Genomic DNA, 138531 nt, shown 5'->3' on the forward strand with positions numbered 1-138531 from the left:
GAAAATGTAGACTTCTGAGCTCCACATATTCTGATTCAGTCGGTTGGGGTGGGGCCTAGGATATGCATTTTCACCGGCATACCACTTTAAGAAGTACTTATCCAGATGTTTTAATGATTTTTTAAAAACTATTGGCTGAAATCCCATCCATCAGCAATTCTTACCTCACTGTTTATTAATCCTTCCAGAGAATTGACCAAAGATGGGCATAGAGGTGCCATTGAGATTGGCAATTCTGTTCCCTTCCATCAGTTGATTGACATTTTTGTGGCCCTGGATTTAAAGTAATGACCATACTTATGAGTAATGTATATAATATTTTAGGAATTATTTAATGTATTTTTTATTCCTCTTAAGTCAAGAAGCCACATGCTCCCCATGCTTTTAATCAACTAGTTTCAATGCTTCAGTTCCAGGTAGTCACTGGCTAGAACACCTAAGTCATCGCTCAGCTCTGTCAAATGAAGCTTTTTATGTAGGAAGTGCTATTGAAAGCTAGGCTGCATCAGGAGAGAAAAGGAATTTCTGAACTTCTAAAACTCCTTTTATATATAAATTATTCCTAATCTTATTGGATTCTTATTGGAGAATGAGTGTCTGTAAAATTTCTGCTTTTCATATTTTTTGAGGTTTTCTCTGCAATCATGTACATGATTGATTTTCCCTTTTATTTTTTTAAATTATGATTAAAACATTTTTATTGATTGATTGATTTTAGAGACAGAGAAGAAGAAAGAGAGAGACATCAATTTGCTCTTCCACTTATTTGTGCATTCATTAATTAGGTGACCTGACTATGGCTGATTTTTGTAATATGTCTTTTTTTCCAGTCGATGTCAAATTCTTTGGCAATTAAAATAAGTGCCGTAATTAAAACAGTAAAAAATAAATAATTATTTAGTCTGCATATCAGGAATGCAGGGACTGGCTTCCCTAGTCACAGAGGAAGAAACTGAGGCTCAGAGAGTTTGAGTAACTTGGCCCAAGGTCGCAAAGCCCACCAGTGGCAGAGCTGGGATTTGAACCCAATGACATTTCATTCCTAAGCCTCGGCACTTAACCTGCCTATAGTGGAAAGAGGCCTCAGGAACCTTGTAGCCCCATTCCTTCCGGGAAGGGGGCTGGAAGTGATACAGACAGATGAGACTGAAGGTTCAAGGAAAATGCGTGTCCATGCATCAGGTGGTGACTCCACAGACCCTGGGGTGGGGGCGATGAATAGTGAAGGGACAGCAAGCTTGGGATGCAATCCTTCAGCCTCCCCGGGCAGACTCCTGGGGATTGACAACCAATAGACATTGGAGAGAGGAGTTATGGAGGAGACCTTAATGATAATCTTTTGTCCCAATTCTGTAAATTACTAATTCTTTCCTAAAGGACTGGAGGTGGCCTATATTATGCATTAGGGCAGTTTAAATAAAAGCAAAGCACTAGAAACCACTAAAAGAAGCAATAAATGAATCAGGAACCAGCTTTGAACGACCCAGGCCTGTAGGCCTGCATTGCATTTAGCTCTGAGCGTCCTAGCAGCAGAGGAAAAAGGAAACACAGAAGTCTGTCTGCAGAATCTTCCTTTTTTCCTAATAGATGTTTGTTCACTCATTCATTCAGTAAGTCAATCAAAAAATATTTGTCTACTTTGTGCCAGGCCATGTGCTCAAGTGCTGGAAATCCCAGGAGGAGTGTATTAAAGAAATCGGTTTGGGGGAAAAAAACAAAAAACCCTTTGACAACCCTTTGCATCTCTCCTCATAGTCTGCCTGGCATCAATAAACTTCTCCTGCAATTTATATCACCAGAGAGATTTAAGTTCCTCCCCCCACACGCTGTCCTACCTCTCCGACAAATCCATGTCGGAAGGCACTGTCCTGTGGTTTGTTTACAAGGTCAAAGAGCCTGGACAGGGCCAGCCTCCAAGTTCACTTTCTGCTTTAGTCCTGCTGCTTGTGGCTCCCATCTTTTTCTGCAAGTCTGGTTGCCTGGGTCAGGTGAGAAGGTCACGGTGAGGCTCAGGGTGAATGAGGACCAGGACTGATGAGTGGTGTCTGCCATGGACTTGGGAATGAGCGATGGTGGCTCAGGGGCCATCTCAGGGCCTCACTTTCCTGGGCTGAGTTGCATTTCCATAAGGGCTGCTTTGCTTAGCTCGGGCCCCTCATGAAAAGATCTCCACTGAAAATCCACTGTGGGCTATTCTGGGTTTGAAGGGCAGAAGAATCCAAAGATGTGTCCACTCCCTGACCTGGGTTCTACTCTCACAGTGAAAAACCCACAGTCCAGGAAGCCAGACGAGACATGGACCCAAATAATAGAAGGTAAACAGTGATCCGTGCAGGCTCAGTGACTCATCTACTTGGCGTGGTAAGAAGAAACCAGAGGATGCTTCCTGGAGGAGACGGCTTTTCATATAGACCCTGAAAAAATAGGCGAGATTTGGGCAAGGAGCATAGCCTACAGCTCCAAACTCCAGAAACTTCCTTGTACTGCAACCAAGTGCTATCAAGCACAGAGGGGGACGAGGAGAAGAAATGTAGGATACAGTCCCCATAGCTGGACAGAGTACCAAGAGCAGCCGAGGAAGCAGGTCAAGAGGGTCACCTTGCCGTGTTACTGATGAATTGTTCATGCAGGTCAAACAGGTTTTTTAAAATGTGTTGTTGGCTTGGACTCTTCGTGGTGGGAAAGTGTCAGCTGAGGCTGAGTGGAGATCTTTCTCTCTGCTGAGCTCGCAGAAAAAGGCCAGACGTGAGCACAGAATCCTACAAAGAATCCTATGAACTAACTATTGAGGGTTTCCCGCCTTTCCTTAGGCATGTACTGTATGCCAGGCACATCGCCGTGAATTTAGGAAACGTCTGTCACTTCATCTGTACAGCAGTACGACATGGGTAGCATTTCTCCAAGTTCACAGATGAATGAAACAGAGGCTCAGAGAGGTGAAGTAACTTGCCCCACGTCGCACTGCCCATCAGGTCCAGATCTGATTTGAATCCAGGGAGGTCTGGTTGCAAAGCCTGTGCCACTGGGATCCAACGTGCTAAAAAATTCACTCGGTCAACCCACCTCCTTTTAAGATGAGAAAAGAAAGACCCAGGCCTAACCGTTTTTGGCTCAGTGGATAGAGTGTCGGCCTGTGGACTGAAGGGTCCCGGGTTTGATTCCGGTCAAGGGCATGTACCTCGGTTGTGGGCATGTCCCTAGTGTGGGGTCTACAGGAGGCGGCTAATCGATGTTTCTCTCTCATCGATGTTTCTAACTCTCTATCCCTCTCCCTTCCTCTCTGTAAAAAATCAATAAAATATAATAATAATAATAATAATAATTAATAAATAAATTAAATTAAAAATACATTATTTAAAAAAGAAAGACCCAGAAAGGAGAAGGGACCTGCCCAAAGCCACTCGGTAGCAGAATAGGGACTGAAAAACAGGCCTCCACTGGCCCGGTCAGAGATAAAAACCGTGCTCTTGGCCTCCAGCCTTAGCTTCCTACCGCAGGTGTGGTAGCCACAGGGGCGGGTCATGTGCCTTCTCACCTCACATGTTGCCCCCGGGCCTTCAGCTTTCAGCCTAGCGGTAGTGGGGTAGTGGCGTAGTGGGTAGTGGCTAGTGGCGGCCACCTGTGAGTGTGGCATTGTTTTACTTCACACTTTCACTTCGGGTCAGAAAAAGCCCCAGGCACACCTTTTCCTGCCCGGTTCCCACAGCCCTGGAGGTTCCCTTCCCAGGCGCTGAGCCTGAGCCAGGGCCCCAGGCGGCCAGCCCTGCACACCCACCGCAGCGTGGACACCCTCTCGGGGGCTTTGGCATTTTTCTTAGGTGGAGAAAGCACTTGTTGGTTGGTGGTTGGTTGGTTGGTTGGTTGCTTTCTTTGAATCTTACATTTGTCTGGTGTCAGGGTCACAAAATGTTGTTGCATGCCCCAGTGGTTCGTCATATTTGGAGCTGCAGCGACACACTGATAAAAAAAAAATACGAAAACTTGCGCTGGCCTGTGTTGCTCAGTGGTAAGAGCATCGGCCCATGCACAGAAGGGTCGCAGGTTCGATTCCAGCCAAGGGTGCATACCTGGGTTTTGGGTTCACTCCTCATCCTGGTTGGGGCACATGCAGGAGGCAGCCAGGCCATGTGTCTCTTTTACTATATGTCTCTCTCACGTCAATGTTTCTCTCTCTCTCTCTCTCTCTCTCTCTCTCTCTCTCTCTCTCTCTCTCTCCCTCCTCCCTCCCTTCCATTCCTTCTGAAAAGCAATGGAATAAAATATCCTCAGGTGAGCATTAACAAAACAAAGCAAAACAAAAACAAAAAGAACCGTAACAAATGCACAGAAATAAACCGTACACTATGAAAGGATGCTCTCCCATCGCAGCCCACCCATGGACTGAGTTAAAAAGGCCTGGGGGAGCCCTAGCTGGCTTGTCTCAGTGGCTAGAGTGTCAGCCTGCAGACTGAAGGGTACCAGGTTCAATTTTGGTCAAGGGCACATGCCTGGGTTGTGGGTTTGGTCCCCAGTAGGGGGGCGTGCAGGAGGCAGCCAATCAATGATTCTCTCTCATTATTTATGTTTCTATCTCTCTCTCTTTCTCCCTTCCTCTCTGAAATCAATAAAGAATTTTTTTTTTTTTAAAAAGGCCTGGGGGAGATCATCAGTCGATTTGGTTTTCCCAAAGGGAACAGGACAGGTATTGTCATTTCACAAAGGAGAAAAGGGACCCAGCAAGTTGAAGGGACTTGCCCAGAGTCACATGACAAGCCATGGCAAAGGTGGAAGAGAGCAAACACCCAGAAGGCTTTGCCCGCAGGAAGGCCCGTCTGGAAGCCAGAGGCTCTGATGCCCAGGGGATCTGTCAGCCAGAGGGAAGCCAGGCAAGAGCTGGTCTCCTGCCGCTCTGCGCATTCTGTTGTTGTCTTTTCAGGACCTCCATCCAAATGCCTGGGTTTGCGCCCTGACCTAACTTGGACAATAGCCACAGGTTGGTGGCCATGCCAGGCCTGGGTGGGGCACACACGTGGCTGCCCTCTCCCCAGAAACCCCTCTTCTAGGCTGGACTCTGCGTGGGGTAAGCCTTTCTCTGATGGGGGGCGGGGCTGTTTCCTAAGGGAAATACTAGAATGAGAAGAGAGCTGGGGCAGGGGTGCAGCAGGGGTGCAGGAGGAAGCTTCCAGAAGTGTCAGGGTGAAGAGGTGGGAGCTGAGAAAGGCTGCCACTCTGCCACTCCGTCATGACCAGGGCTGAGAACTCAGCTGGCACCATTTCCTGGCTCAGCTCAGGAGGGATCCAGGCAGCATTCAGCAAAGGGCCTGTCTCAGGGAAAGCCCCTTTCAGCGGGTCTAGGGAGGGTGTCTTTGTGCTTACAGCACAAGAGCTGTGTCTTGTGACTTGGGGTGTGGAATCTGGTTCCAGCTCTGCCGCTAATCCATTGGATGGCCTTTGGCAGGTGGCATCCCCATCCTTGGACTGTTTCTCGATGGTAAAATGGTGGAGTTGGATTAAATCAGAGGTTTTCAATCTGTTCTTTGGAGCCGGAGACTCCACAAAAGATCCTGGGTGGATATGCCAAGGTTGTGGGTTCAGTCCCTGAATCAGGGCACGTATAAGAATCAACCAATGAATGCATAAAAAAGTGGAACAACAAATCTCTCTCTCTCTCTCTCTCTCTCTCTCTCTCTCTCTCTCTCTCTTTCTCTCCCCTCTCCCTCTCTTCCTCTTATTCTCTAAAAAGCAATAAAAATATAAAATAGCTAGCTTCGGTCTCTGTCAATATTTTCTGTTCTTCATTGTTTTCCCACGTCATTAATTTCTGCTCATATTATTTGTCTTCTGCTTTTGTGTGTGCGTGTGTGTGTGTGTGTGTGTGTGTGTGTGTGTGTGTTTTCCATTGATCTTTAGAGAGAGTGGAAGGGAGGGAGGAGCAGGGAGAGAAAGAGAAAGAAACATGGACTTCACATGGACCTGTTGTCTCCCAAACTCACCCCAACTGGGGCTGGGAATTGAACCTGCAACCAAGGTACGTGCCCTTCACTGGGAATCGAACCCAAGACTCTCTGGTCCTTGGGCCAATGCTCTAACCACTGAGCAACCGACCAAGGCTGCTTTTTCTTTTTCTTTTTTCTTTTTTGCATTTATGCTGTTGTTCATGTTCTAATTTTATGAGTTGCCTATTTAGTCTTTTTTCTTTCCTAATATGAGCATGTGAGGCTATAAATTTTCTTCTCAGTACCACGCAGATGCATCCCACAAATTTTAATATGCTACAATTCTAAGTATTTTCTAATTTCCTTTATGATCTTTCTGACCCAGAAGTGTGTTTTTAAAGCTTCACACCCAGGAAGTTTGTTAGTTATGTTTTGTCTTTTTATTTAATTTAAATTCTTTATTGTTTAAAATGTTAGTTATATTTTTTAAATTTTTGATTTTTAAGTAAATTGTATTGTGGTCAGGGGACATAGTTCATATGTTACAGATTATTTTAAAATTTATGAAATTTATTCTTCACCTAAGCCTTAGGTAAATAAGGTTATCTTAAACATTTAGTAAATGTTCACATTTGCTTGAAAACAATGTGTATCGTCCAATTATTGGGTGCTGAGTTCCACATATGACTATTAGATCAAGCTTGTTGACTACATGTTCAAATCTTACACATCATATTAATTAGTATATTGTCTGCTTAATCTATCAACTTCTGAAAAAGAAGTGCTAAAATCACTCACAATTCAATTTCACTTTAATTCAATTTCATAAATAGATACTGAGTAGCTGTTGTGTACCAGATACTATCCTAAGCCCTTATATCAGTGAACAGAATAGTCAGATTTTTTTATGTAACTTAAAGTCTAGTGGAACAAACAGACAATGAGCAATAAGACATAATAAGTAAGTTATGTAGGGTAAATTATATGTTAGAAGGTGATAAGTGATATGGAGAGAGAGAGAGAGAGAGAGAGAGGAGAGTGAGGGGGACCAGAAGAGCAGGAGTGTGGTATGGTAGACAGAAAAGGCAAAATTTGAGCCAAAACTTGAAGAAGGTGAAAGACTGCGTCAAGCATATGTCTAGGGAAGGTGTTCAGGCAGAGGGACAGCCAGTGCAAAGGCTCTGTGGTAGGACGGTGGACATCAGGAAGCCACTGTGGCTAAAGCTGGTTGACCAAGGGAAGCGTGGTAGTAGGGAGGTCAGAGAGGAAACGAGTCCAGAACACATAAAACCTTCTAGGCCATTGTAAGCAGTTTGGATTTTACACTGAATGGAATGGGACCTACGCAGGGCTGGGACAGTGGGATGATCTGACATATTTTTAAAGGATCACTTTGGATGTTGTGTTGAAATTAGACTAAAGATGGGTCTTGGTAAAAGCAGGGAACCCAGTTAATATTGCAGTAAACCAGACAAGAAATAATGACTGATTTTGAAAAGCCTAAGTTAGATCAATTCCTTGATTCATTTCCTAAATAAAGTTTCAACTCTATTCATCTCTCTTGTCTTGTGTTACTGTCATTCACAATTTTGCTTCCACTTTGTTTTATACCCTCCAAATCAGTCATTGTTATTATTACTATGGCTTTATACAGACATTTTTATTTTTATTTTTTTTTTAATATATTTTATTGATTTTTCACAGAGAGGAAGGGAGAGAGATAGAGAGTTAGAAACATTGATGAGAGAGAAACATCGACCAGCTGCCTCCTGCACATCTCCTACTGGAGATGTGCCCGCAACCCAGGTACATGCCCTTGACCGGAATCAAACCTGGGACCTTTCAGTCCGCAGGCCGACGCTCTATCCACTGAGCCAAACTGGTTTCAGCTATACAGACATTTTTAAATTTACTTATACGTTTATCAACTTATTCGCAACTTATCGCCTTTCTGTTCTTCCCTCTACGAAGAATTTCTTTCTTCTGATGGCATATCCTTTAGATGTTCCTTCAGCAAAGGTCTGTTAAGGACAATTCTATTTGTATTTCTTTATTTTGAGTGATAGTTTAGCTTCTTTCCCTTTATCTTCTGGTTACTATCGTTGCCCTTGGGGAATCTGCTTTTAAATTGAATTATGATTCCTTTGCAGATATCATATCTTTTCTTTCTGGTTGCTTTTAATTTTTTCTCTTTGTCTTTGATGTTCTGGAGTTTTATTATGATACTAGAGGCCCAGTGCATGGATTCATGCACTGGTGGGGTCCCTCAGCCTGGCCTGCAGCCTCTCACAATCAGGAATTCCTGGGGGGATGTCGGACTGCCAGTTTCAGCATGATCCCCACAGGCCAGGCTGAGGGACCCCACCAGTGCACATGCATATAAGATATTTGGTTAATCTCTTCCTGCCCTCCCCACTTCCCCTTCCCTCTGAGATTCATCAGTCAGTTCCATGTTTCCATGCCTGTGTCTTGAGCATCTGCCCCCTGGTAGTCAGTGTGTGTCATAGCTACTGGTCGAATGATTGAAAGGTCACTTAGGCCTTTATATATATAGACTAGTGGCCTGGTGCATGAAATTCGTGCATGGGGAGGGGTCCTTTAGCCTGGCCTGAACCCTCTCCAATCTGGGACATCCCTCTCACAATCTGGGACCGCTGGCTTCTAACCACTCACCTGCCTGCCAGCCTGCTCACTCCCAACTGCCTCCCCTGCTGTCCTGCTTGCCCCCAACTGCCCCCCCTTGCTGGCCTGCTCACCCCCAACTGCTCTCCCCTCCTGGCCTGATTGCCCTTAACCACCTCTGCCTTGGCCCCGCTACCATGGCTTTGTCCAGAAGGACGTCTGGAAGGTCTCCCTGTCTAATTAGCATATTACCCTTTTATTAGTATAGATATGTGAATGTGAAATTAGTTTGTTTTTTAAATTCTGTTTGGAATTCCCTGTGATTGCTGAATCTGGAAGTCATGTCCAGGAGAATTCTGGACAACTCTCCACTATCATCTTCGCATACTGCCTCCCCAGTGCCCACCATCAATTCTATTCTTCCCTTTTGAAACTTCAACTAGATATATTTAAACCTTTTCACTCAATCCTCCATGTCTCTTAAGCTCTCTTTCATGTTTTCCATCTCTTTATCTCCTTGTGCTGCATTCTGAGAAATTTTTTCAGATCTACCTTCTAGATCAGTGATGGCGAACCTATGACACGCGTGTCAGAGGTGACACGTGAACTCATTTTTTTGGTTCATTTTTCTTTGTTAAATGGCATTTAAATATATAAAATAAATATCAAAAATATAAGTCTTTGTTTTACTATGGTTGCAAATATCAAAACATTTCTATATGTGACACGGCACCAGAGTTAAGTTAGGGTTTTTCAAAATGCTGACATGCTGAGCTCAAAAGGTTCGCCATCACTGTTCTAGATCCATGCTGTTCAACAAGTCATTTGTGCTCTTTAACCTGCCCTTAAAGGTTTCCTTTTTCAATGCTCTATTTTTCACTTCCAAAATTCTGCTTGATCCTTTTTAAAATCTGCCCAGTCACTCATTATGTAGTCATGTTTTTGATTCCATATTGTTTAATAATATTAAACATTTTTATAATGTATACCCAAGAATTATATGAAGTGCCTGGAAGTCTGAATCTACTGTCTGACCTTTCTGCTAACTCGTATTCATGTTTCCTTATGCACTTTGTAATTTTGCATTATGAGCTCAAATTCCATGGGCCTTTATATGTGGGAATCTTGTGTGACCTAAATAGAAAGCATATCCCTCTAGAGAAATTTTGAGTTTGTTTTCTGATAATTTCCAATAATGTCCCATATGATATTTGGGTGATTTTTTTTCTGAATATTTAGGATATGCTTATACTAAAAAAATGATTTACTCCCTGACATTCAAATTTATCTGGACTCCTATATGTCATCTGGCAACCTACTGGTATGAAGCCATAGTCTTGCCTCCCGTTCCTAAATAGTTGTTTAAACTTCAGCATCTTACTTACCAAAACTTGCAAAAAACCCCCAAAAACACTAAGGCAAAAAACCTCTCCACCTGATCGCTCTGGATTCCATTTTTCTTGGTTTTTGATTTCCTCTTGATTTTTTAAAATATATATTTTATTGATTTTTTACAGAGAGTAAGGGAGAGGGATGGAGAGTTAGAAACATCGATGAGAGAGAAACATCGATCAGCTGCCTCCTGCACACCCTCTACTGGGGATGTGCCCGCAACCAAGGTACATGCCCTTCACCGGAATCGAACCTGGGACCCTTCAGTCCGCAGGCCGACGCTCTATCCACTGAGCAAAACCAGCCAGGGCATCCTCTTGATCTTTGAGGATGGGAGATTTACCTTACTTTCCAAGGGAAGTCTTAGGATTAGTCTTTTTGAAAACAAAAGGCCCAAAAGCTTGCAGGCCACTTCTGCTTCTTGAATTTCCACATACCTCTCCCTAAGACCTGTACCCCACTAGAATGGAGAAGAGGCAAAGTAGAGAGGAACAAACTTTAGATTGCTATTTCAACATGTTCATCTGCACAGATAAAAGGTTTGGCTGGCGTCAGAGATTGTGTGAGGTCATTACTGTGTTGATTGAAAAAGACTCATTTCTTCTCAGTGTACTACAGCAAAGACTTCTTGGCAAGCCCAGCAGAATCCAAAGGACTCACTCCATGGAGGGATGCTCGGTGATGAAGGCAGCCAACGGCTCCCAGGATGGCTTGGATTTCAACCCCATGAAGGATTACATGATTCTGAGCAGTCAGCAAAAGATAGCTGTTGCCGTGTTGTGCACCCCCCTGGGCCTGCTGAGCGCCCTGGAGAACCTGGCTGTGCTCTACCTGATCCTGTCCTCCCGCCGGCTCCGCAGGAAGCCCTCATACCTGTTCATCAGCAGCCTGGCTGCCGCTGACTTCCTGGCCAGTGCAGTCTTCGCTGGCAACTTTGTCAATTTCCACGTCTTTCAGGGCGTGGACTCCAAGCCTGTCTTTCTGCTGAAGATTGGCAGCGTGACCTTGACCTTCACAGCCTCTGTAGGCAGCCTGCTGCTGACCGCCATCGACCGCTACCTCTGTCTGCGCTACCCACCTACATACAAAGCCCTCCTCACCCGTGGGAAGGCACTGGTGACACTGGGCATCACGTGGGTCCTCTCAGCATTGGTCTCCTACCTGCCCCTCATGGGATGGACCTGCTGTCCCAGCCCCTGCTCTGAGCTGTTCCCTCTGATCCCCAATAACTATCTGCTGGGCTGGCTCCTGTTCATCACCTTCCTCTTCTCCGGCATCATCTACACCTACGGACACGTCCTCTGGAAGGCCCATCAGCATGCAGCCAGCCTGGCTGAGCACCAGGATGGGCAGGTGCCAGGAATGACCCGGATGAGGCTGGATGTGAGGTTGGCCAAGACCCTGGGGGTGGTGCTGGCTGTTCTCTTCATATGCTGGTTCCCGGCACTAGCCCTCATGGTCTATAGCCTGGCCACCCCTCTGAGTGACCAGGTCAAGAAGGTCTTTGCCTTTTGCTCCTTGCTCTGCCTTGTCAACTCCATGGTCAACCCCATCATCTACGCCCTGCGGAGTGGGGAGATCCGAGCCTCTGCCCACCGCCGCCTGGCCTGCTGGCGGAAGCACCTGAGAGGCCTTGGCCCTGAAGGAAAGGAAGACGCCCCGAGGTCCTCCGTCAGTGAGACAGAGGCTGATGGGAGAGCCACCCAGTGGGCAGATTCCCGAGGTCCATACTGCTCTGACTGCTGAGGCGGCCTCTTTCAGAGTTTTGAACAAAACAAGTCAGAAATCATTTCACTTTCTGGAGGAGAGAGAGCAGTCTTGACCCTCTCATCTTACTTGAACCAGCCCCAGAGGCCTTGACGCCTACCATTTTTGGCTGATGAGAGTTGGCATCCTGGAGAGTGCCTGGTCCTGCCTATCTGCACAGTTGGGCCCTGTTGGGAGTGGTAACGGGGGCAGGAGGCAAGACATCTGGGACAGGCTCAGCGCATGTCAGGTCAGGAAAACCTCCTCAACAAGATGGCTTAGTGCCTGCATTCTCCAGAGACCACGGAGCCAGAGGGAACCTTCAGGCTCAGCAATGAGGGGCTCAGAGGAAATTTGAGAAGAACAGATTCTTCTCCTGGGATCTCAGGGTATGGGTGGATGTTTGGCCAGCCCAAAAGGTTTGGCTGGAGTCAGAGATTGTGTGAGGTCATTACTGTGTTGATTGAAAAAGACTCATTTCTTCTCAGTGTACTACAGCAAAGACTTCTTGGCAAGTCCAGCAGAATCCAAAGGACTCACTCCATGGAGAGATGCTCGGTGATGAAGGCAGCCAACGGCTCCCAGGATGGCTTGGATTTCAACCCCATGAAGGATTACATGATTCTGAGCAGTCAGCAAAAGACAGCTGTTGCTGTGTTGTGCACCCCCCTGGGCCTGCTGAGCGCCCTGGAGAACCTGGCTGTGCTCTACCTGATACTGTCCTCCCGCCGGCTCCGCTTAATTGCTGGGGCCTTCTTGGTTCTAAGTCACCCTTTCCCATTGAGGACCTTTTTAGGTTACCCTATCCCGCTAAAGACCAAGAACTATGACTCAATGAGGACTGTGGGTGTGGATCCCACCTCTTTCAGAGGTAGCTGGCAACCCTCCAGTTAAGGGCATCTTGTTATGAAGGCAATGGTCCTCTTTGACTCCTGATAATCCCCACCCACAGCGGCTGTGGCTTCTTAGGTTGCTGGGGAATACGGAGGCTGGGGCCACTTGAGACACAGGCTCTTCAGAGAATTTTATTGACCCTGTGAAGTCCTACTTGGTGGCACCACTGGAAGCAGGCAGTGTCCCAGTCTAGCCCAACTCCAAGGAAAAGGAAGTTAGTCACAAAGATTTTATAAATCCTCAAATTGTTCTCACTCATGCTTAGTTCAGGCCTCTTTATCTCCTCCATACCCCTATGACAAATAAGAAACAGAGCCAGTGGTAGGAAGGGGAAATTTCTTTACTACGTGTTAGGCACAGGGTGGACATCCCACAGTCCATTATCTGCAGCGAGAATACAGCCCAAGCTTTTGAAGAGCCCAGGACACCAGATTTTACATCTCAGGCCATCTGAGTTCCTAGCAGAGGGGCTTAAAATAGAAGGCAAGAGAAATGCTGGTGGCAGGAGGATTGCAAGGAATTCTAATGCAGGCCTTTAGGCTCAAAGACAGGATAAATGGACGAAGGGGATTAAACATGTCTTCATTGAATAATTTATAAGACAAGGTGTCCACTATCCGTTCACTCATTCACCCATCTCAGAATACAGGCCAGGGTCTGTGCTAAGGCCTGGATGTCCACCATAAATGAGACCCTGCCCCTGTCTAATGGCGCTTACATTCTCCATTCTGGTGCGGAGAGAGTAAATAAATAAATAAATAAATAAGACCAACATGGGCAGTACAAGGAAAGAAATCAAGGATTGTTAGGGTCATTGTGATAGGATTAATTGAGGCAACTCTAGGTAGGGTAGACCTACTAGGCCAGTGATGGCGAACCTTTTGAGCTCGGCGTGTCAGTATTTTGAAAAACCCTAACTTAACTCTGGTGCCGTGTCACATACAGAAATTTTCTGATATTTGCAACCATAGTAAAAGAGACATATTTTTGGTATTTATTTTATATATTTAAATGCCATTTAACAAAGAAAAATCAACCAAAAAAATGAGTTCGCGTGTCACCTCTGACACGCGTGTCATAGGTTCGCCATCACTGTACTAGGTGCTCTGGTCATAAATGCAGGCTGACTTGTAGTGAGTCTTTACTATTGGCCAGGCACTGGGCTAAGTCCTTTTAAAAAAATTTATTTATTTATTAGTTAGTTAGTTAATCCTTACCTGAGGATATTTTTTTCCTTAGATTTTTTAGGGAGAGTGGAAAGGAGGGAGGGAGGGAGAGAAAGAGAAACATCAATGTGAGAGAGACACATCAATAGGTTGCCTCCTGCACGTGCCCAAACTGGGGCCAGGCATCAAACCTGCAACCAAGGTACGTGCCCTTGACTGGGAATCGAACCCTCAACCCTTTGGTGCACAAGCTGGTGCTCTAACCACTGTGAAACACAGGCCAGGGCTGGGCTAAGTACTTTTCTCTTTTATTTGGGGGGTGGGAGGATAAGTACTTTTTTTTTTTTTCCCCAGTACCAGCCACCTTTTATTAGGTGTTACATTACAATATGAAAGGATTCAGAGGTGCTGGGCAAAGGTCATGGTCAGGAATGTGGAGTCCACACTGGGCCCTCTTCAGTGGTACTTGCGTCGTCGCTCATGCTTTAGTTCCTTATAAGAACGGCAGTAGTTGAAAATCACATAAGCTGCCAGCACCATAGAAATCCCAGCAACGCCCCCTTTCTTCACATTGATGTACTTGTTGTAATACCTGTGGTAACCTCTTTGAAATGCTCCAGCAATGCCTTTAGGGGTGAAATCTCGCATCATTATCCAGCTTGGCAACTCCCCTAATTTGACTTCCATCAGTCTCTTCTCCTTCAATGGCACGACTGACGCCATCTTGGAGTCCGGGGTGTCCGCTCGGTCAGGATAAGTACTTTTAAATGAGGTATTTCATTTAGCTTCACAGTTACCTGATGAGGATTTGGTATCCTCATTTTACATATGAGGAAACTTCTAAGAGGCAAAATCACTCGCCTGAGGCCACACTGCTAATACGTACCCAGAGCTGGGGTGTCCAATCCCGTTCTCTTTGACTCCAAAGCCTGCCCTCTTGACCTAGTTCAGTCAAACTAGCTTCATGAGAAGTACAGATTGCCACAACCTTAAATCTCATTATTTCTCAGTGTGCTTCTTTTTATGCCCTGTGTTAGTTTCCGGTAACATTTTTCCATAGATTAAGTGCCATAAAACAACAGAAATGTATTCTTCCACAGTTCTGGAGGCTGGAAGTCCAAAATCAAGGTGTTGGCAGGGCCATGGTCCCTTCAGAGGTTCAAGCAGAAGATCCTTTCTTGCCTCGTCCGACTTCTGGCAGCTTCTGGTGCTCCTTGGTTTGTGGCAACATAACTCCCATCCCTGCCTGTGTATTCATGTAGCCTCCCCAACCCCTCTGTCTCTTGGTGTCTTCTTTTAAGGACACCAATCATTGGATTAAGACACACTCTTAATCCAGTATGATTTCATCTAAATTTAACAAGTTACAACTACAAAGACTCTATTTCCAAGTAAGGCAACACTCACAGGTTCTGGGTAGACAAGAAGTTCTGGGGGACACTATTGAACCCAGTTGAAATGGCATAATTTTTTAAAGGTAAATTTGTGATTCCTTAAAGTTGGGGCATGCCTTTCTTTTCTCATGTTAGCAAAGACAATGCCCAAGTGCCTGGCATAAATTGATACTCAGTAAATATTTCTGTAATAAATATAGAGCTTAAAAGTCGTGGAATTAAATGCACTTCCAGACTTTCTACCTCTCTCCTTTCACAACCTCCTATTTCAGCTTTAAGTAAAGATCTGGAGTTTATGAAGGAGGAGAGCAAGGGGATAAGGCACCTGGATATCACTGAGAGCTGCCCCATTGTTTAGAGAAGGAAATGGGCCCAGACTGTGGACGAGACTTGCCCAAGGAGACCCCATTAGGTGGTGTCTCGTGCAAGAAACCCAGCTTCCCAACTTCTAATATTGTCCAGTCTATCACAGTGTCTCTCACCTGCTCCTGCAAATTCGCATTTTGGTTATGAGGATGTTGACCTTTAACAAACGGACAGTCCGATATTTCTCCAGCAAAATGGGTTTATTCAGGAACAATAAAGAATTGCAACTCAGGACCTGCAGTCTAATGGTAAGCCATGCTCAAATCCAGAGAAACAAAGGAGAGGGCTGTCTTCGATGGACTTCCGAGGGGCTGTTGTAAATGAAGAGCCCATTGGAGGAAACTAAAAGTTTGAAGTACGGAGATTTTTCATTGGCTGAGTTATGGCAAGCTCCCATTGGCTGAGCTGAGGAATCTTTTCTTTCTTGTGCTCAGGTAGTTATCACTTCCTATTGTAGATGCAAGGTATGTCTGTCCTATTCGAGTTAGTATGCATTGAGTGGCATGTGAGCAAGAGTTCTCTCTTCTGGCCTCCTGACTCAATTTTATTTTATTTTTTTCTGACTCAATTTTAAAAGAGGTTTCTGCTTATTAATTTTCACAAGGTTAAGGAGAAATGAAGATCTCAATGTCCCATTTCATCTTCCCCAAGATGAGTTCTATTACATCAAAGACCATTACTCTGATCATTAGAAAGTGTGTGAAGATGGGCTTGGTTTTGTTTTTTTAAGGTGTCTGTGCTTACTGTTTTGGACAATATTTTAGCCTTACCTTGCATATTAGAATAACTGTTTATTCAGCAATTGCCTTTGTATTTCCTTACAACTCCTAGGATGAGGAAGTGCTTGGTTCTGTCAACACAGGCGCTGTCCCCTTCCGGGGTGCAAGAGAGAAGCAGTATGTGGAGAGGCACAAATTCCACATCTGGAGACCTGGGTTCTGGTCCCACCTCTGAGCTCAACTAGCTGCATCATCTTGATCAACTTCTATCCACTCTCTGGGGCTCAGTTTTCTCCTTCCTCAAATGAAGAGAGTAGGAAAGGGGATTGTGTAGAGGACCCCAAATTCCCTGCTGCAGTTCTCTCACTGATACATAGGGACTGGCAGTGCCACTTAGGGTCATTGTACTTTCCACACCTGATGGATGGCCTCACCTCCTGTCTCAGCATGCACAGCATATGCAGGTTGTAGAGGACTTGGTGACCGCCCTGCCAGACAACATTCACACGGGTACTCCTAGGGCCTGGGACTCTTTTTATTTTATTTTATTTTTAAATTACAGTTGGCATTCAATATAATTTTAGGAGTATAGTATAGTGGTTAGACAGTTATATCATGTATGAAGTGATTCCACCCGATAATTCTAGTACCCACTGGGACCATACATAGTTATTACAATATTTATTACTATAGTCCCTATGCTGTAGGACTCGGGGCTCTTAATGTTCTTACCCTACTACTCTAAAAACGTTCCTTTGTGGTGCTTGTATGGCCATGGGTCTCATTTTTCCAATTAGATGTTAAGCTCTTTGAATGGCTTCGGAATTCCCAGAGCAAGTATTAGATAGGCCAAATGCTCACCCCTGCTCTTCCCCTTTCAGCACCCACTGTTCTCCCTCCTCACCATGCTTCTACCAGCATTATTTTCCTTCGTTATTGCTACCAGGACTGTAACACTGCCCTTGCCTCTGGTATTCCCGCCTCCAGGCTTGCTCTTCTGTACTACAGCTCAGAAAGTCCCTTCTGACGCCCCACGGCCAAATGCACTACACCCAGTTCTCTGTACACACCCGGCCTTCTACCACCCCACGGTTGAATCACTCCCACGACTGAACCCCGCCATGAAGCCTTCGGAAGTGTTCACTAGACCTCCCGCCGAGCGCTGTCACCGCCTCCTTGCGTCTTTCTCCCTTTCAGCGCTAGAGGGCGCAACAGGGCTGGCGGACTAGGAGGGGAAGAGACTCGGTAGTCAAGCCGCCAGGGCTGACCCGCCCCTTTTTCCTACCGAGCCAATCATTAGTCAGAGTGGGCGGGGCCTCGCGCCGCAGCTGCGCGGTGAGAGGGGATGGTGGAGGCGGAGGCGGAGAGTCGGAGTGTGGTCGCCCGACATGAAGTCGTGGGCGGTGGGAGCCCGGCTGCCGCTGCTGCCGCGGCTGCTGCTGGTTCTCGGAGCGGCCGAGGGGGCTCTCGGGGCTCAGCGCCGCTACACCCCGGACTGGCCGAGTCTGGACTCCCGGCCCCTGCCGGACTGGTTCGACCAGGCCAAGTTCGGGGTGTTCGTGCACTGGGGCGTGTTCTCGGTGCCGGCCTGGGGCAGCGAGTGGTTCTGGTGGCACTGGAAGGGCGAGGGGTCGCCGCAGTACCAGCGCTTCATGAGCGACAACTACCCGCCCGGCTTCAGCTACGCCGACTTCGGGCCGCTGTTCACAGCGCGCTTCTTCGACCCGGAGGGCTGGGCCGACCTCTTCCAGGCCGCCGGGGCCAAGTGAGTGTGGCGGCGGGTGCGGGCGGCGCACCTCCTCCCGGGTCGGGGCAGTGGGCGGGGGTTAGGCTGGTGGGAACCGAGCGGGGGGGAGGTTAGGCGACTCGCCCAGGGTCACACAGCCATCTGCCTGACTTAAGACACCCCGGGTCATGAGCTTTGTCCCCGGAAGGATGCAGAATTGAACGTGACATGCCTGATCATAAGGGGAAGGTGCGTCCGGTTGGGAATTAGGAGGAAATACAAGTTTCAAGGAGGTGGTGGGTGGGAAAGCCCTCAACGGATGGAGCTGCGTGATATCTCATCGTCCATTCCAGGTTGACAAGAAAATCGGGACCCAAGGATTGTAAGCCCGTGGCATGGAGTCTGGTCCTAGTTCAACTGTGAACTTGACCAAGGCATTTCACCTCCCTGCAGCCTCCAAAGTCCATGCCTATGGAAAGGGATTGTGTTGGTTCCTTTCAGCTTTACTGTCTCCGGGAGGAGGAGGGAGGGGCGTTCTGGTGTGCACTGTGTTTGGGCAACAGTACCGATTCTCATTCATCTGCCCTCCTCAGTGCTTTGCACATTAAAGTGCTCAAGAAGCGCGTGCATTGTCGTGAGAGCTGTTGGAGCTTGCGTGTGGATGGCGCGGAGAACCGAAAGTGTAGCGTGCTGGGATGGGGAAGAGAAAGGCAAGGGCCCCGGGCGCTGTGGAAGGCTGGGGCCAGCCCTAGCAGTAGTCCTCTAGGGCAGTACGTGGCCAGGTGTCCAGTCAGGGAGTGGTTACCCTCAGGATTAGTAGGGTAGTGGCTGCTGGGAGTGACGGGAGTTGGAGGAAACAGAATGGAGACAGGGAGGTTTCCTGGCTCCTGGCTTAGAGCAGTCCTCTACCGTTGTCTCTTCAGTCATCTTCCAGGTTTTAGTTTCTCTGAGACTTTAAGATCCCTTGTCCTGCCCTGGCCAGGTGGCTCCTTTGGTAAGAGTGTCCTCTTGGTATGCCAAGGTGGGGGGTTGGATTCCCCATCAGGGCCCATTCAAGAACCAACCAGTGAATGCATGAATGGGTGGAACAACAAATCCATGTTTCTCTGCCTCTTTCAAATCAATAAAAAAATAGTACCTTATACTAATAAATTACAACTGACATTTAGTGTTTGCCATTAAATGTATGGGAATATGCCCTAACCGGTTTGGCTCAGTGGCTAGAGCGTTGGCCTGCGGACTCAAGGGTCCCAGGTTCGATTACGGTCAGGGACATGTACCTTGGTTGCGGGCACATCCCCAGTTGGGGGTGTGCAGGAGGCAGCTGATCGATGTTTCTCTCTCACTGATGTTTCAGACTCTCTATCCCTCTCCCTTCCTCTCTGTAAAAAATCAATAAAATATATATTTTTTAAAATGTATGAGAATATAAGGCTGGAATAAACAGAGGAGGTCGTTCTTTGTCTTCTAGGAGCCATAGAGATCCATAAGTTAAAAATGAAAAAAAAATTAAAATCTGGGAAACATCCTTTGTCCAGACCCCTTATTTCATGGACCAGGTGACTAGCCCAGATAGAGGAAGGGAACTGATGTCCTAGACTCCAAATCTCACGACTCCGGGGTCTGCTTCCCATGGCCAGAGGGATTGGTCCTCTGCCTGATTTTGTAAGTACCATGAGATGAGAATGATTTTTACATTTTAAAAGGGTTATGGCCCTCCCAGCCTGAAATACTATCTGGCCCTTAAAGTCTTGGAGCTCCCCACACCAGCCAGTGGTTAAATTATCTCATGGTTTTTTCCGCCATGAAAGCAAATGAAATGTGAAGTGATTTGGTGGTTATTTCAACAATTGTCTTTTCTCCCCTGCTCTTTTAGACTTTTGTCACCTCTATAAATGAGAGGCAATTCATGTGGGCCTGTTAAAACAAATAGCTTGCTTTTCTGTCATCTGTTATTTCTAGTAGAGATTTCTTTCTTTAGAGCAAAGGTTAAGAAAAGCTAATTATTAATTCCTGGAAGGGTTGAAGAATGAGAGCTAAGGTGCACATCTTTTCCCACTGGACCCCTGCTTGGCAGGAGACTAAGGACTGTGGTTTCCTCAAGTTTGCTTCCATTCCTGGAGCAATACCCCTGGGGAGCTGTGGCTGCAGCAACTCACAAGTATGTTTCCTGTAGGCGAGTGGCTAATGATGTGAACAAACGGACTCCATCTTTGTAAGCCCTCCACTCTCTCTGTTCAAGCTTTAACTTTGACCAAGCTAACTGTTCCTGGCCAGCATTCTCTGTCTTATAGCTAACTAGAGGCCCAGTGCATGAATTAGTGCATGGATGGGGTCCCTCCCGGCCGATCAGGGCGGTCTTGCCCAGTCCTGATTAGGGCCAATCAGGGCCGATCGGGCCAGCCGGCTGGGTGAGGGACCAAGGGGGTTTGGCCGTGGGGGGGGGGGGGGGGAGGTTGGCTGTGGGAGTGCACTGACCACCAGGGGGCAGCTCCTGTGTTGAGCATCTGCCCCCTGGTGGTCAGTGTGCATCATAGCTACCGGTCAGTTGTCCGGTTATCACTTAGGCTCTTATATATATAGATGACTACTGTTGTATAAGCCTATACAATGTAATCATAAAGATTCTTGTCAGTAAGTGGCCAGAATGGTACAGCAGTAGAGACCTATGTCAAACTAGGTCTTGGTGTCAATTCTAAGCAATTTTCCATCATAAGACCACTGGGAGGGAGGGTTCCTGGTTCATAAGGCATTCTTAGGCCCTGTGCCTTGTCAGTCATTAGTAGATCAGCTGTACTAAAAACATTCACTGTAATAACTGTAAAGCAGTGGAGAATGAACTACCAGGGTTGTCTATCCACTCCGACCCTCCATCCCTGTAACTAACTTACCCTGTCATAATAATCTGTTATATTCTGTGGAGTTGCCTGCTTTGTTTTTTGGTCTTGAGACACATTTACAGTTGGTGGTCACTGTATCTCCGTTCCACATTCAAACAGCCAGTTCTCCCTACCATTTCCTAAGCCGCAGCCCTGCTGGGTAAGTTCATGCTCGTGGCCCACTGCCCACTTTCTTTGCTCATGTGGTTTCGATGTCCACAGGTATGTAGTCCTGACGACAAAGCATCACGAAGGCTTCACAAACTGGCCGAGTTCGGTGTCTTGGAACTGGAATGCTAAGGATGTGGGGCCGCATCGTGATTTGGTTGGTGAGTTGGGAACCGCCGTCCGGAAGAGGTGTGTGTGCACTGCAGTTAGTCCATCATTGCTTCTGACCTAACAGCCGTCCAGTGTGCCAGACCTTCTGTACTCGCGTGTTTTCTAAGTTTGCATTCAGCGAGTACCCGAATTGGCAGTGTTTGATGCTTGGCTGTTTTTATGTGACCAAAGGTGACACCATCAGAGACATTCATGGCTCTCTGGTTGGGTGAAGGATACCTAGCAAAGACCACAGCGGCCCATTTGTCCTCTGAGAAGGATTCTTTCTGGAAAGCCTTCCAACCCACGTCCTTTTCCAGTGTCTGATGGACGGCAGGGACCAGGTCTCGCATCTTTGTGTCCCCCTTCCTTGTCAACACAGATCTTTGCCGGCATTCAGGGAAGGTTTGGGTAAATGACAGCTCAAGAGGGAACTGAAAAGGGCAGTTAAAGCAGCAAAAAGTGAAGGAGCCACTGGGTTGATTCTAACTAATGGGGGGATGGGGGTGGGGAGAGATTGACCAAAAAACGTACATGCGTATATGCATAATCCATGGACACAGGCAATAGTGTGGTGAAGGCCTGGTCGGGTGGAGGTGTAATACTTTGCACAATAAAGATATATTAAAACAAAAAGTAGCTTCCCAAGATCAATGAGCTAGGAAGTGGCAGAGGTGGGATTTGAACTCAGGTGTTCTGGTTTTGTACCCCACAGTTCTGGGCATATTTGCCTGTAGGGAGAAAAGTGGTATTTGTGCCATGCCCACTCTCACCTCTGTTGTGATTTGGCAAACTTGTTACACTATTTAAGGGGTGGGCCAGCTGCCTGTTTGTGTCAATGAAGTTTGATTGGAACATAGCTATGCCCATTCATTTAGGTGTTGTGAGTTAGGAAAGAGACCCCAAGGCCTGCACAGCCTCAACTACTACCGGCCCCTTAAGAAAGAGTGTGCTGACTCTTGTCACCTGTACAAGATTCAGTTTCCCTATGATGTGCTTAGATAACAGTCGTGCTGTAAAACTCTGAGTGTTGATTAGATCCAGATTTTAGGATGCTTGATTTTTATCTTCTTTGAATCTGTTTAGTTCTGGAGTCATATGAAACAACTTCAGTTCTTTGTCTTATCTGTGTCATTACAATGTACCTTACTTCTTACTTGCATCATAGTGTTTCTGTAACACTCACCAGTCTTAACTCAAAACAAGCTTTCTTGTGTTTGAAAATAGGTCACTTTAACTGTATTTCCCTTTGGGTATGTTAAAAACTATCAGTCAAGCCCAGCCCGTGTGGCTCAGTGGTTGAGCATCAATCTATGAGCCAGGCGGTCACAGTTCCATTCCTAGTCAGGGCACATGCCCGGGCTGGGGGCTCAATCCACAATAAGAGGCATGCAGGAAGCAGCCAATCGATAATTCTCTCTCATCATTGATGTTTCTATCTCTCCCTCTCCCTTCCTCTCTCTGAAATCAATAAAAACTACTAGTCAATCTTAGAAAAATAAAACAAGAAACCATTGACCTACCTCCACCCCACCCCCCAGGCCTTCACCACACTATTGTCTGTGTCCATGGATTATGCATATACGCATGTACGTTTTTTGGTCAGTCTCTCCCCACCTCCATCCCCCCCATTAGTTAGAATCAACCCAGTGACTCCTTCACTTTTTGCTGCTTTAACTGCCCTTTTCAGTTCCCTCTTGATCTGTCATTTACCCAAACCTTCCCTGAATGCCGGCAAAGATCTGTGTTGACAACGAAGGGGGCACAAAGATGCGAGACCTGGTCCCTGCCGTCCATCAGACACTGGAAAAGGACCTGGGTTGGAAGGCTTTCCAAGATTTCTTCAATACCTAGTCTTATGCTTGACAGATAAAACATTTTTTTAAAAATATATTTTATTGATTTTTTTACAGAGAGAAAGGGAGAGAGATAGAGAGTCAGAAACATCGATGAGAGAGAAACATCGATCAGCTGCCTCCTGCACATCTCCTACTGGGGATGTGCCCGCAACCCAGGTACATGCCCTCGACCGGAATCGAACCTGGGACCTTTCAGTCCGCAGGCCGATGCTCTATCCACTGAGCCAAACCGGTTCCGGCAGATAAAACATTTTTAAATGGACTATATGTTATTGAGATAATTGACTTAAAAGTTAAAAGATGCTCTAGCTGATTTGGCTCAGTGGATAGAGCGTCGGCCTGTGGACTGAAGGGTCCTGGGTTTGATTCTAGTCAAGGGCACATGCCCAGGTTGCGGGCTTGATCCCCAGTGCGGGGAGTGCGGGAGGCAGCCAATCAATGATTCTCATCATTGATGTTTCTGTCTCTCCCTCTCCCTCTCTAAAATCAATAAAAAAATATATTTTTTAAAAAGTTAAAAGATGGTTTAAATTTGATGTCAAGATATGTATGTGTAAAAAGTAGTTATGTGTACTATCAAAAACATAGTACACCCAATCATTGTAATTGGTTGTGAATGAAGAGATCATTTTTAAGTTAATGGTTTTGGACACTCCCCCCCCCATGCCCTCGGGGTGCATTTCACTGAGATAAAAATGCTGCCACTGATTGTTTTTAAATAAACTATTTTTTCTTTGCTTAATGACAATTGCTGACCTGTTTTTCTGTTTAAGGAACATACGCTATGGACTGTATCACTCACTCTTCGAATGGTTCCATCCACTCTACCTACTTGATAAGAAAAATGGCTTCAAAACACAGTATTTTGTCTTTGGGAAAACAATGCCAGAGCTATACGAACTTGTGAACAGGTGAAAAACAGAAATGTTTTTGGCCTTATTACTTTTCTCAATGAAATCAGAGAAGTTGGGGGGAAAGGAGAAAAGGTGGAATATGAAAAAAATCTAGAGGACATCAGAATAATAAAAGTGGTGGTTGTATTGAGACAAAGAATATTTTTCTTCCTACTCTTCAGAGCTCCCGTAATGTCATATTACTTTCATAAATTGAAGCACACAGGTTCCAGGTGGTAGTAATCAGAACTTCAGTTCCATCCTTGCGGGCTACTTTCTCTGTCTGACCTTGGAGAGGCAACAGCGTCTAATGGGCCCTGGACCTGCCTGGGACTTGGCATCCGGCAGATTTGCCTTTGAATCCTGGCTCTCCTTACTTACAAGCCTTAACCAGATCACCCTTCTGAGCCTCAGAGTCTCACTATAAAGTGGGGATAAGGATGCCTTCTTATGGGGCTCAGAGTAATATGTGAACAGTGTCTGTCACCCTGCTGTACAGCATAAATGTTACTATTGTTACTAGAGGCCCAATGCACGAAATTCGTGCAAGAGTAGGCCTTCCTTCCCCTGGCTGCCGGCACCACCTTCCCTCTGGCACCCGGGACCCAGGCTTCCCTCTGGCTGCCAGCAGGCACCCAGGACCCGGTTTTCCATCTCAGCCCCAGCTTTGTCCAGAAGATCGTCCAGAAGGATGTCCAGTCTAATTAGCATATTACGCTTTTATTATTATAGAGTCTTAAAATGACCACTTCCATTTTGGGATTTGTCTTCATCTTGTTTCATTCCTATTTGCCCTTCTCGCACTGTATTGCTTAAGAGGCAGCTGTCTCTGCCTTGACACTCATTTTAGGGGGACTTACGGGGTGGGGATTTGGACCCTCCTTGCATCCAGATGACTGCTATTTTTTTTCTTTTTAAAAAACTATATTTGGCCCTAACAGGCTTGGCTCAGTGGATAGAGCGTCGGCCTGCGGACTGAAAGGTCCCAGGTTCGATTCCTGCTAAGGGCATGTACCTTGGTTGCGGGCACATCCCCAGTAGGAGGTGTGCAAGAAGCAGCTGATCGATGTTTCTCTCTCATCGATGTTTCTAACTCTCTATCCCTCTCCCTTCCTCTCTGGGTGAGGATTTAAAGAAAAAAAGGTGAAAGAAGATTTATAAGTATGTGTTGCAAAAAAATGATTGGTAAGACTTTTGTGAATGGATTCAGGTAATAAACTTTGTTCTAATTGCATGTCTTTCAGGTATAAACCTGACTTGATTTGGTCTGATGGAGATTGGGAAAGTCCTGACTCTTACTGGAACTCTACAGATTTTCTTTCTTGGCTCTACAGTGACAGTCCAGTTAAGGTATGTGATTATATGACTTATGTCTTATTTATCTGTTGTGATACAAGACAGTATAAGGAGACAAGATCTGCAGTAATAACAACATCACCATGGGGGAGCTAGGGGCCCAGGGACTTAATGGATGTTAAAGGTTTCTCCTTTAAGGCAGCCGATCGATGATTCTCTCTCATTGATGTTTCTTTCTTTCTTTCCCTCTTCCTTCCTCCCTGAAATCAATAAAAATATATTTTAAGAAAAGGATTTCTCCTTTAATTCTTTTTTCCCCTTCCTTGAAGCATAAACTTTATTTTTCTTCTTTAATTCTTTTTTTTTTTTTAATCCTCACCCAAGGATATTTTCCCATTGATTTTTAGAGGGAGTTGGGGAGAGAAGGAAAGACAGAGAGAGATACTGATGTGAGAGAAACACATTAATGGTTTATAAGATGATCTTTAAAACCGGCTCTTCCATGCCCTAACAGGTTTGGCTCAGTGGATAGAGCGTCGGCCTGCAGACTGAAAGGTCCCAGGGTCGATTCTGGTTGCGGGCACATCCCCAGTAGGAGGTGTGCAGGAGGCAGCTGATCGTGTTTCTCTCTCGTCGATGTTTCTAACTCTCTATCTCTCTCCTTTCCTCTCTTAAAATAATTCAATGAAATATATTTAAATCAATCAACCAATCAATTAATCCAGGTCTTCCAGCTCTAACGTTACAGATCACTTGACCAGGGTTTCTCAGCCTTTGCGCTGTTGATTTTTAGGGCTGATATTTCTTTGTTGTGATGAGGCTGTCCTTTATATTGTAAAAAGTTTAACACCATCCCTGGCCGCCAACAACATCCTGGCCTCTAGATGGCAGTACTACCACCCTAGTTGTGACAACCCAGAATGTCTCTAGGCCAGTGGTTCTCAACCTTCCTAATGCTGCGACCCTTTAATACAGTTCCTCATGTTGTGGTGACCCCCAACCATAAAATTATTTTCGTTGCTACTTCATAACTGTTATTTTGCTACTGTTATGAATCGTCATGTAAATATCTGATATGCAGGATATATTTTCATTGTTACAAATTGAACATAATTAAAGCATAGTGATTAATCACAAAAACAATATGTAATTATATATGTGTTTTCCAATGGTCTAAGGCGACCCTGTGAAAGGGTCGTTCGACCCCCAAAGGGTTCACAACCCACGGGTTGAGAGCCGCTGCTCTAGGCTTTGCCAAAATCCTCTTGGATCAATTTGGCCCCAGTTGAGAACTACTGCTCTAGACTAAGTCTGTTCTTTGCTTCCAAATAGGTTCTTAATTTATCGCACTGCGTTATGTAAGGAAGATGAGGGGTTCACCCTTGATGACCCAGTACTCTTTCCTCCTTTAGGATGAAGTAGTGGTAAACGACCGATGGGGTTTTAACTGTTCCTGTCACCATGGAGGATACTACAACTGTGAAGATAAATTCCAGCCGTCAAGTTTGCCAAATCACAAGTGGGAGATGTGCACCTCCATAGACAAGCGGTCCTGGGGCTACCGTCGCACCATGTCGATCTCTGACGTTGCAAGCGAATCGGAAATCATTTCGGTAAGACACCTGTGAGTTAGCTCTTTCTTTCTTCTTTCTTTCCTTTTCTTTCTTTCTTTCCTTTTCTTTCTTTCTTTCCTTTTCTTTCCTTCTTTCTTTCTTTCTTTCTTTCTTTCTTTCTTTCTTTCTTTCTTTCTTTCTTTCTTTCTTTCTTTCTTCCTTCCTTCCTTCCTTCCTTCCTTCCTTCCTTCCTTCCTTCCTTTCTTCCTTCCTTCCTTTCTTCCTTTCTTTCTTTCTCCTTTCTTTTCTTTTCTTTTCTTTTCTTTTCTTTTCTTTTCTTTTCTTTTCTTTTCTTTTCTTTCCTTTCCTTTTCAGAGAATTAGGGAGAGAGGGATAGAAACGTCAATGATAAGAGAGAATCACTTATCGGCTGCCTCCTGCACACCCCCTATTGGGGATCGAGCCCACAACCCAGACATGTGCCCTGACCAGAAATAGAACCATGACCTCCTGGTTCATATGTTGACACTCAACCACTGAGCCACGCCAGCTGGGGATGAGTTAACTATCTCTTAACTGCCATCCAAACCAGCCTTGTAACTGAGCGTGGTGGCAGCACGGAGGGTGAACGTGCAGGTGGATAGGGCCCTTTGGGTTATTGGACGTACTCAGAGCAGTCTGTCCTGAGGGAATCATTGTAATTACAGAAGTTTTATGTACAGACATGTTCTTCCCAGGGTTCTCTTCAGTTGGACATAAGGGTGTTTCAATTTCTTGCAACCATAACAGGATAGGTAAGTAAATTTGGGGGTTGTCCTTAACCATTAAAATGTTTATCAATTTTATATGGGTTAATGCTTTATTCTCAGGGATATGTTCTAAGACCCCCAGTGGATGCCTGAAACCCAGGATAGTACTGAACACTGTTTTTCCTATACTATACATATCTATGGTAAAGTTTAATTTATAAATTAGGCACAGTAAGAGATTAACAACAACTAATGATAAAATAGAACAATATCCTGTAATGAAAGTTATGTCCAAAGAATTTGGCTTCCCCAAATATCTGACTATATTGTACTCACTCTTCTTCTTGTGATGATGTGAAAGGACTCGATGCTTACTTGATGAGATGAAATGAGGTACTCAGAACGAAGTGCAACTTAAACCTATGAGTTATTTCTGGAGTCTTCCATTTAATATTTTCAGACTGCGGTTGACCATGGGTAACTGAAACCATGGAACATGAAACGGTGGATAAGGGGGGACTACTGTATCTCTATAGCATGTTTTCCCAACAGGGCAGCATATACATTTATAGCCCATCACATACAGAGTCCTGAAATTCTTCAGATCTCTTCAGTCTCCCCAAAGTCTCCACAACACCCCCTCAAAACCTCTTGCCCTAGCTGGTTTGGCTCAGTGGATAGAGCATCAGCCTGGGGACTGAAGGGTCCCAGGTTCAATTCCGGTCATGGACACATGCCTGGGTTGTGGGCTCAATCCCCAGTAGGGGGCATGCAGGAGGCAGCCGATCAATGATTCTCTCTCATCATTGATGTGTCTATCTCTCTCCTTCTCCCTTCCTCTCTGAAATCAATAAAGATATATTTAAAAACAAAACATAACAAAAAACCTCTTCCCTCTGACCGCCATATTCTCTCTGTATGGCTCCATGTGATCCCTTCATGGCCAAGTGCTTTGTTCTCAGCTCCTGCTCGTCCTCTGTGCTTCTGACACAGGACCCTTCCCACTGCCTGTGGCACCATGGAAGGGCAGTCTCCCAGGGAAGTGCCCGTGTTCACTCCCTGGAGTTCAAGTTAATATATTTCTCCATCTTGTAGCAGGATTTTTCAGTTTTCTTATATAATCCTGTCTTGCTTTTATAGTGACAAAAATATATAGTATTTTCAAAAGGGTAAAGGACATTCAAAAGCAGGGAGAGAAGGTGCCCTAGATTCTTTTTCTTCTGTTAATATCAGTGTGTTCTAGGCATTATGCCGGGCTTGGAATTCATAAGTATGATTTCATTGTTTCCACTCTTTCCAGGAACTGGTCCAGACAGTAAGTTTGGGAGGAAACTACCTTCTCAACATTGGGCCAACTAAAGATGGACTGATTGTTCCCATCTTCCAAGAAAGGCTGCTCGCTGTTGGGAAGTGGCTGAGCATCAGTGGGGAGGCTATCTATGCCTCTAAACCATGGAGGGTACAATTGGAAAAGAACGAATCTGTATGGTGAGTCCTGTCTTCTGTTGTGTGTGGGAGCGGGGCTGTGCCCATCCTGACCTGGCATCTCCTTGGTCCACAAGGGTAGAAGCCCCACTGGAAGTCATGTTGAAACCCACAAGCTGTTCTTTTGCTGTTCATTTGTAGCCCAGGTTATGGCTTAAGCCACCGGGATATCTTGGACTAGTTAGGGTGGGGATAGGCTTGGTGCAGAAAGCATCAAAAAACATCAGTCAGTTTACTTGTTACTTTACACGGTCTAATCAAAAATAGTACTAGCTAATAGTTGTGTAGCAACTACAATGTGTAAGGCTCCATTCTAAATTCTTTCCACCCATTTTATCCCCTCAACAAGCCCACCAGATGGATACTGTTATTATCTCCATATTACAAGTGAGAAAGAGGGCCCAGAGCAGTACTATAACTTGCCTAAGATCACAGAGCTAGTAAATGCCGTAGTCATGATTCATACTTGGAATTGTGGATCTAGTTATTTGATCAACTGCAAAATGGGGTGATGATTCTTCCTAGAGCTACTGTGTGGATTAAATGAGATAATGTATGTAAAGCTTCCAGCAGAGTGCCAGGCATATACGATGAGTTAATAAATCTGCTAGTGTTATATCAGAGCGTAAGTCCTTGGATCAGAGGAAACATGGCCATTCCTGTTTCAGATGAGCTTTCGGTAGGTGATTTTCATCCTCTTCTCTAAGCATGAAACCTCAGAGTTACAAATTTGTCTTCATTGCACATCTTGCCCTTGTTATATCTTCTGGTGTTTTCACATGGATTTGGAGTTGAAAAACTATTTGAATGATAAGACAGAAGGCCTCAGTGTGAAATAACTGGTATAAGAGTTTAGAAGTTTTCAAGAAAACTTGTAACACAATAGAGCAGTGGTTCTCAACCTTCTTAATGCCGCGACCCTTTCATACAGTTCCTCATGTTGTGGTGACCCCCAACCATAAAATTATTTTTGTTGCTGCTTCATAACTGTAATTTTGCTACTGTTATGAATCGTTATGTAAATATCTGATATGCAGGATGTATTTTCATTGTTAGAAATTGAACATAATTAAAGCATAGTGATTAATCACAAAAACAATATGTAATTAGATATGTGTTTTCCGATGGTCTTAGGCGACCCCTGTGAAAGGGTCGTTCGACCGCCAAAGGGTCGCAACCCACAGGTTGAGAACCGCTGCAATAGAGAATGAAAATAGAAGATATCACCAGAAAGAGGCAGCTTTCTTCCCACAGACCTTAATTGGTATTGAGTTATTAGTGCTTCCTCGTGTCAGTGACAAGCACAGGGCTTAGGGTTCGTAGATCATAGGAAGGGGAGTGTATAAGGTTATGTATAATAACCTTAGGTGTCAGGGTAACAAGCCAGGTGTCTTTGATACTGATGCTTCTTTTTCCCAGGTATACCTCAAAAGAATCAGCTGTTTATGCCATTTTCCTGAACTGGCCAGAAAATGGAGTCTTAAGCCTTAAATCCCCTAAAACTACCTCTGCTACAAAGGTAAGGGGCCTCAGTCCTTTCAAAGATGTAACTTTTTATTATTATTATTAATTAAATCTTTATTGTTCAGATTATTACATTTGTTCCTCTTTTTTCCCCCCAGAACTCCCCTCCACCCAGTTCCCACCCCACCCTCCTCCCTCACTCCCCACCCACTGTCCTCATCCATAGGTGCACGATTTTTGTCCAGTCTCTTCCCGCATCCCCCTCACCCCTTTCCCCCCCAAGAATAGTCAGTCCACTCCCTTTCTATGCCCCTGATTCTATTATAATCACCAGTTCATTCTGTTCATCAGATTATTCATTTGATTTTCAGATTCACTTGTTGATAGATGTATATTTGTTGTTCAAAATTTGTATCTTTACCTTTTTCTTCTTCTTCCTCTTCTTAAAGGATACCTTTCAACATTTCATATAATACTGGTTTGGTGGTGATGAACTCCTTTAGCTTTTTCTTATCTGTGAAGCTCTTTATCTGGCCTTCAATTCTGAATGATAGCTTTGTTGGATAAAGTAATCTTGGTTGTAGATTCTTGGCATTCATCACTTTGAATATTTCTTGCCACTCCCTTCTGGCCTGCAAAGTTTCTGTTGAGAAGTTAGCTGACAGTCGTATGAGTACTCCCTTGTAGGTAACTTTCTTTCTCTTGCTGCTTTTGAGATTCTCTCTTTGTCTTTTGTTCTTGGCATTTTAATTATGATGTGTCTTGGTGTGGTCCTCTTTGGATTCCTTTTGTTTGAGGTTCTCTGCGCTTCCTGGACTTGTAAGTCTATTTCTTTCACCAGATAGGGTAAGTTTTCTGTCATTATTTCTTCAAATAGGTTTTCAATATCTTGCTCTCTCTCATCTTCTGGCACCCCTATAATTCGGATGTTGGTGCGCTTGAAGCTGTCCCAGAGGCTCCTTACACTATTTTCATATTTTTGGATTCCTTTTTCATTTTGCTTTTCTGGTTGGGTGTTTTTTGCTTCTTCGTATTTCAAATCGTTGACTTGATTCTTGCGATCCTCTAGTCTGCTGTTGGGAGTCTGTATAATATTCTTTATTTCAGTCAGTGTATGCTTAATTTCTAGTTGGTCCTTTATCACAACCTTGAGGGTCTCATTAGATTTCTTGTAGGTCTCATTAAGTTTATTGGCAGTTTCCAGAAAATTCTTGAAAAACCTTAAAAGTGTGGTTTTGAACTCTATATCCAGTCGTTTGCTTTCCTCCATTTCTGTCATTTGTGTCCTTTTTCTTTGTCTCCGCATTTTTTATGCTTCCCTGTGTTGATAAAGTGGTTTTCTGTGCTAAGTGTCCTCTAGGGCCCAGTGGTTCAGCCTCCCCAATTACCTGAGGAGGACACTCTTGGTGCACCCCCTTGTGGTCTTTGTGCACAGTCTTGTTGTAGTTAAGCCTTGATTGTTGTAGGTATCACTGGGAGGAATTGACCTCCAGGCCAATTGGCTGTGAGAATTAGCTGTGTCTGCAGTGGGAGAACTTCTGTGCTGGAGACACCCATTTGGGGCAAGACTTGCTTCAATAGGGCTTTGGTGCTCACTGAGTCTGCCCCCTGAGTGTGTCCTTTATGGTTCCCCGGAGTGCAAACTGGATGGTCCCACTCTGACCTCTGGGTACACTGGCTCCTGGATCTCTAGGGAGGTGCTAATCTAGCCTCTGCCTGAGGCTATCCAGCAAAAGCCTCCCTGCAGGGCTTGGGTGGGGCGGGTCTCACGGGATCAACAGGGCGGGGGCTAGCAGTTATGGCTGCTCTATGAGGCCCAGCTTCTCAGTGTCTCGGCAATGGCTGCAAGCCCCTCCGAGAGAAAGCTGCCCTCGAGTTCCGACCGATGCCAGACAGTCCTGCTTCTCCTGTATGAGTCTGGGTCCCCAGAGACTCGCCCGGAACTGGAGCTCAGAGCCTGAGACTCCCTCCTGATTGAAAAAGACAACCGCGCCCTCTGCTGCCAGCCCACTCCACGTGCGCCTCTGTACCTTAGTATTTTACTTCCGCACTGCGCCTCCTCTGAGTCTCGGTATGCTTTTCTCTTTCCTTCTAGTTGTAGAATTTCCACTCAGCCAGCCTTCCTGTGGTTCTGGATGATGTCCGTTTCGTCTTTCAGTTGTATTTTTGAAGTGGTTGTTCGAGGCAGCAATCTCCGGTGTTTACCTATGCCGCTATCTTGGTTTTTAATCCAAAGATGTAACTTTTTAAAAAGGAATTGGAAGGTCTTCTTTACTTCCTCTTCCCCAGGTTTCTCCCATATTTATTCCCCTTTTAGACCCAACTGGTGGACCACTGGTGGTCCGTGGGGTCCGAAAGGTTGGCGACCACTGTTTTGGACGGCCTTCCCTTCCCGGGCCCAACTTGGTTGTTTTCCACCATGTTCAGACCATATTCTGTCCTCATTAATGCATTAATGTTTTTCCTATTGCCTTTTGCTTTCTTCAGGTAATGATGCTGGGAATCCAAAAAGATCTGAAGTGGTCCACAAATCCACCCGGAGGTCTCCTCATTTATCTGCCCCAGTTACCACTCTCTGCTCTTCCAGTTGAGTTTGCCTGGACCGTAAAGATGATGGGCGTGGAGTGATCATTGGAGTTCAAGAGGAAAGCAACACTGCCTGCTGCTCAGTTTTGATTTTCTTCTTGCAGTTCCATCATTGAAATAACCTACTCTTCTCTACCCAGAGATGGCTTTTCCTACATACCTTAATCAAAGGAACTGAGTGCACTGCTCTATCAGTGGATCAAAGATCTGAGCCACCTTGCTGGCATACCTCTCTCATCAGCAGAAGAAGGAACTAAACAGTTAAAGCTCTCTGAGTCCATTCTTCCTGAACTTTGGACATTATCTACAGTGGAATCTCTCCTCCATTCTCTGTTTGATAACCGGCTTGCTTAATGACTTCGGGTAAAGAATAAGCCAGTTCACCTTGTTGCCTATGGGAGAAGGTTTAAAGGGTTTGGCAAGCTCAACCACATGCTATTTATTTAGCATTGACTGTCACCAGCTCCCCCTGAAAGAGCAGGAGAGCCTGGAGGGAAAAGAAGGTCATGCTAGACTAATAGCACTTCAGAAGTTTCCAAAGCCAACTAAGGGCTCTGAAATTCAGTCTGTACAGTGATACTATGAAGAAAATGGATGTGATTCTCCGCTGCTTTTTAAAATATAATCAAATAAATAAATTTTAATGTGAAATGATTTCTACCAAAAAACAGGTTATAGTTTTCTTTCCTCAGTTTCTATGTGGACTGCTTATAGCTTTATGTTTCTGTGTTTTAAAAGGGCCAGTCATGCCTCTTTAATGCAGAACAAAAAATGTAATTTCTTTGGTTTTCTCTTCCTCACTTCCGGTACCATTCTTTTGAAATTTATTTTTAGAAAAAGGAAGGGAGAGAGAAACATGGATGTGAGAGCAGTTTGTAGTTTTCAGTGTACAAATCTTGAAAGTCATTTAATTTAATACCATGCTAGTATTTTTGGGTTTCAAGCTACAGGTTGGGTAGTGCTTTAACTGTTATGATGGAGGAAATTGTCAGTGCTGTGGAATCATACAGAACACTTATCATTTCTGTTCTCTCCCTCGCTAAAATCTGAGCCCCTTGAAGGCAGGGACAGTGCCTTCTCTGCCTCCCCTGAGAATGCCATTTAGTGCACTCACCCATTGCAGATCTACTCACTCAGTAGCCATAGTGACTATTTACAAAATGCAAGTTTGATTATATCTCCTGCTTAAAACCCTTCAAATGCATCTCTATTAGGATAGCTGTTATTATTATTTTAATCCTCACCTGAGGATTTTTTAAAAATTTATTTTAGAGAGAAAGGGGGGGAGAGAAACATCCATCTGAGAGAGAAACATTGACTTGTTGCCTCCTATATGTGGAATCGAACCTGAAACCTAGGCATATGCCCCGATCAGGAATCAAACCTGCAACCTTTTGGTGTACAGGAAGATGCTCCAACCACGGAGTCACCTGGCGAGGGCAGGATAGCTGTTATTGATATAAATCTCCAAAGCCTTATGGTATGGTGCCTGCTAATCCCTATCATTTTAGTAGGAAGTCCCCTTCCTACTCCCTCTCTGCTCTCCAATCATTCTGGCCTTATTTTCATGTTTCCAAAACAATGTTTTCAAACACCTCTAATTACTGTCTGCAGTAAGAAATTTATTTACATTGCAGCCTATTTGACATATGTAATAACAAAAGTTTTGCAAAGCAGTACTTAGTACTTATACAATGCACAACTTTTTTTTTAAGTTGGTATCCACTACGTTGATATTATGACCACAACATGTATTTTGAAAAACACTGCTCTAAGAATTCTTTGCCTCAGAGTCTTTGCATATGCTATGCTCTCTGTCTGGAAAGCTTTTCTTGTATCCTCTTTACCTGGATGTCTAACTTATTCTTCAAGGTATGATAGCAAAGGATGCTTCTCTCTAGAGTCAACTACCAGCATTTGAATTCTGAAGATAGTAATGAATAAGTTAATACATGCAAAGAACTCAAACAGTGTGTGTGGCAAATAGCAATGCTTTATCTTATTGTGAAAGGTAGTAATTATGCAAATATTATATATTTTAAAAAAGGGCCACATACTAAACCTGACACCTCGGGGAGGGAGGAGGCGCATGGCAGGCCTTACAAACTGGTGACCGAAAATAACCATACAGGATGGTCTGAACATAAAAATTCCTAACTAAAGTGGGTCATGGTGGTTAGTCACAGCATAGGCCTGTAGCTTACTTGACAAAGGTCAGTTTGTACATTGAGCCTATATATTGATCGTCTTTGTGTGTATAGTATAACGTAACTTTGAAATGTCAGAGGCATAACTTCTGGCACCAAAGCACAAGACCAACAGAGCAGGAGAGCACAGAGCGAGCTCCTCATTGTTACTGTCCACATACCACCCCTATGTACTGTGCATGTTAATTGTTAACTATCCTGTACCCACCAAAGTAAAGGAAGTGTCTTTCTGTTTTGTTTTTAATCCAATCCTAGAAATTTCCTACTGTTCTGCTTTCTTCTTGTTAGTGTTTTTGTTTTGTTTCTTGTGCCTTTTTAAAAAATATATATTCTATTGATTTTTTTACAGAGAGGAAGGGAGAGGGATAGAGAGTTAGAAACATGAGAAACATCAATCAGCTGCCTCCTGCACACCACCTACTGGAGATGTGCCCGCAACCCAGGTACATGCCCTTGACCGGAATCCGCAGGCTGACGCTCTATCCACTGAGCGAAACCGGCTAGGGCTCTAGTGCCTTCCTCTACCACCAATCCATTTCATATAACCCTCCTTACGGCTCCTTCTTTGATTCTAAAGTATGAAGTTCCAAAACCGCAATTCTTCAGAGCATTTACTTAATCCATTGAGATTTTGCTTCCTGGCATGTCCTCAAAATTTGGCTCAAACGATTAAGAGTTTTCTATAGACTGACCATTCTTTCGTCGACATTATTAATATGTCTTCCCACACCTTCCAGACTCTAAGCCTATGAAGACAAAAGCTTTGGCTAATTTTTGTTCATCTTTACAGTCCTAGGTCTCACTTCACCGGGCAATGACACGGAGCTTAGAAACACCGGGGAACGGGTCCGGAAGAGCCGGCCAGGGGGAATCGAGGCGGAGGGGCTGGGGGCGGGGCCAGCGTAGGGCGTCATGCGTCATCGCGTCGCTCGGAGGCCCGCCCCTCAGGCGGGGCCACGCCCACCTGGAGGTGTCAGTCACGTGGGCCTCCCCCGGCTCCGCCGGGTCAGCTGAGCCAAGATGGCGACAATGAGGGGGTCGCTGCGGCAGAGGCTGGTGGGCTTGGCGTCCGTCAGGGCTGTAAGTGCCCCGCCGGGGACGGGCGGCCATTCTGCACCGTGACGCTCGGGTCGGGGGCGTGGCTCGTGTCGGCTGTTCTGAGAAGTGAAGCCAGAGAGCTCCTCAGGCCGGAGTCAGGTGGACCTTGAAGTCTGAGACCCTCTGTGTACCCCAAATCCCTGAGGGTCATGAGGGAAACTGAGGCCCAGAGGGGGGCGACCTGCCGGTGCCCTAAATCCCTGCTCAAGGCGCTTTCGCGCGACCCTGGCACCTTCCTCCCTCTGATTGCGCCGCGGCCTCTCCAGCTCTGGCTTGTGAAGTGTCGCCGGTCGCCCCGCTTCCGAGGGAGCAGCAGGGTCGCCCCGGCTTCGCCTACTGCGCACCTGCTGGGCGGTGGGGGTGCCCGGGCGCGGGAAGCTGGAGATGGGCCTGCGCGGGGAGCCTGGCTCTTGTCATTCCCGCTTCTAAGTGAAATAAATAGTCCTGCTCTTAATTCTAGAACAGACCAGAGGTGAGTCAAACGGCGAGAAATGCTGGTTCCGGGACCAGCATTCTGAAGATGGATCCGTTCCTTCAGATTTGCCCCTGGGGGGGTTCCCCGCCCTCCCCCCACTTCATGGGTTTATTTGGTTTCATTATGCAACATCCACAGTTAGTCACACAGGCAGACAGGAACAAGAGGAGTGTAAGTTAGGTGTTTACATCTGTTCAAGTATTACAATACTGGAGGCCGATGCTCGAAATTCCTGCAAGAGTAGCCCTTCCCCCGGCTGCGGGCACGGCTTCCCTCGCAGCCCCAGCTTCCTCCAGAAGGTCGTCCGGAAGGACGTCCGGTCTAATTAGCATATTAAGCTTTTATTATTGTAGATGAGTTCCAAGCCCTGGCGGGGTGGCTCAGTTGGTTAGAGGCCTCCGATAAGCCAAGGTTGCAGGTTCTGGGCAGGTCTGGGCACGTACAGGAATCAACCAATGCGCAAATGAGTTGGAGCAACAAGTCGATGTCTTTGTTAAAATCTTTCTAAAAGCCAGTTAAAATCTTTTTTAATAAATAAATAATGAGTTCCACAAATTTATCCAAAAAAGTATGGTAAAACACCACTCTAACATATAACATATTGCACAGCAAGCCCTGTTAGTCACCATGGGAAAATCATAAAGTGCTTTCATTCCTTCCCAACTGGGGGGGTGGTCACATCGCTTCTTCCTCCTATGTGTGTGTGTGTGTGTGTGTGTGTGTGTGCGCGCGCGCACGCACCCCCTGGGGAACTGTGACAATCTGTTCTTGTTTTACTTTTTGTTTATTCTTTTAAACCAAAGGCCAGCACCTCATCTTTGAGTACGTTCCCAAAGCGGGTGAAAATTGTGGAAGTTGGTCCCCGAGATGGACTACAAAATGAAAAGGTAAAGTTGGAAATCAACCACAGAAGCTGTTTCTGAGCGTTGAGAGTTCGCGTGGTAGGGTAGGTGCAGCAGGGATGGACTGACAGAGCTATCGATGCAAGACACGATCACTCTGCCCAAGCTAGGGCTTGGTGGGGAGAACACAGGCTCCTGTGACGGCTAAACGATGGTGATGCAACTGGTGTGGTAGCCCCAGGTCCATTTCAAGGCCCAGTGGGGTGGGGTGGATGATGTGTGCTGAGGGAGTGTAGTGTGAGGGTGAGGGCATGCCTTAGATCCAGCAATTCCTTGTAGGAGGATTTATCCAAAGGAAGTCATGAAGGCCACATGCAAAGATTTAACCTGGGGGATGTTCCTTACAACCTGAAGAAAATCAGAGTAGTGCTGTCCAGTAGAACTTCCCTTAAGATAGAAATGCTCCAGACCTGAGCTGCCCCATGTGGTAGCCACTAGACAAACACATGTGGCTATTGAGCACTTGAAATGTGACTAGCATGAATTTTTATTTTCACGTCACTTAAACTTAAATTTATATAACCGTGTATGGCTAGTATCTAATATACTGGACTGCACAGATCTAGAAAGTTACATATCTGGGAGGTGTTAAGGGTGGTTTTCTTTTTTTCTTTTTTCTTTTTTTGGCATGTGTTTTCAAAACAATCATGTATTAACTATTTTTTCATTAAGAAAGCTTTTTTTTTTTAAGTAGGCCAGCCTAATTAATTTTAATGTTGAGCATATGCTAGAAACAAAAACTATAAGTCCCATGAGGGCAGAATCATGTCTGTCTGCTCATTGCAGTACCGCCTACCGCCTAGCACAATCCCTGGAATATAAGCGCTCTCAGGATCATCTATGGAATAGATTACATTAAAGCAGTGCAAGAGAAATTGTGGGGGAGGGTATGGAGGGACCTGAACTCCTTAGGATTTTTTACCTGCTCCTGTAGTCACTAGGGAGCCACGGAAGGCTTTTGAGCGGTAGAGTCAGACAGTAGAAAGTGTTCTAGGATGATTCCTGTGGGATGAACTGGTGGAGTGAGACCAGGCCATAATATACATGGGATGATGGACTAATGGTATTAGATTTGGAAAAAGGGACCCTATAGAAGCTGCTTAGCAACTAGACATGGTGCGGGGGGAGAGAAACAGTAGGCTGACCATGTGAGGATGAGATCCGGTGCCACTTGGGAGATGGAAAAGGAGCATGTAATGTGTTGGGGGCCCCGTCTCGTAAGAACCAGAAGGTTAGTCATCTCTGCCCTTTCAGGCCAGGGTACCTTGCTCTCAGTTTGTTTATGATTGGGTAACTAATTAACAAACTTTCAGTTAAGAAAAAGCCTCTATGGCAGGAAAATATGGTTTCCATGTAAGTATTAACGCCCTTTCAGATGATAAGCTGCCTCCACTGCAAAATGCTATCTGTAGAATTTGAAGACGCTTTGGACCTTATCTATTGGTGAGGATTACATGTGAATTCATATTAGTGTTTAAAAGTTGAGATAGTGAAGTGTTTGCTGTAGCAAAAACTTGGAACTAACAGGCACTACTTTCTGAGGCTATTTTCTTCCCAACTTTGCTGAGCTGTCTTTTCTAGTGTTTGTCTTTCCATTACAGAATATCGTCCCTACTTCAGTGAAAATCAGGATGATAGACATGCTTTCTGAAGCAGGACTCCCCGTTATAGAAGCCACCAGCTTTGTGTCTCCCAAATGGGTTCCTCAGGTGAGCCCCCGCCCTCAGTGAGAGATTTTCAGATGAGAGGGATGGAAAGGTTTGCAGTTGCCCTGGAAGAGGAAGTAGAAGTCAGGAACATAGATTTCCTGGTCTCTGGCTTTCAGTGGCTGTAACCTGGGAGTCAGGAGGCTTGGATGCAGTCTGGACTCTGCCCCCGAATTGCTTGGTGACCTTGCTAAGGCCATCCCCTCTACAGGTTGAAGGTGACCTCTTCTGGCCCTGGAAAGCTAGAATTTCTAGGCCTGGCCGTGGATTCTGCCTGCTTCACAGAGACAGTCGTGGGGAGAGAGGTCCTGTCCCAGCTGAGTGGGATAACCAGAGGAGCTGAGCCCAGGCCTGGCTTGGAGTGTGTTCTCAGTGGTGGCTGCTGGTGTTGTTACTGCGGTCACTGCTCTGTAAAGCTGACAGTGTTCGCCATATGGAGGAATCGGGGCCATTGCCCACTCCCAGGGGCCTCCTGGCCCATCAGCCGTCACACAGATAATCAAGGCCTTGGGGAGACTCAGCTCTGCGGAAGGACTCATTCTCCAAGGGCCTGGAGAACAGAGATCTTGTGATAAACAGTTTTGTGTACCTGAGCTCTCGGCCTGACCTTGGTGATGACTCTGCCATGTCTCCTTTGGTTCCAGATGGCTGACCACATCGAAGTCTTGAAGGGCATCCAGAAGTTTCCTGGCATCAACTACCCAGTTCTGACCCCAAACTTCAAAGGCTATCAGGCAGCGGTAAGCTTGTTGGGGGAGCCCCTGAAGTGAGATGGATGGCACTGGTCCCTGCCTTGTCCCTGGGCCTCAGTCCCTGTCCTGGGACATCTGTCTGAGGGCTGTCCCCAGTGGTGGTGAGCACAGTCAGACAGGCAAGGCAGCCCTGGCCTTGCCACTCCCAGTTCTGTGGTCTTGACAGGCCTCAGGTTCCGCCTATAAAATAGGCTTCATGATAGGGTAACATTGTGAAGATTTCAGAAGATAAAATGCACATGAATTTCCTAGCAAGAGCCTGGTGGAAGATAAGTGCTTAATCAATGGTAGTTTTGTTGCTCTTACCCATTTCCTCTTTAGAGAAAAGTAAGCAAGCACTCCATAGAGCTTCATCAGTAGTTGCTAGAATCTGCCAACTTTCTTATAACTTTAGATGAGAACATCATTGAGATATTGATTCCAAATTGAGGCAAAAGCTTCTTTTAGGAGTGACTGACTTCCAGAGTGGTCATGGTAGGGGCAGTGTTGGTCCCTGAGGGAAGGCTAAGGTTTCTTTCTTATTGAGGTACTAGAGGCCCGGTGCATGAAATTCATGCACTCGGGCGGGGGAGAGGACCCCATGGGTGCACTGATCGGGTGCACTGATCGGGGCCGGGGAGCGACACGTGAGGCTGACCAGCTGAGGAGGGACTGCAGGAGGGCTCCAGGGCAAGTCTGGCCTGTCTGAGTTCAGATGGGCCGGATCCCAGCAGCAAGCTAATCTACCGGTTGGAGTGTCTGCCCCTTGGTGGTCAGTACACATCATAGCGAGCAGTTGAGAGGCCTTAGCATATCATTAGCATATTAGGCTTTGATTGGTTGAATGGACTACCGGACATTTAGCATATTAGGCTTTTATTATATAGGATAATTCACTGTATTAATTCTCCTGGCTTGCCATAACAAAATACCAAAAACTAGGTGGCTGAAAATCACAAAAATGTATCCTCTCACAGTTCTGGAGGCTAGAAGTCTGAAGTCAATGTGTTGGCAGGGTTGGTTTCTTCTGAGGGCTCTGGGGGGGATTGTTCCATGCTCTCTTCTAGTTTCTGGTGACTGCCAGCAGTCGTTGACATCCTTGCCTTGTAGATGCATCGCTCCAATCTCTGCCTCCATTTTCACTGGCCTTCCCCTCGTGTCTCTCTGTCTTCACATGGCCACTGTCTTATAAGGACACCAGTCATATTAGAGAGGAATCAATATGGCCTCATCTTAATAAATTATTCCTACAATGACCCTGTTTCCAAATAAGAACACATGTTGAGGTACTGGGGTTTAAGACTTCAACATACCTTTTTTGGGGAGACACAATTCAATCCATAACATTCATATATCATAAAATTCACGTTAAGACAAGGGTTTTGCCACTCTAGGGTTCCTTGAAGAGGAAAATGCTAAAAGGAATTTCCCTGGCTGTTGGCAGGTGGCTGCTGGAGCGAAGGAAGTGAGCATCTTCGGAGCTGCCTCCGAGCTCTTCACCAGGAAGAACATCAACTGCTCCATAGATGAAAGTTTGCAGCGGTTTGACCAAGTCTTGAAGGCAGCTCAGGCAGCCGGTATCCCTGTGCGGGGGTGAGTCAGACCACATCGGTGCTGCCTGTCTTTTCCTCAGTACCGTTCTGGCCAGTACCAGACTCTGACCCAAGTGACCCTCCCCCACAACAACTCATTCTGTGGGCAGACAGCCTAAGCTCCACACCATGACATCCTTTCCCAAGTAGATGTGGTCAGAAGAAATCCTAGCAAGTGCTTTCTCCAAACCTGGTCTTTGGGTCAGTTCACCAGAGGAAATCTAGTAGGACAGGACTAGACCCGTTTTGTGGAGGTCAGTTTACTCTTGGCTACACCACCGACACTTCACACGTTCCCAAAGAATCCCCTAGGCCTCTTAAGCCTCCAGACCACATCTTTAAGAGCAGCAGTGCCAGGAATCGTCATATGTAACTTCACAACTGGCCAGCAAGGAGGGGACTGGCCCCACTTACAGGTGACAGGACAGGCTCAGGAAGGACGAAGAGTCTGCTGGAGGGTCACACAGCTGTCCAAATCGCAGCCAGAGTGCTTTCAGAAGTGCACATCTGGCCGTGGTCGGGTGGCTCAGTTGGCTGGAGCTTTGTCCCATGCGCCAATAAAGGTTGTGGGTTCGATTGCTAGTTGGGGGAATATGGGAGGTAACTGATCAGTGTTTCTCATATCTCTCTTTCCCCCACTTCCCCCTCTCTCTAAAAATCAATAAAAACACCCTGGATTTAAAAAAAAAAAAATGCACATCTGCCCACATCACTTCCTGGTTAGACACCTTACAGTGACTCCCAACTCCACTTGGCTCACAAGACCCTGTGTGAGTCAGCCTCTGCTCTCCGAGCAGCCTCCTTGGTCACTGCTCCTTTCCAGCCCAACTGAAACGTCTTTTCATTGTCACCTGTTCCTTGCCTCTGGACCTTTATACACACTTCCCATAGTCTCAGCACTCTCTTCCTCCTGTATCCTAATTGTCAGGACTAACTCCTGTTCACCCTTCAGGGCCCCTCACGGATGCCAGTTTCTCCACGAAGCTTTCTCTGCCCTTCAGCTGGAGTTAGTGCTCCTCCTCTGGGCTCCCATAGTCCCTTAGACATCCTCTAACATAACACTTGGCTACTTGTTAAATCATCTCCTGCCTCGCACCCCGCTAGACTGAACCCACATTTCTCTCTGTCCAGGTGTGCCCCTCTCCCAGCACACAGTAGGTGCTCAGGAACCAATGGGCAGATGGATGGATGGGGAAGCAGGGACTTGTCAGGTCTGCCTGCACCCAAGCCTGTGTTCTTTTCTCAGTATCTCTCTTTTCCCTGCTCAGCAACGATTGGAAAATAAGGGGGAGAATTTAAATGGAAAACTATACTGAGCCCTGGCCAAGTGGCCCAGTTGTTTGAAGTGTCATCCCCTACACCAAAAGATTGTGGGTTCGATTTCCGGTCAGGCCACATACCCAGGTTGTGGGTTCGATCCCAGATCAGTGTGTGTAGGGGAGGCAACTGATCAATGTTTCTCTGTCACATAAATGTTTTCTTCTGTCTCCCCCCCAATCAGTAAAAAACGTATCCTCTGATGAGAATTTTAAAAAACAGAAAAGAAAAATATACTGAGATCTTTGAGGCTGAAGTTATTTAACCAGGAAATATTTGTTATGCCTCTGAATATGCAGAATAGTTTTGTAGACTCTAAAAGGTTTTAGTGGAGCCCCTGGCCCAATGGTGTGGGTGGAAATAGGAGCCACCTCCATCCAAGACCCAAACTTCTTACCGTAGTTAACATGAGCCTGTAATGAAGCCCATGCCCAACTCTCCAACTCATGTCCTACTTCTCTGCCTCTTGCTCTCCGTGCCTCAGCTGTTCCTTTGTTCGGCGTCTTGAACACACCTGCTCTGCCAACTCAGGGCGTCTGCACTGGGCCCTCTCTGCCCGGAATGCTCTTCCTGTGGCCGTCCCTGTCTCCCAGCTGCAGCGTCCTGTCTCCCCAGAGGTCTTCCTGAGGCACCCAGCCACTGTCGGCCTCTTCTGTTTGCTCCTGGCGCATTCCCGGTCCTTTCCTTCGTAGCACATCACTTTCTGAGATTATCTCATTGATTGTCCTTTAATCAGCTATCTCCCGGATTAGAAATAAGCACTGTGAGGGTGGGGTCCTGTCAGTCTTGCTCACTGAGCTTCCCTAGCGCCTGGCCCATAGTGGGCAACTCGGTAAATATCAGTTGAATAACTGAGTGAATGAATTGTCTGGCAGCTCACCAGAGCAGGCCAGCCAGCTCCATCCCTGCCTTTGGTTTCATGGGTCCCTGGTCCCCTCCAGTGCGTATGGGCCCCAGCTCCTCTGGCCCATGCTCTGCTTTACCCCACCTCTGTGCGGCTCAGGTGCCTGCTCATAATGCCCTCTCCAGCTCCTCCTTCCTGCTGGTCTCTGGCTGCCTGTCCAGAACCTATGCCACCCCTGCTTCCTGAACTGCGGGCCTGTTAGTCCCTCCCTTCCCTGCAGTGGCTCTCCACTGCCCCCTCCGGCACTAATAAGCGGCACAACCTTCATTCTGGCTCCACATCCTTGAATTAGCCTTTCCAGGCACTTGGCCTCCTGCCCAGGTTCAGGTTTTGATTTCCGACTAACCAGGAATGTGTGTCAGACAGCCCCCCTGCCTCAGCCCTGCTGACCAAAGAAGCCAGGGGCATTGACACCATTCCCCTGTCTTCCCACAGATACGTCTCCTGTGTGCTTGGATGCCCCTATGAAGGGAAGATCTCCCCAGCCAAAGTAGCTGAGGTGTGTGTGAGTGTCAGGGTGGGGGGTTGTGAGGTTGGCTTCCTTGCCTGCCCCTGAGTGCATAGGTTCCCCTCACCACCCTTTCCTGATGGGTCACTGATTCCTTAACACCCCTGCCCTCCCCGCAGAGTAAAATGCCTCCAATTGAGTTTCCAGTCTGGATAGTGGACAGGCAATAATTGAGGTGATAATCCTTTTTGGAGAGGACCCCCCGCCCCCCCCGCAACTCCTGCCCCAGCGTTTTTGCTGTGCCTTGTCTTGGTCAGAGCGGCCACTTCACATCCTCTGAGCAGCAACCAAGTCAGCCCTGAGGACACAGTGTGGAAACTGAGTTTGAGCGTGAGGGACACAAGAGCTCATGGTATTTAGTCCTCAAAACCACCCTGCAAATTCGGTATTATTGTTGAGACTAACTAACTTGCCATGCAGGTTGCCAATGGTGCCACCGGGTCTCCACCCCCATCTCGTTTACCTCCAAAGCCCACTTGTTCTTCCCCAAAACCAGGTAGCATCCAAAAATGAGGAATGGTAGGTGTGGCATCTGGGATTGAGAGTGACTGCTGTGCTCCACGACTCAGCCTCCTGTTGCCACCATAGCCCTTCAGAGGCTTGCCACTGTTTTCAGAAGCAGAAATTGAAGCTCCGGAAAGTGAGTCCCTGGCCAGGATCCCACAGCTAGTGAGCAGCAGAGCCGCGATTTTAATCCAGCGTCGTCTCACTCCAGAGCGGCTCCTTCCTTCCACTGCCCGCCTGCCCCCGCAGGCTGCGGGCTGCTGTCACTCCTCACCATTTCCTTTAAGCCGCAGACCATTGTTGAGTGTTGGCCCCGCCACGCCCTTCCTCCACCTTCTCAGCAGCACCGTGTAGGGAAGCATCTCCTTGGGCCGGGCTTACACTGCTCTGGTTTTGCAGTGCTTTTAGGGCTTTGTAAACGGGCTTCTTTTTTTTTCTTTTTTTTTAAAAATATTTTATTGATTTTTTACAGAGAGGAAGGGAGAGAGATAGAGTTAGAAAAATCGATGAGAGAGAAACATCGATCAGCCGCCTCCTGCACATCTCCTATTGGGGATGTACCCGCAACCCAGGTACATGCCCTTGACCGGAATCGAACCTGGGACCTTTCAGTCCGCAGGCCGACTCTCTATCCACTGAGCCAAACCGGTTTCGGCTGTAAACGGGCTTCTAAACATTTAAATAGTTACGTACTTCTGTTAAAAATATAAAGTGGGCACCTCTGACGCCTGATTTCACAGACCTTCCCACCAAGGATAAGACTACAAGAAAGGGGTCCGTTTTACTGCTTCCAGTGGCTGAGTGCCACAGTGTATGAAGGCGGGAAGGGAAGGACTGGAGTTTGAGACCCGGGTGGGAGGAAAGCACAGGGGTTGGAGCCCAGAGCCTGCTCCTGACGTCCGGTGTCCTGACGAGAAGAATGAGGAATATCACTCCGCTCAAAGTTGTAAGGAGCCTGTGACCCGGTTGGCTTAGTGCTCAGACACGGAGGTGTTCTGGACAGGCCAAGGACCCCTGTTTCGGAGCCTTGGATCCTTGGCTGGGGAATCTGATGTCCTCCAAGTGCCTGTTTGTTTTCCCAGGTCAGCAAGAAGATGTACTCCATGGGCTGCTATGAGATCTCCTTGGGGGACACCATCGGCGTGGGCACCCCTGGGATCATGAAGGATATGCTGTCTGCTGTCATGCACGAGGTGCCTGTGGCTGCCCTGGCTGTCCATTGTCATGACACCTATGGCCAGGCCCTGGCCAACACCTTGATGGCCCTGCAGGTAATACAGGCATGTCCCAGGAGAAAGGCATGTGTCCATTCTCCCAAAAGATGTGGCGGCAGGACAGCTGTGTTTCATCCGTGCTTTCAGCAAGCCTTCACTGTGCTGAATGCTGGTACCTGTGTGACAGGCCCTGGGCTCACTATGATGGACATAGACATGTGACCCTGCCCCAAAAGTTCTTATGTCTGTGTGTTAGGGGCGACAGTGCAGGAGTTAGGGAATAATCCTCATGCATTATGACAAATGCTCGAAGGAAGCACAGGCTGAGGAAGGTCCCCACCCCAGCGGGGAGGTCAGAGAGGATTTGCCAGAAGAGGCCTAAGTGAGGCTTGAAGGACCTGACAAAGTTCAGCAGTTGAACAGGGAGCAGAGGTGGCTGGGCAGCACTGCACTGAGAGACTGAGGGAGGGTTCGGGGAGGACTACTGGGCCCTGGTCCTGGATGACATGCGGGTTCGAGTGTGCGAGGAGCCAGGCAGTAGGGAGGTAGGCAGAGGTCAGAGGGAGAGCCTTAATGCTGCTTTCCAGAGATTGGACTGAAACTTCAAGTTGGGTTTCCCTTGAGGCTTCTTGTGGGCTGGTCCTGTATGAGGAGTCCATGGCCTGGCTGCCCATTAGAAGGAACGTTCTCAGTGTCTGACCACAGGCTACCTTGCTGGAGCATTAGTCTCATTCCACCCTGCTGTCTTTAGGAGAGGCTCATGTCTCAGGTGATTCTATTACTTTCTGGGTCTATTTTCTCAGAGTTGTGGTTGTCAAGGTTGTTAAGGTCTGTTAGAAGTTTAAGGAGGAGAAAGGGAACAGTCATCTAAGGGAGTAGGAGATGACTGACCTGGGGAAATGGCCGGGTCCCTGGGGTTAGAGAGCAGCCTTGTGCGGGAGGGCGCATAAATGAATCACAGTAAACAGCAGGGATCTGGAATCCCTTCAGTGGGAGGCGGTGACTTGAGGTCCGTGATCAGGAAGGGCCCCTCTGAGGAAGTGACTTGTAGGCTGAGACCTTAAGGGTAAGAGGGAACCTTGAAACCATTGAAGGAACTGAGTGGGGATGTTCCTGGCAGAGGAAACAGTGTGCACCAAAAAGCCTCACACTGGCCCGGAGCTAAAAAGAGGAACACCCTCTCTTTCAGTGGGATTTCCACTTTAGCAGAATCAGAAACCAAAGGAATGCATAACCTGCAGTGGAATTCCAGGCGGCAGACGGTTGGGAGGTTTAGAAGGACCCGCTTTGTCGGCTTTGGCCCCCACCGTGACAGCCTTGTCACCATCCTTTCGTCTCCAGATGGGAGTGAGTGTCGTGGACTCTTCTGTGGCAGGACTTGGAGGCTGTCCCTATGCACAGGGGGCATCGGGAAACTTGGCCACCGAGGACCTGGTCTACATGCTGGAGGGCTTGGGCATTCACACGGTAAGCTTGTCTGCCCCTGTGGCCATAGCCCTGAACTAACCAGGGGACAGGAGCTGATGGGCTTGGTTAGTAGTTTTTTTGGGGTCAGTGGAAGAGGGAAGGAGGAGCAGTTAAGAGGGGAAAGGTGCCAGGGGATTATTGTGTACTTTTGAGATAGCAGAGTGTGGGTGATCCAGGCCTGGAGAAGGCCAGGCTCTCAGTGTGAGTGTGACAGTTTGGTTTAAGGAGGCACCAGGGTATAAGGAAAGAGCCCCCCAAAAGGGTCAGGTGTGTGACCTGAAATGAGTCAGTTGTCTCTAGACCTTTGTTTTGTTCTCTGTAGAATGAGGCAGTGGAATTAGCCCCCAGGGCTCTGTCAGAGTCAGTAAGGGCAGCCAATGTGGACCGGAAGCACAGCCGCTGTTCTCTGGGATCAGGTGGACCTGGGTTTAAAACCTCGTCCTGCCACTCACAAGCTGTGTGACCTGACAAATGCCTTCACCTCTCTGGGCCTACGAAATGGGAATAATAATAGCACCTATCTCGTAGGGCCGTTATGAAGATGAACTGAGAAAACGGAGAATGCTTAGCCCAGAACTGAGCACATAGTACACATCAGTCAATAGGAGCTATTGCTATGAACAGGTTTTCTGGAGTGGCCCTTTCAGTAGGTGTTTTTACTCTCTCTGCCTCACAGTTCATTGCTTGAATATGTACTTTTAGACCACTGTGGGCCAGGCCCTGTGCTAGGCCCTGGACATGGAGTACTGAACAAGACCGACGGATTCCTATTCTGGTGGTGGCATGACACAGATTGAGGCATCCTATACAAGGGGAGTCAGAGGGGGGGCCGATGCCAGAAGGACATGACCTCACAGGCAGCTAGCTGGTGTCTATCATCAGGGGAACAAGAGCCTGTCTGTCTTCACCTTTACTTTTTCGTTTCATTTAAAAAAATTTTTTTTAGAGAGGAAGAGAGAGAGGGAGAGAGAGAGAAACATTGATCGGTTGCTTCCCACACGCGCCCCGATGGGGGATTGAACCTGCAACCCTGGCATGCGCCCTGACTGGGAATGAAACCCACCACCTCTTGGTGTACGGAAGGATGCTCCAACCAACAGAGCCACACCCGCCAGGGCCACCTTTAGTTTTTCAGTATCACAGTTGTATGTCCAATGTGATGTTTCCCTGGGTACTGAGGGCATGTCATGACTTACTGCATCTTCCAACTTGTTTCTCAAAGGGCGTGAACTTCCAGAAGCTCCTGGAAGCTGGGACCTTTATCTGTCAAGCCCTTAACAGAAAAACCAGCTCCAAAGTGGCTCAGGCTACTTGTAAACTGTGAGCCCCTTGCCCACCTGAAGCTCTGGGGACTGTGGGAATAGGGGCACGTCTGATGATTCACTGATGGACACACGGAAATGGGAATGACAGGAACAGGAACAGGCACCTCACCACCAGGACACCTAAGTATGACTGAGAGGCCTCCCTTCACCATGGACCCAGGAGTTGAGGACACTTGGGAACCCAGGTCCCTGGCTTGGGTTGATCCCCAAGCCTTACCTCTGGGTGACATCTGCCAGGTGGCTACACAGCGACACAGTGCAGCCCTGCCGTGGCCTCGGTGCCGTTGCTCTCTGAGTTTGTAGGGCAAAAGGCATGGACGGTTTTCCCTGAGCTGGCAGAGGGCATTTGCTGAAGGGATGAGGGCTGAGCTTCTGCATTGGCCACCTGCCAACTTAGCACCTCTGAAAAAATCTCCACTCTGAACATGGTTTTTGAAAACAGCTATATAATTAAAGGTTTAATGACATGGAACCATTCCAGTGCTCTGCGGATGTGTGTATATGAGAGCAGAGGAATAAAACATCTTTATTCGCACTGAGGGGGAAATGCAGACTAATCTTTGGATTTTTCTCTGTTTCTCCACTTGAGCCCCCAAAGCAGCGACTGGGAATTGGTGGCTTGGGGCTTACCCTTGGCTCTGACCGGGGCTGCTGCACAAGCTCCCCCAGGCAGCAGTGGCCGTGCGCTCCTCTGGGTCTGGGCTAGAGCAAGCCTGGGTCCCTTAGTTCCTTGTGCCTCAGGCTCTGCCGGTCGCCGTCCTTGGCAGGCCAGAGCTTTCCAGGTTTGGGGAAACACTTGTGCGTTTATTTCTTTGCTCGGGTTTCATCACTCAGTATGCCATGCCTTTATACACATCATCCCTAGCCCTACCTTTATCTTAAACAGAAACAACCATTCTTTAACGCACTGGGAGGCAGGTGCCGACGAGCCATTCCCAGCAGCTGGGGGCCTACAGTTTGTGTGAAGGCGGGGCGCGGTGGGCGCGTCGTAGCCCTCCTTCAGTTTCAGGGTCCCTCCAGGCAGGCTAGTGGGTTTTCCAACTAGACTTCCCTTCGACCAGCGCCGCCCTTCTTGCCTTTGTTCTAGCGGCTGTCTCCACACAACCGAAGAAAGGGCTGGGCAGATACAAAAGGGCTGGAGCACCTGCGGAGGAGCCAGGAGACGGGTTCCCGCCGCGGTTCATCGGCCAGGCGCCCCGACAAGCCCATCTCCCGGCGCGCTGCCCTCGCCTGCTCCCAGGTCGGGACGAGCGCTCGCGCCTTGGCGCGGGACCGGAGCACCCACCACGGGGCGGACCTCCGCCGCTCGGCTCCCGGGCCCCGGGTCCGATCGCACCTCCCCTCCGTCGGCCGCCCGGCACCAGCTGCGCCGCCCACCGCTGGCCTCCGTAGGAGCGCGCCGCGCAGGCGCCTTCAACCGCTGCTCCTTGGTCCTCCCGGCGCCCCGTAGTTTGGTTTTCCGATTGACACGTTCGCGGAGGGCGGGGAGGAGGCGGGGCTAGGTGGGCTGTGGGCCCTTAAAGGGACCGAGGTGTGGGAGGTGGCACCGCTGGAGGCAGCGCGAGACGCGCGGTCCTAGGCAGGTTCGCGAAGGGAGTGCGGGGCCGGACGGGCGGGCTCGCGAGGGGCCGGTGGTCCGCGGGGAGCGGGGGAGTTTCGGGGACCGGGCTGTGCCACCAGGACTCGCCCCCGTGGCGCCCAGCTCCCGCTGCCGTGGCTGGGGTGCCCGGGGTCATTCATTCCCAGCCTGGGGGCTCCTGGCGCGGCCAGCTCCTACCCGGGACCCAATTCCTGCCGGGGGCCCAGCGCCCCTCCCACCCGGATGCGGGCTGGGGAGACAAGGACGAGACAGCTGAGCTGGGTCGCCCCGCCGGCCGGCACGGGCTGACGGCTTCACCAACCTTTCTGCCTCCCAGGGCACCCTCCGCTGCCACTTTCTGGGGCTCCGCACAGTGCGCGGACCTCGGCGGAGTGAGGGCGGGGAGGGGGAGGTTCGGCATCCGGGGCAGAGTCCAGCGGGAAGCAGTGGGTAAAAGACTAAATGCTTGGGCGAGGGGCTGGTGTGAGAGCCTGGAGATCCGGATTCTCGCTCAGCTACCACAAGCTGTGACCGCAGGCAAATTACTTCATCTCCCTGACTTTACTATCCCTGTCTGTGAAGCACCAGTGATAATATCTGCCTCATCAGGATGCTGGGGGAACTCAGAAAAATAATGCAAAAAATGCGCCCGGAACAGCGAGGCCGCTCAGCCAAGTTGGTTGGAGCTGGATGAGCCCAGGAGGCATTGGAGGCAGCCTGGCAGGAGGCGGCTGCGGGCCGGGCCTCCCCCATGAAAGGCCTCAGTGTCTGGAGCTTCCTTCTCCCTCCATCCCCCCCGCGCTGAGTTTGCTCAGGGCGGGGTGCACACCTTGCAGTGGAATGGATGCCAAGGCCACGTCTTCACCGGCCCGCTCAGTGAGGACTACAGTTGGGCGGGATCCTTAGCTCCAAACCCGAGTGATCTGGCCGGCCTGGGGTGGGGCGGGGCCACCGCCAGGACAGCGGTGCTGCAGCCCCAGAGCTGGGCTCAGCCTGCCTGGCAGAGGACCCCACCCTGAAACCACCTGGTAGTTTCCTGCTTCCTCCCAGCCGACCCCTGAGGGAGTAAGTCAGGGGGGCTGAGTACAGCGAGGGCCCAGAGCCAGATCGCACATAAGTGATCTCCAAGGCCTAAGGCCAGAACATGACGGTATCCAGACTTGGACCAGGGCTGACTCCAGAGCCACCCTATTAACTAGGACACACTACCGCTCCCCTCCGAGGCCAGACTCCAGTCGGAAGGAGCTGAGTGCCCAGCTTCAGCCACCTCTGAGGCTCTGTGTTCTGGTCCAGGTGCAATGGCAGAAAAGGTGCTGGTGACCGGTGGGGCTGGCTACATCGGCAGCCACACGGTGCTGGAGCTGCTGGAGGCGGGCTACTCACCCGTGGTCATCGACAACTTCCATAATGCCATCCGCGGTGAGTGTGGGGGGGGGCTGGGCTTCTGGAGGGGACGGAAGGAGAACCCTGGGTACCACCTCCAAGGGGTGTGTGTCTGGCTAGTCTCCAGGACCCCATCTCTGATTTTGATGGCCTCTGTGTGCCCGACCAGGAGCGGGGTCCATGCCCGAGAGCCTGCGGCGGGTTCAGGAGCTGACAGGCCGCTCTTTGGAGTTTGAGGAGATGGACATCTTGGACCAGGCGGCCCTGGAGCGTCTCTTCAAGAAGGTGGGGGGCTTGGAAGGTAGGCAGGGGGCACTGCCGAGGGCCGGGCCCTTTGAAGCAAGCGCTGCCCCTGCTTGTCCCCGCAGCACAGCTTTACGGCGGTCATCCACTTTGCGGGGCTCAAGGCCGTGGGCGAGTCAGTGCAGAAGCCTCTGGACTATTACAGAGTTAACTTGACAGGAACCATCCAACTTTTGGAGGTGAGACGTGGGGCAAGGAGCGACACTGGGAGGGCCCCTAGCCTGGTGGGCAGTGCCAAACAGTGGGTAAGGGGGGTAGAGTCAGGCTGGGCCCAGAGCTGTACCATCTTGGACACATGTCTTTACCTCTCCACCTCCGTCTCCCCATCTGTACGTGGGAGCGCCCACACCTCGGCCCCACCCACCTGTGGAGGAGTAAGGGGGCTGGGAGTAACTGATACCGCCCCCCACGGCCAGATTATGAGCGCGCACGGGGTGAAGAACCTGGTATTCAGCAGCTCGGCTACCGTGTATGGGAACCCCCAGTACCTGCCCCTGGACGAGGCCCACCCCACCGGTGGCTGTACTAACCCCTACGGCAAGTCCAAGTTCTTCATCGAGGAAATGATCCGGGACCTGTGCCAGGCAGACAAGGTGAGGGATCCCCTGGAACCCCCCTGGCTCTGCCCCCATGAGCCTACTGTGAGCTTACAGATGGGATTCTAAGCAACCCCCACCAAGGAGGATGCTAGAGCTCAGGAAGCAGCAGTGACTGTGCGAGGTCACAGCACCTGGGAAGGGTTGATCCCCCTGCTCCTTGCCAGGGACAGGGAATAGGCACAGGGGGACATCAGAGGTAAAGGCCTCTGCACTGAACTGGGACACAGCCTGTACCCTCACCGCCCCCCATCTGACCTGTGTCCCGCAGACCTGGAATGCAGTGCTGCTGCGATATTTCAACCCCACAGGCGCCCACGCCTCGGGCTGCATTGGTGAAGATCCCCAGGGCATCCCCAACAACCTCATGCCCTATGTCTCCCAGGTAAGGGAGAAGGGGAGGGAGCATTTCCTCAACCCCTAGAGGTGAGGGGTACAGCTGGTGTTGGGGGAAGAGCTGACCTGATCTCCACCCCAGGTGGCCATTGGGCGACGGGAGGCACTGAATGTCTTTGGCAACGACTATGACACAGAGGATGGCACAGGTGAGCCCAGGATCAGGAGGATTCAGGAGTGGGAGCCAAGAGGGAGACTGAAGTGGGACAGACTGTACTGAACCCTCCCACCCAACCACCTCCTCTGCAGGCGTCCGGGACTATATCCACGTAGTGGACCTGGCCAAGGGCCACATCGCAGCCCTGAGGAAACTGAAGGATCAGTGTGGCTGCCGGGTAGGGAGAAAGAGGACGCGGGGAGGGGAGAGGTGGAGTCCTGGGCAAATGGGGACAGGAGCGGTGGTAGTCCCGTCCCCTCCACATACCTATTCTCTCCTGGGCAGATCTACAACCTGGGAACGGGCACAGGCTACTCGGTGCTACAGATGGTCCAGGCCATGGAGAAGGCCTCCGGGAGGAAGGTAGACCTACCCTGCCCCGTCCCACCCGACTCTCAGCAGCAGACCTGGCCCCTCCCACTAGCCTACCTGAGGGACACTGCATCTACTCACCTGCTTTAGCGCTATGTGCCTCCGAGAGAGACCCTGCCCTGCAGCCCCGCACCTCCATTTCTTGAGGTCAGCAGCTGGCTGGGTGAGGCCAGGGCTACAACTGTCCCCTCTCTTGCAGATCCCGTACAAGGTGGTGGCACGGCGGGAAGGTGACGTGGCTGCCTGTTACGCCAACCCAAGCCTGGCCCTCCAGGAGCTGGGCTGGACAGCAGCCTTAGGGCTAGACAGGATGTGTGAGTGCTAGCCCAACCTGTGGGAGAGAGCTAGGGGCTAGGAGGGACTGACTGGGTCTGCGTGTGCCTACACTGGGCTACCCGAGGTGGGGGGGGCCCTGCATTCCAAAGTGGACCCTGACCACACACCTCGCCCTATCACAGGTGAAGATCTATGGCGCTGGCAGAAGCAGAATCCTTCCGGCTTTGGCGCACAGGCCTGAGACCCTCCTACCGCAGAGAGAAAACAGAAACAACTGCTACTCTCCAGCATCTGGCAGGACACGGGCCTCGAGCCTGCCCTACCTCAGACCCCAGCCAGGCCCGCCCAACCCAGCCCACGGGCATGAGGCCAAGGGCTCTGATGATGAGGAGTCAGTGGTCTCTAACTCTTCTCTTCCCCAGGGGCTGGGAACCCATCAGGATCACCAAGAGCGAGGGGGGAGGGGGGCAGGGTCCTGAGCCTAGCACCCTACTCCCAGGCACTAATTTATACTGCTGTGAAGGCACTCTCCAAAGTATTTAAAATAAAAGGTTTTCTTATACTGGAGCATTTTCTCACACATGGTCTCTCCCTCCCACTTGAATACAATCAGACAGGCCTGAGAGTTGAAGCAATTTCTTTAATTTTATCGGAATCCAGGACACAAGAAAAACACCTGAAACCACATGGAGACAGAAGACGAGACACAACTTCTCCCTACCTCCCCTGGCCCTAGAGTGGGGACAACATGGGGTGACACAGCTGGGGAGACCTTGAGCCTCAGTCCAGCCCTGCAGGCTCCAGGCCTGCGGGGGAGGAAGGTAATGGGGAGGCAGGGCCCAGCCCCCAAACCAGAAAGGGCTGAGAAAGGCCCCTCCAAGGACCCTGCCCCTCACCAACATTGCTGCCCGGGCCAGTGGCCCACAGCAGCAGGGGCCTGGGTCCTGGACACATTCACGACTGAGAAGCAGCTGGAGTGGAGGCAGGAGAGACGCACGATTATCTGGGCAAACTCAGTGGGGAGGGGGTAGATGGGGTCTGGGAGGGCCCCTTGGGCCAAACCCTGAGGTCACAGGAGGGGGCCCAAAGCGGGGCTAGTGAGTGAGGTCCTGAGTGAGTGGGTCAGCGGCTGGGCCCCTTCTCCCGCTGCCTACAGCCCCTCCAATACTGCTGCCAGGGGCCCACCTTCAGGAAAATGGGAGAAAGCAGCCCAACCCCTGCTGCCGACAGCCAGGTGGCTACAGCCAGGAAGGAAGGCCTGGCTAGACCTGGGCCTGCCTGCCTCAGAGGCCCGTGGGAAGGGGATGGGTCAGGGAGGGTGGGGACCGGGGCCCGACCGGCTCAGATCCAAGATGGTGCCACACGTGCTGGGTCCCCTGTGAGCTGGGGGCCAGCCACTCTGGTTAGACAGGAGGCAGCAGCTTCTCCAGAAACTCCTTCACGGCCGCCATCTCCTGGGGGGAGGGGCTGTCAGAGGCTCCGGTTGGAGGGAGGGAGGGAGGAGGGTAGGACAGGAAGCGGCCGGCCCTTCACCACTGACCTGAGGACAGGAGCCGTGCATGACACCCGGGTAAGTCTTGAACTGGACCCTGGCAGGTGTGACAACGGACCGGAGCTTCTCAGCTGTCAGGGCCCCAAACCGTACGGGAACCATGGGGTCCAGCTCCCCATGGCACTGAAGGATGGCCAGGTCCTTGGCACTGCCATTGGCTGCCTGTGGGCCAGACAGTGCTTCAGCACAATCCCCCTGCCAGCAGGAGACGCCAAGGGCAGGAGAGGGGTCATGGAGACACTCACCTGGGGGAAGGCCCGGTGCAGAGGCAGCCAACAGCTCAGCGCCACAATGCCAGCCAGAGGATGCGGGCAGGTGAGGGCCGTGTAGAGGGACAGGGCCCCACCCTGAAGGAAGGAGACAGTAAGTCATGAGGGCACAACTCACCTACCCAGTACCCACCACCCTCCCTCTCCCCTCACCTGTGAAAAGCCTCCCAGGACGATCCGATTGGCAGGGATCCCATTCTTCATCTCGTGCTCAATCAAGGCCTTTACTGGGGGGAGGGGCATGACTGGGTGAGGAAAGCGCTGGAGGGGCCCCCAGGAAAAGAACCAGACAGAGGTACTGCCCAGCGCTTTCCTGGCGGGGTGGGGGTGGGGCAGAGCGAGCATGCTGAGGGGCTGGGGCCTTACTGTTCTCTGCTGCCTTCTTGATACCAGCCTCGTCCTCAGGGGCATCTGGACTCAGCCCCATCAGGTCAAACCTGGGAAAGTAGAGGCACTGCAGCTGCAGGAAGACCCCAGCCAGCCCCCTACAACCCGCTCAGCTCCCACTGCCGGTCTCCAAACTCACCAGGAGGGCATCACCATCTTCATGTTGAGTGTCACGGGGATCCGAGGCCTGGGGAGACCACAAGAAGGGCCGTCATGCTCCAGAGGGATGAGAAAGCCATAGCAGTGATCCCAGGAGGGGGCAGAGCAGCCCCTGGGGGCCCCTCCCAGCAGGCAGGGCCTGTGTTTAAGGTGTTGCCAGGCAACCTGCCACCACGTGGGGCTGGAAGCTGTGCTTAAAGCATCAGCAGTAGAGATGGAGAAGCAGAGCCCAGCACTCAGCTTGCCGGGGTTCCAGCTCGACTGGTGAGTACTTGGGGAAGGGGAACAGGGGGTCCTGGTTCTAGGAGATCTCAGTTCTAGGAGGCCTTGGGCTGAGGGCTGGGGCTGGGCCCCATTCCTGGAGGCTCCACAGGGGTAAAGGCTGAAAATGGCATTTCCTGCCCAGGCCCCAGGATGCGGCGGGCAGGAGAGAACAGACCTAGGACCACAGGATCAACCCCCCTGGCTGATTCCCACCCTCAGCCCCTCCCTTGCAAGGGTGACACTCACGCATGGGGACAGATGTACTTGACGTGAGGGATCCGGATGGTGGAGAGGGCGTCAGCCCAACTGTGCCTGGAGGAGGGAGGGGAGAAAAGGCACCGATGTGGAGATGGAGAAACGGAGGCCACAGGCCTCTCTGCCCTGCCAACTGGCCCGGCCCCACCTCCCCTGGGAACACCCACACCCCGCTCACTCACCCTGTGTCTCCAAGTCCATGTAAAAAAATAACCTGGAAAAGGATCAGAGGTGGGCAGATGGGGAGGAGGGCAGTCAGCATCTTGCTGTCATTCCCTACCGTCCGACTTCTGGCCACCCCTCCCCCTCCCCCTTGGGGAAACTGAGGTAGCAGCCAAACAGGTTATCATCCAGCCCCCCACCTCCTAGCTTCTCCCTTCTCTCACTGCCACCTCCATTTTTCCCACGCCCCTCCAGCCATTCCCCAGCTGTGGGTGCCCCGAGGACCCTACCGCAGCCGTTTCCCGCTCGGCTCCAGACACGGTGGCAGCATCGGTGAGCAGGGGCACAGACATGGTGTTGCCACACATACACCGCAGGGCTCCAGGCTGGGGCCTGTGCGAATTCAGGGGAGCGGTCAAGGGCACGCTCAGGCAGCCGACGGACTCCTGACACAGGGCAGAGCCTCCCACCCAGGGCCCACTCGGGCCGGTGGCCCCACACAGCACCCAAGGTCTGTCCTGGGCACAGAGAAAAGGCGGGCAAGTCCTGGGCTGGAGCAGGTAGGAAGGGTGCCTCCATTCTAGGGATGAGAAGCAGAGGTGCCCCCTCTAGTGCCCCTGGTTTTGGCCACCACACAGCCCGAGCTTGCTAGAGATGGGCAAAGGCTGAGTGTGGGGGCTGTGGGGGGAGGGGGTTCCCCTGCAGCCTCCCCCCACTCTCCGCCCTCAGCCCCTAGCTGCCTTCTCAGGGCTCTCCAATCATCCCCTCCTCTAGAGCCAGAGGCCCTTCCTCCCCAACTCCTAGCCCTACTGGGAAATGAAAGGAGGAAATGCCAGGGAAATAAGCTCCCAGCCCCTACTCCCCGGGACCCCCCAAATTTTCTCCAACCTCCCTCCCATCCCGCCCCCACCCAGCCTTCACAGCATCTCCAGAGCCCCTGGGGGCTGCCCATGTCCCCCAAGGCACTCAGCCTCCAGCCCACCGCCCATCTCTCACTGGTGCCCCACACTCCGGCATGGGGCCCCACACTCCGGCATGGGGCCCCACACCCCGGCATGGGGCCCCTGCCGCTGCTGCCCACCGCCTCCAAAAGGGCCCCCCGCCTGACCGCGCTCTGAGACTCCCGGACACACAAAAGGATGTCAGGCTGGCTCCTCATCACCCCTAGCATCCTCCCAACTCCCCAGAAGCTTCCGCTACCGGCCCCCAGGTGCCTGCCCTTCCCCGCGGTGCCCCCTCCCTCCACTCAGTGCCCTCTGCACAGTGGGGCCCTCACCTCATTCACCCTAAGCCGGGGGTCCCTTCCACCTCTCACCCCAGAGTCCTCCCGTCTCAGAATGGTGCCCCACCCCCGGTCTGGGGTCTCCCTCCCGCCCCTAAAAACCACCACCCCACGCAGGGTTCCCACTCCCCACAATGAGAACTTCCGTTCTGGTCGAGGGGCGCCCCCTCCCCACAGGGGCATTTTCCACCCTGACACCGGACCGCTCCTGCCCACAAAGGGTGACCGTGGGGCGCCCCGCCTCACAATGGGATCTTCCACTTCCGACCTTACGTCCTTCTCACCACGCGCGGATCCCACTTCTTACCCCTCTTTATCCCCCAAGCCCCCACGCCTGGCCGGCGCCCCTCCGCACCTCACTCCCCACCCCCATCTCCCACCGCGGCGCCTCCTCCCCACTCGCTGGGACCCCGCGTGGTCCGACTCCCCCCACAGCGCCCTTCCTGCGCCCGCGGTCCGGGCCGGGGTACCTTCACTCCCTGGGGGTTCGGAGACCTCTCGGGCGGTTCTCCTCTTTCTCCGGCACAGACACACTCTTCCCCCTCTACCGCCCCCGCCGGAACTTCCGTTGGCGTCCCGGGAACCCGGCCATCGCGGTACCGGAAGTAGCCTGGCCAGGGGTACGGAACCCGGAAGTGGGCGGCGGGCCCTCACCAGAGAGGGGAGGCCCTGCTGGGTCCCTGGGGCCACGCCCCGTCACTCAGCCCGCCGTCCCCCGAAGAATGCAGACCGTGCATCGTGCATCGAGGCTGGAGGCAAGGCACCGTGGCTGCCGCCACCCGGGCGCCCCCGGAGGAGGGGAGGCGTTCCGCGCCGGAGCAGGAAGTCTCCCCGCCCCGCGCCCGGCCCACCGTCAGGAGGGTCTTGCATATCCACCACAAGCTTTCATGCCCCAGCCCAGGATCATGGGCGGCATCCTTAAAGATCCTCAGAGGCCTTCTAGTCCTCCAGTCTTGTTTTTAAAATGAGGAAACTGAGGCCCAGGGAGGGGAAGTAAACAGCAATCTCAGGATGACACTCTGCACTTGCTTTCTGGGCTATAAAATGGTGATAATAACCACCCTGCTACTTCACAGCTTCGCTGGTAGGCTCAAACGAGAAATGCTTAATACATTATAGTCAGTGGGAGGCCTTAATGACTCTACAAACGACCCTGGGAAAATAACACAGGTCATAGCAGGACAGCTGAGCAGGCCTCGGCAGTGTTGCCTTAGCTCTGCCCGGGGCAAGCAATGCCCTGCAGAGTGCACAAAATACCACCATCACCGAGCTCCAGTTATTAAGAACAGAAAGGGCTTCATGTGGGTACCAGCGAGTCACCCTTTGCTCCTTGCCGTGCTGGTAAAGTGGAAATGGGGATCAGGGTCCACAGAAAAGCCGGAAGGGGACGCGGACTGAGTTGAAGGACCGTGTCCCTGAGAGAACATGTGGCCACCTGTAACAAGAAATGAGTGGTGCTCATCCTTCAGCAGCTTAGGACTCATTCCTTCAGCAAAACCTACACTGTTTTTCCTTTGAACTGAAAAAAACGAAAGTCAACATGGAAGCTCAACCAAGCATTTTCTCCCAGGGTAAGAGGCAGTTTGGTCTTAAGTGCTCAACAGGCCGCAGAGACAACCTAAAATACCAGGATTCCCCGGAGCAGGGAAGCTTCAGGTCCAGAGGACCACAGCAAGCCAAGGACACAGGACCAGAAAGGGGATGAGTGGATGAAGACTACACAGCTACTCCCACTCTCAACAGAACCCCTACTGGGTGTTATGAAAGAACGAACAATTCCTTCCGCACTCCCAATCAGACACTGTGGCACTTTGAGCAAATTCTTCAGAGTGAAGTCTTAAATTCAGAGGCCAAGTCCTAGAGGCTACCTGTGATTAGTGCTTTAATTAGTGGAATTAATGAAGGGCTATTCTAAGACTTCGCATGTTTCTCCCAACTCCAAATTAAAACGGTCCTTTATCTCCAAAATGATACAACTGAGGAGTAGGACCCTTAGTGCATCAATAATTGCATTTGCTTCTGGTTGGTTTCAGGCAGTATTTTAGGAATGAGGCTTGACAAAGCTTAGTGGTGGCAGGCTTTACATAGGATAGCCTGGGTAAACAGTGGGTATATCTTCCTAATCATGTGGGCCAAAGTCCTAGAGCAGGGGTGGGGAATGTCTGGCCTGCGGGCCATATAAGGCCTGAGAAATCATTTGGTCTGGCCCTTCCAAGTCATTAGGGGTGAGTTAATTATTTGACCCAATATAGCAGAATAATTTTTAAGTTGAGAACTGGCCCACAATGATGTTATCAATATCCAAATAGCCCTTGGCAGAAAAAAGGTTCTCTAACCCTGCCATAGAGGAATTCTCTCAGGAGGATCAGATTCAATACTAATTCCCATGGTCAATTGTTTCTGTTTTCTGCAAGGGAGAGAATACTGACCATTTGAAATCCTCTTTGTAGATAACTTCAATTCTCTCCAATTGCAAGTCTCTCCTGAGTCAAAATTTAAGTCCAAAGTCTTGGGTCCACCTTGGGACTGCAGGTGCTGCTCACTTACTTTCCTTGCCCTCATTCTGAACTCCAGAAGCTGTTCTCCCTCGTTTACACTATTTTCTTTCTTTTACGAGAAATGGAATATAGTTTTTTGTGTTTTTTTTCTAAATGGAGAACTTTTTTTTCTTTTTAATGTATTTTATTGATTTTTTGCAGAGAGGAAGGGAGAGAGATAGTTAGAAACATGGATGAGAGAGAAACACCGATCAGCTGCCTCCTGCACATCTCCTACTGGGGATGTGCCCGCAACCAAGGTACATGCCCTTGACCAGAATCGAACTTGGGACCTTTTAGTCCGCAGGCCGACGACGCTCTACCCACCGAGCCAAACCAGTTTCGGCAGAATATAGGTTTTTAACCTCACCTCCCTCTTTACAAAATGTTGAGTGGGTCAGTGGGTACAGGAGTGTTTTTAGTCTACTGTACAAAATTAAGCTCGACCTTTCCTGGAAAAACTAATCGTCTTGATATAACTAGCATTTATATCTACTTGGTCCAAAACAACAAACTTCAAAGTTATATACAGTTCCCAATAAAGTAAAAGTTTCATCAGTACTACCAAGAACTCAGAAGAATACACAAACAAGTTTGGCAGGGATTTATTAGGAAGCTTATTAGTCACAGTGAATAAAAAGCCATGACAAGAACTGAGATCTCCAAATTCTGGCACTTGCCTTACAACACTAGCTAGAAGCTAATAAACAATGAGGATGTCCCAAGGGGAATCTTACCTAAGGCCCAATCTTACCTGGACCAGATACCCACAAACATAGAAATGCGATGCCCATGCTCTCCCCAGACTGCTTACCTAGGCAGTAGGAAAGAAGACCTTCTCCTCAAGCTACTAATTAAGCATCCTCAGGAGAGGCCTGCTCTTCCAGCTATAACCATGGCACACTAGTGCATGACAGACAACTCCAAGCTGAGCAACTTGACAAGAATGCTAAATGATGACAGGGAGAAGGAGCAAGCAGGGACAGGTATTTCTAGTTGGAGACCTTCCTGATGGCTAATACGAACACAATGCTGAGGCTTCAGAAAGTTTACTGCAACCCAGGAATAGTTGCCATTAAAAAAAAAAAGTCACACAAAAAATCCTGCCACAAAGTAAGACACTTGAAATCCCATGGCCACACTGACTGGAAAGGCAGGCATTATCCATGACTGCCAGATACTGACCAAACCAAGACCCCCTTTCTACGGGGCCCTAGAGAACCATGATTGCCCCCTGGCGCCCACACAGCCCTCCCGGTGGTGTGTCTTCCACAGGCCAGGTTTCTGCAGTAGCCCAAGGACAAAGCTTAGCAGAGGCTGTGGCAGTCAACTCTCTCTGGAGCCCCATCTCTGTCCTTCCCAATAGGCTGTCACACATCTTCACTGACACAGGGCCTCTGTGGGAGCCTTGGCCAGCCCCTAGGAAATGAAGTGTGTCTGTGGGGTAACCTGATGGACCTTGTGGTCTGCTGGGTTGGCCGATGCTTCATAATTGCAGATGGTTACCTCATGTCGACGAAACTGCAAGAAAATTGAGATGCTAGGTCAGCTGGCTACTTTCCAGATGACACACTGCAGTAGTCCTTATTCAGGTCCATTTCTAGAAGTCATCATCTAATCTCTTCCCCGTTCTCATACTTTTCATCTTGAGAAGGTTGCAAAGATCATTATCAATAATTCACCCCATAACTAAGAAGCATCATTCCCCCACTATATTGGAGGCACCATGAGAAAAGGACTTTCTCTGTCTTGTTTATCATCTTATCTCTGATGCCTGGAACAAGAAAGACGCTCAGAAATGTTGAATGAGTGCTTGCTTCAGCAGCACATAATATACTAAAAATGTTGAACAAAAAAAACATTGAAGGAAACAATTTTAAACCGAAAAACTGAATTGATATCAACTGTATTATTTCAACCCTCTTAAAAATACCTATCGATAGAGCCTCTCAAATGACAAGGGCAGTTCAAAGCGATGAACCAAGAAAAATTATAAACAGACCGAGAGCAATCAATGTCTCAATTTGCTCTTTTTCCTTTTCTTAAAGCTCTCACTACCACATCATGAAGATATATATACATACATATACTGGAGAGGGCAACGTTTCCAATCCCATCTTACCTCAGTCCATTCTCCTCTCAGGCCAATATACAAGACCTTTGTGGTATCTGCTCCAAAGTTTTTTGAAATATGAATTGAGAGATGATAGACACTTGAAAAACGAGATATTCTAGAGGATGAAGGAATGGGGAGAGAAGACAGGTTAGAGTTCAATTAGTATCTCACTACAATGTTAAAACAACAATTCCAGCTCCAACTTGTGGTAAAACCTAGGCAAATGTCACAGAACATTATTGGGGTCTTGTGTCTCATTCTTCTCCTTTGGACAAGCAATTAATTCCGTGAACATTTACCTAGCGTTTGCCAGATCATGTCCAAGGCAATAGGGGTAGAAAAGTGAATCAACACTGCCCCTGTCCTCAAAGGGCAGGATTAAGAAATGCTGTATGACCAAGCAGAGATTATAACTCGAGCAGCATTGACCTCACCTTGGGAAATGAGAAATAAGGTGGTCACATGTAACTTGACCTGTTATAAGCCAACCATGCACAGAGGAATTCTGAAAACATCTTTCCTAAGGCCATCCTAGGAGTGCATTCAGATCTGCCAATTGCTTACAAGTTAACAAATCTGTGGCTTGCATCGAATCTCTGCCAAAAATTGGCCAAGCCAAGGATCACATTTCCTCCACTGTTTTAACCTGTTTCTGATGCTAAGCGGGCAGGAGATGGGCCAAGAATAAATTGCAAGCCCAGCAAGCACTAATGCACACATGCAGAAGCCACAGAACACCTGAAACCTATATAATTTTATTAACCAATGTCACTCTAGTAAGTTCAATTTTAAAAATAAATAAATCTTAAAATTCAAAAAGTAAAGAAGCCACAGAGAATGGAAGATAGACCCAGTGCTTACTTTGTAGCATATTCTAACTCTCCTGTAGGATCCCGGTTCAAACTAAAGGTCTGATCTGGCTCCCTGTCCGTGTCATCAAAGGACATCTGTGGAATGTTCTTATACCTGAGAAAGGAAAGGAAGGAAAATAAAGAAATGTGTATCACCATATTTTTAAGTTTTTCAAAACTTACTACTGACAACTGCCTTCAGTTCTACTACCAAAAAGAGATCAAATTTTGGAAATGGCATTTTTTCAAAAATATCTTTAATCCAACAAGAGCTGAAAATTGCTCTTGGCATCTTTGAGTGGGTTAGGATCACATGAGAAGCAATACACAAAGAGATAGCTCAAACTAGGTCACATGCCTCAAAAGCATGGAGAAAATAAGCGACTCAGCACATTCAGACCATGCCCAGGATGTTTAATAAAACAGCTCACTCATGGAGGGGGGAAATACTTTGGCAGAAACATATTAAACGGTTAAAAGATAAGATCAGGCAACCCACTGCTCAAGCATTTTTTGTGTCCAAATTCCACTATAGGGCTCAGTTAATTGGAGCATTGTCCCACACACCAACCTGGCACACACCTAGGTTGCAGGTTCAATTCCTGGTCAGGGTGCATGAGGCACACAACTCATTCTAAGCTCTACATGTTTTATACCATTTAATTCTCTCCACAATCTAATGAGATTTATACTATTACTACTGCCGTTTAACATATGAGAAAATTGAAGTTCAGAGAAGACAAATACCAGAGTCATGCATGCAGCTAGCAAGTGGTACAGACAGAATTTGAACCCAAGCGTTTATTCCAGAGCCCACCCGTAACCACAGTACAACATGAATGTCTAGACTTCTCAATCCAATCCATCTCCCACATAAATAGGTCTCCAAAAGCATTAACTCAAACATACGGTTTTCCTAAAATGATTAAATATGTGAAGTTGCTTTCAAATTCATGTTCCTAACATTAAAAAATAGTGTTAATTTCTTAAATATGTTTTATATTGATCAATTTTATTTTAAAAAATATATTTCTTTAAAAAATGTTTTTATTGAATTTCAGAGGAAGGGAGATGGATAGAGAGATATAAATATCAATGAGAGAGAAACATCAATAGGCTGCCTCCTGTCGCCCCCTACTGGGGATTGAGCCTACAACCCAGGCAAGTGCCCTGACCCGTGGTTCATGGGTCAATGCTCAACCACAAGAAGACATTTTTTGTAAAATTCTTCTGATATTTGTTTCTTCAATATTCTAAAAGCAATTTTCTCTTCTTTTAGGCAAGTTGTTAAAAAGAGAGTACTAGTCCTGGCCGGTGTAGCTCAGTTGGTTGAGTGTTGTCCTGTGAACCAAAAAGGTCGCCGGTTGGCTTCCCAGTCAGGGTTTGATTCCCTGTCAGGGTCCAATACCCTGTTGGGATGTGTGTGGCTTATCTTGATGTTACGCTCTCACACTGACGTTTTTCTTTCTCTCTCTCTCTCTCTCTTTCTAAAAATCAAAACATATTAAAAAAAGGGGGGGGGAACACACACACACAAAAACACAAAACAAAAACGGAGGGGGGGTATTACCAGCTCTGGTGGCAGCAGATATAGTGTTCCAAGAGGTATATATAATTTTACTAACGAAAGGCCACACAAACTCAAATGGACTAACTCCATGTCAGCGAAACACACAAAAAGATTATATCAGGGGTCCTCAAACTTTTTAAACAGGGGGCCAGTTCACTGTCCCTCAGACAGTTGGAGGGCCGGACTATAGTTCTAAAAGAAACTATGAACAAATTCCTATGCACACTGCACATATCTTATTTTGAAGTAAAAACACAAAACGGGAACAAATACAATATTTGTATTTGCATGTGGCCCGCGGGCCGTAGTTTGAGGACCCCTGGATTATATATAAGTGTATGAAATAGCAAGGGGAAATTTTGAAGCTAAACGCCAAGAGTAGAATCATTTGAGATCTGCAGCTGGGTCATTAAGAAAACTGCAAAGTCATCAACAACTGGCGTTTAATAGGATCTCTCTGAATGAGTGGTGCCAAGGAAGCACTTTGAAAAAGAGACAAGCTGTCGGTCTTAAAGATGCTTAACTAAAACAGTCGTTAATTCAGGAAGAGAGAAGTATATTCTGATGCAGAACAAGACTAACATTATTTCAAGGGTGGGGGGAGGGGATATTTTAGCCAGTAAAAAGAAAGAATCATATTATTCTGGAATAAAGTAATACCAGAGGAAAGAGAGAGAGCTAGCAGCTTCTTGGGGGCATAAGCCCTTAACACTTACAGTCTCATCTCGGAGGGGTGTGAGTCATCATCCTCTCCCATTATAATGATGCCTTTGAGCTTGACGTTGCCTGTAAATCTGCCAGAACGCAAAAGAGATGGCTGTCATCCTGGGTTTGAATCTGGGCTGACGCCAGGCCAGACCCTTCCCCTTTCTGGGCTTCGGTTCAAGGGTCAACTTGTGCTAGGTCCTTTCCAGGATCCTGTCTGCCTCTGGCATGGTGCAGCGCTAAGAAATTTGCCTTGACTTTTCAGTTATCTTTCCACAAATACATCTTTTTCGCCGGCACCAAGAAATCTGTGATGCTTTTCCTCCTCAGACCCACCACGGCCATTTACCCCATTTACCCCATTTCTAGACACAGCTGGTTCTCGACACAACCAACGCACGAGTCCCGAGAAGGCAACCGGGTATTCCGCCCGCCGGAGGCCAGCACCGCGGAGATACTTACGGAATATTAAACAGAAGCTCTTCATCTGCATCACTTTCAACAAACTGGAGGGGGCGGGGAGGAGGGAGGAGAAAGCAACAAACATTTGCTGAGAGCCTACAATTTCAGGTGTCTAACCCTGTTCTACAACCAGAGTGCAATGCAAAATAGCTACCCTCCTTCGGTTTTTCCGCACTTAATAATATTAATAACTTGATAGCCACAGACCATCCAATCACCGGGTTCTTACTGGGGAGCCCAGGAATGAACTTCCCGGGCCGACTAGTCCCCGAAATTGTGTGCAAAGATCTGAGCCGATGCGGCCCTCGCCTTCCCAATGGCTCCGTGGGCCACACTGGGAAACGCTCCGGAACGGGTAGCAAGCTTCCTCTCCCCGAGGCTGGCCTCCAGGTGATAGCATCCGGCGGCCACTGGGACCAGCGGCCAAATGGCAGGGAAAGAAGCCCTCCTGGCCACCCTCCCTCACGACCCACCGAAGCCCCGGGGCAGAACGTCGGCTGCGCCCCTTTCCCTCTCTGGGCCTCAGTTTCTCTATCTGCAAAATGGGGAGACTCGATCCCGTTGGGCTCCCGCGGGGCTAAGCAGAGATGGGCACGGGAACGCGCTTCGCAATCGGGCCGTCGCTGTTTCTAACTCCGGGAAGGCGGCTGGCGGCGCAGACGGGCGGCCCGCGGCCCCGGGAGGCCCACCTTGGAGCGGTCGGTCCGCTCCTCCCACGGCTTGAAGACGCCGCGGCCGCTGCCCTCGCGGCTCTCGTTGAGGCACTGCAGCCGCTCCAGGTCGATGCGCAGGTACAGGCCGTAGGCCAGGCCGCGCTGCTCCGGCGGCTCCTCGCGCTCCGCGGCGCAGCGGCAGCCGCCCCCGCCGTGGCTGTGGCCGTGCGACATGGCGACGCCGCCGCCTGCGCGTCCCCTCAGCCCCGCTGCCGCCGGTCACACCGCGCTCCCTCCGCACCGGCCGCCAAGCGCACCGCGGCCGCCGCGTCGTAAAAGGCGCCCCTGTGCGGCGCATGCGTCCAGGCAGCAGGGGGCGGGCTCGGGGAGGACTGGCGTTTGAGCAGCGCTTCCAGGTGCCCGGGAATCCCTGTTGCTTTTTTTTTTTTAAATCCCGGAGACGAATGCTTTTGCGAGCCCGGTTCCCCAGACGTGAACCGAAGGGCAGAGGCGCGAGGCCGGCGTTCCGAGCGCAGGGCGGCGCTGGGTGCCGAGTCCTCCCCCCGCGTAGGCTAAGTCTGCGCTCGGCTTTAACCGCCCGCGTCCGGGAGCGGCGGCGGCGCGTGCGCGGAGATAAGGCCCCGAAAGGGAGACGCCGCTATCGCCGCCTCGCAGGTGCACGTTGGGCGCGTGGACGTGACAGACCCACTCGCCGCCGCTTTCTTCACAGCGGGCTGGGCGGGCGCGAGCCTGCGCCGGACGGGCGGCCGGACCTGAAGACCAGGCCGGAGCCGGCTCCTGGCGGCGTGACACCCGGAGCAGGTCGTTTCCCCGCCCTGAGACTCGGTCCTCGGCTGTCAGGGGGAGTGAGGACATCCGTCCCGAGGATCGCAGTGAGTGAAACAGCGCACCTAGAAGAACCCGGCCGGGGGCGGGCACGCGGGAGGCATTCGGGACCGGAGTCGGATCTTCCTTCACATCCCCGCGCGGCCGCGTACCCGCCGGGAGGCCCCGGGTTCAGGGTCCCACCTCACCCGGTGCAGCGCCCCGACTGGACTAGAGGACCCGGCAGTCCCCTCCCCGGGTGACAGTTGAGAGCAGTTCCTCACAGGGCTGGCTGCCACCCATGTAAAGGTTTCAAGTCCGTTGCAGTGGTTCGCAACCTTCCTAATGCGGCGACCCTTTCATACAGTTCCTCATGTTGTGGGGACCCCCAATTTCATTGTTACAAATTGAGCATAATTAAAGCATAGTGATTAATCACAAAAACAATATGTCATTATATATGTGTTTTCCGCTGGTCTTAGGCGACCCCTGTGAAAGGGTCGTCCGACCCCCCTAGGGGTCGCGACCCACAGGTTGAGAACCGCTGGTTTAGAGGCATCTGACCAGAATATAATAAGAAAGTCAGAACATATCACACGTTTTTAAGTCCCAGTTCATGGAACTTTGTTTGAGTTCTGGGTTTGTGCACCAGGTGCAGCCTAAACATGTGTTTCATATTGTGGACTGAAGTCAAAATAATTGAAAGCCACCGTTTAGAGTTGAAATGATTTGGGTTTCAGGATAGAATGTGTTCTTACCCCTTGGCGGGGGTGAAAGGACAGGATGGAGAGAGTGATGGGATGGTCTGGGTTTCCCCTGCGCTTCCCTTCGGGATCTGGAGCATACAGACAAGATGGGGCTGGAGCTGCAGACAAAATATCCAAATGGTCGCGTTCCATTCAGAAATACTTGGATGCCCCAGTTCAGCTCCTTGTGAAATAGGCAGACGTGGCTCTGGTTCAGCTTCGCTCAGTGTCATGAATTATCCCTGCTTTCACATCACAGTTTCAGGCAAGGGGGTTGGCATGTGGTGGCAGCTTAGTAAATGTCTAATTGAATGATACACTCAGTGGCCTTTCTCTGCAAATATTGTGGCCCACTGCAGGACTAACACAGGCCTTACTGAGGACTTCTCCCTTTGGCTTCTTTGTCATTTGCATCATTGTCATCCTTTACCCATTTATTGAGCATGATGGGCCAGGCCTTGTGCTAAGCACATTATGTAGTTCATCTCAGTTATCTGTCACATAAATCCTAGAGATGAATGCTAACTCTAAGAGATAGGTAGTGTTACCCACTGTTATCTCCCACTTGAAGATGAGGAAAACTGAGGCTGAAACAGGTGAATTAACTTGCTCCAAACCAGATAAGTTGAGGAACTAACCAGGCTTTGAGCACATCCTGTGGTTCCCCGAAACGAAAGATTCGCAGGAAGTAAATATGTTGTATCAGTTAGTTTATGCTGTGTAACAAATCGCCCCAAAACTTAAAAGCTTTAAACAACAAGCATTTCTTATTTCTCATGATTCTGTAGATTGCCTGGGAAGTTCTTTTCTGAGCCAGTTGGCTTGGGCTAGGTAGTTTGGAATGGCCTCACTCGCATAGCCAGTTGATATTGGCTGTCACCTGAGGTGATGGGCCACATGTCTCCAGCAGGCTACCTGAGCTTAGTCATATGGCAGCAGTTGTAGAGTTCCAGGAGCAAGAGAGGGAAGATCCAATTGCACAAGCACTTTTTAACTCTCGGCTACTGTAATTTTTGCTAATGTCCCTTCAGACAAAACCAGTTTCATTGGCGAAATCCAAATTGAAGGGTGGATAGACTTCACCTTTTGAGTGGAAGAACTGAAAAACACTCTGGCTTCCCCACCCCAGTATACCCGAGTTCTCTTAAAAAAAAAAAATTAGACGAAACCGGTTTGGCTCAGTGGATAGAGCGTCGGCCTGCGGACTGAGGGGTCCCAGGTTCGATTCCGGTCAAGGGCATGTACCTGGGCTGCGGGCACATCCCCAGTGGGAGATGTGCAGGAGGTGGCTGATCGATGTTTCTAACTCTCTATCTCTCTTCCTTCCTCTCTGTAAAAAATCAGTAAAATATATTTAAAAAGAAAATTATATATATATTTATTTTATTTTTTTTCCCAGACAGGAAGGGAGAGGGAGAGAGAGAGAGAAACATCAATGATGAGAAAGAATCATTGATCGGCTACCTCTTGCACGTCCACACTGGGGATCGAGCCCACAAACCGGGCATGTACCCTGGTTCATAGATTGACGCTCAACCACTGAACCATGCTGGCTGTGCCCGAGTTATCTTTTGTTGTGTAACAAATTACTTCCAGATTTATTGGCTTAAAGCATCTCTCTCACAATTTCTGGCTTAGTTGGGTGGTTCTGGCTCTGCTCTCTCATGAGCCTGAAGTCTTCTGAGACTTGGACCGGGGCTGGAGGATCCTCTTCCAGGGTGTGCACCCACATGGCTGGCGTTGGAGCAGGCTCTTGGCAAGAGGCCTCAGTTCCTTGCTAAATGAACCTCTCCTTGGGACTGCTTGCATGTCCTCAGGACATGGCAGCTGGCTTTCAGCAGAGCAAGGGACACAAGAGAGAGCAAAGTAAAAGCCACAGTGTCTTTTATGGCCTAGCCTTAGAAGTCACGTACTGGCGATTCTGCAGTATCCCATGGCCCCACAGGTCAGCCATACTCAAGGTGTGAGGGAACCACCAAAGGGTGTGGACACCGGGAGGTCGGACTCACTAGAGGCCACCTTAGAGGTGGCTACCACTCTGCCATACATGTTAAGTGACTACTAATAATGCCTTCCTTCTCATGTTTATTTGGTAATTTGACTGAGGATTCAATTCCCTACGAATTTTGAGGAGATTTCTCTGTTTTCTTCTAGCTTTGAGAAGTACAATGTTATTCTGATTCCTGGTTCTTTGTCTGGGTTTCCCCTCAGTTCCTTTCTAGAAGCTTTTAAGGCCTTCTCTTGGTAACCTAGTATTCTGACATGTGAGGATGTTTGTGGCTCTTCTGTCATTTTGTGCCAGATACCTAATGGACCCTTCCAGTTTAGAAACTCTAGTTACAGAACGTGGGCATACAGGTTAGGACATCTGCTTGCATGTGCACGAGGCCCCTTGCAGGGAAATACTTAGGGATATGATGAGAAGGGGGCGGGGCAAGGGTCCTGCTCTCCCCCGTTCTCCACTGTCTTCTAGTACAGAGTTCCATGAGACTCAGAAATTTGAATGTGGCCTTCCAGCTCATTGTGAAGGTTTATTTGTCAAGGTAGCAGAATAGGCAGTATTTTATTTCGCATTAGCTCCATTTATAATTGTTAAGTATGCTTCCTTTTGTACTCTGTACCCAGTCCCACAAATATTAGGAATGGCCTGCTGGGCAAGTTACTTAGCTTCTCTAAGCTTCAGATTTGTTGTACATAAATGGGAATAAAATTACCTACTTTGAAGGGTTTTATTATGAGGGTAATATGAGATAATGCATGAAAAATGTTTGGGTTGTTGGGAAAAGGTTAAATAGTTGTCTATCGCTATTGCCGAGTAAGCCTTCCAATTCAGCGCCCCCATCTGGTTGGGTGGGAAACAGCAACTACTTAGAAGGCTGAATTTGGAAAAAACTGCACTTAGCTGATTTGGGAATCAGCCTTAGCCTCTGTTGTTCGGCCTACTGCTTCGTTTGCACTCCTTTATTTGTCTGAAAACAAATGGGAGTCTCACTGATTTCTGGGACTAGTCTGGGGCAGGTGGGAAGAGCTTCCATTTTTTTTTCTTTCTCCTACTTCCAGGCTCCATCTGCAAACATTTCCTTACTCAAGAACTGAATTTGGCCCTGGCCGGTGGCTCGACTTGTTGCCCGGGGGCAGGGATGTGCAGGAGGCAGCTGACCAATGTTTCTCTCTCTTCCTCTCTCTCTCTCTTAAATCAATAAAAACTTTTTTTATATATATATTTTATTGATTTTTTACAGAGAGGAAGGGAGAGAGAGAGTTAGAAACATTGATGAGAGAGAAACATCGATCAGCTGCCTCCTGCACATCCCCCACTGGGGAAATGCCCGAAATCCAGGTACATGCCCTTGACCGGAATCGAACCCGGGACCTTTCAGTCCACAGGCCGACGCTCTATCCACTGAGCCAAACCGGTTTCGGCAATAAAAACTTTTTTATTTTTAAAGAACTTAATATGGCCCTAGACAGTTTGGCTCAGTGGATAGACGGTTGGCCTGTAGACCAAAGGATCCCAGGTTTAATTTTGGTCAAGGGCACATACCTTGGTTGCAGGCTCCTCCCAGGCTCGGGAACTGGTCGGGGCTCATGCAGGAGGCAACCAACTGATGTTTCTCTCACATTGATGTTTCTCTTTCCCTCTCTTCTATACTCCCTAAAAATCAATGGGAAAAATATCCTCAGATGAGGATTAACAAAAAATAAATGATTTATTTAATAAAAAACACCAAAAAACTGAATTTGTATCCATTTTGCCATATTGCTTATCTCAATGAGGCTAAAACACGTTTTTTTAAAATATATATTTTATTCATTTTTTACAGAGAGGAAGGGAGAGAGATAGTTAGAAACATCGATGAGAGAGAAACATCGATCAGCTGCCTCCTGCACATCTCCTACTGGGGATGTGCCCGCAACCCGGGTACATGCCCTTGACCGGAATCGAACCTGGGACCTTTCAGTCCGCAGGCCGACGCTCTATCCACTGAGCCAAACCGGTTTCGGCGAGGCTAAAACACTTTTGAGGCAAACTGAAGAATATAGTAATGATAATAGCTAGTATGCAAATGGTACTGATAATGTGTCAAGCACTGTCCAAAGGGCTTTATGTATACGTGTACTTTTTAATCTTTACAACTACAAGTGTCCTATTATCATCTCCATTTTATAGATGAGAAAACCAGGGCCCAGGAAGGCTAAGTAACTTGCCAGAGGTCACACAGCTGGTTAATAGTGGAACTAGGATTTGAACACAGGCAGTAGGCCTCCAGAGTCTGTGTTCTTACCACATTGAACCTTCTCTAAATATTAATTAATATTGAGGCCCAGCCCAGTGTGGCTCAGTGGTTGAGCATCGGCCCATGAATCAGGTCACTGTTGAATTCCCAATCAGGGCACGAGCCTGGGTTTCAGGCTTGGTCCCCAGTAAGTGGTGTGCAGGAGGCAAATGATCAGAGATTCTCATCATTGACGTTTCTTTCTCTCCCTCTCCCTGAAATCAATAAAAACAAATTTAAAAAATATATTAATTGAGTACTTACTGTGTGCCAAGTTGAGACTCTGGAGCTCAGGCTCTTAACCATCATGTTGTATTTGGGTTACCTTGGACAAGTCTTTTTCCTCAGAACTTCAGTTATAACAATCCTATGTAATAAAAGGCTAATATGCAAATCGACCGAACAGTGGAACGACGGGTGGCTATGACGCGCATTGGCCACCAAGGGGCAGACACTCAATACAGTCCACAGGGGGAGCACCACTCAGCCAGAAGCCGGGCTCACAGCTGGTGAGCGCAGCTGTGGTGGCGGCAGCCTCTCCTGTCTCAGCGGCAGCACTAAGGATGTCCCACTGACAGCTTAGGCCCGCTCCCCGCAGGGACTCCCCCCAGGGCTCCCAGACTGTGAGAGGGCGCAGGCTGGGCTGAGGGACTCCACCTCCCAGTACACGAATTTCATGCACCGGGCTTCTAACCCTTTAATAAATGCCCATTCCATGTTGGCTATTTCACCTAATTCATCACCAACATCCTGGCTAGCATGTCCTGAGCTCTTTTTATGTGCCAGGCACTTTTCTAAGCACTTTATGTGTTTTACTCATTAGATCATTGTATGATAGCTCTGCAAGGTTGATCCACAGAGAAGTTAAGTGACTTGCTCAAGGGCTCACATCTAGGAATTGTGGGATTCAAGATTGGGTAGCCTTGTGATTATCCAGGGCACTGTGGTTGCCTTTGGAGTCTTTGGTGCTCTTAGCAAATCAGCTGTGTCCAGGCACATGGATGAACTGTACTTTCCTGTCCCCTTGAATTTAGCTGCAGCCAATGATATAGGATGGAAATGATGGGTCACTTCTGGACATAGCTTAGGAGCCAACCTGAAACTCTGTTTGAGAAACACAGGTATAGCTAGCTATATACAATTTTGATGACCTGAACTTTCCTCATACTCCTCAAAGTTTTTAAAAATAATACAGTAGGCATCACAGAAAGAGAAGTCTGTGGACCTATGAAGACAAACTGTCTATGTCACCATTTAGCCAATAACCAGGGAGAGACTCAAGTGGATGTGGAACGCTAGTGGAGAAGCCCTGTGAAGGGGGCATCTGTCAAGGTGATTATCCAGATGCTAACAAGGATTCTTCTGGGCATCAGTTACATGCAGCAGACAAAAAAAACCATTCTTAGAAATGATCAGGGCCTGGCCTGGGCATCTTTTGCATTGGAGTCAGCCTTGCTGCAAAAGCCTTGCATTGGGTATGTATGTCTGATTATGAGATAGTTAAATGTGACTGAGAATGTGTGCTTGGGGTCAGGTCAACACACAGCATCACTGCTCACTGATTGTGTGACCCTGGGCACGTTCCTAATTTCTCTGTGCTTCAGTTTTCTCATTTTCAAAATGGGGCCATGACCACCTACCTTGTGGGATCATTGTGATAACGGAGACAATGTATACAAGACAGAGAGCTGCTTGGCACATAGTAGGTGCATAACCAGCAGGGCCAGTTACTCTTACCTGAGTGCCAGACTTGATTGTGTCAGTCTAGTCCAGGGTCTAATACAGGTCCAACGGCTCAGCAAATGATGAATTAATAAGGGACTAAGGGCTAACTTACAAACTCTGGATAAAGTCATCAGATACCATGTTCCACAATTAACTTCAATGCATATTAATTTCTAATAGTGAGAATTAGATCCAACAAAGAATTGGAGAAAGTAAGTCTAGACTATATATATACCCAAAATGCCTTCTTTAAGAAAGAAGCGGTAGTAAAACTGTGTTGTTGTGAGATGTAGGTTTAAGGTAAGATCCAACCCACTGGATGTATGCAGGGGCTGAAACCAAGCCTTTGACTCCATTAGCAACTGCTGAAACTCCAGCAGCTCAGCCCATTCTCGTGCGAACAGCAGGTTCTCATTAACCCCTTGTTGGCGTGATCTGTCCACTTTAGTGTTATGTTCTCATTAGGAAGCCAGTGTAGGACTGAGACTTATCTGTGTCTTTCACACCCACAAGAAATGACCGAAAGGTGGAGGGGCATTCTTTGCAGTCAGAGAATCTGAATTTAAAATCCTTTCCTTTGCTACTTCCTAGCTATACGGCTTTAACTGTGCTATTTCATGGTCTGAACCTCAGCTTCAACTATAATGGGATTAATAGCTTAGTCTAGGGCTCCAAGTGTAACAAAGGACAGTGCCTGGTCCCCACCAGGTGTTCCTTTTTATCTGCGTCCCTCCCTTTGCTTACAGGGTTCTCCCCCCTTTCCCAGTCTGCTGTGCTACAGACAAAAATCCAACCACCCTTTATCCAGCCCAGGGATTAAGATCTCTGCCTCACAGCCCAGGAACCAGACCTTTTGTGACCAACTTCCATTCTTTGACACAATAAGGGAGAAAGACCAACAGTATATGGGATTTTTTGTTCGTTTTTTTATTTAGACATGGAATTTTTCTTTCATTTCATATAACTTATCTAATTAAAATATTCATCTTGGTAGTTACCACAAAAAAGTAACATAGAAAATTATATTTACATTTTGGGACCAAAATACAAATGAAGAGCAAGATGACACCTTGCTCCTTCCCCGCCCGCCTCCCAGAAAGAAAGAGAAAGCCCTAAAGAAACTGCTCATTAGATCAACGATCACAAAGGGTTAATTTGTAATTTGCTGATTTGTATGTAGTGTAGCACAGAGAAAAAAAAATTGCACACATTTTCACAAATGAGACCAAAAGTTCGATGTCATCCTATGTCTGTTTAGCAGCCATTTCAAGCACCCAGGTGAGGAGGTCGTTTAGAAATTGGGTTTCTCCTCTTCCTTCCTTCCTGGTTTCACCAAGTCACATTCCTGATGCAAACATGCTTGGAAGGGGAGGAGGAAAGTCCTGGCTCTATTCAAAAATCTTTATGGTAGTGATGTTGGGATGAAAATATGTATGTTTTTCCCCTCACTGTCTAAAGACTCCTAATAAAGGAAATTAAATCATACACAACTGAATCTGAAATGTGAAAAACTAGTCTCAATGACAAAGACTTGAACACACAGCTAAGAGACAGATTTAAGGTGGACACCTCGAGGAAGCTATTCTAGGCACCTGACCCAGATGTTCATTTGGTTTTAGGTAAGAGGCTTCCTAATATTCCTAAGATTTGGGGATAGGGATGGAATGGTAATACAATCAATCAAGAGAAATAAAATCCATTCAGAGAAATAATGTTTTACCCAGTTAAAAAACAGCAAATTAAAACAGAGCAATACTTATGTCACATCACAACAGGCACCTGCACAGCAATGCACTGATCTTGCTCCTAAGTAAACTCAAAAGGGAGGCCCTCCCTTCCCAAACCAGCTGGATGCCCCTGTGGTTCTCTCCCATCCTGATGCTATAGCTTGGACACTTTCGCTAAGTTGACCCTTCGCTCCAAATTCTGGCTTACACACTCGGAAAGCAGAGAGAGCTTCAGCTGCAAAGTTCTCTACAAAACAGCAAATTGTTGTGCTCTTTCAGTCACATGATCTTACCTTTTAAAGAAAGCGAAAACAAAATCAATTTCCAACATAGCATTACAACTTTTAAAACCATTCACTTCTAATAGTAATTCATAGAGATTGAGATTAAAGTGCTGGCTCTTAAAATTCTGACACTGTATCTGGGGGTGGGGGGGTCCTACCAAAAGCCCTGCCATGTATTTGTGTTTTTCTCCCATGCTAGTGGGAGAAGGAAAAACAGGGAAGGAAAAAAAAAAAACTAAAGTTTTGAATCAGACACTGGAAATTGTAAAAATGCTGGGATTCTGTGCAAATCGCTCTCCCAAGGGTCTGTGTCATCTAGTGAGCCTCAAAAATGAAAAATAAAAATAATTTGGAACTGCAAAATAGGACGGGGGGAAAAGACTCTAGACCTTTACAAATAGCCTCCCTTAATAAATACTATTTAATGAATAATAAAGAGTTGTACCTGCAGAGGAACTCAAAGCAACACTGAGCAGGGTCTAGGTGAGGGGTCTAACCTGGATGCTCCTGTCTGCTTGCTGAGGCCCCTCTAGGACAGGCAGCCCAGGACCCACTCCTCACCCTACGTGGAGCGGGCACCACAGGCTCTGGGGATGCCCAGTCCGCCCTCTGTACCAGAGTCCATTCAGGAGAGCTGAACTGGGACAGGGGAATGGCTTTCATTAGGCCTTTAACTTTAATAAAGGACCTGAACATAAAGACTAAGTATGTGGTAGAGGACAAAAACCAAAGAAAACCTGGGGGTAATATAAATACAATCTGGGGCAATATTTATTAATTAAAACTATCTTATAGTTTACAAAGAAGCTAAATAACAACAAAAGTATAATTGACCTTAAAATGCTCAGTGAGACTGAGGCTTCACATCTTCTTCAGAGCTCTGAAGTGTTCTCAGGCAGGAGGCAGTGGCGTGGCACAGGCTCACAGATGCGACTCCGGCGGACTGTGCAGGACTCGGAGACCAACGCTGCCACAAAGCAGAAGACTCGGATCTCCTTTGGAAGTTCCATTCCCCAACCCCCACTGTCCTTGTCTTCCTCACCCCCAAATTCCATCTCCAAGGCAAGTCCTCAGTTTATCGTCGAGAGAATCTGTTCTTGAAAGCTTTAATTGTCTTAGCCATCATGGGGGCAATTTCTGTGGAAAAAGAAATAAGGCCATTGTTTCAGATCCGTGGCAGTTTAGACATACAACACCAGCGGTTTACAATCAGCCAAAGTCTTGCCACTCTTGGTTCTGCACCACCAGGAAAATGGATGCAAGTAATAGCTGTTGGCTAACATCACAACAGAAGCAGCAGCACAGAGCTACCACCTGCCAGACCTGAAACAATCACTATTTCTAACCTCACCAAGACTCACATACTGGCTAACCTGCCCCCGTAAGTGGCAGAACTAATTCAATCCGGACTGTAAAGGCCATGGTGAGCCATAATTTAAGTTTGTCTCATAACACCCAAACCAGCAAAAAGCATTCCCTTCCCACCATCTGCCCAGTGTAGCAACAGGCGTTAACACAAGCCAAATGCAAATACCGCCTAAGGACTGATAAATCTGCGCTCAGCCAAAGCTTAAGCCAGGATTCCTACTCTCCTTTGGGCTCTGAAGACAGAGTAATGCTTTTAAGTTAGGACATCTCCTTAGAATACTGGGCATCGTCTATGGTAATCAAGTTAATAAAATACAAACAGACCTAACTAGATATAAAAAATAAATACTTGGAAGCTGGGGTCTTAAGGTTGTAAAAACCTCAATAAGATGAACTATCATGTAGCTGTCAATGGTTATGAACCTGTTATTGCCTGGAGAACGTTTTACATTTAGATTTTTAAAAAAAGGGCAGAGTGTGAAAATGAACATTCATTATGATCATTATTTGAAAGATACACGTGCATTATGAACAAAGCGGGGGAAAAGAGGCCCTGACATGTAGACCAGCTATGTGCAAGGCATCATACATATGCTATATCCAGCACACAAAATGATGCAGGGTAATGACATTAAAGGGGTTCAAACACTAGTTTTGAAATATCTGAGCAGAAACCCCAAGTCACTCACTCTTCACAGTCGGTTTCCTAGGATCATAGGAAACAGTGCTGCTGACCACAGGCGCCAAGTGGGCACTGCTGGTACTGGGGCCGTCGTAGGCGGGCTCTTCCGGGCTGGCGGTAAAGCTATTGCTGCTGCCACTGTTGGAGGGAGCTTGGCTGCTTCCTATGGGATAGGGGGCTGGCTTAATCCTGCAACACAGAAAAAGCTGGTTAGTCATGAGCATGAGAAATCCACCCTCAGCACCAACACCCTGAAGCTGGCCGGCCTTTCTGAGGAAGACTCAGTTTCGGGGCGTTGACCACTGCCTCCTGCCTGAGAACACCTCAGAACTCTGAAGATGTGAAGCCTCAGTTTCACTGAGCATTTTAAGGTCAATTATACTTTTGTTGTTATTTAGCTTCTTTGTAAACTGTAAGATAGTTTTAATTAATAAATATGGCCCCAGATTGTACTTATATTACCCCAGGTTTTCTGGAAGTGGCTCTGAGATGACAGCGTCAGCCCTTCAGAAGGAATGATAGCCTCAACTAACTTTTCACTGTTTAGGTGTAAATCTGCAGGGCAAGGGCAGAAGCAGGGTGCTCTGTGGGGAGGCTGTTACACAAATCCAGGCAAGAACTGATGGTCCCAGACACAGCTAACAGCCATGGAGGTGGTGAGGGTCAGATTACGGGCATCTTCAGAAGGCAGGGCTGGTGGTATCTGTGCTGGATCAGATATGGGCGTAAGAGAAGTCAAGGACAATCTGAGTAGTGGTGTGAGCAACAGGAAGGATGGAGTTGCCATTTGCCCAGATGGGAAAACCAAGAGAGGATCAGGTTTAGAGGTAAAAATTAAAAGTTCAGCCAGGCCAGTGTGGCTCAGTGGTTGAGCATCGACCTATGAACCAGGTCATGGTTCAATTCCCAGTCAGGGCACATGCCCGGGTTGTGGGCTCGATCCCCAGCGGAGGGCGTGCAGGAGGTAGCCAATGATTCTCTTTCATCATTGATGTTTCTATCTCTCCCTCTCCTTTCCTCTCTAAAATCTATATATATAAAAGCCTAAGCAACCGGCTGACTGTTCCACCATCTGGCCAGTAGCTACGATGCGCACTGACCACCAGGGGGGCAGACGCTCAATGCAGGAGCTGCTGAGCTGTGGTGACTTGGCAGTAGCGGTTCTTGGGTGACGCACCCCGGAACCAGAGAGGGGGGAGCCCGATTCCTCATGGGGCTGCGCGATTCCACCTTTGGCTATGGGTTATGTTGTTGCTGGGGCACTGTTGGCCCCAAATCTGGTTTACTGCCAAGCTGACCAGTGACCACAGACACCCTTCGAGCCACTGCAGCTTGGGCAGCCAGGGAGGGACCGCAGAAGATTGGCTCCAGGGCATATCCGGCTGTCTAGCCCAGTCCCACCCCGCCGGCCACCGGCTAATTAATTTCCTTTTAATGTGCACGAATCCGTGCACCGGGCCACTAGTATTAAATAAGTTAGTCATACAGTAAACACCATTTTTGCTTAAATGGGGGAAGGGAAAGCGTGTTTCCAGAAGCCAGATATCAGACATTCTCTACTTAACCTTGACCTCTCTGAAAGTCAGCAATAATTATTCAGCCTGCACTGCAGTCAAGGAAGCTGGGGCTCCAGAGCCCACTCTGCACTGCCATGCTTTCCCTCCAAAATGAATTGCCTGGGCTGCCTTCTCAGGGTGAGTGAAAGCTCATGGACCCTCTTCCCTGAGCTTGCAGAAAGCAGAGCAGTAGAGATGGTACCTGATTTTCTCAGGCACAGCTGCTCCTCCTGTTCCAAACTTCTCCTGCCTCCTTCGAACATCACGAGGTGGTTTGGCTACAGAGTGGACAAAGGCCATCTTTGCCTGTCGGCCTGTGGAGAAATACGAAGATTAATACCTGCCTTCTGGAACAGAGATGCTACTGTTATTTTAAGAATCTACACTATTGCCAGATAAAAGCTTATCAAGTGCCCCCAAAGCTGAGGGTTCACCAAGCCTGAAAACCGCTTTGTAGGGTAGCATAAGCAGTGGTAGAAAAACCCCCTCAGCCCCACTTGTGCAAATACAAGAGATTTAGGGGCCAGAGCCCTACATCAGCAGGGCCTACCAAGACCCTGCTGTGGACCAGAGCACAGGGCTCACTATTTTGCCAGGCCCTGTCCTGCCGGTCCTTCCCCGCCTACCTTTGGGCTTATTGGCATGTGCAGATCGGATATTCTTTGTCAATAATTGTAGCCGCTGCTCTCGGGCATCCTGAAGCCTCAAGTACATCTCCCGCCATGACTCATACTCTTCTGGCCTTTCTTCCTTAAAGTCTCGGTGACAATGAACTTTCCATAATTGATCTGTTTCTTCAATTAATACCTAAAACCAGAACCAGGACGTCATTTATATGCAAGCACTCTTATGTATCTCTTTTCCACTTTTAATCACCTAGGTTTCCTAATGATTTTTTGGTCTACATAGAAATATATTAAAATACCCATGGTTCTAAAAAAAATCAAATCACAAAATTAAAGTTAAATGTGATGCACCATACTAGCTGCTTTTGGGGGGTTGTGTGGCTAGGAGATAAGACAACACAACATTAGGTTAAGATCATTCTTTTCCTTTATAAACATCAATGAAGAGTCAACCAGAATGAAGTCAAAGCCAGGCATTTTCCAAGTGCTACACTGAACTGTATTGGCGAGGGGCCATCTAAGGAGGATATGTCAGGGTTCAATCAGATAAGTGTGTCCCAGCATTAGGAAAAGGATATCTGGATCGATCTCGATGTGCCTAGGACACACCCAGCCCCTTGTGCTCTTTAAAAAATTCACCAGACACCTGAGTGTCAACACAAAGCTCTATCCCCGGCCTGGATCCCAGGGGTGGTGCTGCCAGAATTCTCCCTTTGCCTCTGTGACCAGGTAAGCTCAAAGGAGGTGTGGGAAGTGCTTTCCTGCTTCCTTTGAATCCCACCTAAGATTCTAGCCCAAGAGGCTCACTTAAGATGCCAGAGACAGATGCTAAAAATATTTTTGTTTAAAGGCCCACTGGCAAAACAAACATGCCCAGAACAATGATCCAACCTGTGGCCTACCCTTCAGCTGCAGCCAATTCAAAGACAATGCTATTTTTGGACACACAAGCCAGAAAACTGCCCTCTTCCCACCCAAACAGGATACTCACATGATTGTATTCCTCTATGCGATACAGCTGATCAGGTGTACACCTCTCCAAAACGGGTTCAAGAACAGAATACGGGACGCCTCCCACTTCAAAGATGGCTGCAGAAAATCAAAGGTGAAAGCCCTGAGTAGTAGCCAAGCCACCCAGTGATACTGCCCTAGCGAGCGCCACAACGTGCTTGAGAGCTAGAGAGAAGCATGTGACTTACAATCAATGTTGTTTTTAAGTACCCGGATGCACTGCTGGTGCAAGGTCATCATTTTGGGGAGATAAGCACACTTGGAACCAGAGTACACCTGCATCTTAGAATTCATTCTCCGTCCAGTGAATCCAACTTCCTCCTCCTCCTGAGAAGAAGAGTGTGCTGTAATGCAAGAAACACAGAACGTAAGTTACAAAGGCTGTAAGCTATAGAGTGAAAACCCTCCTTCCCACCCCATTCCTCAGCCTCCCTCCCCTTTTTCAGAGGCAACCAATGTCACCAAATTCTTGTGTCCTTCCAGAGTCAATGCAAAAGTAAGCAAATGTGAATTGTGTTCCTTTTTAACCAATTAGTAACATGCTCACTACTATCATCGTTTTTTTTTCATTTACCACATTTTAGAAATCATTCCATGTCAGTACATAGACTTTCCACATTTTTAAAAAGATTTTTAAATTGGCAGTTTGACTCAGTGGACACAGCGTCGGCCTGTGGACTGAAGGGTCCCAGGTTCGATTCCGGTCAAGGACACATGCCCGGATTGTGGGCTCAATCCCCAGAAGGGGGGGTGCAGGAGACAGCTGATCAATGATTCTCTCTCATCATTGATGTTTCTATCTCCCTCTCCCTTCCTCTCTGAAATCAGTTTAAAAAAAAAGAAAAAAACATGGTAGCTAAGAGCTTTATCAGCTTTTAATCCACTACACAGCCCTAAGAAACAGAAACCATTATTATTCTCATCTATAGAATATGAAACTGAAGTCCAAGGAAATTAAGTTACTACACAAGTTCATGTAACTTGTAGAAGGCAGAGATGTATTCAAACTCAAGACATCAAACTCCAGAGCCTGTCCAATTAAGAAACTCACCAAAATCTGATGACAGATCATGATTTTTAAAATCTTTCTTCCATTTAAAAAAAGAAACAGAAAATTACCTTTTCGCTTTGGTTGGAAGGAGGATATCAATTCGAGGGAAGGAAGTGGCCGGTAATTGGCCTGTATCACAGGTAATGGGATGTCTGGCAACACTGGCAGGACATCGATGGGGACCTGCAGAGGAGAGACCAGTGACTGGAGTGCCCTTTTCTACAGGCACAGCTTCCCTTCCCCCTGTCCATACCCAACAGAGTGGGCCAGGCAGATCCAGGCTGGAGGAGGGCAACCGGCATGTCTGACACCTTACGTCAGGAAATACAGACAGATGGGCCCAGCACCCAGGGCACCTCAGCAAACACTTCTTGGGTATTCTCCACCCTGGCAGGTAGAGGCCTGGAGGAAACTGAAATTCAACCAGCCATACAAAAGCCAGCCATGCAAAGAGCAGCAGGGTGGGTCCTAGGAGCTCTGCAGAGCCAGATGCTCTGAATGGGAAGCACCAAGGGGCTGAAGGGGTTACCTTTCTCGGCTTGGCTGCATCGGCTCCAGCTGCCTGATGCTTCTCTGACTTGTTTTCGTTCACCTTAGGCGATTTCTGAACTGTGTCCGAGCTTTTACTAGTGCTTTTCGAATCATTTTTTTTAAGTGCTTTTTCTCCAGCGGTCGCAGTTGAGGTTTTCACAATCTTTTTCTTTTTCTTCCGCGGCTGGTCATAGCTGAGATATGACTCAAAAGACATGGTGGGCTGCTCAAATTCATCATCCATATCCGTCTCCTCAACTCTAGGGAGGGAGCCTGCTGACTTTCTATCTGAATGAGTTTTCACTTTCCCTTCTTGAGTCTTTAGGTTGTTAGAAACCTTCTCTTTTGCTTTGGGCAGCAGGTCTCCGGCCCCCTTTCCTCTGTCTAAGCTGTCTAGACTTTGCTTGTTTTTGTCTGATTTAGTTTTCTCTGAGTCTTTGTGCTTTTGCTTTTTACGGTGGTTGTCTGAAGCAGTCTCCAAGGGGGATGAAAACTTCTTGGAGTTGCCCTCTCTGTCCTTCTCTTTCTTGATACCACTAGAGGGCGCTTTCTCCTTTGTGCCATCCCCTGAGAGGGGCCTCCGGTTTTCCTCTTTGGCAATGGCCTTGTGGGATTTCTCTCTGCTCAAAGACGACTTCTCATCTCCCCTGGCATCCACTGGACGTTTTTCTTTATGGGATGATTTGTGCTCCTTGTTCTGACTCACAACCCCTTTCCCCCGGGGCTCACCCAGGTGTCTTTTCTGGCTGGCCCCGAGTCTGTCCTGAAAGGCATTACTGTGTGCCTTTCCAGGCTTCTGGTGTGGAACAAAGGGCTCATGGTCCTCATCTGGGGACCTGTAATGGTCCACGGACATCTGATGAGGACTGCTGGATGATGGAGGGGACTGCACATGGCCGTAATCGGAAGATTCATGATCTGAAGAGTAAACTGGTGAAACCCTGTGGCCCCTCTTTCGCTCATCTCGTCTCTCCTGACTGTGAGACACTTTGTGAGGTCTTTCGAACTCTGAGAGTTTTCTGTGTTTTTTCTGTCTGTGATCAGGACTATATGGTTGGCTACTGGAAGCTTTCCAGTTTTCTTGATAGTCCCCCTCTATCTCCTCATCCTCCTTCTGAAGAACATCCCTGGGGCGCTTTCGGGAATCATTCTTCTCAAAGTCCTGTTCATCAGGGTCAGTGTTTCTAAACAGAAGAATATACAGATAAAGCAGTTATAAATCTCAGTGTTATCCTTGTTCAGAGGACACAGTCACGGACCCTGAACTCACAAAAGAGCCACAGAGAAGGCAAGCGTTAGAAAGAAGGTCTTGGGAAGAAAGTAAATATGTTCTGCTCAAAGACACTTAACAAAGTTTTAAAACTGGGAACTTATGCCCTGGGCGGCATGCTCAATGGTTAGAACAATGGCCCATGCACTGAAGAGTCTTGGGTTCGATTCTTGGTCAAGGGCATGTACCTGGGTTGCAGGTTCGATCCCCGACCATAGTCGGGGGCTCATGTGGGAGGCAACCAGTCAATCTCTCCCACACTGATGTCTCTGTCTCTCTCTCTCCTGCCCCACCCTCTAAAAAAAAAAAAAAAAAGCAATGGGAAAAATATCCTTCTGTGAGGATTAACAAACAAACTAAAAACACAAAACCTGGGAACTCAAATATTCAATAAATGGAAAATGATGAGTTTAACTATAGGACACAAAGACCAAATATCTTATAGGCATGAAAATGCTTAATACAGGGACATATTTGTTACATAAAACAAAGGGGCTGTTATATATAGTTTGTTCACAACTACATAAAAAGCCTTTTAAGAAAACATTAGAAACATCAAAATGTTAATAATATTTATCTTTGGATGGTAGACTTAAGTAATTTTGATTTTTATTTCTATTTTTAAATACTTTTTAATATTATAATCATGGATTATTTTAATATTTGAGGCAAAATATTTTAAATAAGAAGGCAGAGAGGAATAATAGACAAACATTTCTGTCTGTAAACACGCCAAATGCCAGCTTTAACCATGAAACTGAACAGACCTAGAGTTATGTTCTTACCGCTCCACAGGAACCAGCTTCTTCCACTGGGCCACGAGGTCCCTGGCAAAGCTTCCCACGTGCTCGTGTTTTCGTAAGCTATTTACCGTCTTCCCAACGCCTGTCTCCTGCAAATTGAACACATGAATTTTTAGAGTTGTAGAAATAGGCTCACAATTTTCAAAGAAATCAGACCTCTTGCTTTTAAACAAACCAATAACTTCCTTCTTAAAATGTATCTTGCAAGCCTCAATACAAAATTAGTTTGTTTCTCTACCCCAAACCTCTGACACACAGTAGCAAATAAACCATACCAGATCAGAAGAGGAGATACTGAATTAAAACACTTCTACAATAACCAGTGGTTCTGGCAGGTGCCAGACACTGAGCTAACAGCTTTGCATACAGTATCCCAGTCAATCCTCACAGTAACAACTCTGTGAGACAGGAATCTACCCATTTTACATAGAACAGGCTAAAGTCACAGAACTTGGATTTGAACCCAGGACTAGTTGATGACAAAGCCAACATTCTTTCAATTTTTAGAAAAATATTTTTGAGATAAAATTCATATAACATAAAATCCACCATTTTAACCATTTTAAAGTGTATAGTTCAATGGTTTACAGAATATTTACAATACTTTGCAGCCACCACCACTGTCTAATTCCAGAACATTTGTCACCCTAGAAAGGAACCCTGCTGCTCCCAATCGCCCCCACCCCCTGGCAACCACTAACCTACTTTCTACCTGTGACAGTGAGGGTGAACCTTTTGAGCTCGGCGTGTCAGCATTTTGAAAAACCCTAACTGAACTCTGGTGCCATGTCACATACAGAAATTTTTTGATATTTGCAACCATAGTAAAACAAAGACTTATATTTTTGATTTTGATTTTATATACTTAAATGCCATTTAACAAAGAAAAATCAACCAAAAAAATGAGTTCGCATGTCACCTCTGACACATGTGTCATAGGTTCGCCATCACTGGCCTATGACCTGCCTATTCTGGACATTTCATATACATGGAATCATACAATACATGACCTCATGTTTCCTTTCCTTCACTTCCAAAGCCCATGCTCTCTGTCTTACGGTACAATCTCTCCCATTAGGAAGGGGATAAGATATAGTTAGTTTGTGTTTTTTATTAGGGTGGATATAGTTTTATATAATATCTAAAGTTATACAGTTCTTACCACAAGAATGTCTACTGTTATAGGCAAGGCGGAGAGCTTCTTCAAATACTTTAATAGCTATAGAGAGAATAAAATAAACATTAATTCCCATAAACATAAACATTCACTGGAACAAATAAGAATAATATCTGACAGTTAAATACTTACTCAGTCTAAGTATTATACAGTAACAAGTATGGTTATTATCCCAATTTTACAAGTGTGAAAACAGGCTCAGAAAAGGTAAGTTACTTGCCCTAGGATGCAAGTAGGGCGAGATTCATTCAGGTCTGTGACTTAGATTCCCGGCTTTTTTTTTTTTTTTTTAAATACATTTTATTGATTTTTTTACAGAGAGGAAGGGAGAGCGATAGAGTTAGAAACATCGATCAACTGCCTCCTGCACACCCCCTACTGGGGATGTGCCCACAACCAACGTACATGCCCTTGGCCGGAATCGAACCCAGAACCCTTCAGTCCGCAGGCCGATGCTCTGTCCACTGAGCCAAACCGGTTAGAGCTAGATTCCCAGCTTTTAACCACTGTGCTACACCAACAGGAAATGAGACTTAAAGAGAATCAAACCTACCAACTCTAAGAAAAGTTATCAACTACCATTTTGAGAGAATTTCTAAGAAAGGTACTGATCTTAGGGAAATTACCCATGGACTTGGCACAGAGGAAAAGAAAAAGGAGCAGAAGTCTCCATAAGAAAAGGGTATCATGTTTCCAGGCAGAGTCAGCAGTGTTTAACAGAACTGTTTTTTGGAAACAATGGGAAGGCAAGACCAATTTCAAGTTGCCAGAATTAGAGCATTGCCATTAATGTTAAACACACAATGTCTGGGTATATTAGAAAAGTGATCTGGGTCTGGTCACATTTCCTGTCCCTAAAACTAGGTCAAAATCAGGACAGCACTGCTGTTAAGACAGTTCCAGAGTCAGAGAAGGCTTCAGTTTTGCCCTGTCACCTCCTTGCCAGGCGATCTTGTACAAGTCAGTAACCTCTCTGCACCTCATTTACTCCATCTGCAAAATAGGAACTGGATCCTGTTTCTACCTCACAAGTGTGAGGATTCGCAGAAACAACCATGAGTAGTCCTTAGCCATCGAGTCCTATAAAGCTCAATAAATGTTTATAATTAACCATTTCATTCATCAAGGAACAGATCTTTATTTTTTTTGTTAATCCTCACCCAAGGATATTTTTTTCCATTCATTTCTAGAGAGGGGTAGAGACAGAGAAACATCAATGTGAGAGACATCAACTGGGGGCTGCAACCGAGGTACATATCCTTGACTAGAATCGAACCCATAACCCTACAGTTCGAGGGCCAACACTCTAACCACTGAGCAAACCGGCTAGGGCTCCAACAGACCTTTACATGCCTACTTGATCCTCAACCAGATAGTCCCCAGCCAATTCAAAGTTCTACTTGCTCCATTTCCACCAGAAGTCATGTATGTACATGTAAACATACTACCATTCAAGAAGCTGCAAATTACAAGTAGTTCAAAATAGAGAACTGTGACTAACCTTTACATTTACATATTAGAGAACACAATCTGTTCTTTTTCCATGTATAGCCCAGGACATATAAGTATGTCACAAGCTACAGGTGGAGTAGCAAGTATGTTTTTCTGGTCACTCTACTTCAATAATTACTGAATATGGTCACTAGGCAGAGCAACTGGATCACAAGCAATAACACTGTGTGACCAGGAACAAATGAGAAGCAAGTGGTGGATCTAGGGAGTTTCACCTTCATAGTTGAGTGAAAATTATACTCCACTTCAAATCTGGCTTTGTGTTCTGAAGTGAACATTAAGAAGATGAGAAGCTTCCAACATCCAACTTAGGAAAAACAATTCCTCTCCTTAAAGGAACACTGAGAATCACTGAAAAGGTTAGAAATAGGTTGTCTCCCTTAATACCATTCCCGGGAAGGCATTTATATGCCAACTACTGTGTGTCGATGACTATGTTAAGTTCTTACATGTGTCACCTCATTTATTTCATCTTCATTAACCACCTCTATAAAGTGGATATTATTCTCCCCATTTTATAAATATGGAGACCAAGCTCAGTGAGGCTAGGTAACTTACCTAATGAGCTAGTAGTAATCAAGTATACCTACCACACACAGTATGTGCTACAAAGCCAGAAGCAACATCCAAAACAATATTGTCCTTAGGAAACAGAGCTGTAGTTTACCCCAAAGCAAAAAGCTCCTCCTTGTAGCATCATATGTCAGACAGTTTAGAGTCCACAGCGTAAAGGTCGCCCTGGGGACAAAGGATCCCCAGGAACCCTAGGAAGCCAATGTTAAGGATGGGTCAGAAGTCACTGAGAGGTGTTCCATCTCAAAGCCTAGCGCTAACTGGAGGAGCAGATGCTACCTTCCTGGTTTGCTTTGGGTTCATAAGGGCGACTTAAGAGGAGACAAAGCTAAAGCCCTGGAGATTTTCAAAACGATTTAGCCCCATAAGTGAGAGGAAAGGGACTTCAGAGCCCTCTATTTTCAATGAGGTTCAAGAAAACACACACACAAAGCAATAAATAACAAGGTAAAAGCACTTTGGGCATCCTCAGGTAGATGGAAACTTGTTATTAAGCCAAAAGACCAGTGTAGAGTTTGCAAGAACTGATAACAGGTCACTGAGAAATGTCAAACATTTGCACAGTACAGTGGGGCCTTGACTTACGAGTTTAATTCCTTCAGAGACCGAGCTCGTTAAGGAGCTCGTTAACTCAAATTACTCTGTCAACTCAATGCAAAAAATCAGCCGAGAGACAGCTGGTATCTCAAAAAACTCTAGTCGGGACACTCGAAAGTCAAGGCCCCACTGTACATGCTTAGGAATTCAGCTGTCCTCTGCACACGCCTTCGAATCCAGAGCAGAAGATGTTCATAAGGTTGACTCCTTAGTCTCCACTTGCCATCAAACTGTGTTCTGGGTAGTTTCACATTCAAAATGTAACAATGGACAGGTAACTTTACCAGCCATAAAAATTATTTCCCATAACATAGTAGCAATCAAGTGATCCTGGTCTCTGCCTGACACCTTTGCACCAACTAAACCTTGACCATAGATGGACTTAAAAGTGAAAATAGTTAAGCACCAATATTAATACCAGAAAATCCACGAACATATGCATGGAATCCACCCTTTGGCTAATAATGGTTTGAAATCAGGATTTAGTTGCAGTCCGGTACTGCTATATAATCATCTTGCAATTTCAAGAACAACCTGTGGGAGCTTGTTGGGTTAACAGGAGGTTGAGGAAAAGGCCATTGTGCCAGCTTGCAGTTTTCCCCCTGCAGTTAGCTCACTTCTGCACGCTAGCTAATGCTAGCAAAAATGATCTCCCAACATTTTCTCATCTTCTTTTAATTTTTAAAAATTGATCTTAGAGAGATGGAGGGGGAGAGGGGAAGAGAGGGAGAAGGAGACACACAGGGAGAAACATCCATGTGAAAGAAACAACCTCATATCCACAGGTTGCCTCCCACATACACCCCAACTAGGGATCAAACAGCAACCTAAGTATGTGCCCTGATCAGGAATTGAACTTGCCACCTTCTGGTGACTAGGACAACCAACTGAGCCAAACTGGCCAGGGCTTTTCTCATCTTCTTAATGTTCACTTCAGAACACAAAGCCAGAAGTTCAGGGTGATTTCCTATCTGGGAAGAGAAAGCCCAAATACTGGCAATAATCTCTAATAGTTCAAATAGGACAAGAAGTCAAACCTTTCCCTAATTTGGAATTTCGTTCACATCTACTACTAGAAAAGCTACTTCAAAATTTAAATTCTAGTGGAAGAATGACTATAGATACTACCTGGTGCATATTTTTAACCTGATAGATCAAAATTAGGGTTGGGAGATGGATTTACATAATATTGCTTTAGGTTTTAAAGATCAGTCACAAACCTACAGAGTTTAGGAAAACCAACTGGTACTAAAAAATAATGAACATTTATTAGAAGTCCAAAAAGGGTTATTATAAAAAGAAACTTGTAAAGATGCCTGGCCACTAAGGACTGAAGCCACAATAGAAAATAACACAATAATAAGCATTTACATTTTCACAGATTTAAAACTAAAATGGCTTCCTAAATAAGTGGATCTTTGAGCTAGGTATGAATTCGAAGAGTTAAGAAGTGGCCTGATGGTGAGATGCTGTATGCAGCCTTTACAAATGGAGAAAAAAACCCTCGTCTATGACAAGCTGGGAACAAGGTGAAGAGAAAGGGCCCTTCAAAAAAAATGGTGAAGGGTGGTGATTAGTATCTACTGGCACTTCCGCCTTTTAGTTTATCTTAGGAAGCAGCAGGTGAGGAAGCAGGCTGAGCAAAGGACGTCCCCACCGTCCGTGGCTGGTAAACGGGCCCCTTCATCTCCCCCGCCTTCTCAACAGGCACTGGGGCTGAGACCCAACTCTCAGAAACTGCACACTCGCTAGAATGCCGACAGAGAATGTCAAACCGAGGTGTTTTCATCCGTGTGTTTAAATTTCAAAAATTCTAACACCCACCTCTCCCAGACACGGATAAGATGGATAACAAAAAGTCGGAGAGGGAGAAGAATGCATTTAACTTAAGAAAAGCTTAAAAAATAAAACAAAACTAGCTGAATACAATTAAAAATGGTTGCCCATCACTCGCTGCAAAACGAGAAACGTTAGCTCTTACCTTTCTATGAAGTGAGGCCAGCAGGAAATCTACCCGCAACTTCTAACCTTTTTCCTTTTCCAATCACAACCCAAGTTTTTAGGCTCTGTACAGATAGGAGACGTGAGGTTTATTTTGCTTCGTTTTTTAAGGGATTTACTCGGAAAGTGACAAGGTCCAAGTTCTAGTATCAAAACGTCTCTTGGAGACGCAGGACCACACACGCCAAGCCTAGACTCCTTGTTCGCAGGCAGACTCACCTCCTCCTCCCAACAAACATCAGAGACAAGAAACCTTCGCAGGGAGGGACGGGACGGGACGGGGCGGGCAGGAGTGAACGCCGGGCGAGCGCTCCCGACAGGAAACAGCTGGCCCCGGACGCCCGGAGGCTCGGGAGCCCGCGGACACGCGGTGCCCGCACGGTGCGCGCCTCCGCCGCCGCCGGTGCCCCGGACCGGCCCGGAGGTAGGGAGGCCCGGCCGCCGAGGCCCGCCGCCTGACGTGCGGGTATCTCCGCGTGGGCCGCGGCCAAGGGCCGGAACTTCCCGACTCCGGGATGCGAGCGCGGCGGGGCCTGGCTCCGGATCCGAGCCCCACGGCCCCGGCTGACCTGGAGGGGCCGCGCTCGGGCCCACGACCGTTACGGGGCCGCGCCCGCCCAACGCCCGCCCGCTCCGCGCCGCCCACTCACTCACCTTCTTCGGGTCCGGGTTCGCGGCCAGCCGCGCCTGCAGCTTCTCCACAACTTGGAGCGCCGACTCCGCCGCCATCGCTGTCACTGGCGCGGCCTCCTCGCCGGAACTGGGCTCGCGTCGCGTCCTCGGGCCGCAGCTCCGCCCTCCGTGCATCCCGGCGGAGACGGAAGCGCTACTGCCCCTTCCGGGCCTCGGCGAGCGAGGGGAGGCGCGGGGCGCTGGGCGGCCGCAGGCCCCGCCCCAGGCCCCGCGGGCCGGTCCCCAGTGCGCGCTCCGCGGCCGCGCGCACCGAGAGCTGGGCCGCCGAGGCCGGGCGCGCCGTCTCCGTGTCGGCGGTTCGCGCAGCCCGGTCCAGCTCGCGGTGCAGAGCCACGGCCTGGCAGGCGTGCCCGGTGCCTAGTTACGACGGAATGAGGCCACAGCCCCAGGCTCGGGCTTTATAAATCCTAATCCGGGGCGGGGGGCTGTGAGCCACGCCCCGCCGCGCGGGGATTAACGATTGCGACCACCCTAGGCTGAGTGCTACCTTAACTTCACCTTCAGTACAACCCGATGAAACCTGTTATATCATCCCCACTTTTCCAATGAGGACCCGGAGACCGAACAGGAAAGAGGTGAAGCTGGAATTTGAATCTAAGTAATCTAGGTCCACTGTGAACACATCTCTGTATAGGTCGAGGAATGGAGGTCCAGAGAGAAAGGGATTTGTGAAAAGTCAAACAGCTTAGTTAACTGAGGTAATAGCCTGTGTCTCCATTTCCTCCCAAACCCTGTCTGGTACATAGGCACCAAATAATGAATGAATGAATGAATGAATGAATGGGGTTGTGAATCAGACCAACCCAAGACACCATCCTTGAGGGCACTTACTCTTATCCTAACACTAAATTTTATTGTTACTGTTATTAATACTAAAAAGAACTAAACAGCCGAAACCGGTTTGGCTCAGTGGATAGAGCGTCGGCCTGCGGACTGAAAGGTCCCAGGTTCGATTCCGGTCAAGGGCATGTACCTGGGTTGCGGGCACATCTCCAGTAGGAGATGTGCAGGAGGCAGCTGATTGATGTTTCTCTCTCATCGATGTTTCTACTATCTCTCTCCCTTCCTCTCTGTAAAAAATCAATAAAATATATTTTTTAAAAAAATAAATAAAATAAAATAAATAAAAAGAACTAAACAGTTGAAAACAGACTTAAAATACCAGCATTGAGGGGTGGGGGGCTGTGGAAGAGGCCAAGGGGGACACATGGGGACAGAAAGACTACTCTGCGCACACAGCGTGGTGTGCAGATGTTTACTGAGTTGCACACTTGAAACTGTAGGGTTTTGTTAACCAATGTCACCCCAATAAATTCAACTAAAAATAAAAGCAATGATCACATCTTATTTGATTAGATAAGGTTAGATCCTAGTCAGATCTCCAGCAGTAACTTGGCAATGTACCTGGCCTCTCACTCAATGCGGGAAAGCAGTCTTCTAGTTCCTTAATCTGGAAAAGGAAACTTAGAATGTTTCATCAAATGCACTTTCATACACTCACTATGCTGAGAAGCCCTCCCATCTGTGCTCTCACCCTCTGCTTAGTGCTTCTCCCTCTGAAATTGACCCTTTGCAAGGTGTAGATAAATTATCAATCTACTTTTCTGTCTTGTCACTGGGCTATTTGCTTATCAAATGCAGTGACTGACCTAACATTAAATCTCTGCTGCTGGCACAATCCAGTTGAGATCATCAGTCTTGGATACGTCCATCCAAGATTAATGACCACTCACTGGTGCTGTAAGACTCAATCATGGGGTGTAATGGAAAAGGCATCAAATTGGGTGTGAGGGGAGCAGATTGTAGTCCCTAGAGTCTCCCTCCTTCACACAAAAAATACTTTTACATTTTAAATTCCTCCCATGTTGAGAATGTAGCATTTATGCAACAGAAAATGAGCAGATTCTTGAAGCAGAATTGCTAATTGACCGGGCATATACTTGGGAAGCTGTGGAACATTTTGCGCACGGTACCCAGGGAGATGTAACAACCAAAATGGAAAGAAACAATTCATGCTGCTAGGGGCTTCTGGAGAGGGTCCACCCTACCCCTCCACTGTATCTGTCAGCCTGAGTTAGGCTTAACTGCAAAGAACTCCGACTTCTCTGATCAGTTAATATGTCTGTCTTTCTGATTAAAAAGACAATTTTAACCACTTCTTAAAACGGTACTTTGTATGTGTTCATTAGGGGATTACCCCTATAATACTTAGTTTACACAAGGGTGTTCAATGCCTAGGTCAGAGGCTGTTTTGTCCATTTTGGATCACCACCACCTAGCACACAGATGACATTCTGTGATGGTTTGTTGAAAACTGAACTAATTATTACATTTAAGGCTAGCCCAGAGTATTATCTGAAAACCTGAGGACTGCCTAGCTCTTTTGCCAGCACTATATAGGGCCCCCTGTGAAAGGAATTAAAAGACCCATCTCATTCAGCTGGGAAGGCATGTTTGAGGCTACACTAGAGGGGAAAGATGGGCAGGAAGCTCTTACCTTCCGCTATACACACTTCTGAGTGTTTGCAACAAACATGGGCTAATTTTAATGTTGGAGAAGAGCAATCCCAGGTTGGCTGGTGCTAGCGTCATTTAAAAAACTGAGATAATTGAGAAAAACAAAGCCACCAACCATCTTGTCCTCAACAGAAAACGGAGCCCTCACCTTTCAAAACACTATCAAGTGAGATTCTGTGGGCTGGACAGCATGCTGAGTGAGGAACACTGGTGGGTGGAGGGCTTCCCCGTGGGCCTCGCCTGGTCTGGCTCTGCCACTCCTCTATCTTACCAAGTAGGCTGCATCGGAGATTGGTTGGATGGTGGGTATAAAGGACACAGGGTTGGGGAATCAGTAACAACCTGAGCTCCAACACCCACTTCTACCAGTGCTAACTGGCTCCAGGTCCTTAAATTCACTGACATTGTTTGCTCCTACTTTACAGATTTCTTGCGAGGCTTATACATGTCATATTAATTTACTAGCATTCAGGAGGTGCTTGTGTGTGTGTTTTTAAGTAGCAGTTATTAGGGAAGATTCATTGCCTTGGTAAAGGGAATCTTGTGTTCTGCTGTGAAGGAGACTATGGAACCTCCATCTGAGCAGTTTGTTCTGCACAGCTGTAGCCACTGTTCTCTCAATGGGCTCATTTTTCTGAATCGACTGTACTCATCTTTGTTTCACATCCTTCAAACATGTTCAGTGGTTATTTACTCAGGGATGGCATCTTTCTGGGTCTGCCTTCCTTAAATATAGTTATACAAGTGCAGACTGCCAGCTCCAGGGAAATGGTCTGAGGTTCAAAATCCACATCTTTCACAGACTACCTCAAAGTTGGATGAAATCCCCACTAACAATTTAAGGATATCTATCAGGCCTAGAAATCCGCTGAGGTCCTTTATCTAAAGAGGGCAGAGAGCAGCATTCTACAAGGCCCATGGAGAAGCAGCCCCTGAAGAATCTCTTACCAGGAAAAATGCTATCATAAAAATCAGAGAGTAGTAATACTTTGATACTTTTATATCGTGAATTTATATAAACTGTATCCAGGTAATAACCTAAATCAGCAGTGGCATGCTGGTATGCTGCAAGCAAGACTTTTTAAACATGCAATTTAGTCAGGGGCGCTAACCTCTTTTCCCTTAGATCAGCAGTTCTCAACCTGTGGGTCGCTCGACCCCCACTGGAACAACCCTTTCACAGGGGTCACCTAAGACCATCGGAAAACACATATATAATTACATACTGTTTTTGTGATTAATCACTATGCTTTAATTATGTTCAATTTGTTACAATGAAATTGGGGGTCACCACAACATGAAGAACTGTATTAAAGGGTCGCAGCATTAGGATGGTTGAAAACCACTGCCTTAGACTGTCAAATAAAATCATGACAATAGCCATCCAGTGTGAATGAATCAAAATTGTACCTATTTTTTTGTCAGATTAGCAAAAAATGTATTTTTTGGTGTGCCACATAATTTAATTTTTTTAAAATATGTTTTTATTAAATGTTAGAGACAGAGGAAGGGAGAGGGAGAAACATGGATGAAAAACATCACTATCCATTGGCTGCCTCCTGCACACCCCCTGCTGGAAAGTGAGCCTTCAACCCAGGCATATGCCCTGACCTGGAATTGAACCTGCAACCTCCTGGTACATGGGTCAATGCTCAATCAGAGTCACACTGGCCGGACACTGCAGAACTTTAGCAATGAATTTATGTGAAACAGGAGATGAAAAGTTTGAAAATCGCTGACCTAACTGATTTTCCTTAGCTCTTTATTTTTGTTTTTTTTGAGAGAGGGAGAAACATCAATTTGTTATTCCATGTATTTATGCATTCACTGGTTGATTTTTTTTTTTAATATATCTTTATTGATTTCAGAGAGAAGGAAAAGGAAGAACGAGATAGAAACATCAATGATGAGAATCATAGATTGGCTGCCTCCTACATCCCCCTTAGTGTGGATTGAGCCCTTAACCCAGGCATGTGCCCTTGACCAGAATCGAACCCAGGACTCTTCAGTCAGCAGGCGGACGCTCGCTCCACTGAGCCATACCGGTTAGAGCTGGTTGATTCTTGTATGTGCCCTCACCAGGGATTGAATCCACAACCTTGGTGTATGGGATGACACTCCAACCAACTGAACTACTCAGCCAAGGCTATTTTATTTTTATTATACCATTTATCACAATTTGAAATGACCTTATTTAGTGCTCATGTTTTTAAACTTCTCTTTTCTTTATGTAAGCTCCATGAGGCATCACTGTGGCTAAAACTGCCTACAACATAGTAGGCGCTCAACAAATACCGAGTTGAATGAAAAGATCTACCTCACAGCATTATTGTGTGGATTAAATGAGATTATGTGTGTTGACAGCAAAGTGCTATCAACCAATGATGTTAACTTAATCCTCACTGTCCATTTTATAGAGAAGGAAATTGATGCTTAGGAAGCCTAAGTGATAGCATGCCCTCAGCTCCAGAAACCTAGCATGTAGTGGGGTCTCTGCTGAGTGCCCTTGGAATGAAGCAGTAAACTGAAGGCGGCTAGCTGGGAGGTGATGGGCTAGACAGGTAAGAGGAGGAGGGGAGGGAGGAGAGAAGGACTGATCCAGTTAATCCTGGAGGAAGTGTTCATGGGTTGATGCTCATTTACCACATTTGAGTTAGTAGCTCAGCTTCTCTGAGTCTTGGGTTCTCATTCTTTTTTTTTTTTTTTTTAATATATTTTATTGATTTTTTACAGAGAGGAAGGGAGAGAGATAGAGAGTTAGAAACATCGATCAGCTGCCTCCTGCACATCTCCAACTGGGGATGTGCCCGCAACCCAGGTACATGCCCTTGACCGGAATCGAACCTGGGACCCTTCAGTCCGCAAGCCGACGCTCTATCCACTGAGCCAAACCGGTTTCGGCGGGTTCTCATTCTTAAAGAGGTCTGTGAACCTCTTTAGATTATAAGACTGACGCGCTGCCTACTGCGCTAAGAGGGCCACCTTGTGAACCTCTTTAGAGTTTGGGTGTTCACATCTCCCTCCTCTCATTGGAAAAAAAAAAAGATTAAAAACCACTGGGTTAAGTAGAGAAGATTAAGAGATGAGGAAAGTACCACAGGGGGTGAGAGTAACAGCCACTTGCCCAGTGCCTTCTAGAATGCTCAGCTCTGTGCCACCTTCTACAGGTCACCTCCCAACAACCTGTGGGGCCTTTTAAGAATGAGAGGCTCAGGGAGATGGAGCTACTAGCTCAAATATGGTAAATGACAAACCAAAAATGAGGAACCTGCCCTAGCCGGTTTGGCTCAGTGGATAGTGTCGGCCTGTGAACCAAAGAGTCCCCAGGTTTGATTCCTGTCAAGGTCATGTACCTTGGTAGCAGGCTCCTCCCTGACCTGGGTCCTGGTCAGGGCGCATGCAGGAAGCAAACTATCAATGTGTTTCTCTCACATCAATGTTTCTCGCTGTCTTTCCCTCTCTCGTCCACTCTCCCTAAAAATCAATGGGAAACTTTTCAGGTGAGAATTAAAAAAAAAAAAAAAAAAAAAAAGGCATCTGGTACCTCACTTGTTAACAGGAGGATTGATGAGTCAAAGTAACAATAACAACAATGACATAAAGTTTCCTTTTAAAATAAATTTACTTCAGTAAAAAAAGTGAGTCAGTCTTTTGTTGTTGTTAATCCTGAGGATATTTTTTTCCCCATTGATTTTTAGAGAGAATGGAAGGATGAGAGACAGAAAAAGAAACATCGATGTGAGAGAGACAAATCAATCAGCTGCCTCCCGCATACGCCCTGACCCAGGCGGGGGATCAAACCGGCAACAGAGGTACCTGCCCTCGATCAGAATCAAACCTAGGACGCTTCAGTTCACACGCCGACACTCTAACTACTGAGCCAAACTGGGTAGGGCAAGTGAGTCTTTTTAAATAAAAATAAGTGGATGCTTAAGTAGGTAAACTCATATAAGGTAAAAATCATAAAAGTGGTTCAGGAATTACAGAAGTTTGGGAAACACTATGATCCAAGAACCTTAGAGTAACATATTAGCTTGAACCAAAAGAAATGGATGATACCTGATCATTTTTGCTTTAACATACAAAAATGACAATTTCATATGGTTCAACCTCCTAGAAAGTCCTACATTTTCTGGCCCCTGCCTACCTTCTAGCAAAACCAACTGCTTGCCTTTGTCCTGCACACACCACATTATTTCTCTCCTCTGTGCCTTTGCCAAAGCCAATCCCTCTACTCGGATACCCACACATTCTCAGAATGTAAGTGTCACCACCTTCAAGAACCTTCCTCGTCATCTACCCCCCAAAACTAGTGAGGTGCTCCTCTTCACAGCTTCCCTACATAGTCAGCATGTCTGTCTGCACACTTGGGTCTGTCCCTTCTACACGCCTATGAACTCCTTTAAGGAAAGGACACTTTTTAAAAAAAGATTTATTATTATTTTTTTTTTTTTATTGAGAGAGAGAGGAAGGGAGAGGGAGAGAAACAGCAATGTAAGAGAGAAACACTGATTGGCTGCCTCCTGCACATCCTCTACTGGGGACAGAGCCTGCAAGCCAGGATGTGGCCTGACCAGGAACCAAACTGGTGACCTTTTGGTGTATGGGACTATGCTCAGCCAATTGAGCCACACCGGGCAAGGCAGGTCCACTTAAAAAAAATAAATGTCAGTAGCCTCTGCCTGGCACAGAGTAGAACGCCCAAGCTTACCTAACCAAGTGAGCAAGAATGAAGATCTACAAAGAAGGAAGGCCTAATTCAGCCGCGAGGGTCAGAGGCAGTTTCGGAAAATGATCATTTGTCCTAGAGATCTGGAAGGGTGGAAAGGAAGGAATTAGAATTTTCCAGGTGAGAAGTGAGTGGAAAGACACTCCAGATGAGGCAGCAGGTATAAAGGAGTGGAGGTCTGAGTCTGCAGTACTGGAGGACATGGGAGCATGGCTTGAGCCCAGGGTAGATGAAAGTGAGCCGAGGGAAAAGGCAATGCTCACAGTGTACCCCCTCCCCCCATCATGTTCAAGGCACCCTGAAACATAAACACATCCACAAATATTTCAATAAGTTGTGAAGATGGCATAGTCTTCTATTTTGAAGACAAAAAGCAGGTACTCTATCTGAACACAGATGCAAAACCAGCCATACCACTGTGTGCAAACCAGCGTGACCTTCAGCTGCACAGAACCACCATGGTTAAGCACCGTGACCTCCCTCAAGGAACTTACTCTCTAGAGAAGTTGCTGTGTAACCAAGAATCAGAGAAACTGTCAATCACTGATAAAGACCAGCTTGATCAGCAAACCCACAGGAAGACCACTCATGGGAGCACAACTGCCTAAGACAAGCAGATTGACTCATGGACTAATACGTGTTAGATCCCTCCCCACGAGGTAAGAGGCTCCTCTAACCCAGTGTGAAGGTAGGGTAGTTATGGTAGCAACAACAACAAACATAAAATGGGATACTCAGTACTGTTAGCTGAAGTAGGCGCTGTAAACATTTTTTCATTTAAAGGAGAGCCTTATGAGGTGGGTATTACAGTCCCCACACTACAGAAAAAGAAACAGATTTGCTGATGTAATGGAACCACTGGGACTGGCCCCCAGGTCTCTGGCTGTAAAAACAATGCTCTTCCCACTTCACCACAAGAGAGGCTTCATGGGAAAAGAGGCACATTCAATTCCAATATTAATATGAAATACACAAACTAGCAAGAGGGCACTCACAGCTCGGCCTTATCCTCTTCAGCCTCCTGTTAGGATAATCTCTGTGTATTTGGCTATCAGAATTCCAATCTTGCCCTCTCTCAAGCTCCAATACCATCTAAAAGAATCACTGTTCCTTACAGCCAGCCAGTTCCTCTTTTTACTTCCTGGTTTCAATGGGCAAGACACAGACAAATCTCTCTTAGTCTGTTTTCTCGTCAAAGTAGGGGAGTTGTGCTTGTTAAGTTCAGAGCTAAACCAATAATACTTGTGCCAAGAACTGCCTAAATAAATACCATGCTCTTGAAACAGCACTTGATTCAAAATATTTACCAAGTCCCTACTCTGTGCCAGGCACTGTGCTTGTTGCTGAGCCTCCTAAGATGGGCAGGCAAGAAGTCTAGTCCAGTGAGTATGATGTTATTCAGAAGAAAAATTCCATTAGAAAAGCCCTAAATCTATCAGCAATTAGATGACTTGGAACAAAAATTTTACTGAGGAAGAGGAAACTTCTGTAGATACATAAAAAGACATTCAATCTCATTAGTAATCAGGGAAGTGAAAATTAAAACCGCAATGAAATAGCATTTCAAACCCACCAGACTGAATTAGTACCTGATAGGAATACTGGGCCAGCAGGCCCAAGGTTGCTAAACAATAAACCTGACCAAGCACGGAAGTACAGGCAGGTGCAACAGGCACTTAGTAAATATTTTGCTAACCCAAGCATAGAAAGGCTAGAGCAGAGACAGCAAACTGGCAGCTCAAGGGCTACATATGGCCTGCTGCCACATTTTGTTTGCCCTCAGTGTTTACAAAATTGAACTAATTGCCAAAAGTTTAAAATCAAGAGATTTCACAACATCCCTTGGAAAACAGTAAAATCTGGCAGTTCTTTACCCAGTCTCCATGGGGCAACACGTGTCTGGAGCTGAGTGGCAGTTGTACCCAGCCTTTTACCGTATCTGCACCACTGGCCCACCCTCCGTGCTCTGTAGGCCTGGGAGCACTGAAGTGTGCTTCCCCTCTTCCCCCCGCCCCTCCCCCAATTGGAGATTAATGGGATCTACTCTCAGGGATAAAATCCAGAGACTGGTATTACCAACTCTGCAATGAGGCCAGGAACTACAGCCAGACACAATTTCTTCAGCAAGATATTTACATACTACTCTCCCAATCCTTACAACCCTGCAGGAGACCGAGGCTCAGAGAAGTTAAGAAATTTGCCCAATGAGTGGCAAGGTTGGAATGCAACTCACGAATCTTGGATTTAGTTAATATTAAGCACATTCATAAGCTTAAGCACTGGTGCTGTACATGAACTAAATAATTTCTCACTTCAACCTATGAGATAAAGAACAATTATTTCCATTTTACTTGTGAAAAAATGAAGGCACAGAAGTTCAAGGCTTGTCAAAGGTCACACAGCTAGTAAAAAGCAGAACTGGGATTTGAACCCTGAAGTTCATTGTCGAGCCTCAATCTCAGTGAAACGTTGGCAGGCCTCTGGAGCTTCTGCAGAGCATGTCCCCAACTCCTGTACTCAACAATTCTGTCGTCACCAGTTCACAATTCAGTGCCACTCTTACAAGTCATGAACATTTTGTTTGCCTGAACACCAAAGTGGGATACCACATATCACCTTGCAGTGTGTCTTCCACCCCATTTAACAACACACCATAGAGCACTTCCCATACTTATCTCCTTAAAAACATTTGTCTCCAGCCCTAGCCGATTTGGCTTACTGGATAGAGCGTCGGCCTGGGGACTGAAGAGTCCCAGGTTCGATTCCAGTCAAGGGCATGTACCTTGGTTGTGGGCACATCCCCAGTAGGGGGTATGCAGGAGGCAGCTGATTGATGCATCTCTCTCATCGATGTTTCTGACTCTCTATCCCTCTCCCTTCCTCTCTGTAAAAAATCAATAAAATATATTTTTTAAAAAAATTGTCTCCAGTTTGTCTTTGTTTCATTAAAAAATTGATGGATCAAACATCTTCGTTCACCTAAATTAGTACAGTTTATTTTTAAAGTATTTTTTTATTTATTTCAGATTATGTCTTCCTAAATCTCTCAAAATCCACTTGCTTCTCCACTTCCTTAGCTGGGGCTCTCCTTCTCTCACCTGGATCACTAAAACCACCACACCCTCTGCACCCAGCCCCACTTGTTTCCCATGGAGCTGCCAGTTCAGAGTGCTTCTAGAATGCAGATCTGATTTTGGGTAAAACCCTCCCATGTTCTCCTGTGGCCTGCAGCCCTGGTTACAAATTAGAATCAACCTGGGAGTTTTTAAAGATGACCCCAGCCCTGACCGGCTTGGCTCAGTGGATAGAGCATCAGCCTGCGGACTGCAGGGTCCCAGGTTCAATTCCAGTCAAAGGCATGTACCCTGGTTGCGGGCACATCCCCAGTAGGTGTGTAGGAGGCAACTGATTGTTGTTTCTCTCTCATCAATGTTTCTCTCTCCCTTCCTCTCTGTAAAAAATCAATAAAATATATTAAAAAAAAAAATCCCAATGCACCAAGTCCCCACAGCCTGTGAGATTCAGAAGAAACTGGTTTGGGGTATGGCCCAGATTTCTAGTTTTTAAAGTTCCCCCAAGTGATTCTAATGTGCAGCCAGGGTTGAGAACCACTGGTCTCCAGGATATAGAGTGCGGGTTCCTCTGTATGGTATTCAGGAACTCCATATCATTCAATCTTCCAGCAAATATTTACTGAGCACCTGCTATGTACCAGACACTTTGCTGGCATGAAGGCTGAGTGAAGAATAAATAACATTTAGGACCCTCATGAAGTGTATGGAATAATAGGGTCATAGTACTTTAAGCCTTATTTCTGCCTCCTCCCCCTCTGTTGTAGTCATTATGACCCATCTGGGATTCCCCCAAACTTGCACTGCTGTAACATCAAGGTCTACAAATATGCCACTCTCTCAGCCCAAAAATCTAGTCCTCAGCCTCCTGGCCTAGTTAAGACTCAGCTTGAGAACCACTTCCTCTGCAAAGTCTCTATTTAACCCGACCCGGGATCTGCCCAGATTATCCTCATACCCACCACTCTACCTATTGCGATCACTGTCCACTTCATTGTCTGGCACCTCCACTCGACTGTGAGCTCCTGCGGGCAGGAACAGTGACTAAACCATTTCTGTATGCCCATGGAGGTGTTTGGGATCATCTTTAAAAACTCCCTAGTGCAGTGGTTCTCAACTTGTGGGTCGCGACCCCTTTGGGGGTCAAACAACCCTTTCACAGGGGTCACCTAAGACCATCGGAAAACACGTATAATTACATATTGTTTTTGTGATTAATCATTATGCTTTAATTATGTTCAATTTGTAACAATGAAAATACATCCTGCATATCAGATATTTACATTACGATTCATAACAGTAGCAAAATTACAGTTATGAAGTAGCAACGAAAATAATTTTATGGTTGGGAGTCACCACAACATGAGGAACTGTATTAAAGGATCGCGGCATTAGGAAGGTTGAGAACCACTGCCCTAGCGGATTCTTTTTTTTTTCTTTTTCTAGCTGATTCTAATTTGCAGCCAGGGCTGCAGGCCACAGGAAAACATGGGAGGGTTTTACCCAAAATCAGATCTGCATGCTAGAAGCACTCTGAACTGGCAGCTCCATGGGAAACAAGTGGGGCTGGGTGCAGAGGGTCTGGTGGTTTTAGTGATCCAGGTGAGAGAAGGAGAGCCCCAATTAAGGAAGTGGAGAAGCAAGTGGATTTTGAGAGATTTAAGAAGACACAATCAACAGGGGTGAACTTGAATGAATTTAAGTGAAATAGAGGAGGGTCTGGATAAGAAGTATTCACACAGGACAATACTTAGTACTAGAGGCCCGGTGCACGAATCTGTGCACTGGTAGGGTCCCTCGGCCTGGCCTGCGCCCTCGAAATCCAGGTCCCTTGGGGCATGTCAGAGGCCCGGTGCATGGATTTGGCCCAATCCCCGCAGGCCAGGACGAGGGACCGCACCAATGCACAAATCCATGCACCAGGCCTCTAGTATGCATATAAGATCTTTGGTTAATCTCTTCCCACCCTCCCCCCTCCTCCCTCCCCTCTGAGAATCATCCTTCTGTTCCATGTTTCCATGCCTATGTTTTGAGTGTCTGCCCCCTGGTGGTCAGTGCAAGTCATAGCTACCGGTCGAATGCTCACTTAGGCTTTTATATATATAAATTAGCAAGATATGACCAGATTGGAAATTAGAGGAGAATCACAGCTTAGAAGCTTCATGAAGCCAGGTGCTGGATAGGAGGTTCAAAACCTCATACTGTAACCACCACGGAGGCAGATGGATAAATACAGCATCAAAACCCGAGTACAACAGTCAGTGGTAGCAGCCTGTTGTCTTCCTTCTCTGAAGACGTGGCCCTGTGTGGTGGAAACAGAGGATCCATGTTCTAAGTTGGGAACTGGCTTGTGGTATGTGACTTTGGGTTAGGCTTACCCCTAATATTTGCAGGGCTGGTGGGAGGAATGCAAATGGAGGCCCATGTGTCTAAATATCTAAAAATTAAAAGAAAAATATAAATGAACAAACAAAACAGAAACAGACTCATAGATACAGATAGTTGCCAGAGGAGACGGCAGTTGGGTGACTGGGTGAAAATAAATGTTATAAATTAAAATAAACCATTAAGTATAGTTTCTATCCTATTGTCCTACCTTGACAAATATATCTTCACTAGATTAATCACTATGAGGAACTGTGTGTGTGTGTGTGTGTGTGTGTGTGTGTGTGTGTGTGTGTGTGTGTGTGTATCCCAGCCTGGCCTGTGCTCTCTCATAGTGTGGAAGTCCCGTGACCGGCCTTCCCAAAGAGGTAGGCCCCGCCCACCCATCCAGGGCTCCTCGATGGATTGCCCCAAAGAGGTAGGCCAGAGCTGGGGGTCCCACCTCCATGCCACACAGAGCACGCAGCATCAAGTCCCCACCCACACCTCACTGCGCCCGCAGCCCTGCCCACTCATGTGCGCCCGCTGCGCACACAGCCTCCTGATGATTGTTACGGCATGAGGACATCATAGGCTTTTATTAGTATAGATGATGACCTGGAAGGCCACACTGAATTTAGAATTCTGAGTTCTTGGATATAGGGTGGTATAAGGAAAACTAGCTTCTGACCAACCCCCTTTTCTTCCCACCTGTGGAAGGCAGAATATCCCTTTCTGCCCAAGATGTCCACAGCCTTATCCCTAGAGCCTGTGATTATATTTTACATATGGCAAGCAGGAATTAAAACCACTGATAAAGAGGTTATCCTAGCTTATCTAGGTACGCCCAATGTAAAGCCATTTAACCCAAGATAGTGCTGCATGTGGGATCCTGGGCTCTGCACTTTAAAGGCCTTTCCCTGGACCTCCACTAGTTGCTGTGCATCCCCCCGCCCCAGGGTGAGGCCACCTGGCCCGGTAATTGTGCGAACCAGAGCCCATATCCCCTTTCAGACCATACCATAAGTGCTAAGCCCCACATTTTCTTGCTCAAATGGTCCCAGCCTCTCTCCCAGAGTAGAGCCTCTTCCCTGGTCCCTCCTGAGAACACTGCTGTGTGCACGTCTCGGGGTGGCAAAGGGACAGATGTTTGTGGGAGTATGACTTTGGATTTGTATCACAAACTTATTTTACATTTCTGAGGTTCAGAAGTCCAGAATGGGTCTCAGTGGGCTTTAAATCCACGTGTCGCAGGGCTGCACTCCTTTCTGGAGGCTTTGGAGACTATTTGCCTTTTCCAGCTTCTAGGCCACCCATGTTCCTTAGCTCCTGGCCCCCTCCCTCTATCTTCAAAGCCAGTAATCATATCACTCCAACCTCGCATTGAGTCACAGCTCTAATGCCTCTTTCACTTATAAGGACCCTTGTGATTACGTTGGGCACACCCAGATAATCCAGGATAATCTCTATCTTGAGGTCCTACTATGTGCCAAGTGATTTACATATATACCGTTAATTCTTGTGACCTATTTTACACAAGTCCAGGGAGATTGGCTGACTTGCCTAAGGTCTCACCCAGGTAGTAAATGGCAGTTTTGCTATCTATGCCCAATCTGAGCAACTGGAACATATAGAGGCAGCCTTGTGACTGAGATTACAGGACATCAATTACAAAATGCACACAGCTCTGCCCTAGCTGGTTTGGCTCAGTGGACAGAGCCTGGGCCTGCGGACTGATGGGTCCAGGGTTCAATTCCAGTCAAGGGCACATGCCCAGCTTGTGGGCTCAATCCCCAGTAGGGGGCATGCAGGGAGCAGAGCAGATCTGCTGTCATCATTGATGTTTTCTTTCTCTCTCCCTCTTCCTCTCTGAAATCAATAAAAAAATATTTTTAAAAAATGCACACACCTCCCATTTTGAGGTACTGTCTTTAATTATAATTTGGGGGCTACTTGGGTGTTTGATCCTATAGACTTAATTATTATTTTTTCATGTTTTCTGTTTTGTTAAAAAAAAAAAACTCTCAAAAATAAGGAAATGGGGGTTTAGATATGGTGATGCAAAAGAGGGAAGGCTTGGGGTGTGGGGGGGTTGTCAGGGATAGGTGACAATAGTGTCTCCTTCACCGCCACACCTGGTGTCATCTCCTAAAGAGGGGCAGTCACATTCCAGAACAGGCGATATAGACTCAATTATTGACAAGTTAAGACCAACTCCATTTCTATGATTGCCAGTCCTCCTTCGGGACTTGGGGAGTATCAGTTAAAATGACAAAACAGCATTTTGTAGATTGGTAACTTATTTCAAGAACAGATGTGTGGTTTAGTCTCATTACTTAAGAGCTACATACCTAAAGAAGCCAGCAGGTCTGGAGAGTCTATAATCTGACTAGCTCAGTTTGAAGACTGGCTCCACCACCACCACTATGACTTTGGGCAATTCATTTCCTTCTCTATGCCTTTCAGTGTCATCATTTTAACACGTCATAGCCATAAAAACTGTATGCCAGGAAAGAGTCCCAACAACACCTAGGAGAGTATACTTGTCCCCCGGGAGTAACCACCATTGTGCAACTATTTCCTAAAATCAGAGTTGGAAGAAGGGCCAGATGGCAGCTAGTGGAAGTCTTCATAAAATATAAGCCAATCCTACCTGCCAGGGACCTACAAGGGATTTGAGAAGCCTAAATTTCAAACGCTGCAATCTTATCCACTATGATATACCATATGTTTGAGCAGAACAATCTTTAAAAGCAAAAAAAAAAAAAACACCAGAAATACACTATAGGAAAATACTTCTAGACTGCCAACATGGTGTTAAAAGGTTTGAAAGACTTTTCAAAGCATATGTTCACCAGGTCACTGAAAGAGTCTAGAGTATCATTTCTGCTTAAGTTGCTGAATTCTTTTGCCTTTCCAGCTACTTTCAGACTAGGTAAGGGACATTTATAACAGAGCAAATAAAATCAAGTGACAAATATAATTACAACATCTTAAAAGCAAGTTACTTAAGTTCCTCAATTGGTACAATCACAACTCCTTTTCGTTCAAACCTGTGAAAAAGAACCATCTGTATGTGTCCTAAGCTTTCCCGTACCTGCGTCTTGAACATAGTCAAGTTCAAGTCCTCCCGGTGCCCCCAGGTGCCTTAGGTTGGATTCCCCTTTGACAACCACAAACTGTGGTTTCCATAACAAGCTGCTCTGAAAGTGGTTCTGTACCCCCAGGCACCAGTTAGGTCCCTAGTGGCTGGCAGCTTAAACTATTTGTGAGTAGTTTCTGGGCCCCAACCTCACCATTCACCTAGGAAGCCTGGGCCTTAACCCTTCAGGACTCAGACCTCTGGCAGCCTACACATTGTGGTCTTTACCCACCATTGGCTGAAGCACCTCAGCATGTGTGGAGTTTGACAGATTGGGACCAGCAAGTGGTTAAACTGCAGGAAAAAGGGTTATATACAAAATCCAACAGTCCAGCCTGCTCTGGAGAACCAGGAAAGCTGCAATTTGCTTTAACTTCCTTGTCACCATTCTAACAGAGGAAGCACAGAAGTGAGAACAAATGTGGCGGTTCCAGCTTAGCATTCTTTCAACTTACAGCTTGAAGATACTATGCAAGGATTTTACAGATACTGGGCAGAGGGCCAGGACAACAGGACAAAAAGAGAGCCTTGCCCTAGCTGGTTTGGCTCCATGGATAGAGCATCAGCCTGCAGCCTCAAGGGTCCCAGGTTCGATTCCAGTCAAGGGCACATGCCCGGGTTGGGGGCTCAGGTCCCCAGTGGGGGGCATGCAGGAGGCAGCCAATCAGTGATTCTTTCTCATCACTCAGGTTCCTATCTCTCGCTCCCTTTATGAAATCAATAAAAATGTATTTTTCAAAAATATATTTTACACACACACACACACACACACACACACACACACACACACACATCTCTCCTGGGGTAGTTCTATGGAACGGACATTCCTCACCTTCAGTGCTAGTCACATAGATAAGGCTCTATGTCCTACATATCTAGATGGCATATTACGAAGCTACTGTACCATAACATAAAAGGAAAAAAAGCAAACTAAAATTATAGCTAGTTTCCTCAATTATTTAAAAAAACACACAAAGAAGCCTAGAAGATAAATTAGGTATTCGCTAACTAGTGTTTCCAATGGGGGAGAGAACCTATTGTCCTTAGTCCTATCATGTATGACTTTCGATTAAAGTTATTTGGCACCCTGACCAGGTAGCTCAGTTGGTAGTGTCATCGCAATACACCAAGGTTGCGGGTTCAATCCTTGGTCAGGGCATATACAAGAATCTAGCAATGAATGCATAAATAAGTGAAACGAAAAATAGATGTTTTTCTCTCTCCTTTCCCCTTGCTTGAAAAAAATCTATAAATTAAAATAGTAATCTGGCATAAAGTTCTTGTGATATTTTCTACCTAACCATTCAAAACAACATATACATGGTCACACAATTTTTCAAGTTTTGATGACATTATTTAAAGGAACCCTGGACTATTCTCACCTGGATTTTAACCTCTCCCCTTTAGCCATTCTATGTGGATGAAAAGACCAAGCACTCTGGCACAATAACCCAGTGGTTTCCCCATTTGTGTCCAAATTTCCCTTCTAGTGTCTCGCTGCACCCACCGAAGCCTCCGTTGGTGGGTTGTTATATGGCCCTTCACTAGGCCGCTATCATCTACTACTCTCCTCTACCCTTGCTCTATCTAGTTAGTTATATGGTCTCCCTTTATCTCAATCAAATTGACTGGGACCTCCTAGCATTCTCACAGCAGGCTGGCGCCATCACCTATCTGCTGCTTAAGTACCAGTGATCACCTGTACCTATTTCTATAGCACTTCCTGTGTTGGTGATATTATCCCCACGTGGCGGGCTGTTTGACATATCTGACCTCTAGGAACTAATGCAAATAGCAACTCTAACAGTGATAATCAGAAGGCCACCCCCAGGACGGGGATAGGTATTACTGCCCCAGCTCAAGAACTCTGCCCTAGACGGTAACTACAGAGTTAGAACATTCAATCACCAAAGTAGCACCCAGTATTTCTGGCCCTAGTGCAGCACACAGGCAGATGCCCACAAGGGACACTACGTTATTCGGAAGACAACTACAATAGGACAAGGGGGCAAAGGATCACCTAACATTGATCCAAGTCCTCATGGGTAGCAGCTGAAGAAATGAGAAAAATAACCACAGAGCAGGAACTTTACTAAACTAAATTTATTTAAGAACTCTCCTGAGATACTATGTCCTCCCCCTTTGTTCTGGCATAGGATGCGGGCAGTGTTTCTATACGTTAGTGTGGGCATACAAGTCACCTGCAGATCTTGTTAAAGGCAGTTCCGAACACAGTAGAGGTCTGAGGCAGGGCCCAAGAGTTTCAACAATTCCCCAGGTGATCCCATCTACCTTCTAGCAGCTCAACCCAAAATATCAACGCTTTAGAGCCCAGTGTTGTATCTTTTTGGAACCAAGCTTCTAACCAAAACAGAGGGTAAGCTTCCTGGTACTATCTGCTCTAAACTGGACAGGGAAGTACCCCCATTTGCTCCAGTCCCCAAGATGTTCCATGACTCACTTAAAATATAGCTAGAGCCAGCACTAAAACCCAGTTAGATCTCTGAACTTCCAAGAGTTATTATTTTTTTAGATCTCTGAACTCCCGTTATTTTTTCAATGAGCCAGGAGCCCAGGAAGTTTAATTTTAAAACAGAGAAATTAACTCAACTGAGAATACAGCAGGACCAAATGAAGGGTAGGCAGGTTTATATTGTTAAATAGTAATACAAACATAAAAACATAGATACACAGCAAACAGCAAAGTACTATCAGTAACATGCACAAGGACAGCAGTAGAGGGACTTCCACTGTCCATATTTCTGAAGTGCTTTTAGATGAAACTAGCAAATGCTCTCCATCTCCTCTGCACAACATGCAACTTCCCATAGCAGCTAGCACCCAACACCTTAGCTATTCACCAAGAAGTCTGTTCTAAAAAATATTCATTCCAGTAGTTGTTACTAGAATTACAGAAGTTAAAATGAATGAGGCTCCCCCTATAAAAATGAGGCTGAATTACAAGAATCAAGACCCCTTCATAAGTTCTTTCTGTTTACAAGGTGATAGCCCTGGCCCTACAGTAAAAGATTGAAAAGTGGTTGCACATTTATATTTTAAATGAAATAAAATGTATATGGCAACACATTTCGTGATTCTTCCCTGTAGCCAACTGGATCTGGTCTTATTGGGTAAGAAGACTTTATTATCAGGAAGACAAAATGTCACATTTTTATAAAAAACTGGACACACTAAATAATCTCTGGGTTTTAAAATACCTATGAAGACAGCTAACATTACAGCACCATGAACAGCAATGAAAGGTGGTCCAAGGACAACTGAACTTGTTAGTCACAAGAGAGTAAAAGTTAGAAATGGTGGCTTTTGAATGTCATTTCAGTGACCTGGAAATATGCAGGCAAGGAAGTTCCACTTTCACACTAAAAGGGGAGCAAACTGATTATGAAAAACAGTTCTCATACATTAACACAAAATTATCCCTTTTTGAGCACCACGTGCCTGGTACAAGTCTAGACACCCTACAAGTACTAACCCCTTTTAGCCTCTGAGGGACATTACTATTATTGCCTCCATGATACAGATGAGAAAACTGAGGCAGAGATTAACTTGCTTAAGGTTAACACACCTAGAAGACGGTGGGAATCGATCCAGGAAACTTGCTTCAAAGGTCACCCTCTTCTCTACTTATATTGCCTCTTAACAACCTTATAGACTCTCATTTTAAAGGAAAACTGAGTCTGAACAGTTAAACCAAAATTTAATCCCAAGCATCATGCAGAAGCCTGTAATCCCTTCATCAGGCATCAGTGTTAGTAAAATCCCTAGGGAAGAACAGATTCACTGAGTGAAACATGGAAACACTGCACCCTACCTTTAATCAAGGCTCTAACCCCAGCCCCAATCGTACCTTCCCCGCTAAAATCAGTCTCCTGTGACTACCGCACCACAGCTTATCAACAAGGCTGTGGCGAGCACAGGCAATGCTGTACAGCTCAGGCTTAGACCTGCCAGGAAACACTGGCATCCACTCGGGAAGACAGGGTTGTTACCAGCTATTCCCATCGAAGCTTTAATGGCTTGAGGTCCAAGGACTTGAATATGGCCAGGCTCCTTTCACAGAACACACACAGTAACGTACATTTCACTGAAAACATTTTATTGGCCTTTTGGATAGAAACGGGAATTTATTTGCCAGGAAGGATGATGCCATCATACTGAAAGAGAAGAGATTTATTTTTTTTTCAGAACAGGAGGCAACAGCAAAGATTGCAGCAATGGCTAACGTTTCATTTGAGAACTCAAATCTGATACATGAATTTGGCTCTGAATCCCATGCCCATTCTGAACTAAACAAAAATGGACCAGTTTTAACAACTGTTACACTGTGCTCAACTGCACTACATCCCCCAAGAAAAAGGGGGCTCTTAGGAGAGCCGTTTTCTCACCCTCCGAGCTATCAGCATTCATGGAGGTGGAGAAAAGCCCCAATTCTGGGTGTTCTTTTAAACCATTAACCCTGGAAGCCCCCACTTACCAAGCTGCTCAAATATTCTATCTTCAAAGAAGCTACCCACCAATTGGTGGTAGATTTTGCATCCCCAAAATCCCAACTCCACTCACCGCATTCCACCATTTCACCTGAGATAAATCAGCGTTACCTTCTGCTGGAACCAGCGCATGGCCTCCTCTTTGCTGATTCTGTGTTTGGCCCCAATGCAGCCTGTCCTGCGTTTCTTGTCTGCGATGCTGAAACCTGGCCTACCCAGCACCTGTCCCAGGAATAACCAACAGTCACCTCGCCAGCTCAGAGTCAACAGCAGACAGACAAGACTCACACATTGGAGAGATCGATCTTCAAGAGTCATCTGGTGGCCCAGTAATCCTGGAACTGATGGAACTGGTACCAGCACCCTGGACAACACACCACCACACACACCACAGGCTTGCTTTGGAGGGTGGAACTTGGCTGCACCTTCCCTCTTCCCTACCTCACTTCCAGTGGCAGCTAAGGATTCGCCACCACTGCTTCCCAATTTCCAAAGCACTTTTAATTTTTAAAAGCAGTATTAAGAACAACCTTACTACATGTGTACTGTAGAGAATTTAAAATTCTGAGAAGTTACAAAGAAATAGTTTTATTTCTCTCCTTCCACTTCAGAGCAAAAAGTCTTTCTTAAATTAGGTTTGCTGTTTCCTGACTCCCAACGAGCACCTGATTCTCATTACTGTTTGGATATCCAACTCCGTCCGACAAGGGTGCTGCCATCATTCAGGTTCCACACCAGTCAGGACTTCTGGTTTTGCTATTTAGTTTGATGGTTGGACCAAAGCATAACAGTAACACAAATGGTCATTCCTATGTTGAAATCCCCACCTGAGACAAACCAACCACATCACCAAACCTGCCCTCTGGATGGAAGCCACCCTCCCGCAGGGGCTAAGGGAAGGAGCTGGAAAGAGCAGCCTCAGTGCAGCCAACCCAAATGCCAAATGAGGCGCCCAACACTTGCTCTCAAATTTTCAATTCAGTGGCTGGACAACACTGTCTCTTCCTCCATCTTACAGCCATACTGGTGGTTACTAGATCCTAGGCTTTAAACTTCACAAGAGCAATGACCTTGTCTGTCTAGTTCAGTGCTGCACCCTAAACAGGGCACAGATGAGGCACATCTTCCAAACGGAAAGAAGATAAAGGCAGACAACACTCAAAGTTTCAATCCAACACCTGAGCATTAAAATAGCACACATGAAATGAAGGAGTAGCCGATTCCATGCTCCTCCCAGAGAAGAAGTGGAAAGATCAAATATTCATACCACATAGAAGTCCAGGCCGTAGATACCAATGCTTGGGTCATATTTGATCCCCAGATCGATGTGTTCCTGGATCCCAAAACCAAAGTTTCCAGTATCTGAGAAGTTATTTTTTCGTAATTCATACTCTCGCACCTGAGGAGATAAATGTAGCCAATCACACTCCTTGTCAACTCAAATCCCCCCAAAATAACGAACTTGGCTTGTAACACTCAGCACCCCAGAAATACAATTTGATCAGAAACAAAATCTGGTTTCCCCACTACACCAAATCACATCCCAACTATGGATTTCACAGAACTTTCCCAACTTTCCAAGGGCAGGGAAAACCCCCAGGAAACATCAGAGTATAGTTCAACTCTGCCAAATGCAGGAATAATCCTTTAGAAGTTCAGACATACAGATGACCCTGGCTGGGCAGCTCAGTTGGTCATGGTGTCGACCCTTACACAAAGGTTGCGGGTTCGATCCTCAGGACACATACAAGAATCAATGAGTGCATGAATAGGTCAAACAACAATTTTTTTTTTTCTCTCTCTCTCTCCCTTCCTCTCTTTAGGGAAAAGCAAATCAAAACCACAATGGAATAACATCTCACACCAGGCAGAATGGCTATTATAAAAAAGATATGTGTTGTCAGGATGTGGAGAAAAGAGAACTCTTGTGCACTGTTGGTGGGAATGTAAATTGGTGCAGCCACTATGAAAATCAGTATGGTGGCCCTAGCTGGTTTGGCTCAGTGGATGGAGCGTCGGCCTGCGCACTGAAAGGTCCCAGGTTCGATTCCAGCCAAGGGCATGTGCCTTGGTTGCGGGCAGGAGGCAGCTGATCGATGTTCCTCTCTCATCGATGTTTCTAACTCTCTATCCCTCTCCCTTCCTCTCTGTGAGAAATCAATAAAATATATTTTAAAAAGAAAAGAAAATCAGTATGGTGGTTTCCCAAAAAATTAAGACACACCCAACCCTATGTTCACTATAGCATTATCTACAATAGCCAAGACATGAAAACAACCTAAGTTGCTCAATAGGGGATGAATGGATAAATATGTGGTATATATACACATACAATGGACTACTACTCAGCCATAAAAAAAAAAAAATCTTGACATCTGCAATAATGCCAAGGACTTTGAGGGTATTATGCTAACGAAATAAATCAGACAGAGAAAGAAACACCATCATTTCACTTACAGATGGGATGTAAAAAACAAAACTCCTAGATGCCAAAAAAAAGACTGGTGTGTGTGTGTGTGTGTGTGTGAGAGAGAGAGAGAGAGAGAGAGAGAGAGAGAGAGAGAGAGAGAGAAAGGGAGATTTGTGTTAAGAGGGTCAAGAGGGACAAACTTCCAGTTATAAAAAAGTCATGGGGATGTAACATACAGCATGGTGACTATAGTTACTAATACAAAGTTATATGTTAATGACACTTAAAAAAAGGTACATGTGCCCTGACTGGTTTGGCTCAGTGGATAGAGCGTCGGCCTGCAGACTGAAAGGTCCCAGGTTCGATTCCGGTCAAGGGCATGTACCTGGGTTGTGGGCACATCCCCAGTAGGGGGTGTGCAGGAGGCAGCTGATCGATGTTTCTCCCTCGTCGATGTTTCTCACTCTCTATCTCTCTCCCTTCCTCTCTGTAAGAAATCAGTAAAATATATTTAAAAAAAAAAAAGGTACATGTGTTAAACTGGTGCTTGTTAGCATCACCCGTGCTAGGATGGGTCTCACCTTTAGACCCTTCTCCAAGATTTCTTCTGCCTTGGCCCCACGGACTGTGCAGTGGACAGCAATCTTTTCATTTCTCCTGATGCCAAAGGACCTGACGGTGTATCTGGCTGCAGGGTGGGGGGAACAGGGAGTCAGGGGTTGTCATACTCCCACTGCCTATTCCCCAGAACATCACCTCCCCGACTCCAAAGAGATATTAAGGATCTATCCACACTCTGAGTGGCGGTCTTCTAAGCAGTGCCACCTACATCTTTTCACTGGTTTCATGGAAACACAGGACTTTTCCCACCCCAAGTCACTCAGCCACACTTAAGCAATTAAGAGCTCAGTGGTAAAGTCAAGGTCTCGGGGAGGTAAGTTCACAACCAGAACAGGCCCCTAGAAAGGAAGGTGACCATTGTGTTCTACAAAAAACAAAACATTTGGACAACAGCAGCTAATGTTTGCCAAAACCTTATTAGACTGTCATCCCCATTTCACAGATGAGGTTCTGAGAGACTAACTTGTCTAAGATCGCAGTTGGCAATAAGCGGCGGGAGGTGAACCCAAGGAGTTGCCATATTCCACTATCTGAAAGCAACACAACCTGACCCTGTTCAGTGCCGCCTATATAACCCTACTGCTAACCAGGCCTAGTGCCGTTCGCTGCTTCCCCAGCACTTCCCCTCCGCCCGCTGCCTTTCTTGGAAAACCTTTGCTTGGGCCAGTCCTAATCTCCGCTCACAGTAAAACCTTGTGGTCCAAACGCCACAACCAACCCTAAAAGGAAGGTATTTCTTGGGTTAGGCCAAAAAGTTAATGCTTTTCAGGGATGTCATCCGTCACTTTCAAAATGGGGCGCTCTAAAGGCTTGGCGGAGACCGGCCTCCAGCCCCCCGCGAGCCGCCACTCACCTTTGGAGAAGACCGGGGTCTGGCCCGTGAGCTGCTCCAGGACCTTGGCTGCCCGCGTCAGTCGGTCCCCGCTCTCCCCGACGCAGATGTTGAGGCAGAGCTTGCGGATGCGCAGCTCCCGCATGGGGTTCTCCTTTTCCCCTTGATCCTGCTGTGAACAGCGGGCGCGGCGGTCACCACACGCGCGGCCCGCCACGGCTGCGAGCGCTCTTCCCATACATTGCACGTTTCTCTCTGCTCAGCCCACCTCCCACCGGAAGCCCTAAGGACTGAGCAACTGTCGGGGCAGACAGCTCGGGGCCTTGTTCCTTCCTCCACGCGCGGAGGAGGGGAACGGAAACGTCGGGCAGGTCCCGAGGTTACAGACACCGAGGAGGAACCCCCAGGGGCTCAACATACAGGGTGACGGGGAGCGCCCCATTATAAGGCCGATGAGGGGAAAGGAAATACAGAATTTAACTGCTGAGGAAACGGGAAGCACGTGCTAGCGCCGCGTCCCCCATCCCACTCGGAAGCAGCGCCGAGACCGTGGCAAAAGGCCGGCAGCCCTTCCCGTGTGGAGGTTCCGGCCGAGGTTCCCCAGCACCGGCCAAGCCCCAGATCCCCGGGACCGGAAACAGGTGCGGACCCCTTCGTTCGAGCCGCTCGCTCTCACTGCAGCCCACGGCCCGTGCTTCGGGGCCTCCGGGCGGCTGCCCCAGCTCGCTCTGAGGAGGACGTGAGGGAGGCGCCGGGGGCCAGCTCCGCGCTCTCGGCCCGCGGGGCTCCGAAGTTTCGGGACGGCCAGCAGCGACGGCTCCGTCCTCCTCGGGCTGCGGGAGAGGCAGCTCTCGGGGGCTCGGCCGGCCGTGGATGGAGGCGGATGAAGGGAAGCTAACCCGGGCCTGGGATACTCACCGCCATGATGAGAGACAGGAAGAGAGAGTGAAGTTTCCGGCGCAGGGCCTTATGGGACAGGAGGCGGGCTCTTTCCCACGCTAACCAGAGAGAAGAGGGGGAGAGAGAGGCGCGGCGTAGCGCCGGCTGCCCCCTCGTGGGCACTGCTAGCAACTGCAGGCAACGCTGGCGGACCACCAGCTTCCAGACGGGGTTTTACTTGGGCTTTCCGGCCCTCCTCCTCCCCTGGTCCAGTCTCAGGACCTGGTGGGTCTTAAGAGACACCCAGAACTGCATTAAATCAATCACACAAATTTAAAGCAGATAAGTTATTCTGCAAAAAATGACATTTACACAGTTAGAACAGAGTGGCTTGAGTCCTGAGCTGTGAAGTCAGGCAGATGTGGTCCTGTCTTGGCTAGCCAATAGCTATATGCTCTTGGACAGCTTACTAATTAGACCTCCTTCAACCTCAGTTTTCCTTATTTTTAAGATGGGCACATGATATTGTGAACATTAAATGAGGTAACTGTGTAGAGCATATAGTAAGTCCACAATACGTGGTTACTCTTGTTATTAATATAACCCTACTGTATACCCAAGCAACCCCCCAAAAAGTATTAGACATGGTATACAACTAAGAGAGGGTCACCTGCAGACACCAGGACTGCTTATAGGTCAGTCTCTGACAGACGAGCTCTCCAGTCCTGACTGTAAGAGGGCTCCCTGACTTACACTAAACCCTTAGCAGCAGGACCCAAGAGGTTACCAGGATCGATATCCCAGGCAGGAGCTGACCTTGAGTCAGCCAGTTCCTTTAACAGGAACCAATGGGGAAAGAAGAACTTAGAAGACTTCGGTGGGAAAGGAGCCAAGCCGCTTTCTTTTTTTTCTTTTCTTTTTTTTTAAATATATTTTATTGCTTTTTTACAGAGAGGAAGGGAGAGGGATAGAGAGCCAGAAACATCGATGAGAGAGAAACATCGATCAGCTGCCTTCTGCACGCCCCCTACTGGGGATGTGCCCGCAACCAAGGTACATGCCCTTGACCGGAATCGAACCCGGGACCCTTGAGTCCACAGGCCAACGCTCTATCCACTGAGCCAAACCGGTTCTGGCCAAGCCGCTTTCTTATGCTGCCACAATCCCCTTCTCTCCTCGCTAGGGGGGAGATAGAGGCCCCTAGATGTCTCTGTTCCATCCGTTGGGACAAAAGGGCACTCTGGGAAGCTGGTCTGAGGGCAGAGGGAGAAGGCCTCCCTTTGAGCCTCCTCCTTCAAGCAGCCACGGGCTCACCCAGAGCTGGAGGGCCTCAGCCAGACCCCCAGGAGAGGCCAGAGCCAAAGGAGGGGCTGCTTCAAACCTTGGAATCAGCCCTAACCGGTTTGGCTCAGTGGATAGAGCGTCGGCCTGCGGACTGAAGGGTCCCAGGTTCGATTCCAGTCAAGGGCATGTACCTTGGTTGCGGGCACATCCCCAGTAGGGTGTGTGCAGGAGGCAGCTGGTCAATGTTTCTAACTCTATCCCTCTCCCTTCCTCTCTGTAAAAAAATCAATAAAATATATATATTTTTAAAAAAAAAAAAAAAACAACACAAAAAACCTTGGAATCAAGAGACCACTGAATGCAACACATGATCCTGGTTTTCTTTTGCTGTGAAGCATATTTTTGGGGTAACTGACAAAATCTGAATGACGTCAGTAGACTTCACAATGTGTCCATGTTAATTTAAAGCCCTCGATCTGATTACTTAACTTTGGTTCCATGGGAGAATGTCCTTGGGTTTAAAAAAATACACATTCCATTTTGGGGTAAAGGAGCATCATAACTGTGGCTTACTCTCAAATGGTTCCGAAAAAAATACTGTACTTAGAGAGAAAAGGATAAAGCAAATGTGGTCGATTTAAGATTTAGGGGATCTAAGTGAAGTATACATGGGAGTTGGTGCAACTTCTCTGTGACTCTCAAATTGTCAAAGTGAAGTTAAGAAAATAATTTGAGGGAAACACGCCCCCTAGGAAGATAAAAAAGAGTTCATCCTCCAAAGTTCAGTCTTGTTCTCTCTGCGCCCCCCCCCCCCCAACTTTTTCCACTGAACTTCCCCCAAATAGCTCTCACTTGACCCAGTACCCACACGGTGTTGATGAGAATAGCTAATTAATTGCTGGTTTACCATGGCCAGCAGGTACCAACTACTTGGCCTTTAACATCCCTGGGAGTCAGATACTATTGTTTTCCCATTTTACAGATGAACAAACAAGGCACAAGAAGTTTAGTAAGTTTTATAGACGCTATTTAAGTCTATAGTCTAATGCCAGAGTCCAATCTGGTTCTAAGAGCGGATGAACCAGGTCAGGGCCAAAAGCCACCCCAGGGTTCCCCCTTTGCACCTTTTCCTCCTCAGGAGCCCAGCTCTGTGGTTCTTGCACCAGTCAGGTCCCCGAAAGGAAGCAGAGGGGGTGGAATTAGCCCAGCATCTCCCACCCCTTCCTTGCTTGAGAGACATCCAGGTCAGGAAAGGCAGAGGCAAAAAGACTTGCCATGCTTTACTCTCAGGACACAAACTCATCAGCAAAAAGAAAAACGCATTATTCAGGGCAGGTTTAGGACACTCAGGCGACACAAGAGCAACCCCCAGGCTTCTCCTGGAGCCGTGGGGGCTACTAACGACTTCCTCAAGGCAGCGTGGCCCTGTCTTGGCTAGCTGATGGCCATATGCCCTTGGACAAGCGGACTTGTAAACAAGGGCAGCGTCATTGAGTATAAGGCCTTCTAGGGCAGTGGTTCTCAACCTTCTGGCCCTTTAAATACAGTTCCTCACGTTGTCACCCAACCATAAAATTATTTTTGTGGCTAATTCATAACTGTAATGTTGCTACTGTTATGAATCGTCATGTAAATATCTGATATGCAGGATGGTCTTAGGCGACCCCTGTGAAAGGATCGTTCGACTGCCAAAGGGGTCGCGACCCACAGGCTGAGAGCCGCTGCTGTGGGAGGTGCTGTCAGGGTTGACTTAAGCCAGATGAACAAGAGGAAGGCCATGTCAGGCACGTTTATACGTTTAACTAATTCAAACTCATAAGGAAAAGAGGAGAGTATTTCCTCTTTTTACAGAGGGGATAATTGAGGGTCAGAAGGCCCAAGGCCCAAGCCAGAAGTTGATGATGAGGCCAATTGCCCATTCAAACACCGACCTCATCAGCGAGGATGAGTTCTTCCATGAGTTTGAGGAACTCGGCATTTCTTGAGAGCTGAGTCTAGGCCAGTGGTCGGCAAACTCATTCGTCAACAGAGCCAAATATCAACAGTACAACGATTGACATTTCTTTTGAGAGCCAAATTGTTTAAACTTAAACTATATAGGTAAGTACATTGTTATTAACTTAATTGGGGTACTCCTAAGGCTTAGGAAGAGCCACACTCAAGGGGCCAAAGAGCCGCAGGTGGCTCGCGAGCCGCAGTTTGCCGACCACGGGTCTAGACCCTAACTCTATCTAGCCCGCTGACTGAATGTTTTGTTTTCTTTCCAGCATCCAGACTATAGTGGGTGCTTAATAAATTCTCAAAAGGACGTAACAATAAGACCCTTCATCTCTAAACTGAATTATATGATGGTACTTAGGGTTGGGGAACTGGGCATCAACACGTCAGGTTTCTGTTTTAATGTCATTATAGGAGAGGCCCCCTTGACCACCCGCTCTAAAGTAACTCTCTCATGTCATGGCTTCACCCTTCGTTAGCGTTTTCTTAGCATCTGCCACCATCCACTCCATCATACCCTGCCCTCCCCCAGCCAGACTGAGTGCCGTGAGCAGAGCTGCCGAACCCTCAGCACCAAGGACAGTGCACAGCGTGCGAATGTTCGAACACCATCCAAGGGCAGCTCTAACCTTGCTCAGGGGCAATTGGGCAGTGTGTGTCAGAAGATTCCAAAATAATGCCCACCCTTTGTTTCATTAGGAACCTATTCTAATTAAATTATTGAGAACACATGCAACGATTTATTTACCAAGAGGCTTATGGCAACTTTAAAAAAATATATATATTTTTATTGCCTGGCCAGAGTGGCTCAGTGGTTGAGCATCAATCTATGAACCAGAAGGTCATGGTTTGATTCCCTGTCAGGGCACATGCCTGGATTTTGGCCTCGATTCTCAGTAAAACTAGAAAAATATATTTAAAATTTATATATATATTTAATTGATTTCAGAGAGGAAAGGAGAGAGAGAGAGATGGGAAAATCAATGATGAAAGAGAATCATTGAACAGCTGCCTCCTGCATGTCCCCCACTGGGGATCGAGCCCAAAACCTGGGCATGTGCCCTGACCAGGAATTGAACCCTGACCTCCTGGTTTGTAGGTCGACACTCAACCACTGAGCCACACCAGCCAGGCTCTACTCCTTTTCCAAGAAAACCAACGGTTTCCTGCTCTAGAGCTGCCCTGTCTAATATGGTAGCTACTAACCGCATGTGGCTATTTAACTTTTTTAATCCTCACCCGAGGATATTTTTCCATTGATTTTTTTAAAATATATTTTATTGATTTTTCACAGAGAGGAAGGGAGAGGGATAGAGAGTTAGAAACATCAATGAGAAACATCGATCAGCTGCCTCCTGCACACCCTCCACCTGGGATGTGCCCGCAACCAAGGTACATGCCCTTGGCCGGAATCGAACCTGGATCTTTCAGTCCGCAGGCCGACGCTCTATCCACTGAGCCAAACCGGTTTTGGCAGCCTGTGAGTCTTTGTAATGAATTCTCCCATTTCCTTCTTTTCTATTCACTTGTGTTCCTTGTCCTCCACACAGGTTACAGTGCAGAGGTTTGGTGTATTATTTTTCTGAAAGTCAAATATGTTTCCAGCCCTGGCTGGTTTGGCTCGATGGATAGAGTGTCGGCCTGTGGACTCAAGGGTTCGATTCTGGTCAAAGGCACATACCCAAGTTGCGAGCTTGATCCCCAGTAGGAGGCGAGCAGGAGGCAGCCAATCAATGATTCTCTCTCATCACCGATGTTTCTCTCTCTCCCTCTCCCTTCCTCTCTGAAATCAATAAAAAATATATTTAAAAGACTATATGGGGCCTCCTGGTGCTTACCACAGGCTGTGTTCTGACACTGACTGTACAGAAATAGGAGGCAGAGTAAACTTACCCCATATACACCTCAGCTCAGGCTCTTTGCCTGGTCTGCACTGTGAATGGGGAGACATTGAGTAAAAAAATAAATAAATCGCCAAAACCGGTTTGGCTCAGTGGACAGAGCGTCGGCTTGCGGACTGAAGGGTCCCAGGTTCGATTCCGGTCAAGGGCATGTACCTGGGTTGCGGGCACATCCCCAATAGGAGATGTGCAGGAGGCAGCTGATCGATGTTTCTCTCTCATCGATGTTTCTAACTCTCTATCTCTCTCCCTTTCTCTCTGTAAAAAATCAATAAAATATATTTAAAAATAAATAAATAAATAAATAAATAAAATAAATTTTTAAAAAGCAAAAAAAATAAATAAAAATAAATAATAAAAAAAAGAATACATGTTTTCAGTTAAAAAAAAAAAAACAGAAAACTAAACAAAGGCGGGTGGACACACACACACACGCCACAGCAAGAACAAACTGAAAGAAAAACAGCCACCAGCTATTGACACTTGTTTCTTGTGCACCTACTCGGTGCCAGGCACTATGCCCAGTGGATTATACACATGACTGACCTCGTCTGATCTTCACAACAACTGGGTGGCGGGGAATGGCTTCCCCATCTCAGAGATGAGAGAACTGAGGCAGAGAAGTGGAGGGCCTCGTGCAAGGGCACAGAGCCGGTGTGAGACGATGTGAACCAGGGCTGGCGAGATGGCAGTGAGCTGGTCTCACCTGTGTCCGTGCAGCTCGAGCGAGGAGATTTCCTGGGTGGGGACCCACTTGGCCCAGAGAGTGTAGCAAGCCAGAAAGATCAGACCTTGTCATGAGGCGTCACTCAGTGATTCTGGCTACAAAGGGACACTGGACCTTTCCACAGCAGAGTCAGGGATCAGCTGCCTCCTGCACGCCCCCTACCGGGAATGGAGCCCAGACTCACCTGGGAGTTTCCCTATCTGTGAGTCAGAAAGGGAGGGCGTTGGCCTAGATGCCCCTAAAATGCCCGTGGGGGACTCTCAGGGGGCCTGAGTCCACACTGGGGACCGGTGGGATGTGGCAAACATTCCGCTTCTCTGAATCGTCTTGGAGAAATCTTCTCCTCTCTGAGCCTTGTCTCCCCATTGGTAAATTGAGGCCAGACAACAATCCCTGCCTGCTAGCCTCCCAGGGCTGTTAGGAGGGAACAGGATTGAGGAAAGAGGCAGAAAAAGGGAATTGTGTGCGCCAAGCTGGGGAGTGAGCATCTTTCCATTCTTGGCCAGCAGATGGCGCTATGGTGGCGCCAGTGTCTCAACCCCAGGTCTCCCTACACGGGCTCCCAGGTCCCAACCCACCGCTGCCTGCCGGTGCTTGGATGCGGACATTTGTTGCCTGTGGCAAAGCTCATGGGGTGTTAATTAGGAGCCCAACTCCGGAGTCCATCCACCCAACTGGACTGATTCTATCCCTTTGACAAGGCAATGTGACTGTAGGTAACTTCACCTCTCTGAACTTCAGTTTCCCCTCTGTAAAATGAGGGTGGCATCTCCCCTCTGCAGTTAGGCAGGCTCGATTTGATCTAGGATACAAAGCTCCCTGCAACCCCTGCAGGGGGCCAGTGCTCAGTAACGTGACTAGTACAACTGGCCTGAGAGAGCGAGGCAACCTCTCCGTCCGATCCCTCCCAAGCTGCCCAAATTGAACCACGTCCACTCCTGTCACCAGGCTTTCACTCCTGCCCTCTCTCTTCTGTCTGGAATATTCTTCTCCTCCCTGTTTCATGACTTCCTAGAAAATGTGGGACCTGTTGGTTTTTTTAATTTTCCTAATTGCATTTTTAGCCTTAATGAGGTATCATCTATATATTATAAAAATGTACTCATTTTGAGTGTACTAGTCAATGCTTTCCAATAAGCCTACCAAGTTGTGCTCAAGTCTTGATTTTTTAAATCCTGTGTCTTAAATTTGACCTCTCTCCAGAGTCCAGACCCTCTATCCAATGCCCCTTGGCTATCCCCTGGCCCCTCTAACTCGATACACCCCCAGCCAAATGCATCCTTCTCTTGCCCTCCTTTCTCTTCCAGCAATGCCCACCTCCCTTCTTGGCTTCTCCAGGCTGGCAATTCTATCTTTCTTCCCTGTGTTCTCAGCACTTCGCCCAGGACATGGCATTTAGTAGATGCTCAATAAAAACATGCTCTATGCGTGAACGAAATAAACAGCAGCACGCCGTTACCCAAGTGTGATTGCTCACCCCTCACTTCCCGCCTGCCAACCACCGATGACTCTATCTTAGAACCGCCTGCCTGGAGTCTGACCCTGCCTGGAGCCCTGCTGCTCCAGCCTCACACTCCTGCCCTCTGCGGTGGCAGTGGCCTCTTCCCTGCCCTCCCCCATGCCCTGCCTCAGTCTCCCCACTCTGGCTTTTCTCCCTCCATCTGGTCCCAGAGTGGCTTCTCAAACAAGCACACCTGATCTCATCACCCTCACCCTAAGAAAGTGCTACCCACTCTGCTGTAGTGAAGTCCAGATCCCCACCCCCAGGGCAGCCCTGCAGGACTTGGTCCCAGCCCATCTGTCCCGCCTGGCCTCACCCCTCTCCCCTCCCCAACTCTTCCAGACTCTAGTCACCCCAACCACAAGATGACACCATGGCTACAGGGCACGTCTGGAGGCAGCCTGGCTGTCGTTCACATCCCCACGGCAGCACCCACCCCATTGAGCCTCAGTCCCTTCATCCACAGCATGGGAGTGACGATGGCACCGACCTCGTAGGGTTGCTGTGGGGGTCACGTGAGATGATGAAGTAAAACACTTGGAATAGACGTGGTACATGTCCAGGACTCAACAAACGTTAGTTTCATTTCACTGCGGGCTCCCCAAGCACACACAGTCTTGCGCCTCCAGGTTCAGCTATAGAGACTGTCGTCCTCCTTTCTGTCCACCAGGGGGGGCTGCAACCCACTCCACAGCCCAGGGGAGATTTGCTCCACAGCTTTAATCAGACCCTCCTCATTCACAGAGCGGTCACCCTAGGACCCCTCTTGCCACCTCCCCCGGGGGCAAATCCAACACTAGTCATTAATCTCCCCTACAGCTCTCAACTCCGTCCCCTTTCCTGCATCCCCACCGCCACCTCCCGTACACCAGCCACCACTGTGCCAACCTGCTTCCACTCTGCCCCTTCAGTGCTCTTCCCAGAATGAACACCCACTCTGACCGCCCCTCCCCTGCAGCCCTTCACTGGCTCCCAGCAGGGCCCACCAGACCCTGCGGGCTCTGCCCCCTCCCCAGCCTCAGAGGAGACCCATCCCTTCCCCCACTGGGTCTCAGCCACACTGGCCTCAGGAGTGCTCCCCCCGCTCCCGCCTCAGGGCCTTTGCACGTACTGTGTCTTCCACCCGGACTCTCCTTCCCCACCCCTTCCCTCCTATGAAACCCCTTCAGATCTTTCTCTGACCCTCCCATCGCCACTAAATCAAGGTCCCCCATGATAAGCTTTCATAGCACCCTGTGCTTCCTCCTCTTACTCTCATCACAGTTGGAATTATATATTTGAGGGGCTATTTGATGAAGATCTGCTTCACCTACTGCCTTTGAAAGCTTCCTGAGCGCAGAGGCTGTCTTGTTCCATTGTGTCCCCGGTGGCCTGGCAGCCGTCAGTGGAATGGCTGAATGAAGTTTGGCTATTTTCTTTCGCGTCCCCTCTGCTCCCTTATCCGGCCCCCAAGGGAAGGGGCATAATCCATGTCTGTACTTCCAGACAGACCCCCTCCCCTACCTTGGCCGGGAACATGGTAGGGGATCGACAAATGCACGTGGATGAATGATAACTTTCCCGGGTCCTTCTAAGGTTGATCTTTTAACGATGCTTCACGAAACGATGGTGTGTTATGATTACTGTTAAGCTGATGTCTGCGGTGGGCATTGGAACTGGCTGTCACCCCCTGTTATTCTCCCAGAAGAGCATGTCCGCGGACCACGAACATCTCTGCAGACTTTCCCAGCCCTGATCCACCCTGTGGGATGGGCAGGCAGTGTCACTACTTTCTCCCTTTTACGGAAGAGAAACTAGAGGATTAGGGAGACGGGTGAAAGCCCAGGGGAGCGTGGCCTGGAGCTCAGATGCAGGCCTTCTCTGTCCAAGCCTGTGACTCTCCACCCCACACCTCCCCAGCCCGGACCCTGAGCTCCGCCTGGCAGGCAGCCCACGCTGTAGCCCAAGGTACCAGGCGGCTAGTGCGGTCCCTGTCAGGGGAAGGGCTCACAGGGCTGCTGAACAAACGCATGACAGAATGAAGGCCCCAGGCCACCCCCTCCTTCTAGAAACCACCTGAGATGCTTTCTTCTAGTCAGAGCTCTATCTCAGAGCCCAGGATGGAGGAGGAAAAAGGGCCAGGGCAAGAGGAAGAACAGTACACACAGCAGCACCTCCTGACTATAGCATTTTACAGTTTTGTGTTGTTGTTTTGTAAGAATTTACTTGAGCCCTAGCCGGCTGGGCCTGCGGACTGAAGGATCCCGGGTTTGATTCCGGTCAAGGACACATGCCTGGGTTTCGGGCTTGATCCCCAGTAGGGGGTGTGCAGGAGGCAGCTGATCAATGATTCTCTCTCATCATTGATGTTTCCATCTCTCTCTCCCTCTTCCTTCCTCTCTGAAATCAATAAAAATATATTTAAAAAAAAAGAATTTTCTTGAGCCAAACTGATGACATATGCCAGGGAGCAAGATCATAAATGCTCTCCAGCACTTGACAGTTTGCAAAGCCCTCGCACTCACTGGCTCCACCTGAGATCCCAAAGGAGCGCCGCACGCAGCAGCGCACAACAAACGGACAAACAAGAGAAAAAGAATGAAAAGCTTTTTCCCTCTTTGCAAAGCAATGTGTATTCTTTTTTTTTTAAATATATTTTATTGATTTTTTACAGAGAGGAAGGGAGAGAGATAGAGAGTTAGAAACATCGATGAGAGAGAAACATCGATCAGCTGCCTCCTGGACACCTCCCATCGGGATGTGCCCGCAACCCTGGTACATGCCCTTGACCGGAATCGAACCCGGGACCCTTCAGTCCGCAGGCCGACGCTCCATCCACTGAGCCAAACCGGTTTCGGCGCAATGTGTATTCTTTATGAACAACTTAGAATTGTGCTGCCCCATGCAGTTGCCACTTATTGCACGTGGCTTTTTATTTTATTTTATTTTATTTTATTTTATTTTATTTTATTTCACATGTACTTTTTATTGATTTCAGAGAGGAAGGGAGAGGGAGAGAGAGATAGAAACATCAATGATGAGAGAGCATCACTGATCGGTTGCCTCTTGCAGGTCCCACACTGGGGATCCAGCCTACAACCCAGGTATGTGCCCTGACCAGGAACCGAACCATGACCTCCTGGTTCATAGGTCACGCCGGCTGGGCCTGCCCGTGGCTTTTAAAAATAAAATTAATTAAAATTAAATGGAATATAAAAGTCAATTCCTCAGTCTCACCAGCCACCTCTAAAGTGCTCAGTAGCACCCGGCTGGTATGGCTCAGTGGTTGAGCGTTGACTCATGAACCAAGAGGTCACTGGTTCGATTCCCGGTCAGGGCACATGCCTGGGTTGTGAGCTCAATCCTCAGTGGGGGGCGTGCAGGAGGAAGCCGATCAATAATGTTTCTCTCTCTCTATCCCTCTCCCTCTCTCTCTAAAAAATCAATAAAAACGTATTTAAACAAAAGTACAGTGCTCGGTAGCCACACGTGGCTCGCGGCCACCGTACTGGACAGTGCGGCTGGAGGACGTTCCCATGGGGCAGAAAGTTCTGTGGGACACTCTGATTTATGACACAAGCAAGCAAAGGGAAGGGGAAAAACACCTGCAATTCCATTTCCCAAAGAAAACGACTGCTAACGTTTCGGCGTGGATATTTCCAGTGTTTCCTATGGGCGGGCATTATATATTGTTGTTTCCTTTCTTTTCCTTTTTTCAAAAATGGCTTAATCCTGTACAAACTGTTTTACGGCCTGTTTTTTCACTTATCAAAGGACTATAACATCTTTTCTATAACACTTATTTTTTTAAAAACCATAGCCCAGTATTTGTATGACTACCACAATTCATGTATCCAATTCTCTATTCATAGGTATTTGTGTCATCTTCCCTTTTTTAAAAAAAACTATCTGGGTACTTTTTAAAAATTTATTTAGCCCTCGCCGGTTTGGATCAGTGGATAGAGCGTCGGCCTGGGGACCAAAGGGTCCCAGGTTTGATTCCGGCCCAGGGGCGTGTGCAGGAGGCAACGTATCAATGTGTTTCTCTCACATCGATGTTTCTCTCTGTCTTTCCCTCTCTTTTCCACTCTCTCTCAAAATCAATGGGAAAATATCCATGGGTAAGGATTAAAAAAATAAATAATTTAAACATTTTGTGTGACAAGAGCTGTATTTTATTTTGAAATCTACGTCATTATTTTTGTTAAAGCAGTAGATGCTCATTGGAGAAAATTAAAGAAAATACATAAAGTGTAAAGAAGAAAAAGTCCTCAAATCATTCTACCCCCAAAATAACCAAATTTTCTTTCAACTTTTTAATTGTAAGGTATTTTTCCCAAACACATGGGAAGGTTAAAGACTAGCACAATAAACACTCATACACCCACCACCTCGAGTCAACAATTGAAACCACCACATTTTAAACATGTTGGCATCCTCTTTCTAAACATCTTCCTGGATCTAAACACATACAGATATGTAAATATAAGAACGACATCACGCTTTACTTGTTGTTCGGAAATTTAAAAACTTTTTTATTTTTAATAATACATCACAAATATCTTCTCACGTTCCACTAGACGTTTTTCCACAGCGTCATGTTCAATGGTCACTTAGGTTCCACTGTATGGAGCTATGACAATTTTCATAACCAACGCCCTGTGGTTGGGCATTGATGTTTCCAACTTTTCACTATCCTATATAATAAAAGGCCAGCAACCATAATGGCGTAACGACCAGGACAACTGCTCGACCAGTAGCTATGAGGTGCATTGACCACCTCTCGGTCTCTCCCTCCCCCCCCCACCCCTCACTGGGCCCGCAGGCTCCAATCTCCAGATGGTGTACGGGGAACTGGGGTGGGTGGCAGTGGGGTGGAACTGGGGACTGGTGAGGGGAACCGGGTGGGTGGTGGCGGCGGGCGGGACTGGGGACTGGCGAGCGGGCGGAAGATGGTCCTGATCGCAGGCTAGGCCTAGGGACCCTACCTGCGCACGATTTCGTGAGCTGGGCCTCTAGTACTGAAAATAAAAGTTCAGTGAACGTCCCTGTGTCCTGTTGCCTTTGGGTGACAAACTCCTTAGACTGGAGGGAGATTCAGGGGCAGGAGGACACGCCTCCCGTGATGGTTGTGACGAAAATGCAGGAGACGCTCCAGTCCCACATCCTCACCAAAGCTTTTAGGCTCTGAGCAATGGTGTGTTTACATTACATTATGTATTTCCATCCCTGCCTTTCTCTCCAGAGATGATCTTATTTTGATCGCTCTTTTTGGGATTTCAGAACCTAGCACAACAGCTGGCACGTGAGACACTCAGTAAATGTATGTTGAATGTGTGGTGGCTCCATCTCACAGGCGGAGCCCCGAGAGGGGTGTGACCCAGAGAGTGAAGTGAAAGTTCATCTTCCGGGGATTCGGTTTTAAAGTTGGCACATAAATAAAATACCTCATAAACTGTGTGTTGAATGAGCAAATGTTTGAAAACCCTGTAGGAAGGCGCCACCGTCGATACCAACAAACAGCTTCCCAATTGTTCACACGCTTTCGTTCATTTAACACGTATTTCTTCAGCATCACCCAGCAGCCAGGCACCGTTCTGGATAACACAGCAGAGGGTGTCACAGAGCCTCTGCCTCTGTGCGGCTGACATGCGGAGGGGAGACATACGATAGACAAGTCAGCGAGAAAATGCTTAGCATGTCCATTCGATGATGATGATGGGTGCTATGAGGACACGGGAAGCAGGAGAGGGGCTAGAAGACAGTGGCAGAGGGGAAGGGATGCTGTTTTATGGGGGGTGGCCAGGAAAGCAGAGGTGGGCCCTGTGGATGATGAATGGGCCAGAGTCGTCCTCTCTAGGCAGCAGCAGCAGCAAGTGCAAAGGCCCTGAGGTGCAATTGTGTTTGTTTGCTCCAGGAGCAGCAGGGATGCCAGTGTGGCGGAGCTGAGGGGAGGGACAGCAAGAGGAGCTGAAGTAAGGAGGGTGTGCACGGCTCACGGAGGACCTTCAGGAAATGGAAGGGTGTTAGGACGTTCTTTGAGGAAAGGTGTTAGAATTTTCTTTATTTCTTTTTTCAAACATTGAGGGGTTTGAAAAAAGAAATAAAGTCATTTGACTGATGTTATTAAAAGGCATTGCTGGCTATGAGATGGAGACCAGAACATGGAGGGCAGGGCAAGGGCAGAAGCAGGGTGCTCTGTGGGGAGGCTGTTACACAAATCCAGGCAAGAACTGATGGTCCCAGACACAGCTAACAGCCATGGAGGTGGTGAGGGTCAGATTACGGGCATCTTCAGAAGGCAGGGCTGGTGGTGTTTGTGCTGGATCAGATATGGGCATAAGAGAAGTCAAGGACAATCTGAGTAGTGGTGTGAGCAACAGGAAGGATGGAGTTGCCATTTGCCCAGATGGGAAAACCAAGAGAGGATCAGGTTTAGAGGTAAAAATTAAAAGTTCAGCCAGGCCAGTGTGGCCCAGTGGTTGAGCATCGACCTATGAACCAGGTCATGGTTCAATTCCCAGTCAGGGCACAGGCCCGGGTTGTGGGCTCGATCCCCAGTGGAGGGCGTGCAGGAGGTAGCCAATGATTCTCTCTCATCATTGATGTTTCTATCTCTCCCTCTCCTTTCCTCTCTAAAATCTATATATATAAAAGCCTAAGCAACAGGCCAACCGTTCGACCATCTGACCGGTAGTTATGACACACACTGACCACCAGGGAGCAGATGCTCAATGCAGGAGCTGCTGAGCTGCGGTGATTTGGCAGCTGTGGTTCTCAGGTGACACACCCAGAACCAGAGAGGAGGGAGCTCGATTCCAGAGTGTGTCACCCGAGAACCACCCTCTCACAATCCAGGACCCCCTGGGGGATGTCGGAGAGCCAGTTTCAGCCCGATCCCTGCAGGCCAGGCCAAGGGACCCCACCTATCATATATATGAGTTCAGTTTGGCTGCATTAAGTGGGAAGGTCTGGGCTGAAGAGGCAAATCTCGAGTCATCAGTGTACTAGACATATGAAAAGCCTTGGGACCAATGGGAGCTCACTGGGAAAGGCAGCGAGGGAAGTGGAGAGGTCCATGGGCCAACTTGCAGGGAATGCCAGCATGTGGACACCAGGAAGATGGGGGAGAAGGAGCCCTCCTGTGAGGTGAGAGGGGAACCGAGAGAGTGGGGTCCGGGAAGATACAGGAAGGACGCGTACCTGTAGGAGGGCTCAATCACCTGGTCAGTTACATTGGGCAGCACAAGGTCATTGATGACCTTGACAAGAGCAGTCTCAGTGGAGTGGTGCGGGTGAAAGCCCAACTAGCGTGAGCTGAAGAGAGAAAGGGAAAGGAACAATTAAGATTGTCCATCTGGCCTGGCCAGCATGGCTCAGTGGTTGAGCATTAACTTATGAACCAGGAGGTCATGGTTCGATTCCAGGTCAGGGCTCATGTCCAGGTTGCGGGCTTGATCCCCAGTGTGGGGTGTGCAGGAGGCAACCGATCAATGATTCTCTATCATCATTGATGTTTCTATCTCTCTCTCCCTCTCCCTTCCTCTCTGAAATCAATAAAAACATATTTTTTAAAAAGATGGTTGATCAGGAAAGCTCTTGGACAAGTTTTGGTGTAAAGGGAAGCAAAGAGAAGTGCCCTTGACCGCATGCGTGTGTTTAAGGCGGGATGGGTTGCGCATGACTGTGTGCCGACGGGAATGAACCAGAAGCGGAGGAAACCCAAGGCTGCCGGGCGGAGAGGGGCTGCTGGAGGGTGGCCTGGAGTAAGCAAGGGGACCCAGTGCAGCGCCAAGTGGAGGGCGTGGTCTTAGCAGTAAACCGGGGAGGGGGTAGAGGGGGAGGCAGAGAACCCGCACAGATGTGGCAGGTGAGTGGAGGCTGAAGTGGGAGAGTGGGGAAGTTTCCTCCCGTCGCCTCTGTTTTCCCAGTGAAACAGGAAGCAGGGTTAGCCATCAGCTGGCCGTGACTCCGGCAGGTCCTGTCTCTGGTGTTGTTACAGACAGCTGTGGCTTCCACTGACACCAGATGGAACGGTTGGCTTGTATTTAGAGGCCCACGGTAGGTATATAAAACCTTGGAATCCCTGAATCACTCAGCATGGAAAGAGCCCACCCTCTGCTGGGCGTGGGGCAACTGGGGACCAGTGGGTTCGGGGGGAAGGGACTGTGGTAGGTCACTTGACATCGTGTCCCCATCAAGGTGTGAGAGCTCACAGGTAGGTGGGAGTGTGACTCGGCAGCAGTGACTCACGCGTCTCGCTCTCTTCTCTCCTTCTCCTGCGCTTGAGTGTGTTAGTTAAATGCCCTGGGACGAGGACCCCGCTGTAAACGTCCTAGCCCGAACCTCAGGCCTCCTGGTTTTCACTCTACCTTGCTCCTCCGTCTCTCATCATGCGTCGTCAGGGAACAACAAAATTTCAGGAAAGCGAGGGACCTGGATAGGTGAAAAGGAGGAAGAGAGAGTCTAAACCAGAGAATCCCAGGACGTCAGAGCTGGGCTGGTCCCACAGGTCATCTGGTCCAACAATCTTATTTCTCAGGTTTATTTGACATCTTTATTTTATTTCTCAGCTCAGGCTGGAGAGGTTCGGTGACTCGCCCAAGATCACGCAGCACAATCCCCGTCATCCCCACCATCATCATCACTGTCATCCCCATCATCACAGTGGCAGCTGGCCTGTGTGGGTCACTCCCTGATGTCAGGCTTCATCTCCTTTCATCCTCACGGCCTCTCTGAGGTGGCTACTCCGGTCATTTTAATTTTACAGGCGGCAAAACATCACAGAACCTGGGAGACCCTCCTCTCACCCTCTGTAAAAATACTGACCAGAGCCCTAACCAGTTTGGCTCAGTGGATAGAGCATCGGCCTGCGGACTGAAGGGTCCCAGGTTCGATTCCGGTCAAGGGCATGTACCTGGGTTGCGCGCACATCCCCGGTGGGGGGGGTGCAGGAGGTGGCTGATCGATGTTTCTCTCTCATCGATGTTTCTAACTCTCTATCCCTCTCCCTTCCTCTCTGTAAAAAATCAATAAAATATATTTTAAAAAAATAATGACCAGAGTCCTCACATGGGGCTGATATCCCTCAGGTCTGAGGCGGAAGGGGGCTCCCCTTGAAACTCAAAAGCAGTAAATTTAAGATCAATAAAGGGAAGTTTTGCTTTGCACAGAAGGGTTACTGACTAAAATTACTAGTAGTAATGAGAAGTATTTAGATGAATTCATAGATAGTTGAGCCTCACAGGGCAGTTGAAGTGACCTTTTAAAAACATAAACCAGATCACAGCACTCCACGGTCCAAAGCCTCTCACTCACTGCCCTCAGAGTCAACCTCAGACCTTTCCCCCGTGGCTTCCGCACCATCCTCTCCTGCCTCCACCTCCTTGCGCACTTGGCTCCAGCCAGGCTGCTTTCCTTGCAGCCTCTTGGATTCGCCATGCTCTTCCGGCCCCAGGGCCTTTGCACATGTCCTTGACTCTAATGGGCTACTCTCCCCTGCTCTTTGCCTGAGTGGCTCTTTCTCAACCTCCACACCTCAGCCTAAATGTCACCTCCTTCAGAGGGCTTTCCCTGCATGACCACCAGCTGAGCCAGTGCCCAGTCAGTCTGTCGTGTCACCGTTGGGTTTTCTTCCTTGCCCTTATCGTGAGCCACATTATTGTATGTATGTATGTATGTATGTATGTATGTATGTATGTATGTATTGTTTTGTGTCCACTTCTTCCACTGGACAGTAAGCTCCATGGGGACAATGTCCTTGTCTTCTTTTCACCCCCATGTCCTCAGGACAAGTCCCCTGCTGGCATAGTGCCCGGCATGTACTAGTGGTTCAGCGCTGACTATTGGATACAGTCCTACATGCTTTTCTATGAATTAACTCATTCGGTCCCTACACATTAACCCTGTAAGAGAGGTAAGGAAACTAACGTACAATTTGCTAGAAATTTACCCACAGTTATAGCTAGTGAGTGGCAGAGAAGAGCTTAAAACCCAGGCAGGGGGGCTCCAGAGTCTACACGCTTTTGTTGTTGTTGTTAATCCTCACCCGAGGATATTTTTCCATTGATTTTTGGAAGAGAGAGGGAATGACAAAGAGAAACATCGAGCTCTAACCGGTTTGGCTCAGCGGATAGAGCGTCGGCCTGCGGACTCAAGGGTCCCAGGTTCGATTCGGGTCAAGGGCATGTACCTTGGTTGCGGGCACATCCCCAGTGGGGAGTGTGCAGGAGGCAGCTGATTGATGTTTCTCTCTCATCGATGTTTCTCTCTATTCCTCTCCCTTCCTCTCTGTAAAAAAATCAATAAAATATATTTAAAAAATAATAATAAAAAAAGAGAAACATCGATGTGAGAGAAACATATTGATTGGTCACCTCCTTCACGCACCCTGACCAGGGCCTGGGACAGGGAGGAGCCTGCAACCAAGGTACGTGCCCTTGACCAGAATCAAACCAGGGACCCTTTGGTCCACAGGCCAACACTCTATCCACTGAGCCAAACTGGCAAGGGCCAGAGTCTACACTCTTTTTTATTTTTAATATATATTTTTATTGATTTTAGAGAGGAGGGGAGGAGAGAGAAATAGAAACATCAATGATGAGAGAGAATCATCAATTGGCTACCTCCTGCACAACCCATACTGGGGATGGAGCCCACAACCTGGGCCTGGGCATGTGCCCTGACCGGGGATTGAACCGTGAACTCCTGGTTCATAGGTCGATGCTCAACCACTGAGCCATGCCGGCCAGGCCAGAGTCTACACACTCTCTCTCTCTCTTTTTTTTAATATATTTTATTGATTTTTTACAGAGAGGAAGGGAGAGAGATAGAGAGTTAGAAACATCAATGAGAGAGAAACATTGATCAGCTGCCTCCTGCACACCTCCCACTGGGGGTGTGCCCGCAACCCACGTACATGCCCTTGACCGGAATCGAACCCAGGACCCTTCAGTCCGCAGGCTGACGCTCTATCCACTGAGCCAAACCAGTTTCGGCTTGTCTACACTCATAACCATAACTCTCTACTCCCTCTCCAATACATTTGAGGAATGAATGAATGAATGAATGAATGAATGAGAGGCAAAGGGATTGGTGAAAAGGACCCTAGAATCAAATAGATGTGGGTTTGGGACCCAACTTTGTCTCCTGTGAACTACCCTGAAAATACTTCAAAGCAATAAGAAATAAGTAAAAACCTTTTTTTAAAAAAAGTGGGCAAAAGGCTTGAACAGGAAATTCACTGAAAAAGAAACCAGAATGCAAAATAAACAAATGAAAAGATGCTCCATCTCATTAGGGAAATGCAAATGAAGACTGAGGAAGAAGTCTGATCACACTGAATGCTGGTGAGGGTGTTGAGCAGCCGGAACTCTCATGCCCTGTGGCAGAGGAAGGGAGGGTGTGCAGGGGTACAAGCACGTAGGAAAGCAATCGGTTGCACTCGTAAAGCTAACCGTGAGCAGACTTGATGACCCACAATTTCAATCTTAGGCATGTAGCTTAGAGAAAGTCCCACATGTGTGTGTGAGTGTGTGTGCACCAAGAGACATGGTAGAAGAACGATCATGGCAAAACACTAGAAAGAACCTCATACCCACTGACGGGAGAAAGGATAAAGTAGCCGTCTATTTAGACAATGGAGTACTAGACAGCTGAAAAAAATGAGTGACAGCTAAAATGCAAAATTGTGGCCCAAACCGGTTTGGCTCAGTGGATAGAGCGTCAGCCTGCAGACTGAAGGGTCCCAGGTTTGATTCTGGTCAAGGGCATGTACCTTGGTTGCAGGCACATCCCCAGTAGGGGGTGTGCAAGAAGCAGCTGATTGATGTTTCTCTCTCATCAATGTTTCTAACTCTCTATCCCTCTCCCTTCCTCTCTGTAAAAAATCAAAATATGTTTAAAATGCAAAATTGTGTATGTATTAAAACACATAGCAATGCTTAAAAAATCAATCCAATGAGGAATGCATGTGCATTATACTATTTATATGAAGGTAAAAAGCAAACGAAACAATATGCTGTATAGGATTCATTCCCATGTGGTGACAGTATTTTTTTCCAAAGCGTTAAGTGGGGACCACAAATTCAGGATTGTGTGGGCCTTTGGAGTGCGGCAAGGAACAGAAGTGGAAGGCTCACAGGTGGCTCCAACAGGGCTGGTGAAGTTCAAGTTCCTAAGTTGGGGCAGTGGATTCGTGGATGTTTATCTTCATAAACAAGACATTCATGCTACATTTTTTGTATTCATCAAATATTACATAATAAGCACTAGCCGGTTTGGCTCAGTGGATAGAGCATTGGCCTGCGGACTGAAGGGTCCCAGGTTCGATCCCGGTCAAGGGCACATGCCAGGGTTGCGGGCTTGATCCCCAGTAGGGGAGTGCAGGAGGCAGCAGATCAATGATTCTCTCTCATCATTGCTGTTTCTATCTCTCTCTCCTCTCCCTTCCTCTCTGAAATCAATAAACATATATTTTAAAAATATATTACACAATACAAAATTTAAGCTTCTGTAGTTCCCAGGGTTGTTGTAAGAACCAAATGGGAGTGTGAGTAGAGTTGACTGTTCATTCAACAAGCACCCACCGTCTGATGGGCACCCTGTTAGACACCAGGGAAGACACAAGAATTGAGAACACGATCCAATTGGGAGGAGGTGGCTCCAGGTCAGAGCAGTGAAGGGCACCAGCTTTGGAGCTAGGGAGACCTGGGTACGAATCCCGACTCTGCTACTTACTAGCTGTGTGACCTTGGGCGAGTTACCCAACCCCCTGCTTCCTCAGTTTTCTCATGAGGCTGAGATGAAGCTGTAAAGACAGTGACTTGCCATGATATTGAGCACTTAGTATGAGCTCAGTGAATGTCCCTGCTGGTGCTCCACGCTGAGGAGGTAGTGGGGAGAGGAAGGTGCCGCTCTGCCCAGGTGAGTATTACATGGGAAGAGAAGGGTTGGATGCTGAAGTTCGGATTGTAAACTCAAGGCTCCAAGGCAGTGGTTCTCAACCTTCTGGCCCTTTAAATACAGTTCCTCATGTTGTGACCCAACCATAAAATTATTTTCGTTGCTACTTCATAACTGTCATTTTGCTACTGTTATGAATCGTAATGAAAATATCTGATACGCAGGATGGTCTTAGGCGACCCCTGTGAAAGGGTCGTTTGACCGCCAAAGGGGTCACAACCCACAGGTTGAGAACCACTGGTGTAGAGCAAGACAGGGATAGGATTGGTGTCTCAGAAAGATCCCCTGGCTGAAGTGACTAGAGCCAGGAAGGCTGTTTAAGAAGCTGTTAGCCCTAGCCTGTTTGGCTCAGTGGATAGAGTGTCGGCCTGGGGACTGAAGGGTACCAGGTTCAATTCCGGTCAAGGACACATGCCCAGATTGCAGGCTCGATCCCCAGTGGGGGGTGTGTAGGAGGCAGCTGATCAATGATTCTCTCCCATCATTGATGTTTCTCTCTCTCTCTCTCCCTTCCTTTCTGAAATCAATAAAAATATATTTTAAAAATATAATAACCTAGGTGAGAGATTATGCGGTCCTGAACTAGGGATCTAGAGTCCGAGGGACAGGAGGACTGGAGAGAAGGGGACAGATTCTAGAGATAAAATCGATTGGAGTGGGAGTCTGCACGTGGGGGCAAAGGAGCAGAAATCACCTGGGACAATATCCAGGTGTGACGCCCAGAGACAGGGAACCCAGAAGGAGACACAGGTTGGAGGAGAGATCAAGATGATGGGTTCAGAGCTGGGCAAGCTGAGTTGGGGTGCTTGGGG

At 47.6% G+C, this 138531-nt stretch overlaps 9 protein-coding genes and 1 non-coding gene across 17 annotated transcripts; 5 read left to right on the forward strand and 5 right to left on the reverse strand.

The window, feature by feature from the left end:
- The first annotated feature begins 10349 nt into the window (after positions 1 to 10349).
- On the forward strand, positions 10350 to 13130 carry CNR2 (cannabinoid receptor 2). The gene has a single exon (XM_059686121.1). The coding sequence runs from the start codon at positions 10395 to 10397 to the stop codon at positions 11673 to 11675; it is 1281 nt and encodes a 426-aa protein (XP_059542104.1). The 5' UTR covers positions 10350 to 10394; the 3' UTR covers positions 11676 to 13130.
- Positions 13131 to 14089: 959 nt separating this feature from the next.
- Positions 14090 to 14478, reverse strand: LOC132229541 (ATP synthase subunit f, mitochondrial). Its single transcript, XM_059686122.1, has one exon. It carries the CDS (start codon positions 14456 to 14458, stop codon positions 14192 to 14194), a length of 267 nt encoding a protein of 88 aa, XP_059542105.1. The 5' UTR covers positions 14459 to 14478; the 3' UTR covers positions 14090 to 14191.
- Positions 14479 to 17549: 3071 nt separating this feature from the next.
- Positions 17550 to 33692, forward strand: FUCA1 (alpha-L-fucosidase 1). Of its 2 annotated transcripts, XM_059690826.1 has the most exons (8): positions 17551 to 17979; positions 21042 to 21176; positions 23770 to 23907; positions 25134 to 25239; positions 26598 to 26798; positions 28788 to 28975; positions 30392 to 30491; positions 32924 to 33692. In XM_059690826.1, exons 1-8 carry the CDS (start codon positions 17603 to 17605, stop codon positions 33062 to 33064), a joined length of 1386 nt encoding a protein of 461 aa, XP_059546809.1. In that variant the 5' UTR covers positions 17551 to 17602; the 3' UTR covers positions 33065 to 33692. The 2 variants fall into 2 exon arrangements, with proteins under 2 accessions (XP_059546810.1, XP_059546809.1); XM_059690827.1 differs by lacking the exon at positions 21042 to 21176 and having other exon boundaries at positions 17550 to 17979.
- Positions 33693 to 36186: 2494 nt separating this feature from the next.
- HMGCL (3-hydroxy-3-methylglutaryl-CoA lyase) lies at positions 36187 to 49507 on the forward strand. Of its 2 annotated transcripts, none has more exons than XM_059690832.1 (9): positions 36187 to 36309; positions 37606 to 37689; positions 39306 to 39413; positions 40055 to 40150; positions 41586 to 41734; positions 44390 to 44453; positions 46049 to 46237; positions 47522 to 47647; positions 48870 to 49507. In XM_059690832.1, exons 1-9 carry the CDS (start codon positions 36250 to 36252, stop codon positions 48969 to 48971), a joined length of 978 nt encoding a protein of 325 aa, XP_059546815.1. In that variant the 5' UTR covers positions 36187 to 36249; the 3' UTR covers positions 48972 to 49507. The 2 variants fall into 2 exon arrangements, with proteins under 2 accessions (XP_059546815.1, XP_059546816.1); XM_059690833.1 differs by lacking the exon at positions 36187 to 36309 and adding an exon at positions 36354 to 36799.
- Positions 49508 to 50448: 941 nt separating this feature from the next.
- On the forward strand, positions 50449 to 54601 carry GALE (UDP-galactose-4-epimerase). Of its 3 annotated transcripts, none has more exons than XM_059690829.1 (11): positions 50449 to 50555; positions 51845 to 51970; positions 52104 to 52219; positions 52303 to 52416; positions 52654 to 52830; positions 53105 to 53218; positions 53312 to 53378; positions 53479 to 53564; positions 53672 to 53749; positions 53958 to 54072; positions 54217 to 54601. In XM_059690829.1, the coding sequence occupies exons 2-11, from the start codon at positions 51850 to 51852 to the stop codon at positions 54273 to 54275; spliced, it is 1047 nt and encodes a 348-aa protein (XP_059546812.1). In that variant the 5' UTR covers positions 50449 to 50555; positions 51845 to 51849; the 3' UTR covers positions 54276 to 54601. The 3 variants fall into 3 exon arrangements, with proteins under 3 accessions (XP_059546812.1, XP_059546811.1, XP_059546813.1); XM_059690828.1 differs by lacking the exon at positions 50449 to 50555 and adding an exon at positions 50825 to 50849; XM_059690830.1 differs by lacking the exon at positions 50449 to 50555 and adding an exon at positions 51065 to 51088.
- Positions 54602 to 54654: 53 nt separating this feature from the next.
- On the reverse strand, positions 54655 to 58994 carry LYPLA2 (lysophospholipase 2). 2 transcript variants are annotated; one of them, XM_059690834.1, is made up of 10 exons: positions 58835 to 58994; positions 57373 to 57475; positions 57103 to 57134; positions 56912 to 56977; positions 56382 to 56429; positions 56222 to 56292; positions 56009 to 56082; positions 55832 to 55933; positions 55575 to 55748; positions 54655 to 55488 (listed from the first exon to the last, which is right to left on the reverse strand). In XM_059690834.1, the coding sequence occupies exons 2-10, from the start codon at positions 57448 to 57450 to the stop codon at positions 55438 to 55440; spliced, it is 696 nt and encodes a 231-aa protein (XP_059546817.1). In that variant the 5' UTR covers positions 57451 to 57475; positions 58835 to 58994; the 3' UTR covers positions 54655 to 55437. The 2 variants fall into 2 exon arrangements, with proteins under 2 accessions (XP_059546817.1, XP_059546818.1); XM_059690835.1 differs by lacking the exon at positions 57103 to 57134.
- A 2496-nt stretch (positions 58995 to 61490) lies between these two features.
- Positions 61491 to 67604, reverse strand: PITHD1 (PITH domain containing 1). Its single transcript, XM_059690843.1, has 6 exons — positions 67295 to 67604; positions 66606 to 66649; positions 66155 to 66232; positions 63879 to 63983; positions 63024 to 63132; positions 61491 to 62422 (listed from the first exon to the last, which is right to left on the reverse strand). Exons 1-6 carry the CDS (start codon positions 67490 to 67492, stop codon positions 62321 to 62323), a joined length of 636 nt encoding a protein of 211 aa, XP_059546826.1. The 5' UTR covers positions 67493 to 67604; the 3' UTR covers positions 61491 to 62320.
- Positions 67605 to 75735: 8131 nt separating this feature from the next.
- ELOA (elongin A) lies at positions 75736 to 92576 on the reverse strand. Of its 2 annotated transcripts, XR_009452076.1 has the most exons (12): positions 92255 to 92576; positions 86903 to 86959; positions 85723 to 85829; positions 83666 to 84851; positions 83205 to 83319; positions 82274 to 82429; positions 82066 to 82163; positions 81075 to 81255; positions 80651 to 80762; positions 78900 to 79081; positions 77677 to 77979; positions 75736 to 76851 (listed from the first exon to the last, which is right to left on the reverse strand). XR_009452076.1 is itself a non-coding variant. In XM_059690845.1 (11 exons), exons 1-11 carry the CDS (start codon positions 92405 to 92407, stop codon positions 77918 to 77920), a joined length of 2409 nt encoding a protein of 802 aa, XP_059546828.1. In that variant the 5' UTR covers positions 92408 to 92576; the 3' UTR covers positions 75736 to 77917. The 2 variants fall into 2 exon arrangements, 1 of the variants encoding a protein (XP_059546828.1); XM_059690845.1 differs by having other exon boundaries at positions 75736 to 77979.
- A 19636-nt stretch (positions 92577 to 112212) lies between these two features.
- Positions 112213 to 117555, reverse strand: RPL11 (ribosomal protein L11). 2 transcript variants are annotated; one of them, XM_059690846.1, is made up of 6 exons: positions 117406 to 117552; positions 116509 to 116659; positions 115616 to 115722; positions 113892 to 114023; positions 112736 to 112846; positions 112213 to 112291 (listed from the first exon to the last, which is right to left on the reverse strand). In XM_059690846.1, exons 1-6 carry the CDS (start codon positions 117409 to 117411, stop codon positions 112262 to 112264), a joined length of 537 nt encoding a protein of 178 aa, XP_059546829.1. In that variant the 5' UTR covers positions 117412 to 117552; the 3' UTR covers positions 112213 to 112261. The 2 variants fall into 2 exon arrangements, with proteins under 2 accessions (XP_059546829.1, XP_059546830.1); XM_059690847.1 differs by lacking the exon at positions 112213 to 112291 and having other exon boundaries at positions 112763 to 112988; positions 117406 to 117555.
- A 4914-nt stretch (positions 117556 to 122469) lies between these two features.
- On the forward strand, positions 122470 to 122601 carry LOC132232209 (small nucleolar RNA SNORA51). The gene has a single exon (XR_009452347.1). It is a non-coding gene; the product is annotated as a small nucleolar RNA SNORA51 (small nucleolar RNA).
- The last annotated feature ends 15930 nt before the right edge of the window (positions 122602 to 138531 follow it).

This window comes from Myotis daubentonii, chromosome 3 (genome assembly GCF_963259705.1).
Source record: "Myotis daubentonii chromosome 3, mMyoDau2.1, whole genome shotgun sequence".
In the NCBI taxonomy this organism is placed as follows: Eukaryota; Metazoa; Chordata; class Mammalia; order Chiroptera; family Vespertilionidae; genus Myotis; species Myotis daubentonii.

Excerpts from the sequence above, each read along its gene's own strand:
- CNR2 (XM_059686121.1), top strand. The coding sequence starts at position 10,395 with ATGGAGAAGAGGCAAAGTAGAGAGGAACAAACTTTAGATTGCTATTTC.
- LOC132229541 (XM_059686122.1), bottom strand. The coding sequence starts at position 14,458 with ATGGCGTCAGTCGTGCCATTGAAGGAGAAGAGACTGATGGAAGTCAAA.
- FUCA1 (XM_059690826.1), top strand. The coding sequence starts at position 17,603 with ATGAAGTCGTGGGCGGTGGGAGCCCGGCTGCCGCTGCTGCCGCGGCTG. Across the intron at positions 17,980-21,041 it reads TTCCAGGCCGCCGGGGCCAA|GTATGTAGTCCTGACGACAA; the intron begins GTGAGTGTGGCG and ends CGATGTCCACAG. Across the intron at positions 23,908-25,133 it reads CTATACGAACTTGTGAACAG|GTATAAACCTGACTTGATTT; the intron begins GTGAAAAACAGA and ends CATGTCTTTCAG.
- HMGCL (XM_059690832.1), top strand. The coding sequence starts at position 36,250 with ATGGCGACAATGAGGGGGTCGCTGCGGCAGAGGCTGGTGGGCTTGGCG. Across the intron at positions 40,151-41,585 it reads TCAAAGGCTATCAGGCAGCG|GTGGCTGCTGGAGCGAAGGA; the intron begins GTAAGCTTGTTG and ends GGCTGTTGGCAG. Across the intron at positions 44,454-46,048 it reads CCCCAGCCAAAGTAGCTGAG|GTCAGCAAGAAGATGTACTC; the intron begins GTGTGTGTGAGT and ends TTGTTTTCCCAG.
- GALE (XM_059690829.1), top strand. The coding sequence starts at position 51,850 with ATGGCAGAAAAGGTGCTGGTGACCGGTGGGGCTGGCTACATCGGCAGC. Across the intron at positions 51,971-52,103 it reads CTTCCATAATGCCATCCGCG|GAGCGGGGTCCATGCCCGAG; the intron begins GTGAGTGTGGGG and ends GTGCCCGACCAG. Across the intron at positions 54,073-54,216 it reads CTTAGGGCTAGACAGGATGT|GTGAAGATCTATGGCGCTGG; the intron begins GTGAGTGCTAGC and ends GCCCTATCACAG.
- LYPLA2 (XM_059690834.1), bottom strand. The coding sequence starts at position 57,450 with ATGTGTGGCAACACCATGTCTGTGCCCCTGCTCACCGATGCTGCCACC. Across the intron at positions 57,135-57,372 it reads CCGAGCGGGAAACGGCTGCG|GTTATTTTTTTACATGGACT; the intron begins GTAGGGTCCTCG and ends ATCCTTTTCCAG. Across the intron at positions 55,489-55,574 it reads TGCACGGCTCCTGTCCTCAG|GAGATGGCGGCCGTGAAGGA; the intron begins GTCAGTGGTGAA and ends CCCTCCCCCCAG.
- PITHD1 (XM_059690843.1), bottom strand. The coding sequence starts at position 67,492 with ATGTCGCACGGCCACAGCCACGGCGGGGGCGGCTGCCGCTGCGCCGCG. Across the intron at positions 63,133-63,878 it reads GAGTTAGAATATGCTACAAA|AATATCTCGTTTTTCAAGTG; the intron begins GTAAGCACTGGG and ends TTCATCCTCTAG. Across the intron at positions 62,423-63,023 it reads TGAGAGGAGAATGGACTGAG|TTTCGTCGACATGAGGTAAC; the intron begins GTAAGATGGGAT and ends ATTTTCTTGCAG.
- ELOA (XM_059690845.1), bottom strand. The coding sequence starts at position 92,407 with ATGCACGGAGGGCGGAGCTGCGGCCCGAGGACGCGACGCGAGCCCAGT. Across the intron at positions 82,164-82,273 it reads ACTTAAAAACAACATTGATT|CCATCTTTGAAGTGGGAGGC; the intron begins GTAAGTCACATG and ends GATTTTCTGCAG. Across the intron at positions 81,256-82,065 it reads GCATAGAGGAATACAATCAT|GTATTAATTGAAGAAACAGA; the intron begins GTGAGTATCCTG and ends TTCTGGTTTTAG.
- RPL11 (XM_059690846.1), bottom strand. Across the intron at positions 115,723-116,508 it reads GACCCCGGTCTTCTCCAAAG|CCAGATACACCGTCAGGTCC; the intron begins GTGAGTGGCGGC and ends CCCACCCTGCAG. Across the intron at positions 114,024-115,615 it reads TCTTGGAGAAGGGTCTAAAG|GTGCGAGAGTATGAATTACG; the intron begins GTGAGACCCATC and ends TTATCTCCTCAG.